The sequence below is a fragment of the Eubalaena glacialis genome, chromosome 1 (genome assembly GCF_028564815.1).
Source record: "Eubalaena glacialis isolate mEubGla1 chromosome 1, mEubGla1.1.hap2.+ XY, whole genome shotgun sequence".
Lineage (NCBI taxonomy): Eukaryota > Metazoa > Chordata > Mammalia > Artiodactyla > Balaenidae > Eubalaena > Eubalaena glacialis.
In genome coordinates, this window is record NC_083716.1 from 60,232,579 (window position 1) to 60,354,474 (window position 121,896).

At 43.6% G+C, this 121,896-nt stretch overlaps 4 protein-coding genes and 1 long non-coding RNA gene across 9 annotated transcripts in view; 2 read left to right on the forward strand and 3 right to left on the reverse strand.

The window, feature by feature from the left end:
* LOC133084122 (uncharacterized) overlaps window positions 1–4,240 on the reverse strand; it is a 4,309-nt gene extending 69 nt beyond the window's left edge. The window contains exons 1-3 of one of the 2 annotated variants that reach the window (XR_009699389.1): window positions 4,184–4,240; window positions 1,777–1,870; window positions 566–601 (exon numbers count right to left, since the gene is read on the reverse strand). This is a non-coding gene — a long non-coding RNA (uncharacterized LOC133084122). Of the gene's footprint in view, window positions 1–565; window positions 602–1,776; window positions 1,871–4,183 lie in introns of those variants that run through there. The other variant, XR_009699388.1, reaches the window with a different exon arrangement.
* COMTD1 (catechol-O-methyltransferase domain containing 1) lies at window positions 3,644–5,772 on the forward strand. 3 transcript variants are annotated; one of them, XM_061180183.1, is made up of 7 exons: window positions 3,644–3,863; window positions 4,022–4,149; window positions 4,397–4,505; window positions 4,595–4,713; window positions 4,822–4,876; window positions 5,133–5,266; window positions 5,520–5,772. In XM_061180183.1, exons 1-7 carry the CDS (start codon window positions 3,770–3,772, stop codon window positions 5,670–5,672), a joined length of 792 nt encoding a protein of 263 aa, XP_061036166.1. In that variant the 5' UTR covers window positions 3,644–3,769; the 3' UTR covers window positions 5,673–5,772. The 3 variants fall into 3 exon arrangements, with proteins under 3 accessions (XP_061036166.1, XP_061036175.1, XP_061036184.1); XM_061180192.1 differs by having other exon boundaries at window positions 4,400–4,505; XM_061180201.1 differs by having other exon boundaries at window positions 4,822–4,937; window positions 5,520–5,634.
* Window positions 5,773–8,175: 2,403 nt separating this feature from the next.
* On the reverse strand, window positions 8,176–23,111 carry VDAC2 (voltage dependent anion channel 2). The gene is given in 11 exon segments (XM_061197148.1): window positions 8,176–8,523; window positions 8,525–8,586; window positions 11,949–12,006; window positions 14,507–14,657; window positions 15,979–16,206; window positions 17,171–17,223; window positions 17,320–17,472; window positions 20,604–20,653; window positions 21,532–21,603; window positions 22,691–22,745; window positions 23,029–23,111. Coding segments are annotated over 10 exon segments (1,005 nt in total). The 5' UTR covers window positions 22,722–22,745; window positions 23,029–23,111; the 3' UTR covers window positions 8,176–8,376.
* Window positions 23,112–51,090: 27,979 nt separating this feature from the next.
* Window positions 51,091–89,290, reverse strand: SAMD8 (sterile alpha motif domain containing 8). Of its 2 annotated transcripts, XM_061197162.1 has the most exons (6): window positions 89,082–89,290; window positions 70,605–71,197; window positions 60,151–60,246; window positions 56,388–56,505; window positions 51,748–51,898; window positions 51,091–51,575 (listed from the first exon to the last, which is right to left on the reverse strand). In XM_061197162.1, the coding sequence occupies exons 1-6, from the start codon at window positions 89,253–89,255 to the stop codon at window positions 51,271–51,273; spliced, it is 1,437 nt and encodes a 478-aa protein (XP_061053145.1). In that variant the 5' UTR covers window positions 89,256–89,290; the 3' UTR covers window positions 51,091–51,270. The 2 variants fall into 2 exon arrangements, with proteins under 2 accessions (XP_061053145.1, XP_061053153.1); XM_061197170.1 differs by lacking the exon at window positions 51,091–51,575 and having other exon boundaries at window positions 51,734–51,898.
* A 4,203-nt stretch (window positions 89,291–93,493) lies between these two features.
* Window positions 93,494–103,574, forward strand: DUSP13B (dual specificity phosphatase 13B). The gene is made up of 6 exons (XM_061197182.1): window positions 93,494–93,580; window positions 95,887–96,090; window positions 97,087–97,181; window positions 100,884–101,057; window positions 102,470–102,690; window positions 103,372–103,574. The coding sequence occupies exons 1-6, from the start codon at window positions 93,494–93,496 to the stop codon at window positions 103,572–103,574; spliced, it is 984 nt and encodes a 327-aa protein (XP_061053165.1).
* The last annotated feature ends 18,322 nt before the right edge of the window (window positions 103,575–121,896 follow it).

Genomic DNA, 121,896 nt, shown 5'->3' on the forward strand with positions numbered 1-121,896 from the left:
CAGAAAAGGAAGGCAGGGTGATCTGAAGCACCAGAAGTATTCAAGGTGCCTTCCGCCTGGTGAGACCCTGAGCAGAGGATCAGCCAGGCCTGGCCCGACTCCTGACCTACAGAACCACAAGATAAAAAATGGCATTGTTTTAAGCCACTCAGCATGTGGTGGTTCATTACACAGCACAGAACACTAAGACAGAAGGATCATCCCCATTTTTCTAGCTGAGAAACTCTGAGCTCACACAGCCACAAAGTGAGTGGTGGACCAATGTTTGAACCCAAGTCCCTCAGACTCTGGAGCCCATGCTGTCACTTCCCATTCGGCCTGTCCAGATGAGGAAACTGAGGCATGAGAGGCCAGGGCACTGCCAGCGCCAGCTCCACAGCATCTCAGCACAGAGGAGGTGGGAGCAGGCCGTGGCCCCCGTCGTCCCCCGCTCATCTGAGGGGCCCCAGAAGCTCCTGATTCATGGTCTGTCTGCATCAGCCCACGTGGCCCACCACGGCCCCCGGAGCCCCTAGAGTCACAGCATTGCCCCCCGAAGTCTTAGGTGAAAAGCTCGGCAGAACTCACCCAGATGTGGTCAGACTCCAGGCTGCAAGTTTGTCTGTGGAGAGAGGAGGCCTAAGGAAGGCAAGCCCTGGGGACTTCCCTGGCGGTCCTGTGGTCAGGACTCTGCACTTCCACTGCAGGGGGCACAGGTTCCATCCCTGGTCGGGGAACTAAGATCCCACAAGCCATGTGGTGCAGCCAAAAAAAGGCAAGCCCTGGACAGAGGCTCACAGGCACCTCTGGGAGAACCACAGCTGCCGGGGAAGAGCCCACAAGTGCAGGAAGGGGACTGAAGGGCCCAAAGGTAGGAGGAGGATTCCTGGCGCAGGGCCTGGGGACTGGGGGTGATCAGCCAGCCAGTGAGGCCTCTCTGGCCCCGACAGACTCCACTCCTATGTCCTAACTTCTCTGACCTATGCTCCAAATCAGAAGAAACAGTTGTCCTATGGGCCAGGTCAGGCACAAAGATCAAAGATGTATTCAGTTTGGCTGACATGGAGCGTAAAAAAAAAAAAAAAAAAGTCTAACCCAAATGTTTTAAATTGTGAGATTTCACATTAAAAGCCAGATTTCCAACCTCTTTTGAAAAATCAGAAGCTCCAGCCACAATATGCTCTTCTTCCCACATAGCCACATGAGCGGGAGCTGAGGGGCCACCACACCTGATGGGGCATCAGTCTGGAGCACCACAGTCCCCACTGCTCCCTACCGCCCTCCCCTCACCTGCCTGCCTGACCCCTGAAGATATCTGAATTCCAATCCTTTAGGCCCAACTTGACTCCATGACCTTACTCTTCTGCCCCTACCCCGCCCAGTCCTAGGGGTTCCTGGGGGAAGGCGCCCAGCCTGTGTGATGTTAGCAGGGCTGGGAGAAGTAGGGGTTGGGGGCATTAGGTTAGTAACTCAGGGGCCTCTACCAGATCCATTTTTGTGAACAGCTGTTTCCAGTGACCCAGTCTGACTAAGAATTTGGCAGGGGTTAAACCCCCTGACTTCCTGGTGTCGACCCAACAGCATGTATGGGCACCCATCCTCTCTGTCCTCATGACCAGCAGGTGCCGTGGTGCCTAATGGGGCAGCTGCACTTGGCCAAAAGGGCAACTGAGAGAGGCAGAAATGATCCTCCCCCACCCCTGGGGACAGCTGCCCACATCCACGTGGCCCTCTGGGGAGGCCCAGCTTCCACCGCCACCACTGGGGCCACCTCCAAGGAAAAGAACCCAAACCTACTTTGTCTTCAGCCCCCTGGTCTTCTAGGAAAAGGCCCTGTAACAGATTCGGAGGCAACACTTTGCTCCCTTCATTGTGAACTGAGACACCGGCGCTGTAATGGAAGAGACAAGAAATGAGTAGCGAACGGGGGAGGGAGGTGGAAAAATTAAATTTTGCGTGATCAGCAAGGTTTCAAACAATCGCTCGCCAACTGAAGTGGGTGCCACATCTATAAGTCATTCTGTTTTATAGACCATTAGGATCTCCAGAGAGAACCTGCATGGAGACCACTGCTTTTTGTTGAAATTAAAATGTCAGAGAAAAAGAAATAGAACAAAACAGGGAATCTGCAATTAATTACCAGGCCATAAAAATTCAATAATCAGGAGGCAGAGCAGCCGCAGGCCCAGAGGTATCAGAGCCAGCGTAACAAGAATGGAATACATTAATCTTTTCAAATTAGTTTTTTAATCTGAGGGGGATATATGGTGACATGCCTCCCCTCCCCGCCCGCCTCCCACCTCCACAGGCTCCGGCCTGAAGCCAGGCAGGGGGAGGGAGGTTCTGGTGTGAGCTGGGGGCCTGCCCAAACCCAGACCCCCAGACAGGAAAGAGAGAGCCGGTTTGCAGCCCTGGCTGAGCCCAGCGCCCCGGTGCCGCCTGGCCTGGTGGAAGGGTCTCAGCAGAGGAACCATGAAAGCACTTCTGGTTTCCTCCGGGTCAAAAGAGCTCATTGTGTGTCCACGCTCCTGCGTGACCTCCCGCGGGCCCAGAGCTCCCACAGCTCTGGTCAGTCCCGTGCTCTGAGCTCCGGGCTTCTTTAGTTCGCCCCGTGTCTTCAGCCTCAGCCAAGGCGCTCCCTCTACCAACCTCCCCCAACAAGCCTATCCCTGAGCCTTGCTGGGGCTGAGCCTCGCCTAGAAAGCCCCCCGGTGGGGCTCCAGTCTGCCCAGTGTGGTTGCTGAAGGCTGGTGTCAGGGGACAGCCGCAGAGCAACGGCCGATGGAATCTGACTCCTTTTAAATGGAACAGCTATAGCCCAATAAGTCCCAGGCCCTGTGTGAATCTTTCACCTGGATTTTCTCATTTCATCTCCCGAGAGGTCAGGACTATTAAGAAACCCATTTTACAGAAGAGGAAATTGTGAAGCCGGGACACACAAGTTCCCTGTGTCCTGTGGTCTCTGAGCCCAGCTTCACTAACACAAGCCAGGACAGCTTCTTTCGCCTCGCCCCATTCGGCACACAGTCGGTGTTTCCATCACTGTTCACTGGATAGCGTCCCTGCGGAACAGCCCTGCAAGGGGACTTCACCTGCCCTCTGATCTTTCCTCCCCAAGATATCTTCAACTTATGATAACAGCGGCTGCCATTTCTTGAGCAGCTACTGTGTGTCAGGCTATGGGATCTGGTGCCATTAATAGTAAGACAGTGGTCCCAGTTTTACACAAAGGAAACTGAGGCTCAGAGACTGATGGGCCCAAGATCTCACACCCAAGTCTACCTCGCACCCAAGAGCATGATTCTAACTAAGGGTGTTGTCTCAGCACCCCATCAACCAGACCTGACCCAGGGCTCCCAAACCCCAACTCCCCCCAAACATACATTCCTTCAACTTGACATCCTTGGTGACCTCCCCCAAGAGGCCCCCCCTGATCCTCTCGGTCCCTCCCAAGGTTCCTTTAATTTCTATCATTTGTACCTGTTAGTATCCTGTTATACCGACGTTCTACTCGCCCACCCACATATGCCCCTGGGGGTTCTCAGTAAAAATGGTAGCGATGAGGAAGCAGCATAGCCGCCGGCACAGTTCCGAAAGCGGCCACTAGATGACGACTGACCCACGCGGGCGGGGCTTGCAGTAAGGCCATGAGGCCGCCAGATGGTGGTCGAGGCCGCGGTTCCGAGGGCACTGCCCGGGCAAGTTGGAGCCGCGAGGGCCCGCGGGTCCCAGGGCGGTCCCAGTAGCCCTAGCGCAAGTGACCTGGACGCCGCTGCCTCCTGCCCACACCATGACCCAGCCCGTGCCCCGGCTCTCTGTGCCCGCCGCGCTGGCCCTGGGCTCGGTCGCGCTGGGCGCTGCCTTCGCCAGCGGCCTCTTCCTGGGTGAGTAGGGCCGGGCCTTCGGCACCCTCGGCAGAGGCCCCGCGGGCGGGCGGACGCAGGAGCAGAGCCCGTGAACCCGCGAGGCTGGCTGCGGCTGAGGCTCACCCCTGGCGCCCTGGAGCCCCAGGCCCTGACCCAGCACCACCCCTCCCCGGCAGGGAGACGGTTCCCTCCATGGCGATCCCGGCGAGAGAAGCGCCTGCTGCCCCCTGAGGACAGCCCCCTGTGGCAGTATCTCCTGAGCCGCTCCATGCGGGAGCACCCGGCGCTGCGGAGCCTGCGGCTGGTCAGCAGGGCCGGAAGCGGGAACGGGCGCCCACCTCGGGCCGGGAGGGACCCACGTGGCTGTGTGACCTTGGGCTGGTCGGCGGCCCCGTCTGGGCTTCCTGGCCGCGCAGGCCGGCCAGGGTTGGGCGTTCCATGAGGGTCCGCCCCTGGGCCACGCCCACAGCCACGCCTCTGGGGGCTCTAAACCTGGGGCTCAGCTGGGTGACTGGCAGGGCTGCACAGTGCGACCCTCTCCTCCCCCCAAGCAGCTGACCCTGGAGCAGCCGCAGGGGGATTCCATGATGACCTGTGAGCAGGCCCAGCTCTTGGCCAACCTGGCTCGCCTCATCAAGGCTAAGAAGGCGCTGGACCTGGGTAGGGCGCGCGGCTGGGGTCACTGGGGGCCGGAGTCACCGGGCCGTCGCCCTACTCTGGCCTGAGCCTGTCCGTGTCCACGTCCCCAGGCACTTTCACAGGCTACTCAGCCCTAGCGTTGGCCCTGGCGCTGCCCCCGGCCGGGCGCGTGGTGACCTGCGAGGTGGACGCAGGGCCCCCGGAGCTGGGACGTCCCCTGTGGAGGCAGGTGAGTGTCCCACACACCTGAGGCCCTCGTCGGGCCCCTGGAGCCCGGCCACTCCCAGCTCCGGGAGAAGGGACATGCTGACTCTGACCCCGCTCCTTTCGCACGCAGGCCGAGGAGGAGCACAAGATCGAACTTCGGTTGAAACCCGCCCTGGAGACCCTGGGTGAGCAACGGAGCGGAAAGGGCCTTGGCGCCATTTCCCAAATGGGACCACCCGGCGCGAGGTAGTGACCCGGTCCGCCGGGCGGGCTTGGGCAATGACAGCCCCCCCCACCAGCCGGTACGCGGCCACATGCAGAGTGGCAGGCAGGGGCCCTCGAGTACCTGAATGGTCACAGCGCCTGGGCCGGCCTGGGCGGGGGCTTCCGGCCGCTGGGGCCTGCGGACTCAGCTGCATCTGCCCCTCCCTCCCCCGCAAGACGAGCTCCTGGCCGCGGGCGAGGCCGGCACCTTCGACGTGGCCGTGGTGGATGCGGACAAGGAGACCTGCACCGCCTACTACGAGCGGTGCCTGGAGCTGCTGCGACCCGGAGGCGTCCTCGCTGTGCTCAGTGTAAGGGACAGCCCCGGGGGAGAAGAAAGACCCTCTTGAGCTGGGTCCGTCTTTTCCTTGGGCTCCTCCTCGCCCCACTGCCCCAGAGCCCCGCCTAGTACAATCACGTAAGCTCCTCCCCCCAGGTATTCGAACTGAGTCCCCAGGTTTTCCACTTTCCCCTGCTCAGGTCCTGGGTCTCCAGCTCTCACCCCGCCTCCTGCTCAGGCACCTCCCCCAGGCCCCGCCCCCACGATGCCCCGCCCCTCCGCAGGTCCTGTGGCGTGGAGAGGTGTTGCAGCCTAAACCGCAGGACAAGGCGGCCCAGTGTGTGCGAAACCTGAATGAGCGCATTCTGCGGGACGCCAGGGTCCACATCAGCCTCCTGCCCCTGGGCGACGGCCTCACCTTAGCCTTCAAGATCTAGGGCTGGCCCCTAGCGAGTGGCCTCAAGGGAGGGGCCCTGGGACCCCCAGCCATCGACACCGAGTTTTAAATCTGACAATAAAGTGAGGCCTGGGACACGACCCTCTTCTGAGCCTCCATATGTACTGAAGTGGGGTAGGGAGGGAAGGCCCCACACTGGCTACATCTTCAACAAAAGGGAACCTTGAGGCCACAGATGTTCATCCCCTCCCTGGCACACTCCTGAGGACCCTCTGGCACCAGGGCTGTGGCCTGACCACAGGAGCTTCCAGCTGACTGGAAGCAGGATATCAAAAGTTTTAATTGACCTGCCCACATGCAGTTGGTCAGAAACCCCAGCTCCTTGTGGAGATTTGCCTCCACAGGATCTGAGGGCTGGAAGCCTGGTAGAGCCCCTGTGGTCTCCCTCCGACACCTCTTCCTAAGAGGGGCAAATGAATGAAGTTCCTGTTCAGTGCAGCTGGAACTAGTGGAGACCAATCTGCGATCTGATGGCAGGAAAAGGGCCTTGCTCCGTGTAAGTGTTGTAGGTTATGCCAATTCTGCTGGCCGTTTGCCCATGTTGTCACAGAACTGTCAGCTTGGCCTCACCTCTGCAGTGGAGGCCCTGGTCAACATCACCTGAGACCAGGCCACTTGACTTAGACCTGAGGACCTCAAGGTTGACTGGAGTATATATCCTGTCCTCCCCCTGAAGTCCTTGAAGAACATGAGAGACTGAGTGGGATCATTGGCCAGAGGTGTGAAGCAGACAGGCCAATAGGTAGGAGGCAATTTTTAACAAGTTCCCCAGAGGAAGATGAAGAGAAAGTTAAGCTTTCCAACACAAACATCTATGAGCCTATGAGCCAAAGTGGAGAGGGAGCCAGGTGCTTCACTCTTCTGGTTTAAACCTCCACAATCCATAGGAAGATCTTACCTCCATACCACAAATGAAGATCAGGCTCAGATATGAAGCGTCCTTTCCACCAACACTGCCTCAGGCCTCAGGCAGAAATGGCATCAGCCTAGAATTAGGTTTTGCCACCATCTGTTAGGCCTGGGTGGTGGAACTGAACCTGGAGGCTGCTGATTAATTAATTTCTAACATATCAGGGCCACAGGAGCCCCATGAGCCCACAGCTGGCAACTTTCATAACCCTACAGCATTTGGGATATATACTTGCATTTCAGACAACCCTCAGGAACCTGGCTGTAAACTATCCTCCTCTCTCCCACTTATAAAAGTATATAAGAAGCACATGGGTGAATAGGTCCATTTTACTCTTAAGTATCCTGAAAACACAAGAGACGCTTTCATACCTAGCTTGCAGACACCCTTTCCTGTTTTTCTTCTTACCTAGCAATAGGTCCTGCCTGATTCAAACAAACTGGTTCAAATTCCAACTTACTGCCATTAAGTTATGTGTCTTATTCAATGGGCCATTCCAGCCAGTCCCTTAGGACAAACAGTGAGATCACAAGGGGCCTTTGTGCCCCCCATTCCACCTGTATGGAAAGCTTGTTTGGGTTGCTGATCTCTCATCAGATTCTTCTTGACCTGGAAATTTTCAGCATGTATCACTTTTTTGGGTAATGAGTAAGTACTACATTTTCTTATCTGTTCTCTGTGACTTCAAACTATACCACAGATCTAGTATTATGAATTTTTTCAACAAAACACTTCTCTAACCTTTGATGGTATCTTTCTAACTCTTCTCCCATCAAGATTCCTCTTTCCTACTTTTCCAACCAGAATCATCTATTAATTTCTATCATTCAGCTCAAGTCCAGATTAAGGCCAATGGCCACATAGCCTGAAGGCACTCTGGTCACAAACTTAGGCCCAAGCTTTTCAGTGCCTACCTGAAAAGAAACGAGTAACGACCTCTCACTGGGGCCCATACACTTCCATTTTACAGACCCTCTGGGTACTGACACTGTCTGTCTACGCCTTACTCCCTTTCCCTACACCTCGTCCCATCCCACCTAACTAGGGCCTGGATCATTTCCAAAGCAATAACCCAAAGGGGTGTGGTGGGTGTATACAACCTTCAGCACCATCCCTTCATTTCTCTTTTTTCATCACTTGCTAACTCTTCCTGAGGTTCACGATGATCCAATGTAATTTTTCAAATTTACAAACTGAAGATATAAAGGCATATATCTTCTTACTTTATTGTAGTCTAAAAATCTCATGGAGTTACTCTCGGGTCAGAGGACTTTGTGGCACAGATTTATAAAAAGAGCAAAATACACGCTCACTGGAAAAATAAAGTACTAGCTAGATACAAGGAAGATTTGACCCTAGCTGCCAAGTTTTTAACTCTGCAAATACTTAGAGTCATTAATTATGTATACTTGTTTTATTCATAATTTGTAATGTTTTGGGATACCAAAAGTAATTCTAATGATGTTTGAAATTAACAAAAAATTTTAACCTCATCTTAAAACATCCACTGATCCATCTCATTCAATGGCAATATTCAATGTTAAAAGAAACATAAAAACAAACATGCACACAATTGCACAGTTTTCATAAAGGTCTATTTCATTATTGGTGGGTAGCGCATTTAACAGTTAAATACATTTAAATAATGTATAGGTGACTGCACGACTGCAGCACTGGTAACTAGATAGATAACCAATTCAACTAGAAACCAGCTAACAAGTAACTGCCTAAATATTTAAAATACAGCTCTTGTTTAGATCATCCTTTGTTTTGATCACCTTCTTGGGCGGGGGGGGGGGGGGGGGGGGCGGGGGGGAGCCTGCTGGTCACACTGGAAATATATTAAGGCCAAATCTTCTGATATCCATTCCCAGAGGTTTCTTTCAGCTGGATTAAGCCTCCAGCTCCAGGGCAAGCCCAAGTTTGTGGCCTCCAGCATTAATGCTCTTCCCATCTACCAGAGCAGACAGTGTAAGCTTCACACCTGTAAACAAAAGCAGACAACCATCACGTGCCTGAAACACCTCATGGGAGTCTGCAGTCACGCCACAACCTGTCACTTTTCCTCAGCTTGTCAGATGACCTACTACTGCCAGCCACCAGAGGGCGCTTGGGAGTATCTGAGACACCAGACAATTCATTTGCACATCCACAGTAAGGAAGGCATCAAGTCCCCGCGCATAAGAACGTTCATAATAAAGCTCAAACAGCTCTGGAAAATACAATCATGTTCAATACACTACCCAGACTAAAAGACAACCATAATTGGATCCTGGAAAGGAAAAGCTACAATTAAGAGACATTTTTGGGACAAGTGCAGAAATCCAAATATATACTGTATATTAGGCATTATTTCAAACTGTTAATTTCCTTAGCTGTGAAAACAGTATTATAGTTATGATGTCTTTAAAATGATGCAGTTTAAAATGTCTTACTCTCATGATATGTATGCTAGGGCTGATGTGTCTATGTGTTTGGAAAACATATATTTAAATAATTCATAAGGATATGTGGGGAAAAAAGAAAAGAAGGATTATGTATACAGACATGGAGAGATAAAACAAACAAGATAAATGTTAGTGATTGGTCAATGTGGGGAAGGTATGAGTGTTCGTGGTACCATTCTTTTCTTTAGGTTTCAAAACAGTCAAAAAGTCTGGGGAAAAAGTTCCAAGTGCTTTAGAACCTTGCTCTTCAGCTGGTGGTTCAAGAACCAGCAACACTGGCATCACCTAAGAGCTTGTTAGAAAGTCAGAACCCCTCGCCCCAGACCTGTGTATTTTAATAAGATTCCCAAGGTGATTCATGCACACACTGCTATTTGAGAAGTACTGCTCTAGAAAACACAGCAAGGCTCAAAATACTATGTAAAGTAAATGAAACTATAGAGACCCAACAACCAAAGCAATGAGTGAACTATGATTGGAGAAATAAAAATTACTACAAGACATTTCAGATACAAGTGAGGAAAGTAAATAGAGAATGGATATTAAATAATAATATGGAATCACTGTTAACTTTCTCAGGTGTGATAACAGTATCGTGGTTATGCAGGAGAATGTTCTTATTCTGAGGAGATGCATGCTGAAGCATTTAGGGAAATGTCATGATAGCTGCAACTTCCAAACAGCCCAGCATAAAAAAAAAAAAAAAAAAAAGGAAAGGAATAAAAAACTGTGGCAAAAGGTAAACATGTGTTCATTGTACTCTCTGTCAATTCTTCTGTATGCTTGAAAGGTTTGCAAAAGAAGAAGCTGAATCTTGAGAAAGAAAAACGGAGTTGGAGAAATCAGGCTCCCCGACTTCAAACTATACCACAAAGCTACAGTAATCAAGACAGTATGGTACTGGCACAAAAACAGAAATATAAATCAACGGTACAGGATAGAATGCCCAGAGATAAACCCACGCACATATGGGCACCTAATTTACGACAAAGGAGGCAAGAACATACAGTGGAGAAAAGGCAGCCTCTTCAATAAGTGGTGCTGGGAAAACTAGACAGCTACATGTAAAAGAATGAAATTAGAACACTACCTAACACCATACACAAAAATAAACTCCAAATGGATTAAAGACTTGAATGTAAGACCAGATACTATAAAACTTTTAGAGGAAAAACACTCTTTGACGTAAACCACAGGAAGATCTTTTTTGACCCACCTCCTAGAGCAACAGAAATAAAAAGAAAAATAAACAAATGGGACTTAATTAAACTTAAAAGCTTTTGCACAGCAAAGGAAACCATAAACAAGACAAAAAGACAACCCTCAGAATGGGAGAAAATATCTGCAAATGAAACAACAAAGGATTAACCTCCAAAATATACAAACAGCTCATGGAGCTTAATATCAAAAAAACAAACAATCCAGTTAAAAAATGAGAAGACCTAAATAGACATTTCACCAAGGAAGACATACAGATGGCCAAGAGGCACATGAAAAGATGCTCAACATCACCAATTATTAGAGAAATGCAAATCAAAACTACAATGAGGTATATCACCTCACGCCAGTCAGAATGGCCATTATCAAAAAAGCTAGAAACAATCAATGCTGGAAAGGGTGTGGTGAAAAGGGAACCCTCCTACACTGTTGGTGGCAATGTAAATTGATACAACCACTATGGAGAACAGTATGGAGGTTCCTTAAAAAACTAAAAATAGAACTACCATATGACCCAGCAATCCCATTACTGGGCATATACCCTGAGAAAACCAGACACATGCAACCCAATGTTCATTGCAGCACCATTTACAATAGCCAGGACATGGAACCAACCTAGATGTCCATCGACAGATGAATGGATGAAGAAGATGTGGCACATATATACAATGGAACATTACTCAGTCATAAAAAGAAACGAAACTGAGTTATTTGTAGTGAGGTGGATGGACCTAGAGTCTGTCATACAGAGTGAAGTAAGTCAGAAAGAGAAAAACAAATACCATATGCTAATGCATATATATGGAATCTTAAAAAAAAAAAAAAATGGTACTGATAAACCTGGTTGCAGGGCAGGAATAAAGAGGTAGACATAGAGAATGGACTTGATGACATGGGGTGGGAGGGCGAAGCTGGGGCGAAGTGAGAGTAGCTTCGACATATATACACTACCAAATGTAAAATAGTCGGCTGGTGCGAAGCAGCAGCATAGCAAAGGAGATCGGCTCGGTGCTTTGTGACCACCTAGAGGGGTGGGATAGGGAGGGTGGGAGGGAGGCTCAAGAGGGAGGGGATATGGGGATATATGTATGCATATGGCTGATTCGCTTTGTTGTGCAACAGAAACTAACACAGTATTATGAAGAAATTATACTCCAATAAAGATCTATTTTAAAAAAAAAAATTTAACAGTCTGTTTTCCAAAGTGGCTGTAATATTTTATGTGCAAGCCAGCACTGTATGAGAGCTCTAACTTCTCCCTATCTTCATCTACACTTGTTATTTTCTAATGTTATATCCATTCTAGTGGGTAGAAGTGGTATTTCATTGTGGTTTTAATTTACATTTACTTAATGACTAATGACACTGAGCACCTTTTCCTGTGCTAATTAGCTATTTGTATGTCTTCATATAAATGTCTTTGCAAGTCTTTTGCCATTTTTTGATTGGGTTGTTTGTCATATTTATTATTGAGTTGTAAGAGTTCTTTATGTGTTATGGGTACAAGTCCTTTGTATGATTTGCAAACATTTTTCTCAGTCTATGGTATGTCTTTTCTTTCTCTTAATACTGCCTTTTGAAGCATAAACTCAAAAGTTTCCATTAAAAAAAAAAAAAAAAAAAGAAGCTGAGAAATGAAACTAATTTTGAAACCACTATCAGAACAATCCTTAATACTTACCAGGCCTCAGAGTCTGAGTGTAGCCCACTCCAATTAAACTAGAGTTGTTGACTTTTGCCTAAGATAAAATGCAAAAACAAATGTAAGACAAATTTTTGAATGGAGAGACAAAGCCCCTGGGTGTTTCCCTATCATACAATTATGACACGTTCACTTTTCCACATGAGTTAATAAAATTTAATATTGTATTAAGCTAAGCAAAAACTAGGTGCCACTTAATCCTCATCCACTAAATTCAAATTGTCAGCAGGACACAAAACTCTTGCAATCTTTTGGGATGTGTCCACAGACCCCAAATTGTCCATATAGCACAAAAGCCTAAGCACTCTCATAAAAACTGTCCTTGTTGAGTCTAATCTAGCACATAAAACCATACCAGAATGTGGGTAATGGAAGTTCACCAGGCTCACTAACTACATGACACTAACACACACACCACCTTCAAAGTATGGCATGTGTACAGTTTAAATTTGTGACTACGACACACACTACTTTCAGGGGTATTCCTAAAGAATCTAAACCATGCATGTTCTAAATCTCCAAATGACAAGCACTTCCTCTGAAGAAACAGACTGACTACAACTCCTTTAACTCACTTTCTCACACCTCTCATTAATGCCCTTGAGTCTTGGCTGTATATAACTAGACTGTGCTTAAGAAGACATTCCAAAGGGGCATCATTTACCAATCCAGACCCCTTCCCTCCTTGTACAATTCTACTATTTTAGGATTTTAGTCACAGACTTTAAAGGGCTGGAAGGAATCCTGGAGAGCAAGACATGGTCAGGAGAAGCTTCTAGCTCCATTCTCTCCCACCACTGACATCACTTAAACCATACCAGAGGCCTATGGCTGTAAATGGGGGCATCTCACCCTGCTCTCCATGGCCTAGGTTGCCTAGTCAGGCAAGTTTGCTCTTCAGCATTTTGAGTGCTATGGTAATAAAAAGGTAACAAACAGCCTCTGGGATCAAAACAGACTTGGAAATGATTTGATGTCTACACTCTTTTGTAATGTATATCGAAACAGCCCAATTGAGAGAGAAATGATCCAACTATACAGGCAAAAGTCACATAAACAACACCTGTATTCACTTGGCACTACAGCCAAGTCTTCATGAGCCACCAATGACCATGCGAGTTATTTGTCTAAGGAAGAAATGCCCCACTAGTAACCATCTTGTGCCAAACAAATTAAGAGCCCCAAACAATAAAATAGCTCCTACTATTTTAGGAGTCAACCATGAAACTAACGGAGCATTACGCAATGCTTTTATGCTTGATTAGGGTAACAGCAGCACTACTTAGGTGGACCATGCTAAATATTCAATAGTTTTCCAAACTAATCCCCAGAAGTCACTCACTGGCACACAGGTCCCAAGCTGCCTTCCCATTTCAGACTGTGAGAGAGCTGCATCTTCTGCTGGCATTAAACCTGTGATGGTGCCACAGACATACATTTGAAGAGAATAGCAATGTAGCTACCACAGCATAGTGTGCTGTGTGAATCCTAAGGATTTTACTGCTACAGTGTAGTTAGAAATAGAGAAGGGAAAAATAAATGAATCACTGCCTTGCCAACAGGAAAAGCATTCCTGGTGCTTCTCATTCTCTCTGATAACAACTCTGCTAAGCTAAAACAAGAATGGGGCTAAAACTTAACTGCCTAAATTATCAAAACATATCGTCCTCAGGAATGAAGATGACTTTACGTAACAGAAATAACTCTCACGGAAGGTTTAACTCTCTTCCATTCTAGTACATACAGTGCTTGACCTGTAAGCAACTAACATGCAAGAAGAGCTGCTGATCTGCCTGAAACTGGAGCTAGCGCTCTATATCCTCAGACACTGTACTCCCTCCTACCACAATCCACTATGACTGAAGAAAAATAGCAGAAAGAGTATAAGGACAGGACTAGGGTGGCCATGCAACACAACCAACCCACGATAGAGGGGAGGGAGTTCCTGGGATGCAGGACTTCCAGTGCTCAAGTTGGGATAGTCCCGGGCAAAGCAGGATGAGCTACCTAGTCACCCTAGACAGAAGGGAAATCAAAAGACATGCAAGTCCAGTCCTGGCCCTACCTCTCTTTCCTTCCTTCCCTAGCTGTGGTCTAAGTCCTTCCTCTCTCCAAACTTTGGTTTCTTCACTTGCAAAACAGCATGTGTACCACTGGCTGCTCAGATCAAATCTGAAGATATTTTGTAAACCATTAAAGACAAACACAAAGTAACAGAGTAGTATTACCTTCCAACCAGGATGAGAACTGCCCAGGGCCCAAAACACTAGCTTCCCTGGGCTTGGACAGGCTTGGCCCTCATAGTTATTATCTACACTACTTCAGCAGCTTTTGAAGTTAATTTAAACAAACTCCTGTGGCCTGGATAGCAAACATCTCTGTCTCAACAAAAAAAACAGCATTCCGAGTTCTAGTCCCAATCTGTGTGTAAACTGGGAATTGTGTGAACCACAGTTCAAATTTTCAACACAATCCAATATACCCAAAGATTAAGTCCCACAACCAAAATCCCATTCTAAGCCCACAGCAGTACTCACAGAAATGGAAGCAGTGGGATCCAACTGATATTTAGCTGCAATGCCAAAGCGAGTACAGTTGGTTCCTGATGTCCAAGCAAGGTTTACTGAAGTGTCAAGATCTTCACATACTTTCTGATAAATTGATCCTCCAAATTCTGTCCCATCATTGCTATAAGATATTTTAAATTAGTCAACCTAGACTAGACAATGTAATAAAGTCTAAGGCACAAGGCTGATATTGTAGCATTACATTTAAATAAAAGCCATTGCTTACATGGGTCTCTAGTGTTCCACTGAAAACTTTAGTTTTAAAAGGTCTTTTCGGGGCTTCCCTGGTGGCGCAGTGGTTAAGAATCCGCCTGCCAATGCAGGGGACACGGGTTCGAGCCTTGGTCCAGGAAGATCCCACATGCCGCGGAGCAACTAAGCCCGTATGCCACAACAACTGAGCCTGCACTCTAGAGCCCGCGCGCCTAGAGCCCGTGCTCCACAACAAGAGAAGCCACCGCGATGAGAAGCCCGCGCACTGAAACGAAGAGCAGCCCCCGCTCACCGCAACTAGAGAAAGCCCGCGCGCAGCAGCGAAGACCCAACACAGCCAAAAATAAATAAATAAAATAAATAAATTTTTTAAAAAATGTCATCAATGGTCTTCTCCCAACTTATGTCCAAAAACACGGATTGGTCAAATCAATCATGGTATATCTATCCAGCAGAATTATCATGCAGCCACTAACAATCACTAAGAATACATAGTGCTATAGGAAAATGATCAAAATGTATTAAGGTGGGCGAGAAGGTTATAAAACAGACTTTTTGGTATGTATTTTATAGACACACATATAAAAAGATGAAACACCAAAGCATTAACAATTAACAAAAATTATACATCTAGATGGTGGGATTATGAAAAATTTTTGTTTTCTTCTTTGTACTTCTGTTATATACCAATGCATCATTTTTATAAGGGAAAAAATTCTTTTTAAGTCCTTTCTACATATACATTTAATTTGGGTTAGGTAAAAACTCTATACATTTTAGGTAATCCTATCAAATGAGCACCTCACACATCACAGACAATTAAGTCAAATGAATGCACATAGAGTTTGGCAATGTCTTAGCCTTTTTTTTTTGGCCGCACCATGCAGCTTGTGGGATCTCAGTTCCCTGACCGGGGACTGAAACCGGGCCACGGCAGTGAAAGCTCCAAATCCTAACCACTAGACCACCAAGGAACTCCCGTCTTAGCCTCTTCTAAAAATCCAAAGCACATCAAGCCTCATGTGAAATGAACATTTACTCTCTCAGCACCAAAACTCAGACTAATGGTTTTTACTGTACACTTCTGAAGGGCATTCTAGAAATGCCCAAGGATGATCTTATGTTAAGAGAACTCCTTTAGGTTGTACTTAGATTCACAGGAGATGACAGGAGACATCAATACCACTTTGAGGTCCTACATCATAATATCCCACAAAAGAAATACTCACACATTAGTGTGTAGCTGGAAGTCCCCAGTCCTGTAGCCCACTGCAAAGTTATTCCTTGTCAGCTTTGATTTGGCACTGTCAAAGGTCATCTGGTACCCAGCAAGCCAGCCCTCATAACCAAAGACTGCTGAACCGTGGATTGCAGGTCCAGCAAAATCAAAGTCAACATCACAACCAAGGTTTATACATTCCCTCTTGTAAGAAGACTTGATTTTACCACTTTTCTTTCTGGAAAAAGAACAAACTGTCTTAAAACGGATGTCAGTGGGAAAGATTTACAGAATAACTTCTGCACAGAGGGCACAAAACAGATTTAAATGAACCTCACTGTAACTGGGGAGTACAGGCACACTTCGCTGTTTTACTGCAGTTCACTTTACTGTGTTTCCTTCCCCCCCCCCCACCTGTTTGTAGCAGGGTTTGTAGCAATTGAGGGTTTGCAGCAATCCTGCATCAAGCACATCTGTTTGGGTGTTTTTTCCAACAGCATTTGTTCACTTTGTGTTGCTGTGTCACATTTTGGTAATTCTCACAATATTTCAAACATTATTATTAGTATCATATTTGTTACAGTGATCTGTGGTCACTGATCTTCTGATGTTACTACTACGACTTGGTGAAGGCTCAGATGATGGTTGGCATTTTTTACAAATAAAGTATTTTTTAATTAAGGTATGTACATTTTTTTTTCCCCCAACATAATGCTACTGCACACTTAACAGACAACAGGATAGTGTAAACATAACTTTTATATGCACTGGGAAACCAAAAAATCCGTATGACTCGCTTTTTTACAATATTCACTTTATTGCAGTGGTTTGGAACCAAACCTGCAATATCTCCAAGGTATGCCTGTATAAGAGGTAGCAAGATATCATAAGAGGTAAAAAAAAATATGGCTCAATGAACTGAAAGACAGGCATATGGGGCAACTGGACCACCACCACCACAGGAAGACTGCTTTGCAGAACTGGTTATCAGTCACAAAAGCCTACAAAACACACGTTAGATACCCAAGTTAGTGTCACAATAAGAGGCAAATATTTGAAGGCAAGCCAACAACCATACTGCTCATGCTCCAAAGGCAGAAACAGAAATTCACCACCACAAGGCAGCTGAATGTGCACCTTTCTTAAATATACCAAAGAAGAATGCTTTTAAATTTAAAGCAGATAAAAATGTCCATGCTTACCCCGTGTTTGGTGAAAAGGTGGTATCAAATGTCAGTTTCAAACCTTGACAAATCTATTTCGAGAGAAAAAGAATCTGTTTTCAGCTTTACTTCTTTTTTGAAATACAAAAATAAAATAATTAATACTAAAGCACATTTTCAAATGTTACCTGGTCTTCAATAGCGATTTCTGTTCCCAGAGTATTATCAGTGTTCCACTTTTCTGTGAAAGTCAGACCATACTCACACCATTTATATTTGGTCTCCAAGGTCCCGGTAACTTTACCAGTGTCTGTATTAGATGAACCAGATGTTGAGAATTCCTAACAAGACAAGACAAACTTCAGGAACTTTCTCGTAAGCCTAGAAGAATCCACTTCCTAATTTATACACACACACACAAAAACCCACTGAAACACAATAATTTCACTAATTCTCTTTTTTCTAGCTTCCCAAATACTCCTACCCTCTGTTACTGAGTATATACAAGAGTGACAAATTAGCCTGTAAGTTACTGACTACATCTTACTACTGCTGACATTTCCAACCAATGGATCAAAAGTTACTTGTTTCTCATTCTCAAGTGAACAACAAACTATACAACTTTTAAGGAAACTTCTGCTAAGGTGATTTTATTTGGGATTCAAAAAAAATCAGTGGGGGAGGTAGGTGGGGGTGGATGGATGTTTTAGTACTGCTTCCAATCTGCCTGATATTGAATGAAACACTAAATAGGTCAGTATGGCTAATCACAGACCCCCTTCATTAAAATCTGAGTTTATACACAATTTACTATGAAATGGTTCCTGAAAATCCTTAAAAGGAAAGCATCCCACTGTAAGAATCTATGCCACAAACAAAAGATTTTTTTTTTTCAATTCTTTGGTAACCTCAATATTGTTTCTGACATAAAGAGTCTTCATCAGGTTTAATGCCTTTCCAGCCATCTTTCGCATTCTCATTAAAAAAAAACGGGGAGGGAAATTATAGGAGATTTACTCTGTAACTGGTTTATATCATACATAATATAAACTATACTCTGTAAAACTGATGATATTAGTAGAAAAAATAACCTATGCAGTGATCAATTTGAAGTACACTATATAATCTTATGTTTGTAGCAAATATAAATAACTTGCCAATCCCTAATTGCACACCAACTGAAAAGGAGGGCATAATATGGAGAGGGCTTAACTGAAATTCAAAATCTGCTACAGATAATCCAGAAATCTAACCTTTCAGAGCTTAGAATACAGGCAAGAAAATGAAATCTTCCAAGATAAAATGTTAAAAATGCCCTTTGAGGGTTCTGATCTGACTGCTAATGATGGTTATACTCTTAAGGCCATTGGAAAGCCAAATTTAAAGATGGCTAATCTGAACTAATAAAGAAAAGCCTTCGACCTGAAATTGTGATACCTGCAGAATGAGGAAATATCAAAAACTCTATCAACAGGAGAAAAGACCAATCATCCTTCACTTAGAAAACAGAGCATTTGTGTAACTATTGCTCTGCCGTGAAACAGACTCAATTCTTTAGGTCTTATATACAATCTCCTGAAATTAGATGCTTTCAGTAACAGAAATTTCAAGTCAAAGCTTGGCACTCAATGCCCATACTAAAAAGCACCAGATTGTGTTAGGGAAGAACACTGGATATGAAATTAGGAGTCCTGACATCCAGTTCTGGCTGGCATTTACTAAATGAGTAACACTGAGGAAGACACTTTTCTGGGTCTCAGTTACCTCAACTGTAATAACAAAACCTACCTCTGGAGGATTAAATTGGACTGAGACTTTGAAAGCTTTGCACACTTTCACATGCTCTACACAACAGGAATGCATTATTAAAACAATATAATATATATGGAGCCATGTTCTAACAGATACTTGAAATGCAAATGTGTATGAGTAGCTATTTTTAGTCCTGAGTGACAATGATTAATGATTCTTGAGGCCCCACCCACTGCCACCCATCAGCCCACAGACTGAGCCAGCTTATATACATGCTGAGTACATGCCAAGGAGTCCTCAAGACACAAAACCAAGAAGATCACACTGTGATCTGGGACCAGAATTGGGTCAGATGATACCACTGGTAGAGCTTATACCCTCCCTTTCACTCCTAACCAAGACATTTAGGCTTCTACCTTCTGCAGTGGTCCAGACATCTTTGCAATTCAGGTGAGAAATGGGACTATTTGGGGCCAGGTACATATTACAAGATCAGTACCATGTTTTTGAATTACATACATTAAATGTAAATTAAAACATACTATATCTAATCAAGCTCTTACATCTCTTTCATGTTCTTAAGCTTAATTTCATAAAATTCCTATCCACAATAAGCCTTTCCTTTCCAACAAAGATTTTGATTTATCAAACAATCTAGTACTAGATATACTGCTCTGACTGTTCCCCACTTTAAAGTTTATTTTGGCTCTCCAGCCAGCAAGCAAGCTTTTTAAACACAAGAATTGAGTCTTCTACTTTTTTTAGAAGGCCTTTTGTGTTTCAGCAAATACACAGCAAGTGGTTTATAAGGGGCAATAGGTTAAGAGAGGGAACACAAAACAAACACTAAGTCACTGCTCTGTAACCTGTTACCTTAAGCAAGTAAGTCACTCAACCACACTAAATACTCAGGCTTCCTTTCAGACCAAAGAAACCAAAAACCAGATGTGACCAATATAAAACCCCAGAAATCCAAGTCTAGGCATTGAGAAACTACAAAATGATTAATTTAAATAAATACCAGTTATATGCACTAAGGGAGTTAACAACTATAGGAAGAATTTATCAAAATAACCAATAATATTCAATATGCACACACTATACCCATCCCCAAAACAATCCCAAAACAAAAAATTTTAGAAGAAAAAAATTACACAAAATTAAATTTTACTTTACTCTCTTTGAGGGAGTTTGTTAGGCAGGGTCAAGACATCCAAATATCAAAATAGTAACCTCTTTAAAAATACTCAAATTTAGGACTCTCTAAATTCACAAAATACAAGTGGAAATCCTCCCCAAGGCGGGCTGCTAGAATATGACCATTACATAAATGATTAGTACACTCAAATTAAGAGTTACTGAATATTTTTATGCCCAGAACTCTTAATGTTTTTCACAGGCATTAAAACAAGGGGTTACAAAAAAGTATAACAGGTTCCCTGCCTTTAAGCTTGCAACCTTACTGAGTAAACAGAATCCCACATGACCAGTGTCTTTCCTGAGTTCCTTGTGCATACAAAGTAATATGGCAAAAGACCACATGAAAATCAGAAATCATATCCAAAGCCAAAATAAATCAAGATAAAATTCCCTTAAAACGAAATTATCTTTTGCCCCTTCTTTAAGATAAAATGGGTAGACATCTTTCAGTTATGACTACTTTATGGGTTGAAAAATTGTATAAAGGCTCGTCAGAACTTATCAAATACCTAACACTCACCACGCCACTGCATGACTTTGTTTTCACATCCAGTTTCACCAACCCAAAACCTTCAAGTAGAGAGCAAAAAAGAACAAAATGATCTTTTTGTATAAAAGATGCATACCAATAGCTGACTCTGCATTTAAAAAAACAAAAACCAGAAAGATTTCACATATTCAGAGGGGGATAAAAATGTGTGTTGATATACAATATTTAAATGAAAACAATTTAAATTATTCTATGTAAACTAATACGTAAAGGACAGAACACCTCTATAAAGCTTTGCCTAGTATGTTGGTGTGTATTTGGCACCCACCCTCAAAGATAGCTTTCAAATCATCTTATCTAAGCATTTATTAAAAAATGCTTTTCAAACCTAAACATCAGATCAGAAAATCAATTCAACTTAAATATCAGAACAGTCAATAGTTTATTATAATACAGGCATTTAGAACATTTATCCCAAAGGCATACCTCGCTTTGGAATTAATAATCTGAACAACTGGGGAAATAATCTAAAGGATAGGGAGCGTGGGGTGTGGAACAAAATCTTTAAGAAAACCCATATTTATTTGCAAAAACTCATAACCCTTTATGAGTCACCACCATAAAAGCAAAAAACAGTAAAACATCGTAATTCTAGTCAACCAAGGCCTAAACTATATCCGAACGAAATGAAAGCACAATTGTTTTTTTTCTTAAAGGTAAATTCCCTGAACTAAAGTATGAAAAAATGGAGGAAATTGGGATGGAGGAAGGAAATGTGGGATGGAGGGGAATGTGGATTGTTACAGTACTCTTTTAACAGAAATATTATCTTAAACGTAGCTAATAGAAGAATTACTAGTGCAGCAAGGTATTTACAATCTGAAGAAATTACTAATTCACTAAGCAATCCAAACACACATTTTCGCTTCAGATCTAAAATTTTTAAAACAGTTCTTACCAAATCCTTTGTTGAATATATCTCTGGCAGCTTTGCCAAGGTCAGCATATGATGGAGGAATACACATTGCTGCTGGGAAGAAACATTCCAGTGTTAATGTCCCTGTTCTCCCACAGTCTGTCCAAGAACTAGCTTATGACCCACTGCTACCTTTAAATCCAAGCAGTCCAACTTGGTTTTGATACCACTAGAAGCTACAATAACACTGTACTCTAGTACGATCCACGAAGGAGGTATCGGCACCAAAGGTTTATTTCTAAAATAGATAATCACAGTTAAGTGTTTATACAAACTTGGGAAATTCCCTCCAAAATATAAAAAGGTTTTCTATTCCTAAATTTACACAGTGCCTGTAGCCTCACTTCCTAGGATGGGACTAGTACAAAGAATCAAACACATATACACGTATATATCTGTACATACAGATATACCTACCAAAATTCACTGGAATGTGCTGATTTAACCAAATGAGATAAAACTAAAAACTAAGACAAGTCCCTCTCCCCCCTATTCATCCTTTAGTATCCTCACGGAGATCAAAACCAATATTCTGAAGTAGAAAGAGAAAGATAATTCTTATTTCTGAAACTTAAATATTGGAACTTAAAAAAAAAAATACAGCCATTTATGTTTCACTCAAGCGCCTACATCAACTAAATATCAAATGCACTTTAAACATATTAATATGACACTCAAGTCCTCGGCCCACGCTGTGAGGCATAAGGGCAAGCAATCTGAGGTCTTTACATCAGCTCATTCATTCTACATAGCACGTCCACGCCCTTAGGAGCACATGTAATGAATGACCTTGCGCCCTCACACGGGGGGTTACTACTTCCTCTAAAAAAGTGACCGATCCAATCCTGCAAAAGCTGAACCCGATAATTAATAACTTTCTCCTTCTGAATTCGTCAAAGCTGAACGTGAATGCGGCCACAGACCAGCTCCCCAGGCCTAGTCAGTCCCCCTATCCGAAATCCAACCACCCAGCCCCTCCGCCGCAAAGCCAGGGAAGTCAGACGGTGGAGTGGCTACCGAAAGGGGCGAACTTCCAAGCTCTTGGAGAGAGAGGGGGAAAGAAGCTGCAATTTTCTGGTCGGGAAGCTTCGGCTACCCAGACACCGCCGCCCCATCCCGCAGAGATCTCCGCTCTACTTACGCCGTGGGCAGGTCTGTCCGTAGGTCGCCATGGCGAGGCCGCGGGGAGAGGTGATCTGAGGGAGGAACAAGAAGTGCGGTCAGTGGGGCTCAGAGGCGAATCAAGGGATCAGAAGGGGGTCTCAGACAGAGGGGACAGGTGCCGCGGGGCAGCGCGGCCATCTTAGGGAGTCGGGGCCGACCCCGAGTCCGGCTCAGGCGTCCTGCTTGGCCGCCGGAGCCTAGGCCCCAAGGTCCGAGTGAGGCGGGCGCGGCTGTACCTGATGGTCTCCTGGGGGGAGAGGCAGGCACCGCTGCCGCTCCACTAGCAGCTGAGGCCGCTCGGCTAGCTCTGCTTACCGCTGCAGCTGCCGCGGCTGGAGGGCGAAGTGAAGGAGACACCGTTCCGCCCGCCGCAACCCTGTCCTCCCCCCGCCAGGACCCTGCCGCTGCCCCTGGGGCTGCCCACCGCGCCTGTCCCCGCAGCGCCGCCCGCTGCTCACTCCAACCTGCTCCGAAACGGCCACGTGTTCCGAGAGCACCGCTGCCCACGGGGTGAGCTGCCTCGATCCCTCGGCAGGGGCAGGAAAAGCAGAAGCTGCCGGACCTCAAGTCAGGCAGCTACGAGGGCAGCCCCTGAGGCGAGGGGGCGGGGACCGGCGGAGGCAGCGTGGAGGGGAACGCGCGGGCGAGGGATGTGGCGGAGGCCCCGCGCGCGCTCGTCACGGACGGGGCGGGGCTTCAGGCGCGTGCCTGCGCGGGGCTCGGCGCGACTGGGCGTGGCCGCGTACCCCGGGTCACGTACTTCTCTCCAACTCCCTTTGGAGAGTTTCGCACACCCTGTGGTTCGCACACCCTGCAGAGCCAGTCCCCAGTCTAGGAGGGAGTCAGTTGAGCGTTATCCCTTCTACACTGAGCAAGGGCAGCGTGCGCTTCTGAAAGACTGTCTCTCTTCGCCCAGGGAGAAACGAGTGGGGCACAGAGACGCACCGCCCGCCCCTTGAGTACTCCCTTACTTCGTCCGCCTCCCACCACCGTGTAATCGCCATGCAGGGCGGAACTCGACCTGAGAGTCTCTCTTGGGTTGCCGCTCCCTGAACAGACGAGCACGTCTCGGGGTGCCCCGCCTTGCCCCGCACGCCCCCCTTTTCCGGCTCACGCCCTAGGGTTCCTTTTCTGCCGCCTCCGTCTCGCTTAGAGGTGGGACTGCTTTACACACTCTGGGAACTGGAGCTGTCTTAGTGAGTCAAGCCTGCTAGAAAATTTAGGAATCATGCCGACCAAGCATTAGAATGCTGCACTCAAGTTCCCTGGGTATGCAGGAAGAGTGAGGGAGCCAAGGGAATAAGAAAAAGTGAGGCGTCTACTGAGATGGAAATAGAGTCCATTTAGGCTCCGGAATCGATCGCCAATTATCAGCAATTTATCCCCTCTGTACCCCAGTTTCTTTATTTATAAGTTTAAATGAGATGAAGTGGTCTATAATAACCATTTGGCCGTAGACTATGAGCAAAGCCTTTTGACCCCTGACTCTGGCTCTGAAAGCCACCTCTGCTCAAATGCTGACAAGGTTCCATCTCCTCCTAAACCAGGAAAAAAGGATAGCTAGACAGGCTTCCACAATGCAAAGCCGGATTAAAGCTGCAGCCTGGTGGATTTCCCTCCCATGAGCAAACCCAGCCAGCAATCTTGCCTAGTCATGGTTGGGATTAGTCATTGCAAAGGGTTAGAGGAAGGGAAGAGCCTTTGCTCTTAAAAGTTCAAGCACCAGAAGCACTGATAAATTCCTTCATTCAAGCTCAGACAGATTGGTCTGAAATCAGTCTGGTTCCGCAGGGAACTGGTCTGCTCTGGCCATGTTTGATGCTACTGTGAGACTAATGGCAGAGAATGCCATCCCATCACAACTGCAGCATAATATACCACCTCCCAGAAAAACCTAGACTCTGCTCAGCCACCTTCATTACCTGCAGTAGGGCTTATCACCCTGTGAACTATCTAGCATTTTTAACCCCCAGAGAATTTCACTGTGCCACAGAACACAGATCTGAGCCTTCACCCTCTACAACTCCAAGGAATGTACACAATATCTAATAACCAGCAGCAGAATCATGGCAATTTATTTCAAAGTTGGATTCAGTAAATGTATCTGAGTGCTTACATCCAAAGCTCTTTAGACCAAAGCATCATTAGTAGCAGCCACCGCTTATAAAGCAACTACCTTGTGTCACTCACAAGGGAAGAAAAGTCCATTCAGACACAGCTCCTGCTCTCAAGGCACTTACAGTCAAGCATGTGGAGAGGTGTCAAGAATTGGGAAGAGTCCAAGATTTTCCCTATGTGCAAGCTAGCAAGTTAGCCTGCCATAGTTTCATAGGTTCATAGATGCTGGCAGAAGACATGAAACTTGAAGTTCAGACAAAGGACTTTATTATGTATGGCTCAGCAGGCAGCATAAGCTTCATGTTCACATCAGTTCCCCTTGCCCTCTGTGTTCCACAGGGGTGATGCAGAGCACCCTAGGTAGAAACTGCACACCATGCATTTGTGTCACAGCTGAGGAATCCTAAACTTAGAAAACCTCCTGCTTTATCAGGAGCTGCTGACCTGCCCAGTCTTTGCCCCAGAGACATACATTATTATACTTCTCTGGAAATAAAATCTGCCCTCTGCCCTCTTCCTCCTGTCCCAGAGGGAGTTACTACCCCTGTCTCCCAAGGCTGTTTGCTATGCAAACATTCTTAAGAAGATAGTTTGAGATAAAAGCTGTCACAAGACATGTAGAAATACCATGGAGAATTGCCCTACAAAGTAGGATGGAGAATTCAGGAGTTGCAAGGACGATGCTAAACATAAGCACAGAGAACTGTGGGCACAGTTAGACTGAGGAGATGCTTGCACTAAAGTTTGAAAGTAGGACTTATCAAAATTGGAAAGCCAACAGGTCAAGGATGGAAAAGCAAAATTCTAGAAAGAGGCATATGCAAAGCCATACAGGGGCTTGAAGTGGCAAGAATCATTTGGAAACCACAAGTAATTAAGTAAAGCTGGAAAAACCTGTAGAAAAATTTGCAAGATGAGTCTAAAGATATTGGCTGGAGTCGAAGGACTAAGGTCCTGAAAGCAGCAAGTAAGGAGGAGTCTAGGGTGGCTGGGAGCAACATTTTTGACTTGAGCAGCTGGGAGGACAACGGTCTCACTCATTGTTGGAAGGGCTATGGGAAGAGGGATAGGTGTGAAGATAAAGAGGATGATTCAATTTCAAATAAGTATGAGGAGCCAGGGACCACCAACTCTAAATAGAGTTGTCCTATAAGCGGTTGTCCTATAAGCAGAAGCCTAGGAGACAGGTCTGGAGAGGAGACATTGACATGAAAATTTTAGTTTTAATTATGACTAACCATGGGTATGATTAAAGTCCATAAGCAATGTGATAGGAATAAAGATAGAAGTCTTAGGAGAAGTGGTTGTTTCAGGGACAAGTAGCAGAGGAGCTAATGAAGAAAACTGACAAAGACTGGCTAGGAGGCTAAAAGAAAACTCAAGTGGAAGTACTTTCCTGGAAGCCAATGTGGGAAAGCAGTGGGTAGAAGAGGGAGTGCTGAACAGTGTCACATCCTGCAGAGTGGTCAAGTGAGGTCAAGACCGAATAAGTATAATATTAGTTGCTATTACTGTGTCACCAATCACCCCAAAACTTAATAGCTTAAAACAACAAGCATTTTATTATCTGCAACTTCCCGTGGGTCAAAAATTAAGCTTAGCTGGGTAGTTCTCGCTCAGGGCCTCCCATGAGATTGTAGTCAATATATTAGTTGGGCTACAGTCATCTGAAGGGTTGACTGTGCTAAAGGATCTGCTTCCAAGGTGGCTCCCTCACGTGGCTCTCAGCAAGAGGCCTCCATTCCTCACCATGTGGCTTTTTCCATAGGGCAGCTGCTTGAGCGTCCTCATGACATGGCCCCTGGCTTCTCCCACAGCAGGTGATCTGAGACAGAGATGGAAGCCACAATGTCTTATATGATCCAGCCTCAGAAATCACACTGTCATTCCTGCCTTATTCTATTTGTTAGAAGAGAGTTACTAAGACCAGTCCACCCTCAAGGGAAGAAAAATTAGGCTCCTCCTTTTGAAAGGAGTATCAAAGAATTTGCGGATATATTTTAAACTACCATAGTCAACACTCTGCTCACATTATTTACATTTCTTCTACACGGAAAATACACTAACTCCCTCCTAAAGCCTCCCCCAAACCTTCACATTTATAGCATCAGCAAGAGGCTTGTCAGGTGTAGTTCCTTTAAGTACGGCAGCTCCAGTATGGTTCCTCTTAATCTGAAGATCTATGAACTAAAGAGAATCTGCCTACCCCTACACATACACATATCCAACACACACGGAGAAAGTTAGGCACAAGATAACTGCTGAAGACACCCCTGGTCAAAAAGGGGAAACAGGACGTACATGGAGTCCACAGCAGTTCTGAAATCCAGCCAGGTCGGTTTTCAAGATTCCTTTATTAGGACTCAGTCCTAATCCTGACTGTGCCAGATGAGGTCACATGGGAAGAGCCAGCCCTAGATACACACTCCTTCTCTTCCTGCCCCAGGCTCCGCCCCACAGTGTGAAGGGTACACCGTAGCCTGCACATGCAAGCTCCATCCTCCCTCACCTAGCTCACTCCTTGACCACCCCATGGGCTTAGCGGTGTGTCACTGGCAGTTCAATCCATGCTCCAGAGAAAGGACTCTGAGGACAAAGTCCATGCAGGCCCCAGAAGCAGGCTCAGGACTCTTTCAACAGGGAAAACTGAGATCTTCTGTATCCACAGTTTGGTCCAGATATGGAGAGGGTGAGCATGGGCTTTGGTGGGCATGTTCCCTTGGCCCTGCAGACTCCTAACCCTAGAGGAATAGGCACCATCTGAGAAGGGTTAGACTGGGGACCTCTAAAGTATGAGACTTGGGGTGGGGGCTCCTCTTGCCCGGGTCTTCGGGGCTTGGCACTGGGAATCTTTATGCAATTGGAACAAACATTTATTGAGGTGAGACAAGAGAAAGAGAGAACCCTAAGCTGTCGTTACAGTTAGAATGTGGGATGTTGGGGTGTAAGGTTTAGCAGTGGAGCATTCTGGGTGGGGAGTAGCCATGGAAGGGTGGAAGTGAAGTTCACTGGAGTTGAAGGTGGTCCAGGACAAGAGGTGAGGCTTGGTTGTTGGAGCTATCTGCCCCCCACACATCCAATACACAGTGGTGGAATAGGCACAGTTTGCTGGATACTGTAGTTACCAGAATGTTGCTAGCATAAGAGATAGGAAGACTGAGTCAGGTGCCAAAGTCCTCAGGGAACACAGGAAGCTGGCCATAAAGGATGACTTCAGTAGAGGATGGTAGAATTGAACTGAAGGCATGAACCTCAAAGGAGGTGATTTTATAGCAGGGTGGAGGAATTAAGAAAGTGGCCACCCTTCCTGTCCCCAGGTCCAGCCCTAGAATGTGGGAGGGTGTGGGAAAATGAGCAGTCTTCCCTGGGATCCAATATATCAATGGAAAAAGGTAGTTTTTTGCCAAGGTGAGCAGAGTGAAAGAGCACTAAGTGGTGAAACTAAGGACTTAGGGTAGTTTGTTTACAATGGAACAAGGTTCTAGAGGGCTCCATGGGATAGGGTGGCAGGAAGAGCAGCAGTGGGAGGACAAACCAGGAAGACGGAAGCACAGACAGGATTGAGATGAGAACTAAGGAGAGCACAGATAAATAGAGGGACTTAAAATATTTGGGGGAGTTAAGACCCACAGTTGGGGGTGAGGGCCATTTTAGGATTAACTGGGCTCAAAACTCAAGCCAGTACCTGTGAAAAAATCCCTGAAATTGCACATAAAGGACAGTGTGCCTGGTTTTGTGCATACAACATTGGGCTGTCATTCTTAGGCACACTGAAGCATGAAAACCACTGATCTAGACTGTCTATCAAGTCCCAGCAGTCCCTAGGGGAAAAGAGGAGCATTCTAAAGCTCTCCAGACACATGCAGTGTGGACTCCGTTTCTGATTTAGTATTTAATGTAAGATGTGACTATTAAAGCAGATACTGGAGTTACAGCTTAACAGTCAGGACACAAATTAAGTGCAAGTTTCATGCAGTTCCTCTCAATTGATATACCAGTGTAATGGTTCTGGGTTTGTATAGAGACTGATATGTAATAAGAGGACTTTGCTATTTATCATCCAGTCCAACCTGTGGTCTTGATCAGAGTTCTAATTAAAACACTGATGAAACATTGTTTAGTTCCTTGAAAAAGTTCACACCTTCCTATATGGGAAAGCCTAGCCCAAAGTGACAGGAAAAATGCAGAGAGTCTCCTGCTCAAGAAACTTCAGTGGCTCCCATTTATCTGTAGGATAAGCTCCGTGATATAAGGAAGATGGACCATTATCCTACTCTGCCTTCCATCACAGTCATGTTTCCCTCCTACCACCTGTACTAATTCAGGTCATACATTCCCAAATCACAGTGTTTTTAGTATCATGGCCTTTGCTGTTCATCCCACCTGGAATGCTTCCCTGTCCCCACCATTTTTGAGTTAAACCCTCTGAATCCTTTTAAAGCCCAACTCAAATGTACTCCCACCACAGTTTTTTCTGACCTACCAGTTACACGTCATTTTACTCCCTCTGAAATTCTATGGTATGTTTTACCTTATGGCATAAGGTATTAACATATATTTCCAATATTTTACTATGAAAATGTTCAAATATGCAGGGAAGTTGGAAGAACTGTATAGTGAACCCCCATATATCCATTACCTAGAGTCTACATTTACCATTTTGCTATATTTGCTTTATCCCATATCTTTCCATTTCAAAGTCAATTGCAGATATCAGTATACTTCACTCCTAAATACTTCAGCATACATATAATTAACTAGAATTCAATATTTATGGTTTTTTTAATTAAAATTTACCTACATATCATGTTTTTAAAAAACACTCTGCCTTCTGCCTTCCCTATCAAACTCTTTAATGGTGAGAACCATTTCTTACTTAACTTTATCCCACCCATCTCCCCACCCACCCATCCAGTAACTAATAATGATGACACTAGTAAGGATAAACACAATCAAAATAATCACAGCTAACATATATCAAGCACTTTCTTTGTGCCGGTACTGTTCTCAACACTTCATATGCTTTATTTAATTCTTATAACAACCCTATGAACACAGGTACTATAAGGATGCCTGTTATACCTGTTATAGATTAGAAACACAGAGGTTAGGTAACTAGCCCAGGATGCATAGATAGCTTTAAGTGGTGGAGACAAAATTTAAGCCCAGCTGTGAGTCAGGGCACATGCTCTTAACCATTCACATTGCCTCCGCATCATCAAAGCCTTACCCCATGCAGGTAACTAACCATATTTATGGAATGTTCAAAGAGTCCACTGCTTTGGACCAGCCTTGTCATGGCCCATTAACAGAGACAGTTGCCTTGAAAAATTTTCCCTGGTAGGTCTGTGATGAGGGCATGAGCCTCCACAATGAAGGTAAATGGGGGAGAGGGAAGCTAGCTTGTCCATAGACTTGTCACTGGGTCACCAATGAGAATGTCTCATGACTCACATCCCACGGCTTCCTGTATCTACTGTGTGGCTGCCCTGTGTCTCTAGGGCTGGTGCAGGAGGCAGTGGAAGGAGTGTGAGGGAGAGTTCTGAGGCCTGGGAAAGTCACAAGGGCAGCTTGACTGGCAGCTGCCTAGACACTCAGTACAGAGGGAAATTGATGAGGAAGCCAGCAGGACAATGGGCCATTATTTCTGGCTGTAGGAGGTTGGTCAGTTTGATACTGGGTGACCCACCCCTCCCAACAATTTGAGTTCTCCTAGTCCTTTGATTGGAGGTAAAGCAATTGGATTTCAAATGATTCACATGCTATTTCTGGAGACTGGGGGCAATCCCAGGACTGGTTATGGCTGTAAGTAATCAGGGATTAACTTTAAGGGTCACCCTCTCGCTCCAATCACCACTACACACCACTGCCAGATAATACAACTCTGATTGTATGAATCCCCTCTTCAGAACCCCTCTATAAAGCAACCCAGGTTAAATACAGGTTAAAACCCTTCACCATATGGCTGATACCTAACTTTCTAAGCAAGCACAGAGTTTTGCTGAACAATAATCACACAGGGCATTAATAGAATTTACATACATAGAAAGAGCTCTGTAATCAGATAGGTGTGAGAACTGTTATATTAAACCAAGGTTAACCCATTTCTTTAAGTGGAACTTCACAGAGCCTTGAATTATTGTGCATGATGAGTCTCTGAAAGGAGAATGCAACAAATTCCCAGTTTTTTCAACAAGGATCTTGAGAGCCTAGGGTTCCATAGAAAGTGTGCTGTCTCAAATGTCATTCTCAACATAGCTACCCCTGAAATTTAAGCAGTTTTTCTAAGGCTATCATGGCAGCCATGAAAAGGCACTGTTCACATCTGCTGCTGTGAGGAGCATGGCAGATTCACTGCTCTGGCTGCTGCCCCTCTGGATCCAGTGAAGCCACACAAGCTGCTGCTGATGACCAAGCATGATGGGGGTATTCATGAAGGTCCATCCCTGCAAAACATAGGGCTCGTCTAACAGGATGCCCCTTTGACCTGGCTGAAACTTTCTTAGAGCTACACTGCCATTTGAAACTCTTCTACCCAATCTTCTTCCTGTATCCAAATCTGAAGCTGCTACTGCTTTTTCTTCTTTATCTGTCTCTGGCATATCCCTCAGTAAATCTCTTGCACATTTAATTCCATCTTGGCATCTGCTGCTGACAGGATGTAAACTAGCATACCTATCTCAAATGTGTTTCTAAAGCCCTTCCAGATTCAGTTCCTCCTTGGAACCTCACATCACTTTTATGGAATCTGTTTCTATGGTCTGCACTGAGAGGCCTCCTGATACAGTAGGGAAGCTCATGGACTCTGGAAGACAGTATACCAGGTTCGAATCCCAACTCTGTCACTTGCTAGCAGTACAACCTTTAGGAATTGCCTCAGCAAGCTGTAAAATGGGGGATTACACCACTATTTTGCAAGGCTTACAAGGATTAAATGAAAGATTACACTTAAAGCACTGCGCACATAGCAGGTACTCAACAGACAGAATGATACTTATGGTTTACAGTCATTTGCGTTTTTTTCTACTTTCCTTATCAGATTTATAAAGTCTTGAGGATAGACAGTGTAATCTTCATCTTTAACTCCCCTTAAGGGCCTTATTCATTGTGGACCAACAAATATCTGTTAAATTGAGTGGAAAAAAATGGTTCCTTGCAGAAGGAAAGGGGAATCTCAGAGAAAAGGGGCAGAAGAGCCAATGAGGAGAGTCAACCAATGGTACAGGAAATGTAAATATTCAAAATACATGTATAAAATAGGAAACGTTTATATAATATATATAAAATATATTTATTATATATAATATTGAAATATATAAAAGAACCATGATTTCAGAAATAACTGCCAAGAAAAGGGCCAGGAATTCCAAAGGTGTGCTCCTAGGCCCCTTTGCAGAGGTTGGCACTCTAAGTCTTATAAACACAACCAGGAAGAGCTATTTTAGCAGTAAAAGCCTCATACCCAAGCTTAGTGTAACTAGGAAAAAATGGAAGAAAAATGAAGGAAGGAAATTGCAAAGATTGATAATAAACAATGGGTCAATGTAGGGACACAATTAGAACATACAGAGCCAGGGCTTTCCTGCCTAGTTCAGAGTATAGCCTTCTCATTCAGTACATGGTGTCAGGCCATGTTTTTTTTGGGTTTTTTTTCTGTTTTTTGTTTGTTTTCATCTTTATTGGAGTATAATTGCTTTACAATGTTGTGTTAGTTTCCACTGTACAACAAAATGAATCAGCTATATGTATACATATATCCCCATATCCCCTCCCTCTTGAGCCTCTCTCCCACCCTCCCTATTCCATCCCTCTAGGTCATCACAAAGCATCAAGCTGATCTCCCTGTGCTAAATAACAAGATTTATTTGTTTGTTTTGTTTGGCCACACTGCGTGGCATGTAGGACCTTAGTCCCCCAACCAGGGATCGAACCTGTGCCCCCTGCTGTGGAAGCTCGGAGTCTTAACCACTGGACCACCAGGGAATTCCCCAGGCCATGTTGGTTTTAGGGTTTTCCCATGGACTCTGACTTGGTGGGGGAAACCACAGCACATCAGGGGTGGCCTCCAAAGTAACCTGCCATTGGTCTGTGCAGGAGGAAGCTACTAGAATCCCTAGATCATCTGCCTGTATGCCCAGCTGTGGCTCTGGATCTGGGGAGGCTCAGGAAAGGGTGTAACCTGTCCCACGAGCCCAATGTTGCTCTCTGATGGGAGGGGAAGCCTTCACACTCACCTCAGCTCTTCCCAAAACCTCATTAGTCCCTTGAAACGCCAGCTCTAGGATATTTGAGCCAAGAGTAGAAAAGTTGTAGGTAGAAGAAACGCCTAAGGCCCTGCTGGGGGTACAGCCCAGCACTAGTGATCTCTTTGTTCCCCCAGTAGGCAAGTGTGTTCGTGCGTAGCAAGGTTTCTTCCCTTGTCTTCTAACAGGATGACCCTCCATGACGAGTCTGTGTTTTTCTTCATTTAAGGTCCTGATGCCCCATCAAAGTTCTATGGGTATGATATGTATATAGAAGTGGGCATTTTGGGGGTTGGAGGTAGGAAGTCACTGGAAGGGGTGCCTTTTAAGAGTCAGGGCTGCTGCTACAGCTCCCATTTAGTAGAAAGCTACCAAGCTCATGAGGTTCAAATTTAGAAGCCAAAGTGTACCAGGGACAACTCCTTCACTGCCCTCAAAACAGCATCCATTTTCTCTGAGCTTCCAGCAATTTTATGAGACAAGCTACAAGGACACACCATTCGAATGAATCACTCGGCTCTCTGCAGTGCCAAGGACTTCATGTATAGTTAATTCAGATTAACTAGGTCCAGCTGACAAGAGTTGGTTTGAATCATAAAGCATATTAAAAGAAATTCAGTTTTATACCTTCAGGAATCTAGTGCAACTATGCTAATAAATTGCTTCTCAGTATAGGTCTTAAGGGAAATCTGTTTTAATGAACAGATGAGAATATTTTCTAATTCAGTCCATCAATTGTGTATACGGAAAGGATTACTTGTCAGGTGTTTAAGGCTACTTGAAATGCTTGCTCTTGTTTACATGGCAGGATTTCAGTTGAACAAACCCTGTGTTTATAAATGGTAGAAAATAAACTATCCAACTTGTTATTCCTTCAAAATTAGTGAAGTCCCAATTAACAGAGCAATGAAATCAAGTTACTGTATTCAGGGACTTCCCTGGTGGCACAGTGGTTAAGAATCCACCTGCCAACGCAGGGGACACGGTTTCGAGCCCTGGTCCGGGAAGATCCCACATGCCGTGGAGCAACTAAGCCCGTGTGCCACAACTACTGAAGCCCACGTGCCACAACTACTGAAGCCCGCGCGCCTAGAGCCCGTGCTCCACAACAAGAGAAGCCACCGCAATGAGAAGCCCGCGCACCGCAGCGAAGAGTAGCCCCCGCTCACCGCAACTAGAGAAAGCCCGCGCAGCAACGAAGACCCAACGCAGCCATAAATAATTAATTAATTAATTAATTAATTAACAAAAATAAAAGTTACTGTATTCATCACTCAGAAGGAACCACTCAGCTTTTGCATGGGCTATTCTTCCAGCTGGGGCAGGTAGCGGGGGGGAATCCCTATTCTTTCAGATTCTGTAACACATTTCTTCTTCTCTACTTTTCTTCTACAAACATTTATTAAGCAACTAGTCTGTGTGAGACACTGTGCCGGAGGCTAATAAAAAATCAACAATCTCAGGCTTCCCTGGTGGCACAGTGGTTAAGAATCCGTCTGCCAATGCAGGGGACACTGGTTCAATCCCTGGTCCAGGAAGATCTCGGAGCAGCTAAGTCCGTGCACCACAACTACTGAGCCTGCGCTCTAGAGCCCGTCCTCCGCAACAAGAGAAGCCACCGCAATGAGAAGCCGGCGCACCGCAACGAGGAGTAGCCCCCACTCGCCACAACTAGAGAAAGCCCGCATGTAGCAACGAAGACCCAACGCAGCCAAAAATAAATTAATTAATAAATTAATAAAAAAACCAATCTCACAGTCTAGAAAGGGAGACAAACATGAACAAGTATTGTAAAGTGCTGTCTGTGCAAGAATTGCTATATGAACAGAGGACAGTGGGGTTATGAAGGGATCAGATCACCCTGAGAGCATCAGGAAGGCCTCAGAGTTCAACGGATCCTTAAAAGTGGAGGATGTGTTTGTGTGGCAGACAAGGAGGGGGAGGGCAGCACATAAGGAAAGAATGCTCAGGCACGATGCAGCATGGCATGTTCAGCAAACTGCAAATAACATGACAAGAATGGGAATTACAACAGATGGGATATTAGGGGAGGAGGTAGCAGGAAGAGGGGTTTTCTAGCAAGGCCAGGCTGGAGAGGTCAGCTGAGGCCAGATCACAAGCTACCAGACAGTGCCTGCTCAGGTTCTACCTCCTTCAGGAAATTACAAATGTGAAATGATAGACATATAGAGTCCAGATCAAGGGAAGCATGGGCTGGCCGTCCTCAGTATTAGGCCCATATCACAACTGGAATACCATATTTAGGACGATGATGGTGACAAACTAGAGGGCATCAATGAAGTGGAAGGGTAAATCTGGACCCTACTGCTTCACCTTGGCCACGGGCAGAAATCCTTCTCTAGTTGCGGCGAGCAGGGGCTACTCTTCGTTGCGGTGCGTGGGCTTTTCATTGTCGTGGCTTCTCTCGTTGCAGAGCACGGGCTCTAGGCATGTGAGCTTTAGTAGCTGTGGCACGGGGGCTCAGTAGTTGTGGCTCATGGGCTCTAGAGCGCAGGCTCAGTAGTTGTGGCGCATGGGCTTAGTTGCTCCACAGCATGTGGGATCTTCCTGGCAGGGCTTGAACCCGTGGCCCCTGCATTGGCAGGTGGATTCTTAACCACTGCACCACCAGGGAAGTCCCTAAATTTGTGATTTCTTAATTGAAAAAATTTGAAAGCATATTTGTTGGTCCTTTTAATTCCAGGCAAAGCCAAGCGACAATGCACCAGTGACTCACCAGTGAGACTGCATTTAAAATACAACTGCCTCAGAGCCAAGACCAGCCTTGTGAAAACACACTTCAGGACAGCATGGAACTGGGTATTGACCAAGAAGTCTGGAAAAACACACTCTGCACTCTTAAAGACGTAGAGCCAGGTCTTTCAAGACATAGAAGACCAATGTGAAGGGGCTTTAGAGATAAAATGTTAGGTATGTGGGTTATCTATTGCCGCAGAACAAACCAAACCATACCAAAACTTAGTGGCTTAAAACAGTTTATGTCTATGACCCTGTGCATTGACTGGACAGTTCTCCTGGTCTCCCTCGGGCTTACTCATGCAGCTGCATCAGCTGGTGGGTGAGCTGGGGACTGGGCTCAGCTGGGATAGCTTGGTCAGCTGAGCCTCTCTCTCCTTACAAGATCTTTCATCCCAGTCTCCTTCATGGCACAGCAGCTTCAGCCAGCATCCCAAGAGGGTGAAAGTGGTAGCCTCCTCAGTCACATAACAGCAATTCCACCACATTTTATTAATTAAAGCAAGCCACAAAGACAGCACCTACAAGGGCTGGGGAAATAGACTTTGTGTCTTGATGGATGGAACAGTGAAGTCACAGTGCAAAAGAGTATGGAGTCTACCGCAGAGGACTTGGTGCCAGGGCAAAAACACCTGTATGATGTGGGGTGAGTGCAAAAGGGCTGAAACCAAAGCAAGCCTTCCCCAGGCTCCTGACCATGCAGAGACAGAACACTGGAAAAACTGAGTGGCAGAGTGGCCAAACTTTTGCAGGTTCAACCAAAGCCTTCAGAGAGTGCAATTTAGAGTACAATCTAGCGAAAAGCCTTGACAGAGGCCAGCAAGAGAGCAGGGCTTACTGCTCACCCACACACCCTAACTCTCCAACAGAACTCACTTTTAGGGCGGTTTGGCTCAGGAATGGTAATTTGCCAAGTAATAGTACAACCTTTTACTCCAATAATACCTTTTTTTTTTTTTTTAATATCTGGGACTTCTTAACTCACTGCCTTCTTTCCAGTGCCTTGTGAAGTGAGAGCAGGGACTCTTGTTCCTCTTTTAGAGATAAGGAAACTAAGGCCTGGAGGGACTACCCTCCAGTCCTCCAGAAGTTTGGCACAAGAGCCAGGACTCTCACAACTCCCTGTCAGGTCTCTGTCCCATGCCAGGGCATTAGCCTTGTCCCTGCCACCTACTGAGACCTCCCTCTTCAACTCCCTTCTACAGAGGTGGTTCAGTCACTCCCTGGGGGTGTGATAGCATCAGCACCTAAGGCTCTGTGTAAATAAAGGGGGTCCTCCATGCTATTCTGTGGGCAGAAGAACTGTCAGGCAAGAGCAGCTTTTCAGGGTTTTGGGAAGGTGACGTTCAAAACAGCCCTCCTCAACCTGCAGACTAAGCATAACTAAGGTAAGAGTCAAAGGTGGGTATCATTTTTCAGTTTCAAAGTATTTTTACAATATGAACTCACTGGATCCTTATAATCATGATGATGATGATGACGATGATGACATCTTACACTTAGGATGTTCCAGGTACCATTTTACATCCTTTGCATGTATTAACTCATAAATCCTCATAATAACCCTATGAGGGTAAGTACTATCACCAACTCAAAACTGAGAGACACTAAAAATAGAACTACCATACGACCCAGCAATCCCACTACTGGGCATATACCCTGAGAAAACCACAATTCAAAAAGAGTCATGTACCACAATGTTCATTGCAGCTCTATTTACAATAGCCAGGACATGGAAGCAACCTAAGTGTCCATCGACAGATGAATGGATAAAGATGTGGCACATATATACAATGGAATATTACTCAGCCATAAAAAGAAATGAAATTGAGTTATTTGTAGTGAAGCAGATGGACCTAGAGTCTGTCATACAGAGTGAAGTAAGTCAGAAAGAGAAAAAGAGAAAAACAAATACCATATGCTATATTCCATATATATGGAATCTAAAAAAAAAAAAATATATGGTTCTGAAGAACCTAGGGGCAGGACAGGAATAAAGATGCAGATGTAGAGAATGGACTTGAGGACACGGGGAGGGGGAAAGGTAAGCTGGGACGAAGTGAGAGAGTGGCATGGACATATATACACTACCAAATGTAAAATAGCTAGTGGGAAGCAGCCACATAGCACAGGAAGATCAGCTTGGTGCTTTGTGACCACCTAGAGGGGTGGGATAGGGAGGGTGGGAGGGAGATGCAAGATGGAGGAGATATGGGGATATATGTATATGTATAGCTGATTCACTTTGTTATAAAGCAGAAACTAACACACCGTTGTAAAGCAATTAGACTCCAATAAAGATGTTTAAGAAAAAAAAAAACACTGAGAGACAAAGAGGCTTAGTAACTTCCCAAGGTTAACATGACTAGTAAGTAGAGGAGCCAAGATTTGACTCCAGGTGCTTGGCTTCAGAGCCCATGTCCTTAAACCACTATACTATTCTACCTTCCAAATACTGAATATTATCATCCCATTACATCAAATGAGGAAACTGAGTCAGAGTGGTTTGATGACTTCCCTAAACTCACCCACAGTCCCACTACATCAAAACTAGGAGACAAAACCAAGGTCGTTCCCCTATAAGCCAAGACCTATTACAGTGTGACAGCTGAGGTTATCAGCCATTTCTATTTTAAATAATTTTCCTAACAGGAAGAATTATAAAGGGTGAGAGGTGGAGCCCAGAGTGGAAGGCCAAAGGCAGTACCAATTTTGAATCTATTCCAAAACATGCTACCCTACAGCTAGGGAAATGAAAATGTAATGCATTTTATACATGATGATATTTTCCTTGAGAAGACAATGTCCACCTTTAAGAATAGAAGCAGAGGAAGGATGAAGCTGTGAAAATGGGAACTCTCAGTAAACTGACCCCAGAAGCTAGTCCCCAGGAAAAGCGGTTTGGCAAAGGGAGGGCCCAGGGAGGTTATGCTCCTAGTGCCAATGTATGAAGGCACCAGGCAGTGTGCAGGGAGAAAGGACACAAACACATTACTTTGCCCCCAGATGCCATTCATCCCCACTCAACTACTGCCTAGGAAAAGGCAAACTTCCTCTTCCCTGCTGCCTAGATTAGAAGCCCAATCTGCTGCTTTCCCTTTGGAGCCCTCCATGAGAATGCAGCTACCAATTCCCAGGACCTATCAAATGGGCTACCTTCACCTCTGCCAAGCCCTGGTCCGCCCCAAGGTTTAACCTGAGTCCCCTGGGATGCTGCAACTCAGGAACTCCTGGCTTAGAGTGGCAGGGCTGTGCTAAAGGCTAGACTCTCTAGCTCTGGCCAATGAGAACAAACTATTTCATCAAGGCTAGGTCTCTCTTATTTCAAAGCCAATGCCCTTATCATCATTTCAGATGTTTTCCCCCTAAGTGTCCTCAGTGGTCACTTAGGATTCAGAATACTGTCAATTGCTTTGTGAACTGGTACGTTATCTGCTCCTGAATATCATGACAGCATGGGGTCAGCAGATCTATTTCTGGCCACGAGAGAAACAAGAGTTCAAGATAGAAAGGGGGAAGGATAAAACTGTCCCTGTTCACAGACGACGAGATTGCCTATGCCTATGCAAAAAATCCTAACGAATCCACAAAAGAACTTCTAGAACCAATACATGAGTTTGGCAAGGTCACAAAAGATCAATATCCCCAAATCAAATGTATTTATATACACTAGTAACATACAATTGGAAAGCAAAATTAAAAGAAGAAATGGGGGAATAAAAAAGCTAAGCATGATGCTTACAAGCTTCAGTGAACTTTCACATCCACTTAAGAGGAGGAAAGGAGGGAGCTTTGTGAACACCTGCATTCTCACTACACCCGATTGTGAAATGCCCTTAGGGAAGGGTGCCCAGCCTTGTAGAAAGGGTCTTCAGGTGATTCTGATTGCCTCCAGATACAGAACCAATTTGGAAGAATTTGCATTGCCTGGAAACCTGTTAGAAATGAAAATTCCTCCCATCAATGGAATCAGACTCAGGAGGTAGGATCTAATGAATTTTAACAAGCCAGGTGATTCTGATACCCACACTATACTTGGTTCGAAACAGCAACTTCCGTAGTTCATTCTGTGCCTAAGTGACAAAGGCACACAGGCTGCTGGAAGTTTGTAGCACCCTCTGCTGGTGTCCATCTGCAAAGGCCGACCTCTAATCTAAAAACAAGACACTCATAACTCTACTTTGACAGCCTGTGAATTTTTTATTCAAGTGAAGAAAAGAAAACTCCAGTTTCCTATTACATCCACTGCTGCTTCAATCCACTGTAGCTCATGGTGCATTCTCCTATGGCTCTGCTGCAGCTTTCATTTCCTTGTGCAACCTTCATTCTTCTGGGCTCCTAATAAAGGACCCAAATGAGCTTGTTGAAACTGTCTCCAAGGCCAGGCAAGTCGCCCCACACAGAAAGAGGTGGGTGAATGAGGCCTTCTCTGCCTTAGCCCAAGGGCAGTGTCACTTTGGCTACAATGGCGATGTGGTACGTGAGTCACTCCCCTACACAAAACCAAAATTTCTCAATGGCTTCCTATAACACTAGAAGCAAAATCTAGTCTTTACCAGGACCTTTGAAGCCTGCAGGATTAGAGCCCTGGCTACTTCTCTAAATTCATTTCCAATCACCCTTTCCCTTCTCACTCTTAAGCCAAATTGGCCTCATAATTGTTTGGAGAACATGCCAAGCCTGCTCCAGAGGCCCGCGCAGTTGCTATTCCTTCCACCCCTAGATATCCACATGGGTCCTTCCTCATTTCATTCAGGCCTCTGCACAAAAGTCACCTCTGCAGGCCTTTTAGCGCTGTCAGGCAGCAAATGCTCCTGTCTCTTTCATCCTGTTTTCTAGTGTGTGGGGGTGTGTGTGTGTGTTACAAAGACAGCACTTTTGCTACCTAAAGAGTCAATTCCCACCAGCCAAAGATCACCAGGAACACACATTAGTCAAAGTTAGTTTTTAAAATTAAACTCCCTGTAGCAAGAGAGACTGAACACCATGGAGAAGAGTGGGGAATCTCAGAGGGTTTTAGGAGGGACTTGTACACGATTTGGGCTGTGTTAGGTGATGTTACAGAGTGTTCAAGAAAACAAGTGGGGTGCTATTCTAGATTGAGTGTTTTCAGAAAGCTGGGGCCATTCAGTATCTTAGTTACTAGTATTTTTTTTTCTGGCTGCGCCACACAGTGTACAGAATCTTAGTTCTCCCCACCAGGGATTGAACCCATGCCCCCTACAGTGGGAGTGCGGACTCTTAACCAATGGACCACCAGGGAAGTCCCTCTTAGCTACCAGTATTAATCGGGGGGGTGTATTGTTATTTTTGTGTTGCATGGTGTTCATTCAGGCTTAATTATGACTGAAGATGGCCTTTCACGATCATGCAGAGTCCTCATCTGCTGTTAATATTCGGTAACATTATGTTCAGTAGGGGAACACCACTGTAACTACGCTAGTTGACAGCTATCAGGGATGCTTTTTTTTCTCATATATTTGTTTATTGTCTAGAAAGTAAGCTTCCTGAGGGCAGGAACTTTGTCACCAGTGCTTAAATAGTGCTTGGCATATAGTAGGTGTTCAATAAATGTTTGATAATTATTTTTTCAAAACATCTTCCATACCTCAGGCCCTACACATCTACAATACAGCCCTATATCTGGGACAGGTAAATTCGAGTCCTTAGAATGTCTCATAAGTGATATCAGAGCCAATAGTAGCTGCTGGTAGGCAGACAGGTATTAACAGTTACATTTTATAGAACTTTAAAACAAGGAGAGCAACTAGGTCCTCTGGACTCTCCCTTAGACTAGATGGCACTTAGCTTTCATCAGTGTTCAGGGAAGATAATTATCATGAAAAAACACTACTCTCCAATGACAAAAGATGGCCAAGTTTAAAGACTATGCTACAAATAAAATGGGGGAAACACTCCTCAATCTAATAATCATCTTCCTTTTCCCATTCAACATCTTAAAGCCATATGGGTTTTTAACAAAATATACGACATAGTCCGTGATTCAGTTAGTCTTCCAGAAAGATTCGCATGCTAATAAAGCTGTCACCATTCCACCATTCCCTTATTGCAATTTAAAAATAATTCTGCAGCTTACTTATGCAGAAAGGGAATTAAGATACCATTTTTAAACCTATCAAGTTGGCAAAAATACAAAAGTTAAGTAATACCTTATTTTGGCAATGATGTGGATCAACAGGCAAACTCATACATTGCTAGTGGAAAAATAAATTGGTACAACTTCTACTGAAGTCAATCTGACAATATCTAACGAAATTTAAAATGCACAAAGCCTCTGACCCAACAACTTTCCTTTTAGCAATTTATTCTACAGATAAACTTGCACACAGGCAAAGTAACATATGTTATTTATTGCAGTACTGTTTGAATAGTAAACAATCTAAATGTCCATCTCTCTGGGAACGCGTAATAAATTAGGACATCTGTGCAGTGGAGACAACACTAAGAGAAAAGCTCCCCTTGACACTGGGGAGATGGCCTGGTACCATCATCTAGAACTCGATGTTGCTAGAAGCTGGCCTGGCACTCACAGCTAGGCCTTATTGTTTTCCTGTTGAACATAAAAAATTTCCCAAAACACCCCAACATCAGACAAGGAGATCTGTGACCATGACAGATCAGGACAAAACAAGACTATTTAGTAATGACGTCTGAACACAGATAAAAACATGAACATTACTGTAACTACAAACATGACCAAACATCCCTCTATCCTGGCTGATATGAGTGACTGCTGTAACAGCAGCACTTATGAATTGTAACATTAGCCTCAATTCATTCCTCCTGCCTTATTAAGATTAAAATATGCAACCACAGAATTGCTCCAGCAACCTGAAAGCATCCAATCCACAGCAAATATGAGCTTCCTTAAAACTTTCCCCCAAAACCAACTAATCCAAACCCCAATCCAATAAGTCCTTTCCAACACACTGCAACTGAGATGCCCTATAATTCCCCATGGTGTGTGTTCTCCCTCACTGCAATGAGCAATAAACTCAACTCATTCAACTAAGGTGTGTCCCTAGAGGGGAAGGGATTGGCACATGTTAAGCAAAATAATCAAGGTGCAAAACCATGTTTATATGTGCACATATGTGTATATGCTACAATTTGTGTAAAATAACGTAAAAATAAACTTTAAAAAAATATATTTGTATATGCATAGAATAGCTCTGGAAAAACACACTCGTTAAAAATGGTTGTCTCTTGGAAGGAGAGCTAAAGGCTGGGGCACAGGGGTGGGAGAAGACTCTTCAGTATGTACAGTTTGTTACCATGTTCATGATTCATTTACTTGAAATTAGTAACTTTTAAAAAAGAGAGTAAGAATCACAGGCACCACTGTGGAATCAATAGTGAAGAAAATTCAGAATCTTGCCTGGACAGTTAGGCTTATCACATTTCTACATGTCTGCATGTGAGATTTCAACCATGTTGAAGTCCTCAAATTGCATCCTTACTGCCAAAATGCTCTCCAGCTAAGCCTCCAAAATCAGTCTTTGTGGAAAAACAGGATCAAATTTCATGTACTTTGACGTCTTATTAAAGGCAGCTGATTAGTCTGTATCAAAAAACCATTAGGTAGGCTCCCTGGCTTCAGACTATACTACAAAGCTACAGTAATCAAACAGTATGGTACTGGTGCAAAAACAGAAACATGGATCAATGGAACAGGACAGAAAGCCCAGAAATAAACTCATGCACTTATGGTCAATTAATCTATGACAAAGGAGGCAAGACTATACAATGGAGAAAAGACAGTCTCTTCAATAAGTGGTGCTGGGAAAACTGGACAGCTACACATAAAAGAATGAAATTAGAACATTCTCTAACAACATACACAAAAATAAACTCAAAATGGATCAAAGACCTAAATGCAAGGTCAGACACCATAAAACTCTCTTAGATGAAAACATAGGCAGAACACTCTTTGACATAAATGATAGCAATCTTTTTGGATCCACCTCCTAGAGTAATGAAAATAAAAACAAAAATAAACAAATGGGACCTAATAAAACTTAAAAGCTTTTGCACAGCAAAGGAAACCATAAACAGAACGAAAAGACAACCCACAGAATGGGAGAAAATATTTGCAAATGACGTGACCAACAAGGGTTTAATCTCCAAAATATATATACAAACAGCTCAAGCAGCTCTATGTCACAATAACAAACAACCCAATCAAAAAATGGGCAGAAGATCTAAATAGACATTTCTCCAAAGAAAACATACAGGTGGCCAAAAAACACATGAAAAGATGCTCAACGTCACTGATTATCAGAGAAATGCAAATCAAAACTACAATGAGGTACCACCTCACACCGGTCAGAATGGCCATCATCAAAAAATCTACAAACAATAAATGCTGGAGAGGGTGTGGAGAAAAGGGAACCCTCTTGCACTGTTGGTGGGAATGTAAATTGATACAGCCACTATGGAGAACAGTATAGAGGTTCCTTAAAAAACTAAAAATAGAACTACCATATGACCCAGCAATCCCACTCTTGGGAATATACCCAGAGAAAACCATACTTAGAAAAGATACATGCACCCCAATGTTCACTGCAGCACTATTTACAGCAGCCAAGACATCGACACAACCTAAATGTCCATTGACGGAGGAATGGATAAAGAAGATGTGGTACATATATACAATGGAATATTAGCCATAATAAAGAATGAAATAATGCCATTTGCAGCAACATGGATGGACCTACAGATTGTCATACTAAGTAAGTCAGACAGAGAAAGATAAATACCATATGATATCACTCATATGTGGAATCCAATTTAAAAAATGATACAAATTAACTTATTTAGAAAAGAGAAACAGACTCACAGATTTCGGAAACAAACTTATGGTTACCAAAGGGGAAACATCAGGGGGAGGGATGAACTGGGAGCTTGGGATTAACATACACACACTACTATATGTGGAATAGATAACCAACCAATATTCTGTAATAACCTATATGGGTAAAGAATCTGAAAAAGAATGAATATATGTATACGTATAACTGACTCACTTTGCTGTACACCTGAAACTAACACAATAGTATAAATCAACTATACTCCAATTAAAAATAAAACACATTACGTACAGGTATTCTCTTCAGAGTGTGATCCAGGGCTCTTAAGGCTGGAATATGAACAGGAAGGTCATGGTGGTTTTGTATTTCTGGCTCTCATGGGGAGCTCTGTGAGGTGAGAACATACAGCATTTAAATATCATGCTACTCCAGCAGAGGCCTTATAGCTGTCATCTGCCCTTTTTCTAAGTTACAGCTGAGGGTGATCACTGAGCTCCTCTGAGACATTCTCTTAGCACAGCATCTCCTCACGTCTTCACCAGAGTCAGCTTCCACTCCACTTAATGCCTGGCAGATCAGCATTTCAACAGGTTAGGTGCATGAGCACAACAGAGACAATTTTGGATACAAGGTATATCATATCCTAGATTCATATGGCACCAGCCAGCAGCAGTTGGCAGCTCATTTGTTTGGTGTCTTGATCTTCCTCGGCTGGGGACAAAGGCCTCCTACAAACTGTGTCCAGTCCTGGTGCCCTGACCTACTATCTTGGGGTCGCTAGCCTTCCTTTCATCTCCAGTGATCTTTTGTGTACTTTCCATCATCTTTCCTCTCTCTTTTAGACTTAAACTTCTGCCCTTTACCAGTTCCTGTTTTACAGAATTACTTATACCTGTCCCCACAATTTAGACCCTGGCAACAGGCATTCCCAATGCTTCCATTTAAAATAAAATCAAACACATACCCTGTCAACAGTTCCCTAGTACATACACAAATATAAATCCAATTTTTTCACATCACAGTTCGAGCCCTCTAAGCCTTTCATCACAGCCTAGTGAATTTATCCGTCAGGGAGGGCTAGGTTCAAGTTTCACATGTTTCGTGAATTCTTCTTGGATCCTCAGTCCCCAGTGAGCCCTTCCTCTCCCAAGCTACTATTAAATGAAGAGAGTGAATTTGTCTATTGCCTCAGTGGTTTCCAAACATTTACTTCCCCTAACCTCAACCCTGTTTTCAAAGGGAAAGCCTACTAGGAAAGCCAAATATGTAAAACACCAACTCTGGATGAAAATGGTACAAGCTCCAACTCTCTTCCCCAACCCCACAAGATGTTCACCCAGGCAGCTTTAAAACTACTGCTCTATTCTGCCAATGAATGTTGTCAGTTCCATTTTTACATCATCTTCCCTGCTAGATTATTAACTCCCTGGGAGTACAGGCCCTGTGTTACTGACCTAAATTCAACTAATATTTCAGCATCATATACCAGGTACTGAGCCATTAAGGCCACAGTACTTTCATAATCTGGCCCTTAACACAGCTTATGAGGTAGGCATTTCCCCCTACATTTTACACATAAGGTTAAGTGGAGCTGGAAGAAACGACCCAATTTAATCAGTAGCAGAGCTGCAACCCATACCTAGGTCCTCAGAGTCTAAAATCCACCACATTTTCTATTCCACCAAGCAGCCGCTCAGTCTGTTTTGGACTATTCTTTTCCGGAGTTCCCGAGACAGACCAGCTGGTGCCAGCACCAGAGAGGCTACAATTAGTAGTGATCATGAAGACAAATTCAGTTATGAATTAATAAACTCATAGGGCCCTGTGACAATACTTAGTGTTCTCACTATTCCATGGCTCTGGGCTGCTGGGCTACCCCTAACAACTGTTTTCTTTTCCTGTTCATCATTATCTCCAAAGCTAACCTGACAGGATGATGGCATCTTTCTACAAAATCTACAATTAAAATAAACCCAAAGCCAATAAACAAAAACTTTAACGTGCCCAGGAATAAGTAGCTATTTGCTTTGCTTCCCTTTCCTCCTTCTCGACTTCATCTATAATTATTCTTATACCATCATGAAGATTACTTTTCTCTCCTAGTTTACAGAAAAGAAAGGAGAAAAGGCAAATGGCTTATCAATAGACAACCAAGAATTAGTAAATGCCAGGGACCAGGTATACATTAGGATTTAAAGTTGCAGGGCCCAATCATTTGCAAATGATAAAAATTCACTGCATAAAAAATAAACCAGCTGTATTAATAATGGAAAGGCATTTAAATAAGAGACTGCAATCCAACTTTCAAATGTTTTATTTTTAGTGTTTTTAAACATTTTAATACAACAAAGATATAAAATAATATATATTAGTTAAATCTGGATTTAATTTAGAATCAAGATATTTACTTATATACAACACTGTGCTTCAAGGTATGGCTACCACAGGAACTTTCACATCTTCAAGTAATACTAGTATCTCTGCAGATTGGGTGACATTTAGGTAGCATTCTTAAAACAAAACATGCCCACTTTAGCCCTAGCTAATTTTGCTTCCCCCATTAAGTACCAGTTTCCACTCCCTTTCTTTCATATCAGAAATACTTCAACTGTCTTAACAATTCATAGATTCTTTGAATAAAAAATTATTAAAATTAAGCATTTTAAAGATGATATTACTAACTGGTAACATTGTTTGGCTAGTTCAGACAACCCAGTAGTTCAGATTGAAACAGACCTGAAATAACAACAAAATTAAGATAGTATTCCTTCTCCTTCCATACTAGGTACAAAGCTTCCTTATGCTTAAACATGGAGTACACTGAATAAAAGTCCTTTGGTCAATTTAGGGTAGAACATATTCTAAAAAACCAACTTTTTGGGGAGCTGGATTATAGATTTCACAGATGTTTTCATTGAACTTGATGCAAAATAACTGGCCATATTTTAGTTACTTGAAATTGGTGGCGTTTGCTGGGGGTGAGGGATAGGTGAGAGGGGAAACAAAACCTACTTCCACAGTAATTTCAGTCATTCAAAGCTACTCAAAGACAGAGAAAGAAAAAACCTCAACCTCTTTCCTTTCTCACTGCTCACCTGTAGCAGTCTGACTTTTGGTGTTATTAACAATTTTCCTCTACAGCAGTGTGGGGTAATTCAGATCAAAACATTTTACAAATGCAAACTGTCTTAACTGCCAAAGTAAAGATGGCATTAAAGCTGACATGCTTTGTTGGCTCTGAAACTATCTGAATGAAACCAATACTGTTTAAGAAAGCCATGGGACTATTGTAAAAAAAGTTTTCCTGTCTCAAATGCCTGAATACCGTAAAGAACTGACAAATGACTATTACCATAATTACTTTTAATAAGGGGTAACTTAAGTCTACAAGAAGACTATCAAAGAATTAAATTTATTAGATTAGAGAGTTTAAAAAAAGGGTATGGTTAATGTTCTCAAACATTATGGAACAAGAATCCTTAAAAAAAAGTTTACTATGAAACTGATGATGAAATTGCTTTTTACTAATACCATCAAAGCAGGTTAGTGTTATGATTATGACTTTGAATATATAAATAACACTTTCCAAACAGGATTCCTTAAAACACATGGTTTCATATCAGCTATAAAAGGATGTGATGCCTCTGTCCTTATGATTTACAAAATTATAAGATTTTTAGAATTCTAAGTAACAACACTCAGGCAGGTACAGGGTAGGGAAGAATGCCACGTGCAGTGTCAGAGTTACGCTATCAGCAGGTCTCTAGCATGGGGTTCTTCCTGTGAACAGTCCACACTTATTTAACTGACTGGTTCCATGGTTAAGCTCATTGCTTTCTGATTTAAAGGGATACTAATAAATAGATCTAGCATATGGAAGTTGTATTTTTACTCTAGCAATTCTGGCCACAGAGAACTATGGAGAAAATAGGCATGTTGAGAATTCTGCAGCCAAAAAAGGATTCTCCCAAATTATCTGGTGATAATAGCAAACTTGCCTTCTTCTAAACCTGATTAGAAACTTCAATTACCCTTCAGTAACGCTGCTCTTCATGGGATTAAAAAAAAAAAAAAGAAAGGAAAAAAAAAAAAATAGGTAACGCTGCCCCTAGGAAGACAGAAATTGCATGGAGGACTTTCAATATAACCTCCAGTTTGCAGCCCCAAACAAAAAACCTTGGTTCCTTCTATACTGAAATCTACAGTTTCCAACTGTAGACAAGGTAAAAAATATGTAGATCTAAGGCATGTAGCTTCTCTACCTAGCCACATTCACACCCAAAATGTATATCCTACCTTCACTATGGTTTTAACAAGAAAAAAAATACAAAGACAAAATCTGGCAATTTCTGGACAAAACAAAAAGCAACAAAACTATAGGTTTTGTATTAAAAAAAAGAAATGGAAAAGAATTTTGTCTCAAAGTTTTCCGAGGAAGAGACCTGGAGATGATTAATATATGTAAACACTGCCCTGTAATAGTTATAACAATAAATTATAAATCTAGCTTACCTTTTCCTCAAAACAGATATGATAAATGTAAGTGTGGGAAGTTATTTTACAATCCTCATTGCAGCCTGCTATTAGGCACTCTCAGTATCAATAGGTCTGCAAAGTTAGTTGCAATTTTTTTTTCTATTTTGTTCTAGAATAAAATCCATACGAAGGAAAGAAGATTGATGTTAGGAAATTTACCATTAAGTAGCTATTCAACATTCTTGACTTAATGTTGCCACGGATTTTTTTTCAAACATTTTCCCAAAAGCCAACGCCCGTCCCTCCCTAGCTAAATTCAGTCCTCTTCTGTCATCTGGAAAAAAATGGGAGTTACATATCTTTTGACCTCAAGGGTCAAAGTACTCTAACTGCATAGGAAACATCCTTCACCCTTCATGATTATGCAATTTCCTTAGATGAAATGTTGGCATTTTCATACCCAGCATGTAACAGAATCAACAATTTAAGATGCTATCAGATTCTGAAGTATGAGATTTAAAAGCATATTAAAACTTAAATTGCCTCGTGCCATTTTCTCAAGTGAAAAATAAAAAATAATGTTCAGAGTACACCCAAATTGGGATCACTCAGCACTAGCTGCAACTTGTTTGCATTATATTTGTTTCCTGCCCAATCCATTCAGGCTCCTCTGTAGCTTATATGGGGTAGGAATATGACTCAAAGTGCAAAAATAAAATATTTTACCATTTAAGGAGCAGGTTTCTGCTAAGTGGCCTAATTTTAGACCTCAATATGCCAGCACCTTTTTAACTCCTTGTTTTAAAACGGAATGTAAAAGCTACACAGTTAATATTCCAAGTGGCTAAGCTCATCAGCTGGGGTTCAAAGTCTAATTCTAGAACCAACCAACTCTCAAAACTACTGTACAAAATCATTAAACGTAAAGTGACAAATGTAATCACAGAGGTCAAATTACTTAAGGTACTAAATTTCTAGTGTTGTAAACAGCAACTATGTTATATCACTCCTGACTGCCAAATTAAAACTAAATAGAAAGAATGTATGTACACAATTGTTTTAAAAATAAAAAACAACAAAACCTTTTCATATCCACATATGTCTGAGATGGCTTAGTTCTGATGGCCAAGAATGAGAAATTTCAAAAACCAAAAAGTCACATAATGCCTGCAACCTGTTATAAATTTCAGAAAGAGAAAAATTTGCATGCATACCTCCCTACTTAAGGACACAGAACTTTAACATCTGATAAAACACTCCATTATTTGCTCATTAAATAACACCTTTAAAAAGTATAAAATTGGGCTGTCATCTGTCTAGCTAATAGTCACAGCACAAAGTTATTCCAGGTACTTTCATCACTAAAATTAAGCCAATTTTATTTTTATGGATGCAGCCATTTTCCCCTCATGCATACTTACTGAAGATCATACTGAACCCTCAGAGCAAAATAGGAACTGCACCTTTTGTTGATTTTGGTGAAAAATACCAGCACTATATTTGTACTCTGCCACCTTATGTATGGCTCCTTTCATTCTCTTCTTGTTTCAGGGATCCTGGTATATTCAGTATACTTTTCTTAAGGATGGTTCAGAAGGCAAAAATTAATTTGTTAGTAAAAAGGATCACTTTCCAGAGTTGCGTTTTTTAGAAAGACACAGAGATTAGTTCAAAGAACAAGTACTGCTCACTTGGTAGGGGTTTTTCCTTTGAAGAAAATAACGAGCTTAAAAAATTATTATTATTATTATTATTTCTTGACTAGAGTTCTACTGGAAATTAAAAAATCTTTCAACCAGCAAATTGCTTAAGTTGATTTGCTTAAGCTCAATAGGCAAATACTCAATAGGTAAAGGTAAGAGACTGACTTCAATCATAACATTAAGTCTGCCTAAAGAGAAGGGGCAGAAAACATCTACTTAGGCTTTCTGTTCAAACAGATACCTAAGGACTCTTAATTATTCTTTCTTGCTTGCTATAATCACAGCCTTGCTCAGGACAGGGAACTTTACTTTGTCAACATACAGGCCAAAAAGCAAGACATCCAGGAACAACCTAGGGGGAGAAAGCAAAGTTACTCACTTTCAACAACGACTGTATATTTAATCATGAACACATTACAAAGACAGTCTTCATCCAATTAGTCTTTTCATTATTGCTGGTTTTGAAAATGGCCAACAATATTCATTTGGGACTGTACCATTAACATTGCATTCAAAAAAAGAAAACATGGGAAACCAAATTCTTGCTCTCCTACTCTGCTGATATGCTCTGGTATTGGCTAGAGTATGGTAGTACAAAAAAAGTCTTGTTGTGATATAAAAGGCAATAAACACATCAATGGAATAATGTTCATGGGCAGCCAAAATGAAGAAGATTCCAAAGAGGTTGAGAACCCAGGATAAAGTGTGCAAGAAATTCCAGCTTCTTGGTGTATCTGGGAAAAGGACAGAAAGATCATTTTAAAACCACACTTCTTCCAGTGTTTCTCAGTCATATGTTTCTTACATCAGTCTGTTTCTCCCATTCTTCACAGAATTTGATGCCCTTCCCACAGCCTCCTCTGCAGCTAGTCAGTTGATATGCATAGAAGCACTAAAGATACTTACATTCAGTGACAAAGAAATTCAGCATAGTTAGGACGACTGTGTGGCCACTGAACATGTAATCTCCACAAGTGTGAACGCCAGTTAGGGTCATACCAAAGCCACTCCAAATGGCAAAGGCCCGGTGTAATTTCTCCCATACACTGCCATATACCTATAAAGAAAGCTAAGAATTAGTGCTTCAAATGCTTAGGGCAGTAGAGGCTCCTACCACTCCCATTGAAATTCAAAGGCTGAATGACTTAGAAATAAGATCTAAGCAAAAGCAACCAGACTCCCAGTCTAATTAATTGCAGACACCAAGAATGGGTGGTCAAAGCTTGGCTGTACTCAGAACTATTTTGGTAATTTAATGAAATCAATGCAATTCAAACTTCTCTACTTGGAGTTCCTTTATAATGAAAAGGTTACTACAACACAAAACTATTTCCAAGTTTTATACCCTATAATACAGTAGTATTTGCTTGGCTGTTCTTGTCAATAAGAAACAGGCTATGACAGCGACAATGGCTACCATTCAACATCCACTCTCCCTTCTTCACTGGTAATAGAATCTAAAATTTATTTGAAGAGGCAATGAACTCAACTAAAACATTGCATTTCCCACCCTCCCTTGCAGCTAGGTGTCGCTACGTGACTAAGTTCTGTACAATAAGATGTAAGTGGAAGTGTAAAAGATTTCTGGGAAGGCTACTTATAAACGAAAGAGACAACAGCTTGGAGGAAGTCTTTTCGACCTTTCCTTCTTCTAGCCTACAACTCAGACATGATAGCTAAAGCTCTAGCAGTCATCTTGGACCACAAAGTGGCTTTGAGGATGCAAGCCAAGTGTTAGGACAGGAGAGCAGAAAGACAGAAGAATCATGGATTTTTGATGACTCCATAAATTTATCACACTTGACCTGGATGGAGTACCTACTTTCAGACTTATGAGAGAGAATAAATCATTGCTTGTTTATTAAACTATAGCCACCGCAAAGTTCCTGTTATTAGTAGCCAAATCTAATCCCAACTCCCACGCATAAACTTAAAAAAGCAATCCATTTTGAGGAAGAGTTTGAGCAATGGTCACTTTTTTTAAAAAGGCATTTAACACATAATAATATAAAAAACTGCTGCAATTTTATGTGCATTTACTATGTGCAGCATGCTGCTATATGCTTTTATGTCATTGCATTTAATTTCCACAAAAATCCTATGAACTGATTCAACTGTGCAGATGAGGAAACTGGCTTTAGAGAGGTCACACAGCTAGTAAGTAACGTAATAATAAGAGGTCACACAGCTAGTAAGTAACGTAATAAGGATGTGAACACAGGGCGTCCAATTCCAAAGCCCTCTGTCTCAAAGAACAAAAGAAACAATCTTATTAGAATCACCATTTCATTAGAAATCTCACCTGATTATACACTACCCAGGCTTTCCCTTTGTGCCTCAGTTGATGGTAGGGAGAGAAATTCATTATTAGAGGAAAGGAAAGGGAAGGTACTAAAATATACATGGTTTGGTTCTTTCCATGACCTCTAATGAGAATAGGGTTAGAGATGTTACGCTCGTCAAAGTAAAAAATCAGGCAGTGAAGAACAAAGATAGCTAGGAAAATGTCTCAGCCAAGGACAGGAAACAAGTGATGCCAGGCAAAAGAAAGCAATAATTACACAACACTGTAAATCAACTATACTCCAGTAAAAATTTTTTTAAAAATACTGTATCACAAAAAAAAGGAAAGCAATTATTGCCCACTTACTCAAGTTTCCCCATCCTTTCCAATCTTAAAATGTCCCAAATATCCTTCCAGAAAAATAAAAATAAAAATTGAAACACAGCACAACAGAATGAATTTAGACACTTTGATGAGAAATTTGCTTTAAGTGTTTCTTTTCTTAAGGTGGTTCCATTGCCTAATTTCAAAAACAGGCATGTTCTTGGTTCTGCCTCCAAACCTACTACTTCTGGGAGTGAGATTTCAAGCAATTACTTTATTACAATGAAAATGCCCTACGGAGTTCACTGTAAGGGATTTGATTGCTGGTTAACATCACCTTAACTATCTAATTTTAATGACTGCTGCAAATACAGGTCAGTAAGTAGGTTATATTATAATTCAAAGCAATTAACAGTATTTAGGGCAGATTTGAATAAATATGTCCACATAAAACTAACTGATAATAAAAAACAGTCATTAGAGACAGAAAAAGGGCTGTCCATACTGTAGCGGGATGGTATCTAATTTATTTTTGTAGCTCATGTTGCAGCCCTATGCACATATATTTTTCTCTTTAGTGCTGATCCACAATCAAATCCCTCAGGTATAGGAAATTCTCTTTTCATTATAATAAGCTTACGTACTTCTTCTTTTAAATCTCTTCTAATCAATTAGCATACTACAATAATTGGGGGTAACTGCTCTATCCCTCCTTCACACCATGCACAGAAATTCAATAGATTTGCTAACTAAAGAATGTCACTTGCCACCTGGTTCTACAAGAATTAAGTCATTAGCCACTGCAGTCACTGACCTTCAACATACCCTGAAAAGACTTCAGGACACAGTCAGGAATGAGGCACTCTATGCTCTGGGAAAACTGACAGAAAAGGCCTTCAGGATAGTTAGATTTTTTTCAGGAGAAAATTTTATGAACCCAATTTCTTGCATCTTCCCATACTTAGAAAAACACTAAAATCATTAACTAAGACATTTGTTCCTCACGACTAGCAGCAACCTTCTACCAAGATGTGTGGCTTGATTGCACGTACACCTTCCCCAAGATCACATATATGCTAACCTTCCCCCTTACGTCTTCAGCATAGTTCCTCAGAGCTATCTGAGAAGCTGTCTCCTGGGCTATAGTCCTCAGTAAGTCTCGAAATAAACTCACAGCTCTCACGTTGTGCATTTTTATTTCAGTCGACAGATTAAAGAATTAAATTTAAAATATAAGACCATAAAAGTCTCAGATATCATCTTTCATTAATCAGAATGGCAGTGACTCCAAAAATTGTGCTGGCACGGTGATGGGAAAACTGACATGCACAGAGTGGTGACAGTAGTAAAAAACTAGTCTTTCCTAGTGAAAATGTGAGCAATATGTATCACAATTTTCAGTGTGTATGTTCTTTAATTTCCTAACTCCACTTCCAGGAATTTATCTTAAGACAATTAAATAAGTGAAAAACCATAAATGTACAAGGATGTTTATGACAGCATTGTTTATAAATAGTAAGATCTGAAAATAACTTAAATGTACATCATTTGGAGACTGGTAAATTGTACAATGGAATACTCTGCAGCTATTAAAAAGGATGAGGTATAGCTATATGTATCTCTTCAGAAGAAAGTAAACAACATACTATTAAATAAAATATAAGCTAAAGTACAATGTCTGCAATATAATCCTATCTTCTGTTTAAAAAGTATCTATCTATATGAACTTGTATGAATATGTAAGCATTGTTAAAAATAGTCCATGTGATATATAGACAACTATTAACAGTATTATTTATGGGGTGGGGTGAAAGAAGTGGGAATTTTGTGAGATTTTACTTTTTAATTTATATATTTCTATAAAATTTGAATTTTTACAATATGTTTATATAACTTTGTAACTAGAAAGAAGTACTTTCCCTTTTTGGAAAAAAAAAAAGAAGAAACAAAAACAGCTTTTATCTTAAAAATAAAACATTTCCTTTACACGAAATCCTAAATGTCATTAACGCTTCCTCCTTTCTTACTGGTCAGTCTCCTTATACCTGGAGAAAGTTTGGTCACTCTGCAGCTCAGGGCTATATTTTTAGTTCCTGATCTCCTTTGGCTGCTTAATCTTCCCTTGCAGGTATTTCAGCTATTTATATTGCAGTAGAAGAACAGACACTTAATTTTGTTTTACACTTTACAAACAACATTAAAATAACAAAGGTGTTAATACATCATTTGAATATTTGGGAACACATAACTAAAGCATGGAGGCTTAGAAAAGTAGGCTAATAAATTCTCTTGTCCAAATTTAATGAGTCACAACAGCCAATTTTATATATAAAGCACAGGTGATCTTCAGGGTTTTTAAACATTTTCTTATTTTTTACAGTAATTCATTACCCTGTTTTTTTGTTCCCATCTGCATAATCTATCCTCTCTCAATTTAACCAGAACAGAAGGTATGTCTACAGTATACCAAAACAAGCAACAAAGTATAAAACGAAAACAAAAAAATTAGCCATTATTTAAATATATCTCAGAAAGAGTAAAGTTTAGAGTAGTGGGTACTACATTTTAAATGGAATATGGTCCAACTGCAACACTTTTTAAAAAGGAGTGATGAGGACAGTGAAGGGGCCAGAGTGACGTCATATGAGGAACTAAAGATGTTGAGGATGGTGAGAAAGGGAAAATGATAATCGAAAGTTACTTTTTTTCTGTAGCTCTACAGCATTGAACTAGTTAGTATCAATGGATAGAAGTAACAGGAAGGTAGATTCTGGCTTAAGATTTTTACCAAATTATTTCTAGGGGTTTATTACAGATATTGAAAATGCTGAAAAGCACATTTTAATGTTAAAAGCAAAGTCTTAGCCTTAGTTCATATATGGTGCCATCAACACACCAAGAAAAAGAGGAAAGAATGATAAAGAAGGCAGTATGCTACCTTTCCAGTACACTGTAGGTGCTGTCCTGGCACGGAGAGGGAGGTCACAAACATGGTAAAGCAGCGAAGCAAGAATACAGTGCCCATCAGACTACAAAGCCTTCGCAGAAGTATTGACCTGTGAACAGTGACCAAAAAGGGAGAAAGATCAGAAGAAAACAAACCAAAATACCTCAGGCATCTAGTGTTTACTTAGAGGGAGAACAAGCAGGAAAACCATTAGATTCTTTGAAGAGGACAGAAATCTTAGAGACCATCTAAAGCACTGTCCAATAGGATGATGGAAATAGACTATAATAACTGCACTGTCCAATAGGCTATATACATGTGGCTCTTGAGCATTTGAAATGTACAAGTGAGGAACTGAATTTTAATTTTATTTCATTTTCACTAAATTAAATTTAAATAGCCACATGTGGCTAGCACCTGCCATGCTGGACAGTGCAGACCTAAGAGCATCATTTCACTGTTAAGAAAATATGGCTAAGAGAAAGTAAGAGTTATGCAAGAGAGAAGTAAGATAGTACCTAGACTGACTCTTAGCTTAGTGTTAGTTTTATTACTCATATATTGTCATAACTTATTTAATGAGAAGTAAAGTTAAATACGTGATTCTAGGGAATTTTTTTGCTCATTAATGACATTGTAAATTGGTTGACAGTAATTATATAATAAACATTCTTTAATTTCTCTTAAATTTAAGCTATAAAATACCAAGGGGTTTTTTTAATACTAAGTTTTACATTAAGTATATCTCTGACAATTTTTTTTAATGTCTTAAACCAAAACAGACTATATGATTCTTAAGTACAGAGACTTTACTTAAACATTTTTGAAATGCTCCTCCCACCCTCAAAAAAAAGTACTCAACACAAGGTTAGGTAAGTTTCAAACTTCAGTGTGTACACCTGGGATGGAGCTCAGGAATCTGCATTTTATTTTTTTATTTTAATTTTTATTTTTTTCACTTCAAATACACTTCTGTTTTATTTTCTTTCTCCTCTCCTCAAGGAACTCTAATTATCTATACGGTAAACCTTCTTCAGGCTATCCCCTCAGTGTCCCCAAATATTTCATCTATTTCCTATCTTTAAAAAATTTTTTTCTTCAAATTATCTTCTGATTCATTAATTCTCTCTTCTGCTGGATTCAACCTGATGTCATACTCATTACTGAATTCTCAATTTCAGGGATTTTAAAAAATGTGTTTACTTCTAGAGTTTCCATTTCATTCTCTGTTAAAATTATCTTGAACACAGTTAGCAGAGTTACTTTAAAATCTGTATCTGGTACCTCCATTTTCTGGATCCACAGTGGGTCTATTCCATTATTTATTGTTTCTCTTAAATTTTGATCATATTCTCTTACATACTTATGTACCCCTTTATTAGTTATTTACTTGAGTGCCAGATATTATATATAAAAAATTTTAGAATTAAATTTAGGCCTATATTATCTTCCCAAAGAGAGATTTGATATCTCTTTTGGCAAGTGGTTATGGGCTTTAACAATCTGGGGTCACCTTAATGCAATTTTAGAAACTGAAATTATTTCAAGCTAGGTTTCAGTCCCTGCAGGGTTTGCTTCATTTCTGGTTCACTACTACTTCTAGAGTGTAGCAGTGGTAATGTAAAAAAAGAAGAAAAGAAGGTAAGAAAGAGAAAAAGTAACACTGAATGGAGAGGGTCCCAACTCAAAGCAGGAGGATTCTACCACTTCTCACCTTTCTTAATAGCCCTGCTCTCCAATATTTTGGGAAAACACAGGAGGCTAAATTGAATATACTGTCATCCAGAGAAGAATTAAATTCGTTTCTTCTGAGACCCAGTTAGCACTACTGACTTGAGAACACTCTAGCCCATTCCAAAATCCACAGCTTAATCTGGGAGTCTTGGTATCAGCCACTCAACTTTGTTACATACCTAAGGCTTAGTCTCCTTATCTTAGCTCTGGCATTATAACCAGTGGAATGCTTTTTCAGAGATGCTTACTCATTCCTCTGATTGTACACCACAGATTATTTTTTCTGTGTTTTCTTTTTCATGTGTTTATGTGTTTGGGGCTCTTGGAGATTTTCCTTTCTTCCTGCAAGTTCAGTGATGCAATCCTTTCTTAACACAGGATTTATGGTGAATCTTCTTACCATATGGTGGAAAGTCCAGAGCAAAAGTCTCTGCCTTCTTTTTTCCACGCTATCATTTTGTGAGGTTTTTGAGGAAGACAACATGGAATCTGAATTTTAACAAGAGCCCAGGTGATTCTAGAAAGTGCTACAAAGACCACACTTTGAGAAACACTTTCTTTGACTAATTAAACATCAAAACTTGCATTTAGCTGGTCACTGCTACGCTTTGCTAAACCTACCAAGGTTTCCTATATAAGGTAAACTCTTTCTTGTTTTGAAGAGTGGATAAATTCAAATCTACAGGGTCTTGTGAGGCAAAGTTAAACCAGAAAGCAGCAGTGATACATGTGTTTTTAAACCACCTCTGGTTTTAAGCAATCCAGTTATAAATATTGTTGCAAAGTGAGAGAGAATGAAGTGCAATATGGCCTAAAAGTGTGACAAGAATAGCAATCATCAACCCTTCTTTTCACCTTCAAAGCACTGAAATAACTGCTGCTTAGGACCTAAAGCCCATCACTGTGGTTTACCTCAAGCATTCCCTGGTGAGGAGAAAGAATAAAAAATTCACGAAAGTGTCCCTATTCCTCTTCAGTGTCCAAAGACAATGGATAGCAGACCCACAACTTTATCAGATCTTTTTTTTCTTCACTATGCCTTTTTTTTTTTTTTAGTTGAAGAATGGTTGATTTACAATATTGTGTTAGTTTCAGGTGTACAGCAAAGTGATACAGTTATATACATATTTATATATATACACACATATATATTTTAGATTCTTTTCCAATATAGGTTATTATAAGATATTGAATATAGTTCCCTGTGCTATACAGTAAATCCTTGTTGTTTGTCTATTTTATATACAGTAGTATGTCTCTGTTAATCCCATACTCCTAATTTATCCCTCCCCCCTCCACTTCCCCTTTGGTAACCATAAGTTTGTTTTCTATGTCTGTGAGTCTGCTTTTCTTTTGTAAATAAATTCATTTGTATTACTCTTTAGATTCCACACTATGCCTTATTTTTTTACTTAAATAATTTCCCCTCATTGAAGTAGGAAAGTAGCCTCCTCTTATGCGTCTCTCCTTTTTTTTAATGCAAAAAACTTCTTCCCTTTATATCTCTTGTGAAAGTGCAAAAGAAGCACCTTCCCTATTCAGCAATTTTCTATACCATCTGAAGTAAACTACACTTGCTAGATGTGCACGGTGTGCAAAATGACCTCTTTTTTAATGCGCCTCCTCCAAGCAGAGAATAATTTCTTCCACCCAAACATCTGACCAAAGACTGTCCCTTGGAGGAGTTCCTAGCCTTCTATAGAAAGTGACATTTCCGATTTGTTTCCAAAGAAAGGCAACGCTAGACTTAGATTGTCGTGGTTGGCCCATGGCTGAATATTGCCATCTCTAATCCTTCCCTGCAAAATACCTTCAGAATATTACTAAATATGTAGGTACTACCTCAGGCTGACTCTTTTGTTGATCAAACCCAAACAGTTTCCTATGTCAGTAATTATAATGTCACAATGACTAGAGAAGGAAAGTAACAAGGAAACAGCAAAGGAAGAAACAAGGTTTGATGACCTTTGCATAAGACAGTCAAAACACTTTCAGTCTTTTAATGGAATAAGAGAGGTACCTGTGCTTGTGAAGAAGAAGAACCAGGAGCCAAATATAGCACAGAATCATGCCACATACTTCTGTCATGGCGAAGGCCCATGGAATTCTAGGAACGCTGGAACAGAAAAAAATTTAAATTTTGGACTGACAAGAAGTATATGTATGTAAATGGCGCCACCCTGTCAGTAAGATACTCTGCTAATAATGACCTTAAAATTGTTTTCTTTAACTTTTTTTTTTAGTTAATTAATTTATTTATTTTTGGCTATGTTGGGTCTTCGTTGCTGCATGCAGGCTTTCTCTAGTTGCGGCGAGCGGGGGCTACTCTTTGTTACGGTGCGCGGGCTTCTCATTGCGGTGGCTTCTCTTGTTGCGGAGCACCGGCTCTAGGCACGCAGGCTTCAGTCGTTGTGGCATGCGGGCTCAGTAGTTGTGGCTCGCGGGCTCTAGAGCGCAGGCTCAGTAGTTGTGGCGCACGGGCTTAGTTGCTCCACGGCATGTGTGATCTTCCTGGAACAGGGATCGAACCCATGTCCCCTGCACTGGCAGGCAGATTCTTAACCACTGCGCCACCAGGGAAGTCCCTGTTTTCTTTAACTTCTACCTCTTTTAGAAGATGATATCTGGAGAACCTGGGGAAAAAACTGTTTCATAAAGTACCTCATTTACCGGGACCTCTTTGTTGTTTGTGATTCCCAGTCATGGTTCCCTGTAAAGAAATAACAACTTTTTTCTCCTTTCCCATAGCATGGCAGACCTATATACAGGACTGCCCCCAAAAGACAGGGGGGAAAAGGCTCGCTTCTTAAATGGTGTGCTCATTTCAGAGTCCAGACAGTCAGGGCTTGAACTCAACTACTCTTTTTTTTAGTATATTTTGTTTTCAAGCAAGTAAACAGAGTTTTTGTTTTGTTTTACTCCTTTCTTTCTCTCTCTGCCTTCCTTTGTTTTATATTTGTTTTCTTCTATCTTTTCCATTGTTGTCTTTCCTCACCAAATCCACAGCTCCTGTGATTACCCACTAGTAAAAGACATGCCACATTCTCAATTAAAAAGAAAGAAAGAAGGGGGCAGGGAGAAGAAGAAGATGAAGAAAAAGAAGAAGAAGGAAGAAGAAGGAAGGAAAAGGAGAAAATGAGGAGGAGGAAGAAAAGAAGGAGGAGAGTGGTGGAAGGGAGGAGATGGAAATGAATTAGTCCAAATAGGTCATCTCTGGGTGGTAAGATTATTGACAGTTTTATTTTTATTCTTTGTAAATTTATACTAAAAATTTTTATACAATGGCATGTTAATTTTATAACTAAGGAAATAAAGGTATTTTTAAAAAGAAGACATGAAGTCTGAAAGATATTAACAGTCTACTCCAAACCTTATTCAGAGTAACTGAAGAGAGTCAATTGTCTTCATTCAGGGACTCATCTTTTACCTATTACCTCAGAAAATAAAGACTCCTCTTGTGAATTTTTAATCTATTGCTGCCTTATTTATCTGGCATTATGGGGGAAAGGGTTATTTCACATAATAGAAATTTTCAGATAAAAGATCACTTTAAATGACTTCTAAAAATTTAAACTTTTTAAATGAACATTAAAAAAACCTATATATGTATGTATGTATACGTGTGCATATGTATACATGTGTATATACATATGTATATATTTTAAATAGTTTTACAGTGTATATTGTAAAAGTAAGTTTTCTGCCCCACCCCCAGCCTAAACCTAATTGTTGCTCTCCAGAGGCAGTCACTTTCATTCTTCTGTTTTTTTGACATTATATCTTCTAGTCACACACACAAAAACACATACACACACATACACACACTCTCTCTTTCTCTCCCATGCTCTCAATATTATTTCATAATTTTGTTTAAAATAATTTTTGGCTTTTACTTGATGAAATGTTTTAGTTCATAGCTAAGACAATGGAACGCAAAGATTAAATCCCTTTCTCGTACAACTTCTTACAATTCTCCAGAGCTAATAAAAAAAAAAGTTTGTTCTGTTTCTTGTGTGCCTATCACCAATCCATCTTCAGACTATTCTATCAATTTCAAAGTTTCCTTTGGAGAAATCTCTCCTAGAGCTCCTTCTTTAGAAAGGCTGCATTTTCCAGTCCCTCCTGCATGGCTATTTCTTGGAATAAAACTTAACCCTCATCTTGGGAATTTCTCTTTTCTATATTGGAACCTCTGTTTCCTGAATCCCACGTCCTCCTCTTTCTCAGTTTACTCCTTAGTTTTGATGTAGTGTATCCTTGAATTATTTTCTCAGAGGAGGGATGGAGGATAAACTTGTTTTTTTATGTCAGATTTACTGAGGTTTAATTTACAAACAGAAAAATTCACCATTTTTAGCTATACAGTTCAAAGAGTTTTGACAAACACATTCAGTCATGTAATCACCACCGCAATAAAGACAACATTTTCATCACTCCAAAAAGTTCCCTTGTGTCCCTTTGTAGTCAATTCCCTTCCTCACTTCCAGCTGGGGGGCTACCACTGATCTGATCTCTGATTCCTATAGGTTTGCCTTTTCTAGAATGGCATATAAATGCAATCACACAGTATTTGTCCAAATACCTTTTGTATCTGGCTATTTTCACTCAGCATAATATGTTTCAGATTCATCCATGTTATTGCATGTACAATTAATTCTTTATCTATTCTTTGTCTACAATTTCCTTATCCATTCACAGGTTGATGGGTATTCTGGGCTATTTCCAGGTTTGGGTGATTATGAATAAAGACCACATACAGGTCTTTGCATGGACGTATGTTTTCATTTTTCTTGGGTAAATACCTAGGAATGAAACTGTTGAGTCCTATGTTAAGTTTATGTTTAACTTCTTAAGAAACTATCAAACTGTTTTCAAAGCAGTTGTACCATTTTGCATTTCTACCAGCAAAGTATGAGAGCATCAGTTGCTCTGAATCCTTGTCAGGCCTTGTCATTAGCAATTTTTTTCATTTTAGCAATTCTAGTAGCTGTGGGGTTGGAGAGTAAATTTTTTTGAGACTTGCAAATTTTAAAATACCCTTGGGTCTAGCCTTATGTCTATTTGGTAGTTTGCCTAGGCAGAACATTTTAGGTTAGACATTATTTTGTCTCAGAATGTTAGAGGCATTTGTTCCATTGTCATCTCACTTCCACGATTGCTAAGAAGTTTGATGCTATTTGGATTTCCAATCTTTGTGTGTTACTTGTTTTGTCTCTTAAGAAGCTTTTAGGATCTTCTGTCTATACCTAGTGTTCTGAAATTTTTCATTTCTTGTACTGGGTGCTCAGTGGGCCCTTTCAATCTAGGAAGTCACATTCTTTGATTCTGAGAAATTTCCTTTTATTATAGCTTAGATAATATCTTCCTCTTCATTTTCTCTATGTTCTTCCTAAAACCCCTATTTTTTCCACTGTTGGGCCAATTGGATTGATCTTACTTTTTCTCCTCTACTTCTTATCTCTGCTCTACATGCTGGGCAATTTCATCAAATCCATGTTCCAATTATCCTGCCCGATTTTAAATTTCTACTTTCATTTTTTATTTTTCAAAAGCTTTTTTTCTCTGAACTTTCCTTTTTCATAGTCTACTGTTACTGTCTCATAGAATGCAATATCTCTTATCTGTGAGTATATGAATGGTTATTTTTTTTGAAGTGTTCTTCTGTTCCCTATTTTGTGTTTCCCAGTTAGCTTTTTTTCTATTTGCATTGATCTGTTTTCCTCAAATGTCTGGTGATTCTTGACTGACCGTTCATATTTGACAGGGAAGTACTAAAAAAAAAAATAATGTGATGCTCTGTGTGCATGGACTGAGGTTGTGAAGTATGGGTTTCACTGTGATAGAACAGAGGTCTAGTTGATGAGATAGGGATATCTCTCCTACCACAGTATCTGTAGTCCTTTTCTCTTGTGCAGGTTTTCCAAGGAGAGGAATCTGTTCTCCTGCTTGGAAGACTGGGGCTGGGTATGACTGGGGCTGGGTATGACTGGGGCTGGGAACTTAGTCTCGTTACTTAAGGAAGGGAGCTGGAAGTCTCTGTGATCTAGATCTACAGTTAATCACTTTGAAAATACAATGAAAACAGGTACCTTTGTTCTCATCTGGGCATGGTGTCCCCGAGTCCAGAGTCCCTCACATTCAACTACTCTGGTGAACAAACCACCTGTCTTCTGTTGCAGTAGAACAGGTCTTAAATTGATTTTCAACCAGTTCTCCCATATTTAGCTCCTATCTATACCCAGTCTTGAGAGATGTTTGATGCCTCCTGTTTTGAGAGTTTTTCTGGAGCACTGCAGTACAAATAGACTCACCTCTTGGGCACCGCTAGTCCCCACTCCCAACCTCACAACAGACACTTAGCTTTCTACTTTCCAAATTTTCATTATTATCACTGCTTCTGCCTTCATGGGATTATTGGGGGCCCCCACCCCCACTTTTTCTTGTTTCTTTTTTAGTGAAGTGTAAGGAAATTGTCAAATGTGTTTTCAATATCTCATATTTATTCTGATGCAATGCTTTCTAAAATGCATTATACATGTTATGCCTTTTTTTTCTGGATAGAATTTAATTTTCTTTCATAATTCATAGTCATCACTGTGAACACTGATTATTACACTGGACATGGTAATGACCTCAGAGACTACTGAGAAATGAAAGGCAGTGAAGCCCCAGATTAATGTGGTTTTTCCATTACTTATGTGTGCTTTTTATAGTGCTTCTGTTTTCTCTATTATGGTTATTAGCTATCCCTCCTCACATATAAGTGGGCCTGCCTCTAGAAGCATCTCTATCTCCTAATTTTTTGTTTATGATGTGCTGAAGCTCTTGGAATTGTGTCAAGTAAGCTTTAGAAGCAGACTCTGAAACAAAGATCACTGTGAAAGTTATTAGGAATGTTCCCAAGGGAAAATATAGGGTAGTGGGGAAATGAGATCAGGAAGGCAAGGAAGCAAGGCAAGAGTGAGACATCAAGCAAAGACCTGTGGTAAACTCAGGCAAGAGTAACTTTGGCTCAATCCTGCGAGGAATCTGGGAGACAGTGTAGGTCCAACCTAAAAGTTGTCCTAATTAGGGCAAAGAGAAATGAAATATTTATACACCACCTCATCAGTCACTGGTTAAGGGCTGCTGCTGAAGGGGTGTAAATTTCCAAGTGTTTGGCTCTCTTTTTAAGCAGGCAAAGTGTATTCCAGCCCAAGAGCAGTTCTCCAACAAAGACATACAATTGCTGGATGTTGGGAGTATAAGTGTGCAAGAAAATGAAAAAGAGATCTGAGGGGATATAGGAGGAATGCTGACAGCACCTGCTACCATTCTCCTGTGAATAAAGTTTAGACACTTAAGAGCATGGGGCTTTGTAGCTGGTGGCACTGTAGACTGTTAGGCAAAATTTGGTTTCAAACCCCCATTGCAAATTGAAAACATATGTCTATACAAAACTTTGTATATGAATGTTCATAGCAGCATTATTAATAGTAGCCAAAAAGTGGACACAACTCTAACCTTCATCAACTAATGAATGGATAAGCTAAATGTAGTATATCCAAACAATGAAATACTATTCTGTAATAAAAAGGAATGAAGTACTGACACATACTACTTATATGGATGAATCTTAAAAACATTATGCTAAATGAAAGAAGCCAGACACAAAATAAGGCCTCGTATTGTAATGGCCATTATATGAAATGTCCAGAATAGACAAATCCATAGAAATAGAAACAGAAAGCAGACTGTGGTTGCCAGGGTCTGGAGGGAGGAGGGAAATGGGGTGTGACTGATAATGGATATGAGTCTATTTGGGGTGTTGAAAACGTTCTGGAATTAGTGGTGATGGTTGCACAACTTTGTAAATATACTAAAACCCACTGAATTGTACACTTTAAAATCCTCAAGATCAATCATTTCCCTCTTTCTTCCCATTATGCCTTTCATAGTCATCTATAGAACCTCAGCATCCTCTGATTCTCTGATTTCTTGAGATTTTAGTTTTTGGTTCACTGTCACTCTCCAAAACTTCTCCTGTTGTGGTATATATCCTTCTCACTCCTCTTTTTATTGCTCTTCCTATGACCTTGTCTTTTACTCTACTTCAGCGACCCACCCTCCACGGTTATAAACTGGATCTTGTCATTATCAAGATTATTCTTCAAAATCTCAACGTCAAGAATTCTATACTAACCAACACCTCTTGTCTTTCCATCTTATTCCTTCTAGTACTCCAACTTCAATAATTCTGAGACCCCAAATCCATAGATCTTATAACACTTTCACTGTCCTTCACCTACCTCATATCCTCCTGTCCCTCCTTATCTACCTATGTCCATGGTTAGTCATTATAATCACTCCCTTTCCTCTTTTTCCTTCATTGCATTGCCTAGCAAAACTTCAAGTCCACTTAAATCCAATTATCTACCTATTCTATACCTGTATCTGTGCAGTTGAGTGAGGCTGGTAAAAACACACAATATCAACATGACTATTAACCTCAAGGAGGTCTTTAGTGCTGCTACTACATCACACAAGTCTATTCACTCTCACAGATGACTATTTTACACTTCATCCTTTCTCCTCAAACCTCCGACCTTCTGTCTCTTCTAAATCTCTGTTCTCAGAGGAAATAAAAACAATCAGCAGAGGACTTCCTCATGCTTTACCATCACATCTAGCAACCTTATATCTCTGTTTCCATATTTTCTGTCTTCCCCTCTGTTATGAATTAATAGACCCTGTGCCTAAGACCAGCCTCTCCCACCCACTAGATCCTACCCCTTTTCATCTACTCAAGGATATTATTCCATCAATTATACCCTCTCTTTCCTCTAACGGTATCTCCTTCCCTCTAAATTGGGTCATTCCTATCATCAGTACAACAATCATGCTATATAATATAGCCCATCCAAAACAAAACCCTGGTGACTCCATATCCTTTCCTCCTTTCTCCAATACAACTCCATTTCTCTGTTGCCCTTATAGAAAAACTTTTAAGGGCTTGTAAGACTTGATTGTTTCCAATTTCTCTCTTCCCATTCTCTTCCTCTCTCTCATTTCTTTAGCCAATTTTTTTACTTTGAAAAATTCTGATCATAACAAAAGAAAAGCTGAAAGATAAACACTTTATATTCTTCACTTAAATCTATCAATTGTTTACAATAATTAACATTTTCCCATATTTGCTTTACTTCCCTCTTTCTATACAAACCTAAATACACATACACACTCTTGGAGGAGACTAAACCCTTCCCAAAATAAGTTGCAGACATTATGACACTTCTCCCCTAAATACTTCAACATGTATCTCCTAAGAACAAGGATACCCTCTTCATAACCCAATACACTATTACACCCAGGAAACTGTAACACCAATTTAGTGTTAAACTGTATCATTTAATATGCCATCCATATTCAAATTTTCCTAACTGTCCCTAAAATGGCCTTTATAGCAGTATTTTTTTTTTCTTGATCGAGGATTCAATTAAAGTTCACGTACTGCGCTTGGTTATGGCTCTTCAACTTCCCTTATAATTCCCTTGAAGAACTTCCCCTCTCAGTCCACCATTTTTTGTTTGTTTTGTTTATCACTATGGGTTCATAGTTTCTTTTTCTTACTCAGTATATTATAATCCATTACCATCATTATGCTTTTTGATGTTCCAATTGTCCTAATTTGATCAGTGGGAGTCCCTTAAAACCAGCTCATATGTTCTTTTGATAGGTTTCCACTTCCTTGCTTTATGGCACAAAATCTATTTCAGGCTAATTTTATGCTTACCATGCCCCAGACTTAAAATTAGCCATTTCTCTAAGGAGCCCTGGTCTGTCCCTTTAGTACAGATTGGTATTTAGAAACCATGATCTGGATGCTCATGGTGCTTCACAGCTACTGAGTTTTTCCTACAAACCATTTCACATCAGTTCATAGAAATCTTCCTCATTCTTTTCCATGATTAAATAGTACTCTATTGTGTAGATGTACCACAGTATATTCAACCAGTTTTCCATGGATAAGCATTTATATTATTTCCAATATTTATAATTATTACAATTAATGTCACAATGAATAACTCTGTCCATATGCTGTTTCATATTTGTGGAGACATACCTTTAGGTAAATTCCAGTCTCACATTCTCTCTTGAACCCATTATAATCAGGCTTTTGCCCTTATTAACTCTTGTCAAAGTCAACGGTCAATTATCCTCATCTTACTTGACCCCTTAGCAGCATTTGACACAGCTAATTATAATTTATTCCTGTCTTCTTAAAATACTTTTTTTTTTTTAACTTGGCTTCCATAATACTCTCTCACTCTCTCTGCCCTGACCTCCTCAGTCTTCTTCTTTACTAGTTTTGCCTTACTTTTCTGACCTCTAAACATTATACCTGTTCTTGGGCTCAATCTTCAATCTTCTTTTCCCTTCTAAACTCACTTCCTAGTAGACATTATCTAATATCATGGCTTTACCTACACTTGTAACTCCCAAATTTCAGCCTAGATCTCTCTGAACACTAACTCATCTTTCCATCTCTTACTTGACTTCTGATTTGGTGTAAAAGATACTTCAAACTTGACATGTCTAAAACCAAACCCTTACTTTTCTCTTCAAGTCAGGTCTTTCCACAGTCTTCCCACCTCTATAAAGGGCAATTCCATCCTTCCAGATGATCAAGTCAAAAATCTTGGAATAATCCTTGAATTCTCTCTTTCTCTTACACCTTACATGCAAATCCATAAGCAAATCTTGTTGCCTGTATGTACATACATACACACACACACATATATATACGTACATATATGTATATCTACACACACACACACACATATATATATGTATGTACCACTACTCTTCTCATCCAATCCACCCCATCTTTGTCTAGATGAATTCAATAATTTAACTAACCTCTGCTTTCCCATCCCCACCCCCGGGCTATTCTATTAACAATTAGAGTGACCTTTTAAAATGGAAGTTAGATGCTCTACTCTTCTCCTAAATGCTTTCCAATGGCTTCCCTTTTCACTTAGAATGAAAGCTAAAGTCCTTACAATTGTCTACAAGTACCTACAAAGTCTGGACTCCTGTCTCCTCTCAGATCTCATCTCCAACTGTTCTCTCCATCTCGCACTTGCTGTTCCTTAAACATGCTAAGCCTACTACCAATTCAGGATTCCTGCACCTTGCTGTTTCCTCTGCCTAGAGTACTCTTTCATCAGATATCCACATGCTGTCTTCCTTACTTCCTTAGGGTCTTCTGTTGGAAAAATTGTGTACGATAGAACAGGGAAGGAGATATAGGGATCTAACAGCTTCTTAAACAGCTTTCTTATTTTAGCACCACCCTTTCACCCACAGTATCCAGAGCTTTGAGAAATCTGCAAGAGAGTTTGGGTTGGTTCTCAGTTTTCCCGACTGCTGCTTTAGAATTAGGTTACTTTAGCTCTGCTAGTTGCCACTCACCCATCTGCTTTTCTTTTTTTTTTCAATAATCATTTATTTATTTGGCTGTGCCGGGTCTTAGTTGCAGCATGCAGGATCTTTTATTTGTGGCATATGGGATCTAGTTCCCTGACCAGGGATCGAACCCGGGCCCCCCGCAATGGAGTGGGGAGTCTTAACCACTGGACCACCAGGGAAGTCCCTCACCCATATGCTTTCAAACTCCCAAAAATGTATGGCTGTTTTCTCCTCTCTTATCTACCCTTTCCTTGTAAGTTTACAACTTAAGACCAACAAACAAACACAACTTCTTTACTATACTTTTAGTCAGGGCTTAAGAGAGAATAAAATGTTATATATATGTCATTCTGCCATCTTAACATGGACATTTTAATTCATTTCATTTAAAAAAACCCATATACTATATAAGGCACTTTCAGAAGGGCACAACGTTTTATAAAAACAAATAAGACAGCACTACAAACTTTAAAAAGATTTTTTAAAACCACAAATATAAAAACTAATAGTTTTGAGTTTTGTTCTATTCTTATTTTTCATATAATATACTGTATTCTTTTTTATGCATTCAGTATTTATAAAAACAGAATACTATCCACAAATCAGTTTGTATTTGTGATAGTTCTAATTTATTTGATGATACATGAGACCTCCCCATATTTTTAAAAGAAGCAAAACCCTGTTCATCTTTTTTTTTTTAAAAAGTAAACAAATTCCATTTATTACATATAACATTCCAGGAAACCCTTTTAAAATCTGAAGTGCCCAAGGAGCTATATAACATAGCTGTAGAAAAATAAATTAAGCGGTGGTTCTTCCTACTCATCTAGGCTTAAGGTCTAGTTTACTCTAAGGGAAAAAGGCAATTCTAAAGCATATCTTTATATACTACCAGATAAAGCAAATGGGAAGTATATATCAACCAAAACAACAATAATAAACAACATAATTATCATGAATATATCATTATCACTGCTAGTACAGCTATCTTCTACAAACTTGGCAACTAGAAACAAAACTTACCTGTCTAAGAATATATCCGGGAGTGGTGGATAGGTCTGCATGTCAGGCACTCGCTCGTGCACTATAACCATTATGAAAGATGTAAATCCGAACACTATAAAAACATATATACAACTCAATATGGTCTTCCAATACTCTGGGTCCAATCTTCGAATAGAATGTTTGTTTTTACCATTCACATACTGGTATTGATCAGAATTCAAATCAGTGATGGGTCCGTCACAGTCGTGTGAAGGTTCCCCATTACAGAGCCACTCTGCACTCTGAATAGCACTGATGAAAGGGCTCATGGAACTCATGGGACTGTCACTGTTGTATCCCATCTCTTCTAAAACATCAATATGTATTTTCTGCAATTTTCGGACTGACAGCATTAACCTTTTAATGTCCCCTAAGACTTTGATTTCCAGAGGAGGAGACCGGAGATCATATTCAGTCAACGTTAGCAATGTGATTCCATCAAGTCGGTGCTTATTGCATAAAATGTCCACATACTCAAAAAAGCCTTCATCCTTCAGCCAAACAGCTACATGCTTGGTAGTCCAGCGGCGAATGCAGAGCTGATTAGGAAAAGCCATTTCCTCTTCCACTGCCTGTCAAGGGAAAACAGGAAAATAAAACAAAAATTTCAGGGTGTCCTAACAACTCCTTTGAAGACAAAATAAACGTAAACACATCAGAAACAGTAATTCATCTACACTGCCCTATTGGCTTCCGGACGAGAGTAAAAGAAACAAAAATTATTCATTAATGAGTAGTTTTCAACAGATTAACATTCTAATAATTATATGCATATAACCCCAATAGCAGAAGGAAAGCTAATGACCGAACATTTTTACAAAATGTTTTTTTGGTAATATTTTACAAATGGCTTTTCCACACCACCGCAAGCCATAACTTAATTAGAAAAAGCCTACTGGTGAGAACAATTGAGAAAAATAACTCAACATTTTTCATAAAATGAGATATATAGAAAGATTTGTTATATGTAAAAATAAATCAAATTTCAGAAATCTTCATGTTCATGGAATAAGTATCCCCCCCACCCCACCTCCAAAAAAAACACAACCCCACAAAGGCAGATAGATAACTAATTGCAGGAAACCCCTTAGATTAAGCATATTTCTATTTACTATACAAATAATTTCTATAACAGATATAAAGCCTTTACTAGATATAAATATCTATAAATATCTTAACAGCTCATTTCTTTCTATACCTTGAATATTCCATTACAGAATTGAAAAAGGAATTTTCTTCTTAAACTATCATTGAGATTTAGTGATAAAACATTTCAATGTACCATAAATTTGAGGGGCCATATTTTACACTGCAATTATAGTATTTCCTTTTTTTTTTTTAATTTTAATTTTTGGCCTCACCACGTGGTTTGCGGGATCTTAGTTCCCTGACCAGGGGTTGAACCCGGGACCTCAGCAGTGAAAGCACGGAGTCCTAACCACTGGACCCCTGGGGAATTCCCTCTACTGCAATTATAAAAGGCCAATAATGTGCTGTTTCAAAAAGTACTAATAATTTTTACTACTTTGCTCCCACACAGTTCTGTTTATGTTCTTTTTCCATTTTAAAATGTTCAGTAACTTGGGCCTATATCAGGTTTATAAACTTTATCAGATATACGGGAGACAAAGGCCTACATGGAGAAAAAACCTAGTTCCCTAAAGTACTTTCTCAGCTACTAAAGCCTGTGGGCTTTCTGACATTTTCCAGATCTCTAAAGACCATATTTCCTTCTGAGATGATTTTTAAAAAACACAGCAAGGGCACTTCCCTGGTAGCGCAGTGGATAGGACTCCGCGCTCCCAATGCAGGGGGTCCGAATTTGATCCCTGGTCAGAGAACTAGATCCCACATACATGCCACAACTAAGGAGCCCACGTGCCGCAACTAAGACCTGGTGCAACCAAAATAAATAAATAAATATTACATATAAAAAAAAAACCCACAGTAGGTACACTTTAAAGCATTAAAAAAGATGAAGGAGAAAGAATGATACAACAAACACCCATGTGCCCACTACCCAGTTTGAAAGGAAAAAAAAAAAAACCCAAACAGTTCCAATACACATGTTCTGTTTCTTAATCTGGGTATTAGTTATACAGGTGAAAATTCATCAATCTGTATACGTATGATCTACACTTTACATATGTTGAACTTCATTTTAAAAGTTTGCTTTAAAAGCAAAACAAAACATCAATACAAGTGAATGTCCTTCCCTGATAGCAACCCCTTCCTCTCCTTTCAGATGTAGTAATTCCTGATTTTAGTGCTTATCATTCCCTTACAACATGCATTTTTGGCTATGAAAAACTTTCTATGCTTCCTTATGCTAAGGAAAGTAAAAAGCTGCTACTTCTGCATTCTTCTATCCACACAAACTCTTGCCATGAATACTTAAAATCACCTGAAAAAGGCAGATACTCAACTACCTAAGTACCTCTTACACCATCAAAAGTATTCAGCCAACAAGAAACATGCCCATTAAATATTTGTTTCTTAATTACTAAAAAGCAATCCTAGTTTTTGGAAACCTTAAATCACAGTGTTTCAAAACAGAGTTTTTAATAGTATTAATCCACAATAGCTTTTCAGTCTTAAAAAATTAACAGTACATGCATCTGTAAGGACATATTTTAAAAGGCTAATTCTTATATATTGCAGAGCTACAAAAAATCGTACTCAACTTTTTTTTTTTACCTACAGTATATCAGTGCCATCCCAAAGGCCAAGGAATTATGATTTATTCACTTTCAACTCATGGAATTTATACACATTGATATATATAATTTTATATCATGTATTACATATATATAGTTCCATTTTAAATGATTTTGCTATGTTTTAGTCCATATAGATAGCCAGATGGCTTCATCCTACACACTACATACATATCTTTTCCCCAAGGTATTCTCTGAATAAATTATTTCAGAGAATATCCCTGAATATCCAACAAGCACATGCTACAAACTCTGCAACAATTACGATGTAATAAGTATGAGAAGCTCTTCTCATACAAAATAAGGCCAGATTCCTTCTGTCATTTTACTTCTATTCTGCTACCTTTCTTCTTTTTCTAACAGCTTACCACCAACAGGCTCCAAGTCACCCCCATTCTTTTAGCCTTATTCTTCAGTAGTTTCATCTCACACAATGCTCAAAATGATCTCTTTCATGGTTATTTTTTTTTTCTGTCTTATAGCACCTTCAATCTGGCTAACAATCTGTTCTTTATACCCTCAATCTGGCTAACAAACAGGCTTTGATGCTGGTGTTTTAGCTGCTAGAAAATATGAGTTATCCTACAAGAAAGCCTCCTGGAAGTCTTTGAGCCTGCTGTGGCAATGCCGTAAAAGCATGACACATTGCACTGTTGTGCTTCATCAGGTCAGGGCACACCCATTAATTGTATGCTACTACATACAGTTAGAGGCCCATATTTAGATAACACTATGAAAACCTGCATTAAAGAGGTATATTAACAGATGATAAAAGGCTTCAAGGCAATTTAATATTTACATTGTACCATAGGAACTACAGGGAACAGGAGACTTTTAACGAAGAATATGACAGCTATAAGTTTCATACAAATATATATAATGAAGAAATTAGGTTAAGTAAATGTTTCAGAATACTTTCAGCTTTAACCAATAATTAATATGAATCAACTATCAGTTAAAGAGACTTCTGCTTCTGACCAAGATGCAATAAGAGAAACCAGATTTACTTTTCCACCTGAAACAGCCAAAAAATAGATAAAATATATGGGGAGAAAACCAGTTTCAAGACAGTGGGCACCAGACAACAAAGGAGATCCTTGAGAGTAGGAAACAAGGTGAGCCCTACTGCCCCAGCCATGAGTGGTACAGGATATAAACTGGGTGAGGCCTAGCAGACTTGGTGAGTTGCAAAGGAACTGAGAGTCTAGGGAAATCAAGGTGGCTAGTGTACCTGGGATAGAATACTAGAGAGGAGAAAGATACACAGACAGAGAACTTGTTATGGACTGAATGTTTATATTCCCCCCAAATTCATATGTTGAAATTCTAACCCCCAATAGGATAGTATTAGGAGGTGATTATGTCACGAAGGCAGAACCCTCGTGAACGGAATTAATGCCTTTATAAGAGACACCCCAGAGAGTTCTCTCTTCCCTTCTGTCATGTAAAGACACAACTAGAAGATGACCATCTATGAACTAGGAAGCAGGTCCTCACAGACACCAAATCTGCTGGCACTTTGATCTTGGACTCCTCAGCCTCCAGAACTGTGAGAAATAGATTTGTTGTTTAAGCTGCCCAGCCTATGGTATTTTTTTTTTTTAAACTTTGTATTATAGAAACCACATGAAAATAATACAGAGAAGGGTTAAAACATCCATCATCCAATCAGTGTGGCGAAACAGGTGTTTTTTCCCGAATCCTTTCTGTCCCTTTCTTACATTCATACATAGTTAACACTGTTCATTGCTTCTAATTATCTACTCTGTGTTAGGCACAGTGCTTGGTCTTGAAGATTGAGAAAAAAAGAAAAGAAAAAGAAAAAAGCCACAGTCCTTGCTCTCAAGTATCAATAGCTCACTTCCCAGAAGGAAGATAATAACTCTGTAAGCAGGTGATTGCACTATTGTGCTGAGTGCAGTGTGAGATTCAAGGTGAAGTCTGGAAGGAAGAAAAGTTAAACTGCCTAAATGAGTCACCCAGGGCTTCATGAGAAATAGACCCAGAAGCCAAGTCCTGATGGTTGAGCAGGAGTTTGCCTGGTAAGTGGGACTAGAGAACTGCTGAAGGGTTGTAAACTGCAATCTTGAACAAAGTAACGCAGAGCACAGTTCTAAGTACTTCCCATATAGCACTTCCTTTAGACCTCACAGCAGCCTTATGAGGTACTACTAGTGTCATCCCTGTTTCACAGATGAGGGATCTAAGATGGAGACGTAAAGTAACTTCCAAATCGCACAGCTAGTGAGTAATGGAATGATTGGAACCCAGGGCAGTCTGGCTTCAGATTCTATGCTGTTAACCACTGTACTCAGAAAAGCCTATGGTATTTTTGTTATAACAGCCCAAGCAGACTAAGATGGAACTCCAGGGATTTGCAAAGGATCTCCCTTGAATAGGCAGCTGAATGCTGATCAGCACATATACGTGAGGAAACCAAACAAGACCGAAAAAAGAACCACCCAGAAAGATTAGAGGCAATAACGCCCAGTATTCACACAAGACCACTAAAAGTGCCTACTATAAACAACCAGACTGGAAAAAAATGAAAAATCTCATGATTCATGCGGCACTGGGTAGAGTACACAGTAAGATCTTTCCATAGTAGTAAGGCAAAATTAACCCTAAAACAGTAGTTCTCAACTGAGGGCAATTTGCCCCCCCAAAATATCTGGCAATTTCTGCAGACATTTTTGGTTGTCACAACTAGGGGATCATCTAAAGACTAGAGGCTGGGTATGCTGTTAAACACTCTACAATGCACAGGACAGCCCCTCACAACAAAGAATTATCTGACCCGAAGTGTTATAGTGCTGATATTGAGAAATCCTGCCCTAAACCTAAACATGTCTCTGGTCCAGCCAAACAAATCTTAAAAGCAGAACCAAAAGGATCAAACTGTTTTCAAGTAATTTAACTACATCCCACAACAAAGCGGAAGAATATTAATAGGAATAAGAAAGTATTCAGCACCCAACAGGTAAAATCACAATGTCTGGCAACCAACCAAAGATTACCAGGCATGCAAAGAAGTAGAAAAATTCATCTATAATGAGCAGAAAATCAATTGAAATTGACCCAGAACTGACACAGATAATAAAATTATCAGACAAGGAAATTAACATAGTTATGATAACTGTATTACATATGTTCAAAAAGTTAAATAGAGATATAGACACATAAAAAAGATCCAACTCAAACTTCTAGAGATGAAATTACAAGATATGTAATAAAAAACACACTGGATGGGATTAACAGCTGATCAGATATTGCAGAAGTATAGTAAACTTGAAGACATAACAATAGGAATTATTCAAAATGAAACACAGGAAAAACAGAATTTTTTAAAATGAAGAGAATATTATTCAGCCTTTAAAAGGAATCTTGAAGACATTGTGCTAAGTGAAATAAGCCAGACACAAAAGGACAAATATTGTATGATTCACTTGGATGAGGTAGTCAAATTCATAGAGACAGAAAGTAGATGTTGGTTTCCAGGGACTGAGCAGTAGGAGACAAATACCCATCACTGTTTAATGGGTACAAAGTTTCCACTTGGGATAATGAAACAGTTCTGGAAATGGATGGTGGTGATGGTTGCACAACAATGTAAATGTACTTAATGCCACTAAACTGTGCACTTAAAAATGGTTAAAATATAAGTTTGTTATGTATATTTTACCATGATTAAAAAAAAAAAAAAGAAAATGAAAAGAATATCAGTGAGAGATGGGACAACTTCAAACAACTTAATAGATGCATAATTGTAGTCCCCAAACAACGAGAGAGAGAGGAGAGGACAGAAAAAAATATCTGAAGTAACAATGGCTAACATTTTTCAAAATTTGGTGAAAACTATAAACACAAATCAAAAAGCTCAATAAACTCCAAACATTAGAACCACACAAAAAACTATACCACACCAGGGCTTCCCTGGCGGCGCAGTGGTTAAGAATCCGCCTGCCAATGCAGGGGACACGGGTTCGAGCCCTGGTCCGGGAAGATCCCACATGCCGCGGAGCAACTGGGCCCGTGCACCACAACTACTGAGCCTGTGCTCTAGAGCCCACGAGCCACAACTACTGAGTCCGCGAGCCGCAACTGCTGAAGCCCACGTGCCTAGAGCCCGTGCTCCACAACAAGAGAAGCCACCGCAGTGAAAAGCATGTGGACCACAACAAAGAGTGGCCCCCGCTCCCACAGCTAGAGAGGGCCCGCACACAGCAACAAAGACCCAACGCAGCCAAAAATAAATAAATAAAAAACAAACAAACAAATACAACTATACCACACCATATCATAATCAAATTACTCAAAATCAATGACAATGAGAAAATCTTAAAAGTAAAAAGAGAGGATACACACATTATACACATAGGAACAAAGATAAGAATGATAGCAGATTCCTCACTGGAAACATTGCAAGCTAGAAGACAGTGAAACAATGTCTTTAAAACACTGAAAGAAAAAAAATGATCAACCTATAATTCTATGACCAGTAAAATGTTGATCAAAAACAAAGGTAAAACAAATACTTTTTCAGACACACAAAAACTGAATAATTTCATCTCGAGCAGACCTGAGCTACCAGAAATGTGAAAAGGAAGTCCTTCAGGCAGAACAAAAATGTCATCATTTGAAAATATGAATACCAGAAATGGTAGATATATGGGTAAATATGTTAGTAAAATATGTCAACAATAGCACAAAAGTTGGGAGAAATGGACTACTAAAATAAAACTCTTCCAGAAGAGGAGGGAATACTTCTGAATTCATTCCATGAGGCCAGTAGTACCCTGATACCAAAACCAGACAAAGACGTTACAAGAAAATAAAACTACGGCCTGATAGCCCTTACGAACATGAAAGCAAAAAATTTAAACATATCTTAGCAAATCAAATCCAACGATATTTTAAAAGGATAATACAACATAACCAAGTGATGTTTATCTCAGGAGTGCAAAGTTAGTTTAACACTTGAAAATAAAAATAATTCACCATAGGCTCAAACAGGGAAACCACACAATAACTCAAAAGACACAAAAAAGCATTTGGCAAAATCCAATATTCATTCCCGATGAAAAACTCTCAGCAAACTAGAAATAAAGAGAAACTTCATCAAGTTGATAAAGGACATCTTTGAAAAAAACCTATGGTTAACATCATACTTAATGATGAAAAGCTAAAGGCTTTCCCCTTAATATCAGGAACAAGGCAAGACTGTCTACTCTCACCATTTCGGTAAAACACTGAGCAATCTAGCCAGTAGAATAAGGCAAGAAGAAGAAATAAAGGGCATACGATTGGAAAGGAAGGAACAAAACTGTATTTGCAGACAATATGATAATCTATGTAGGAAATTCAGTGGAATCTACACATACACACAAACACAAGTTACTAGAACTAATAAATTAGTTTAGCAAGATTGCTTAATATCAACATACAAAAATCAATTGTATTTCTATAGACTAGAAATAAACAATCAAAAAATTGAAATTTATAAAATAATACCGTTTACAATAGCACCAAAAAATATAAAATGCCCAAGGATAAATCTGACCAAACATGGGAAAGATCTGTACACTAAAAACTATAAAACATTGCTAAGAGAAATTAAAGATCTAAATAAATAGTGACATGGGTGGGTCAAAAGACTCAAATTTTTAAGAAAATAAAAATGCTGTGAAATAAAATTCATATTTTATGTCCAGACAAGAAGAATTCAAACATAAAAATTTTTTCTCTGCCCTTTGGCCTCCTCTCTCCCCACTACTGAGAACTGTGTATCTGTATTACGCATCAACCAAACCTCCCCCGTTGGCATAAATACCTGCTCAGCCATAAAGAGCAACATTCTCCTAGCACCAGCAAGACAACTCCTTAAAAGATAACATTCCTTCTTGGGACTTCCCTGGTGGCACAGTGGTTAAGAATCCACCTTTGGGCTTCCCTGGTGGCGCAGTGGTTAAGAATCCACCTTTGGGCTTCCCTGGTGGCGCACTGGTTAAGAACCCTCCTGCCAATGCAGGGGACACGGGTTCAAGCCCTGGTCCGGGAAGATCCCACATGCCGCGGAGCAACTAAGCCCGTGCGCCACAACTACTGAGCCTGCATGTCACAACTACTGAAGCCCGCGTGCCTAGAGCCTGTGCTCCGCAACAATAGAAGCCACCGTAATGAGAAGCCCGCGCACCGCAACGAAGAGTAGCCCCCGCTCACCACAACTAGAGAAAAGCCCGCGCACAGCAACAAAGACCCAACGCAGCCAAAAATAAATAAATAAACATTAAAAAAAAAAGGAACGAGTTACAAGAAAATATTTTTTTTAAAAAAGAATCCACCTTTGAACTTGGTAAACTGAATCATCCTTGTCACCTCTCTTTCTCTTATCCAACAATCAGCCTATCAAAAATATATCCAGGACTTCCCTGGTGGTGCAGTGGTTAAGAATCTGCCTGCTAATGCAGGGGACACGGGTTCGAGCCCTGGTCCGGGAAGATCTCACATGCCGCAGAGCAACTAAGCCCATGCGCCACAACTACTGAGCCTGCGCTCTAGAGCCCGTGAGCCACAACTACTGAAGCCCATGCGCCTAGAGCCCGTGCTCCGCAACAAGAGAAGCCACTGCAATGAGAAACCCACGCACTGCAACGAAGACTAGCTCCGCTCGCCACAACTAAAGAAAGCCCGTATGCAGTAATGAAAACCCAACGCAGCCATAAATAAATAAATAAATAAATGTATATTAAAAAAAAAAGATAACATTCCTTCTTGATCTTGTAAGGGGCCACACGACTTTTAGATCTGGAGTGTGTAACTGTCAATAAAACGTCATTTAAAGTACAGCCCTCTGTCTCAAAAAAACTTATATAACTATGCCTACACTCCTTATTGGTGGGACAGCTCTGAGAGCTTTCTGATGTGCTGTTCTTGGGTTACAGTGCTCAATTTGGCTCAGATAAAATTTTCCGTTTCTTTCTTAGATCGACTGGTTAATTTTTCATTGATATCCGTCAATTCTTCCAAAATCTGATCTATATATTTCATGGAATCCCAATCAAAATCCCAACAGACTTTTTTATAGATACTGATAAACTTATTTCAGTAGTTGATATGGAAATGCAAAGGACACAGAATAACCAAAACAACCTTGAAAAAGAATAAGATTAGATAGCTAATTACAAGACTTACTATATACAGTGTTTGTTTTCTACTGCTGTGTAACAAATTACTGTAAACTTAGTGGCCACTGGCATTCAGGGCCTCCTCCTATTCTGAAAACCAGCAGCTTTTTCTTTGTTGAATCCCCCTTGTACTTAGAATCTCTTTCTCCAGGAGAAGCCCAGTCCTTTGCTGGCTGATGAGGTCAGGTCCACTAAGATAATTTCCCTTTCTTAGTCAACTGTGCCATATAATATAACATAATCACAGAGTGATAATCAGACTCACAGGTCCTTCCCACTATACAAAGGTCACTGGAGGTCATTTTAGAATTCTATCATACTACCCTAATCAAGACAAAGTAGTACTGGCATAAAGATAAACAAATCAATGGAACAGAATAGAGAATCCAGAAAATAGACCTACAAACATATGGATATCTGATTTTCTACAGATGTGCAAAGGCAATTCAGTGGAGAAAGGATAGTCTTTCCATCAAATCGTATTAGAACAAATGAATATCCATATGCAAAAAACATTAATCCATACCTCTCACCACATATAAAAAATTAACTTGAAATGCATCACAGACCTAATATAAAATCTAAAACTAGAAAACTTCTAAAAGAAAACACAGGAGAAAATCTTTCTGACCTTAGGTTAGGTAAAGATTTCTTAGATATGACAACAAAAGAAAAATCCATAAAAGAACAAGTTGATAAACTGGACTTCATTTGTCTAGGTAGGTGACTGAAGGACTTTTATAGTTTGTAGTCTACAAATTTCTGCATTGTTTGGATCTTTTAGAGTAATGCACTTCTACAATAAAAAGACAGAAAAATATATAGAAGCAATACATATTTGTTGAAGAACATTTAAAATATAATTTCAAAAGTACCCCCGAGAGAACTAATGCTTGCAATTTTTTATTTATCTTTCATCCACAGAATTTTCTATAGAGAAAATTTCTATAGAGAAATCATACCATTGGTAATTCTGTATCATTTTTACTGAACATTATTGCATGAGTCCTGTCTAATGTTATCAAACTATCCTTTGAAAAGGACATTCCATTGTATGGCTATACAATAATTTGTCCATTTCCCCACTGTCGGCAACTGTTCACAATTTTATTACTATTACAAATAGTACTGCAGTGCCTTGGGTTAGATTTATAGAAGTAGAATAATAGAATCGAAAAATCTGACATATTATTTAGACACTAACTCCTAGCTACGTCATTAAAGTTTGATCCACATCAAAAAGCACTGCATGCAAAGCATGGTACTTGTCCAAAATGTTAACTGGTACGTAAAGGAAACATTTCAATTTGAGATAAAATTTAAAAGAAGTTTATTCTGAAATCATGAGCAATTAAGAAATTAGTTATCAAAGGTCAATATGTTATGATCAAGGCACTGAGAGAATAGTCCACTCATGCAGAATCTTACCATCAAGAGGCATTACTCAAACTTAGTTCCAACTCATAGATAACAGATAAACTAAAGTAGCTGACTGTTCTGTACAGAGTGGAACAAAACATATCTTTTGGATGGACTCCGGTGAGAAATTTTTGAAAACTATTTTTTTTAATATTTATTTTTATTTATTTATTTATTTGGTTGCACCAGGCCTTAGTTGCAGCAGGCGGGCTCCTTAGTTATAGCATGCATGTGGGATCTAGCTCCCTGACCAGGGATCGAACCCAGGCCTCTCGCATTGGGAGCACGGAGTCCTAACCACTATGCCACCAGGGAAGTCCCTTGAAAACTATTAAAAAATGCAATTTTCAGCACATCAACTTGTTCATTTACTAGAAAATTTATTTCTTTTCTCTCCAAATTTAATTCATACTAATTAAAGATGTCAGCAGCTTGACAGCAAAAGAGCTCAGCATATTTCCCCTGATCTTATCTCCATACTTAATACAATGAAAACAGCTTATCTGGTATTTCTTAACAGTAGCATGGCTGTTCTTTAATCAATGAGCCTTTAATGCATACCAATGGAGTGACATGCACTAAATTATCTTCACGATAATGTAAATAACTCATTTACTTATTAAAACTCAGTTACCATATTAAAACTGCAAATACTGTATATTAGGTTTAACAAACTAAGCACAATCAGCCCAGAACTGCAAAAGGAGACAATAACTATCAACAAACTTTTCCCCTATTCTGCCTCACTGAAGCTATTTGTTTTGTCCTATCCTATCTTTGTGACTGACCAGCTGCAGGACAATCTGGCCAACTACTGGAAATGATGACTTGACTACAAGGAGTATTACCATCTATGAATCACCATTGACTCAGTGCCTGTGACAAATATGATGAATTGGCACTCAGGATCCTTTCACAAATATGATGAATTGGCACTCAGGATCCTTTCCAATCTCCCTCTAGTTGTCTTTTGTACTACAGAGGTTAAAAAGGTAAAAATTATTCCCCAGGATCCCTTGCAACTAGGGTTCTAAACATGAATTAGGTTCAGCCAACTAGATGCTCTGACATGAGAGGAAAGCAGAAAGTGAAGTAGGGGCCATTTTCCTGAAGTTTTGGGTATCCACAAGAAAGACTATTGAAATGTTGGTTGTATGTGAGTGTACAAGTAATTCTCCAGTTTCTAGTCACTGACTTTGTGTCAGGAAGCAGCTGCAGTTGTAGAGTAGCAGTACTGGCTTTCTAATGCCTGCATCACAGATATGATGATATGTTCTTTGTGTGTGTGTGTGTGTGTGTTAAACTATACATAACTGAATATTTACTATTTTAACCATTTTTAAGTGTACAGTTCAGTGGAATTAAGTACATTTACATTGTGCAATCATCACCACCATCCATTTTTAGAACTTTTTCATCATTCTAAATGGAAACTCCATATTCATTAAACAATAACTCCCCATTGTCTCCTCCCCTGTGCTCCTGTCAACCACCATTCTACCTTCTGTCTCTATGAATTTGACTATTCTAGATACAATAGTGGAATCCTACAATATTTGTCCTTTTGTGTCTGCCTTATTTTCCTTTGCATAATATCTTCAAGCTTCATCCATGTTGTAGCATATATCAGAACCTCCCTCCTTTTTAAGGGTAAATAATATTCCATTCTATGTATATATCACATTTTGTTTATTCATTCATCCATCAGTAGGCACTTGGGTTGCTTTTAACTCTTAGTTATTGTGAATAATGCTGCTATAAACATAGGTGTATACAAATATCTTTTCAAGTCCTGCTTTCATTTTTTAAAATTTATTTATTTATTTATTTATCTGGCTGCGCCTGGTCTTAGTTGTGGCATTCGGGCTCTTAGTTGCAGCATGTGGGATCTAGTTCCCTGTCCAGGGATTGAACCCGGGCCCCCTGCATTGGGAGTGCAGAGTCTTAACCGCTGGACCACCAGGGAAATCCCTGCTTTCACTTCTTTTGCGTATATATCCAGAGGTGGAATTGCTGGGTCATTTGGTAATTCTGTTTAATTTTCTCAGGAATCACCATACCATTTTCAAAGCAGCCGCATCATTTTACATTCCCATGAGCAACACACAAGTGTTCTAATTTTCCACATCCTTACCAACACTTGTTATTTATTATTTTTAACTAATTAATTATTTCTTTTTGGCTGCGATGCGTCTTGGCCGCTGTGCTCAACGGGCTTTCTCCAGTTGTGGCAAGCGGGGGCTACTCTTCGTTGTGGAGCATGGGCTTCTCATTGTGGTGGCTTCTCTTGTTGCAGAGCATGGGCTCTAGGTGCGCGGGATTCAGTAGTTGTGGCACTCGGGCTCAGTAGTTGTGGCTCATGGGCTCTAGAGCGCAGGCTCAGTAGTCGTGGCACACGGGCTTAGTTGCTCCATGGCATGTGGGATCTTCCCAGACCAGGGCTCGAACCCGTGTCCCCTGCACTGGCAGGTAGATTCTTAACCACTGCACCACCAGGGAAGTCCCTATGCAGCTTTTTAAAAATCCCATTAAAATTTTTTAATCCTAAATTAAAATCTTTTCATTGAGCAAACAAAAAACTATTATTTTCCCTTTATAGTTATCAAAAGGTAGTTTACTTTTTCTTAGTAAGCACTGTTTCCAAGTATCTGTGAATCTGTTATAATTACAAAACAGTTTCAAAGACCCAGAATCACTTCCTACCAGTTTTGAAACTCTAGCAGTGATCTTCTACCGTTTTCCTATGTCCCAATGAGCAGCAGAATTTGGGGTAGCACATTTGAAATAAATTAAATTGTTTCTTCAGTTACATTATCATTCTATTGGCTTCACTTTAGCCTTGGGACATTTTTTTTGCTGCACAGACCATGTACTCTTATATACCGTTATTAAAAAAAGTTGTCATGTATACCAAAGAACACAAACCTTTTCTGACTCCAACTTGCCTTTAAACTAAGACTTCCACTATTTGGTTGTACCTAATTCTCTACCACATTCAGAACTGTCTCATTCAATGAATAAGAATCTAACAGACAACACTGTGCAGGTTATATCCTCAGTTGTAGTAAAAGTTTTTACACAATGGTCAAAATTTAGTGGTAAGTTTGATGAAAAATCCTTAACCTGGCAAAATGCCAGAGCACACCAGTAAAGAAGCCAAGTATATAAAATTCAAATTTTTCTTCTAATCATTAAAATAATATTTGGGCAGGCTAGTAGTGGTCTGACAGATTGACTGGTAAAAATCTTCATTTTTAAATATGCTACACCCCCAAATCAAATCAACATAATAGAAAATGAGAAACTTGCTCAAGACTTCAAACTCCATTACGATATTGTACAAATATACTGGATTTGGCCCCAAAATTTAATGTATGGTCTGGTAATCTCTGACTTTCATACCAATGTTGTATTGATGAAACTGACATAGATTTAACTTAGTCTCAAAGTTCCACACTAAAGCCAATTTGCAGGCATTTCCAATAACTCAGTGACACAGTTTAACTTACAGGAAGACCCTAAATTAGCAGAATTCATGGTTCTCACCTCCTACTAGAATTTCTTACCTGTCAAGAACTTTAAGAGAACAGAAAAAAGGGTCAAGATAATAGATATAGGGCTTCCCTGGTGGTGCAGTGGTTAAGAATCTGCCTGCCAATGCAGGGGACACGGGTTAGAGCCCTGGTCCGGGAAGATCCCATATGCCGCGGAGCAACTAAGCCCGTGTGCCACAACTACTGAGCCTGCGCTCTAGAGCCCATGAGCCACAACTACTGAAGCCCGTGCACCTAGAGCCCGTGCTCCACAACAAGTGCAGCCACTGCGATAAGAAGCCCTCACACTGCAACGAAGAGTAGCCCCGGCTCACCACAACTAGAGAAAGCCTGCGCACAGCAACGAAGACCCAATGCAGCCAAAAATAAAATAAATAAATAAAAATTCCTCGCCCCCAGTGCCAAATCTCAGAGCATAAAATAAATAAATAAATAAATAAATCTCTTTTCCTCAGCCACAATTCAAAAGCTACACTAAGCCCACAATAAATATTCAAGACAAATACAAACAGGTCTCTGCCTCCACAACATTCTTCTAAGGTATATATCATAAAACACTGTTTAACGGTGAAACACCGTGCTGAAACTATTATGACCAAGTTTTCCTAGTTTCTACCATCCTAAACAAAAGCCAAGATAGACTCATATTATGTTACATTCTGCAGTGAGGTGATTTTATTACTGGTCGGGCCCAGCATTTAGTGAAGTAACAAAACATTTCAAATATGGAAGCCTGAAGTCTAGACTCAGCTAGGTTAAGATCCACTGATGATGGTGCTATGTGTATGGGAGGAGGGGGTACAGGTCTGTCACAAATCCATACCCACATATTCAAATGGCAAATTACCAGTGACAAAGGCAGCATGTAAACACTGAATTGTTCTCAAAGGGTGCCTGGCCCGTGCTCCTCTAATTTTTAGTTAACCTCCTGATTTCTCAAAGCCAAGAGAATCGTTAAGACCTAAAGTAAGAACCACTGTTATGATTAATGGCTGTGCTAGGTACATCCTACTACTAACACCATAATATTACATCAGGCCTGGAGGTAAGAATTTTGAAAGAATAACTAGTTAATATGGTCATTCTTATAAGACAAAATAATAATGATGATATTCATTAGAAAATCTGTGATTCAACATCTTCCCAAAAACAATGTTCAAATTTCATTTCTCAGAAAAGTCATGAAAATGCCTCTAAGTCAGCTATGGCAAAGTTTTGAAAACGCATTGAAGATCTTAGTGATTAACAAAATAAAAATGTTTACAAGCAGTTGTGCAAAGTGAAGAGTCTTTGCAGAATGGCGATGATGCTACTGAAATCAAAAGTGATTATCTAAATATATCTGCATGTTCTGCCACAGCAGTCATAATGGCTTCTTCTGGAGTAATACAGATTTTCTTGCCTTAGAGAAACTGCTCTACCATAAAACTGATTTTATTTACAACTAAGTGGCTGTGAAAACTGTCAAGGCAAAACAAAGACAAACTAACTATTAGGGACGCCAATATATTAACTGTACAAATTCATGTAACAGTTTCTTTAATTTTGCAGTAACATTAAGATGTAACCTTAATAGAGAGTTCTTATATTTCGGTTCAGTTCAGCAAATTTTTACATGCCAAGACTTTTATTTAGAGCTAAGTATGAAGACAAGGTCTCTAGAGAATCTCAGTCTAGTGAGGGTAAACCAACATAAATAAACAATAGTAATACTATATATACTTCTTCAACTAAAGACTGTTTATATTAATTTAAAGAAAAAGGAGTTAATCTTTTAACAACAGCTAAAAGCAAAGTTAAGAATTCATCTCTCCCTTGAAGAAATAATTATTAGTCTACTGAGCATTTGAAGATATGACATATAGTCAATACACATAAACTAATTTAACAGCTTGCTGCAATCAGTAAATTATCATCTCATGAAGATTAAACCGTTGGATACCCATTTAGACTAGAAATACTTGATTAAAAGTTTGTTTTGAAATGCCAACAACTTTGCAAACCTATAACAGGATAAAAGGTTGTAAAAGTAAAACAACATGTGAGACGTGGCTAAAGTCAACACTTCACAAAGACATGTTATAATTTAACAATTACAAAAGAAAATTAACCTATTTCAACTAAAGAGAGTATAAATAGTGCAATCATTATTTTTCTGGCATAATTATGGTTTTGGTACGATGTCTTCTATAAAAGGCATCTGTGTACCCACCTATCCCAGTTCTGTTAACTGACAACTACAAGCATCCTCTATTCTTATTCTTCTAGATAACTCTACTAAAAGTATTATTCATACAATATCTGCAAAGCATTGGTCCTGCAAATCTGTCAAGGTACCCTCCTTCCAATTTCCAAGACACAACTCCAGTTCTGGAGTTACAGGTGAGAGGAACATCTGGTAGCCTCCTGGACTGTGGTGATTTCACATACAGTTTTATGTACCTTTTTAACCCAGACACTTGTATTGACCACATCTTTACCCTGTGGCCAATATGTGTCAACTCAAGCTACCAAAGTGAAATCAGCCGATACTGAGTATCTGTAAAATCTAAGTGTCCAAATTCTTGTTTCCAGTTTAGTTTTTTTAATTTAAAGGTAATGTATTAAATCTTTTTTAAAAAAAAAAGATTGTCTAAACTTGTCTGGTACTTAAGATAAACTTAAATTTAAGAAAAATACAAAGAAAAAAAAAAGAAACACACTATTACTGTTAGAAGAAAGCCAAATGATTATCTTTATTTACAGAATCACTCCTTTCACTATCTTTTCCAAACATCACTTCCTTTTCACTACTTCCCCTAGTCCTTTGGGCAAATCAGTGTTTAACATCAACCCTCCCACCCCAGATTCTTAAAAGTATTCACTGTCCACAAATGAGAAAGCCCCATAACCCGAGTATATTACCCTAGTGATCTTCCATGCTTTGAAAGACACCTGTGAAAATGCCAAAGCCCTAAATTAGAGCCTCCAAGGGCTCCTTTTCTTTCTTGACCCCATTTCTCTTTTTCTGGACTTTAAAGCCAGACGACTTGCCACCCGATAGCCCTTTCTTCTTCAAGCCTAAATCCTTCCCCTAATTACCACCACCCACTCTTGTCAGCGATCTCGTCAGTCCCACCCCGGTTCCCTCTCTCTGGCCAGGTGGTAACATCGACCCTGGTCCGGCTCCTCTGATTCCGCGCCCCCAGTGCCAAATCTCAGAGCATCTCTTCCCCCGGTCCCATATTCCCGCGGTACCCCTTCGGTCTTTTTGCCTCACTACCCGGCTTTCCAAAACCTTCAAGCCCCTGCCTCTTCAAGGCCACATCTCCCTCAGCCTCCCACTCCCTCTCGCTCTCCCCTCGACCTCTACTTACCCCTCTGTCTCGGGCCATCGTCACGCCCCTCAGGCCCTCGGCTCAACAACCTCCATTTCCCTCAGATTCCATGCTAAAGGGGACTCTCCACGCTCCCTCAACGGTCTCCCGGGGCCCCTCCGGATCCCTGTCCGTGGCAGCCCCCGGCTCCATCCCCGACTCTCCACTCACCCTTGGCTGCAGGCGCCTCCCAAACCCCCTCTTCCCCGCCTCAGCTCCTGCTCACCTGCGCGGTCCGAGTCGGGCTCCCCAGACCCGCCTCCGAGTCGGCGTCTGAGCAGCTGTCGGAACCCGGCGCCCTCCGAGCCTCGCCGGAGTGAGACGCCTCAAGCGGCGGGGGCGGAACCCCGGTAGGAGAGCCGAAGTGGACCCTGGGGCGGTGGCGGCTGCGTGCAGGCATTGCCCCGGCCGGCCTCGATCTCACCTGCGCCGGCAGCCGCTCGAATCCGAACCGGAACTGCTTCGGGAGGCGGGGCCCTATCGGCGGGAGGCGGAGCCCTAGGGCGGGGGCGGGGCCAAAACCGGAAGGGACGCGGGGCCCAAGATGGGCGCGAGGGGAGAACGAAGACTAGAAACCGCAGCAAGGAAACCCGAGAGCGCATGCGTCAGGCCCAAAGCCGAAGTGTGAGAAGTTGAGGGGCTAGTAGAGATGGGGCGGGGCCTATGGGAGTAACAAATAGTGTTTGGGGGCCAGAGGAGGTTATCCTAATTCCTTTGGAGGGAGGCAGCTCCTCTCCAATAGCCAACCTCCAATCATTGTTACCATTTATTGCCCCTTTATTCTCTGAGACTCCCTATGCCAAATGCCATATAAATATCTCACTTAATCCTTGTGCCACCTCTACAGAGTATTACAACACAGAAGGGGCAAGAAACTTGCCTGAGGCTGGGCAGTTAATATGTGCCAAAGCCAGTATTCCTACTCAAATCTGCCTGACTTCAGAACCTATGCTCTTCTCACTTTACTATACTACCCCACCCTGAGGGAAGCCCCCAGCCCAGGCCTAGCATTGGCGTAAACCAAGTCCAAAACCACCTGCGACCCGGGCTCCAGCCCCTTCTTGGCCTTGGTTTCCCAGGCGGTGCAAGGCAGACTTCAGTGGCTCTCATGGGGGTGGGGATAGGTTCTGGGGTGGACATGAGTGCAAACTGCTACCATTGAATGCCCTGGTGTGGCCTTTACCCTCAAGCCAGACTCAAAGCCAGGGGCAGCTGGGAGCCTCCCCACTGCAGCTCATGCCCCGGATCAAGCCTTCATGAAGTCATCTGAGAGCCGGCAAGACATCTCACTTCTTCATCCCATAACTAGCTCTGGCAGAAGGACAGATACAGACCTTTCTCTGTTTCTGTTGTGGAGACAAAAGCCCTTATAGGCAGAGGACTCTCCCTACCCCCCCCCCAAAAAATATTTCTGATGACAGCCCTTTGGTTCTTCAGAAAGCCTAGGGGAACTTTCATCTCCCTTCTCCCCCCTTTGACATATGCGGCCCATTTTAGCCTTCTCTTTTGAGAAATCAGCCATTTTCATAACAGAACCACTGTTCAAACCTTCCCCCATAAACCCTGTGGGCACCCTTTAGATGAGGTCCTCCATGCCTCCTCGCCACTTTTCTCCGACTCTATAACTCAGGAAATCTCCCCTGAGCCCCATAATCCAGAAGCTCATCCAATAGCCATACAGTTCCCACTTAGTTTGTGACCCAGACCCGAAGAACTTTTCCTATCACGAATCCTTGGAGGCAACCACCTCCTCTGCACCTGGATCTCTACTTTAACTCAGTCCTCAGAACCAAATAGCCTTATACAGGAGTCTAAATCTATTAAACATCTATTATGTGTTAGACGCAGAATATCCTTTGTTTCATTTAATCCTCACAATTCTCCTTACTTTAGAGGTGAAGAAACTGAGGCTGAGAGGTGACTTGCAGAGGTATGTCTGATTCCATGTTGTCATGGAATTTGGGGTTAGGGGGTGGCTTGGAGAGGAAAATGTCCTGTTCTCTCTAGAGGCCCCTGTGACTTGCTGAGTCACTTGCTGCTGTCTCACCTGTCCCTGCCAATCTCTAGGAAAAGAATGACACTGGAGAGGCAGAGAGGAGTGACCGCAGAGACAGAGGGGCAGGTGGGCTGGCCCATGGCGGAGGCCTCGCTCCCACAGCTGAGGGGAGATGCTGAAGCCACGCCTTGCCCCAGTGTCCTGGAACTGGAGGAGCTCCTGAGGGCAGGGAAGTTTTCTTCCAGCCGCGTGGACGAAGTTTGGCCCAACCTTTACATAGGAGATGCGTGAGTGGTAGCTGACTGAAGGGATAAGGGGGGTGGAGACAAGGAGAGACAGTTCTTGGGATCTTTACCAGAGATGGGGGTGGGGTGGGTACAAGGGCAATAGTTCTTCTCTGAGCTTCCCAGGCCAGGGACTTTCTCCAGGACCCCTCTGTACTGGGGACAGTGCAGTGAGCAGGTGCAGCCACCAGGGGGAGCAGAGACTTTGCCTGCCTGAAAGAAGGGAGCTCCCAGAGGTTCCCGGAGTCTTCTGGCACATCCAGAACAACTGGAGGGTCTGGGGGGCAAAGGACTGGGGAATGGTGATTTGGGGTATGAGATGAGGGGGACAGAGAGCTCGCCTTTCCGGTTCCAGCCTCCCTCCTCTGGACACAGAGTGGGTGAGGAAGGCTGACTGAAGGTGAATCAGGGGAGGTGTCACCTTTAAATATTTGCAGATTAGAAGCAGGTATGAGGTAGTGGCCAGGAGAGGCCAGATGTGCATGGGGCAAGAAGGGAGGTGCAGCTGGGTCCCAGGGCTGAAGCAATCCTTTTCCTTCCTGTCCTGGCCAAGGCAGGGGTGGATTGCCTCAGGAAGCAAAGAGAGGCTAAAGCTAAATCCCTTTACCACCAGCTCCCCTACCAGAAAGCTCCTATGGTGGGGCTGTGAGCCGCAGACCCCATGGGTTCCTTCTGGCTCCTTTTGGACCCTAATGGATTCATCGCTCTGAAGCGGGGGTCCAGACAAAGCCTTCCTGGACCTCATTGCTCCCCTTCCTCCCCTCCCCAGGGCCACAGCAAATAACCGCTTTGAGCTATGGAAGCTGGGTATCACCCACGTGCTGAATGCTGCCCATGGGGGCCTCTACTGTCAGGGCAGCCCTGACTTCTACGGCAGCACTGTGAGCTACCTGGGGGTGCCAGCCCACGACCTCCCTGAGTTCGACATCAGTGCCTACTTCTCCTCTGCAGCTGACTTCATCCACCGTGCCCTCAGCACACCTGGGGGTAAGACTTGGGGTCTGAACCCATATCCCGTCCTGCTCGGTCATGGGGGGATGTCCAGTTTCCCCTTAAACATTAGTGTCCTCACACCCCTAGTTTTTAAAGGGCCATCAGGTTTTTAAAACTCTCTGTTCAGTGTTCCAGCACTTTATCCAACAGCATTGCTTCACAGATAGGGAAACTGAGGCCTAGAATACAAGGTCATGCCATGAGTTAGGAGCAGCCCTGGGGCTAGAAGCCAGGTCTCCCAAACAACAAAACAGTTCTTTCTGCATCACTCAGCCTTGGGACATTGCCATCTGGTACCTAGATGTCTGGCTTCTGCCCCAAAGTACTTTCGAATGGAAAAAATCTTCTAATACCAGGGGTACAACAGAGGAGCCTGGGCAAGCTGCTTCGTGTTCATCCTGGGGGAGAGCCATGCCCCTTGCCACCTGACCCCGGGTGAGCCAGTGTCTTCTCTGGACTTCAGTTTCTCCTCTGTGTCGTGGCAAAGACAAGACTATGGCTCATAGCACTGTTCAATCCAAAGCACTCTGACATTCATTTTCCTTCACCATTCATTCACTGACTATTATCTTCTCTGTGCCAGCCACGGAGCTAGATACTGGGAATCCACACTTAGGCAAGGCAGAGCCCCTGGTGGAAAGACAGTCAAATTGCAAAGTATTACGAGCGCTACTCAGATGCGTGGGCAAATGTGAAGAGCAAAGGGAGGTGGGGGGCGCTTCCCTCTACAACAGTATTCACCGGGCCACATGCAAAAAGGATGGGCTGCTCTGTGATTCACGTGATACCGTGAGTGGCAGGAAGCCACGTCTCAGCCAAAACCCGACAAATGAGTAGCAGATGTTAGTCAGACCAAGAGAGGGGGAAAACTTTTACAGGTAGTTGAAGTAGCACGTGGTAAGGCTGGAGGCCAGGGACCAGGACAGCTTCAAGGAACTGAAAGTTACCCAGCGTTCCTAGAGCTGAGGGTCGGGGGGGGACAGCCTGAGGTGAGGCTGCAGGGTCAACAGGGGCCAGCTCACAGAGGGTCCTGTGAGCCACGTTGGGGAGTGTGGACCCCATCCCAAGGGTAGGCATAATAGGCGTTGGGATGCCCATTTGACAGAGCAGGAAATGGAGGCCCATACACGCTGAATGATTTACTCAGGGTCACAGAATATACCCAGGGGAATGTGGGTCCCCACCTCAGCCCCTGGGTGGGCCGGTGGGTGGGAAAGGGTCTTTCAGCAGGATGTCTTCCTCAGCCAAGGTCCTGGTGCACTGCGTGGTAGGGGTGAGCCGCTCTGCCACGCTGGTCCTGGCCTACCTCATGCTGCGCCAGCAGCTGTCCCTGCGCCAGGCAGTGATCACCGTGAGGCAGCACCGATGGGTCTTCCCCAACCGAGGCTTCCTCCACCAGCTCTGCCGGCTGGACCAGCAGCTGCGGGGTGCAGGCCGGCGCTGAGGGGCCAGGTGAGGGTCGGGCAGGGCGTGAGGGGCCGAGGCTGGGTGCAGTTAGCAGTGAGAGGTCAGGTGAAGGCTGGGCAGAGGGCAAGGGTACGATTGGAAGTAAGGGGTTGGGTGAGGGCTGGCAGGGGACATGGATGGGACCAGTTCAGAGGTTGGATAACAAGGCTGTGTGTGGCTGGAAGAGAGGGTTGAAGGGGGCCTGGCCCGTTCCCCAAGCTGCTGGGCTCCCCTCACCAATCCAAGGTCTCACCTGGGCCTGGCTGAGGCACCCCTCTCATAGGACCCTCTCCTCCAGCCCACCCAGATTCTTCAGACCCAGAGAAGATGGAAAGGCTAGGAAGGAAAGGGGTGGAAAGCGTAAAATGGAAGAGGTGAGGCCTTCCAACCTGGTCCTAATGCTGATCTGTCCTGCCTCCTTGGCTGAAAGCCTGTGGGGCTCACCTGAACCCCACCGAGGCAGCAGCACAGCCAGTCCTGCACCTGAGGGCTGTCTGGCCCTTCCCACGCCTCTGCAGACCCTCCCCTCAGGCCTGGAACCCAGCTCTAGGGGAAGAGTGTCCTGCAGCTATTGCTCCAAGCTTAGTGAATACTGTCAGCCCTGCACATCCATTCCCACCATGGGGAAGGAGAACAGGTGCTCCTGCCACCAGCCATGACCTCCTCGCACAAGCCCTGCTTGACATAAAGTTCTCCTGTCGCCGTGCCGTTCAGTTCTCTGCCTTGGACCCAGCACCCCACTCTCTCCCTTCACCCCACCCAATGTGATCTCAGAGATCTACAGAAGGACTCTCCCTAACCTCCCTCCCTCTCTGGTCCTGGGGACCCCTTTAGGACATAAAGGTTTTTCTGAAGTCTGTCCATTTACCTTCTGCCTTCCTCTTGTTCCATCTTCAGTGCGTTTGGAACAATAGCGCCCGGTCTTTAAGCTGCCTAAGGGGAACAGATCCCCAATACCTCCTCTTCCCAAGCCACCTCCCTTCCGCCGGAGGCCCCAGCGTCCCCAGCTGCCCAGTAGAAGGAGTTGGGCTCCCCTAGCAGCAACAATGCTTCTCAGGCTCCCAGCCCACAAATGGTTGCCAAGGTGCTGCAGCAATTTCTTTGGCGTCAGCTCTGTGTTTTCCTCCAGATCAACGGAGAGGCAGGGGTGCCTCTTTCTGGGGTCAGTGGCTGTGAGGGTACCAGATTGTGAAGGAGCTGCAGAATTCCCACTGCCCTTCCTCTCCCATCATGGCCAGGCTGGGACTGTCCCCAACAGCCCATCTTCCTCACACTCACATCCCCACCGAGGGCCATCTGATGGAAGGTTAAGCCTCCAGAGCTGCTCTCCACCTCCCCATCCAGCCTCCAGCTCCTGCTACCCATACTACTCCTTCCTTCATCTCTCCTCAACCCTGACTTTGGCTGTGCCCCACCGCCCACTGGCTCAGAAGGGCTGCCAGGTGGGAGTGGGGCATTAGCCTGGGCTCTCCTGGGAGTTAGAAGAGCAGCAGCTTCTCCTCCTGCCAAGAGCTTCCCTGGGGCATGGACTGAATCTCCCCCTGCCGCCACCCATGAGAGGTGTTTTTGCCTCCGAATGCACAGCCAGCCCAACCAAGGAGAGCCCTTCCCACATGCTGTCAGGAGGATGAGCATCTTGGGGTTGGGGATTAGGGCAGGACGGAGGGCGAGGTTTAGAGTTTGGGGGTGAGTGTAAAGGAAGAAAATGAGGGTTGTAGCTGGCGTTGGGATTAGGCCTGGGGTGAAGCTGGGCGGGAAACTGTCATGGGGAGTTCTGCAGGTGTGGGAGCCAAGAGGCGGACAGGAATGGCATGTTCCCATCCTGCTCTCTTTCCTCTAAACAAGGTTTGGGAACCTGGGAGAAGAGCAAATCTCTGATCATGCCCAATCATCCCACTTCCTCGGCCTGGGGCCCTTAAATACTCTGACCTCAGACCTCAGCATCTCTCCCTTCAGGCAGCTAGCTTTGGGAGAGTCATTTGGACTACAGCTTTGCACAATTACTGGGAGTGCATCCAACAGCTGGAGCCCCAGGAGTTGTGCAGTGAGCAACCTGTGTGTGTACACAGCAGCCCTGGGGCTGGGGACTCTTGAGAGATGAGGGGGCTTTGGGGAGGTCATCTCTCTCCATGAGCCCTGGGCCCCAAAACTTGCCTCCTCATCTCTCCCGGCACCCGTACCCACTTGACCTTACACAGAGGCTCAAGGCAGAAGTAGGGTTAGCTGGCAGCTCTTGTCCCTGCCCTGGTAAGTCCCGGCCAGTCTGAACCTTGGTTTACCTGCCTGTAACATGGAGCTCATCTCTCCCCCAGAACTGGTCCTTACTCCCTGCCACAGGGCTCTGCCACTTTGCCACCCTGGCACTGGCCCTGCTGGTGCTGTTGGAGGCTCTGGCCCAGGTGGGTACCCAGAACATGGTAAGAGACCAGTGTGGGGTCCGCCCTAGAGCCTGCAACTCCATGTGCTTCCTCCTGCTGCCTGCACCCCCTCTCAGCCACTGTCTCCAGTTCTCACAGGTGGGAAGGGGCTGCCCTCTCAGTCAGGAACCCCAAGTTCCCTCAGGAGTGGGGGGACACGGGAGGGGGGGATTCTAAGCGTTTATGATAGCCCCTGGCCACAGCCGCCTCCACCAGCTCTCCCCAGGGCTCAGGGAGCCCCAGGAGGGGCTGAGCCCTAGCTCCCTGGAGCTCGGGCTTCAGAGACCCAGTGGAGGCGTGGCTACGGGTATGCATATGTCTGTGTGTGTGTCAGTCATCTGGGAGTATGAGTGGGGAAGGGTATTAAAGTATGGGTATATGAAGAGGGTCTCTGGAGAGCAGGGAGTGTTCTTAATAGGCCCAAATCCAAGGTGCCTCACTGAGCCGTTAGCCTTGCAAGGGACTTTAAAGACCATCTCATTGGCCTCAAGGAGCAGTGAGGCCTGTGCAGGAATGTCTTCTGGGGGAGGGAGGAGCTTGGCAGAGGGCAGAGTGGTTTGCGGACACACAGCTTCTGACTGCAGGCCGGGCCTGCTCCAAAGACCTGCTCTGAACTCCACTTATATCGCTGTCTGCCCACACTTCCCTCAGCCTGAGTCTTCTGGATCTTTCTATCCTGGGCCAGTCCTGTAATCCTCGGCTCCCAACTAAGGGCCCCTGGACCTGGGTTCTGATGTTGGCAATGCTGCCAGTGTGCGTGTGATCTGGCTGTTCTCTTCCCTGTTCTCCTCCATGGAAGATCCTTCTAGCTTTAACTTTCTGCCCACGCTCCACATCACCCTTGAAGGCCAACCGACCTTTCAAAACGGCTTATTCAGTCTTCCTTCTTCCTGCCTCACAATCAACATCCACATTCACACATACCACAGGCAGACCCCTGCCAGACTGCCTCTACTCCCAGCAGGGCCAGGTGCCTGGCTGGGCTTGGCATTGACCATGCCAGGGGACCAGTGGGTGAGTTGGGAGTGGCAGGGGGAGGCCAGAGGAGAGGAGCAGCACATCATGCTTTATAATTAAACTCCAATCAAAAAATAGAAACAGCATCAAGCGTGCAGAGACAGGCGGCTGGAAGCCGGGAGCAAAAAGTGCCCGTCAGAGAAGACCTCAGCCTGGGCCAGATACCCCCACAGGTGGGTGAGTGCCCCTATTTCAGGGGGGCTGCAGAGCATGCTGGGTAATGAGGGCCAGGACACCTGTGCCTGTGTGTGTGTGTGTGTGTGGTGGTGGGGGTGGGTTAGATTTGGGGAGGGACTGGGTCAGAGATAGAGGCACAGACAAAGCAGAGTAGTCAGAATGACCTGGGCTTGAATCCTGGCTCCCACGCTTATTGGCTGTGTGACCTACGGCATATTGTTTAATCTTTCTGAGCCTCGGTTTCCTCATCTGTAAAATGGGGATGATAATATTATCTGCCTCATAAGGGTACTGTGCGGATTCAGTGAAAAAAAAATGTAAGCATTTAGCTCTGATACATAGTACGTTCTTAGTTAGTGGTGAATATAATAATTATTGCCGGACAGAGAAAGAAAAATCAAGAAATACAAAGAGATAGAGACCAAGCCTCATTGGCCCATGGGATATGGCTGAGGCTTGAAAGGGAAAGAGTAATAATGGTGATGATAATAATAGTAAGATGCACCATTTATGGGGCATCTACCAGGAGGAAGACCCCGTGGGAGGTGCCTTGAACATTTCTTATCTCATGGAATTCTCACAGCAGCTCCACTGAGAAAACTAGCTCAGAGAAGACTACACAGAAACAAGCTCCAGACTTGAGAACTCGGCTCAGGTCTGCCCTCCTTCAAGGCCTGCACACAGAGCGCAGAGCCCCAGGCAGCTCACCACAGGCCACCCGCCGGCCACCCTCCCCGAGGCTTCCTTCACCAGACTCCTCACTTGTCCTGCCCTGAGATGTCCAGCCCCAGCTGTCCTGTGGCCACAGTCCCTGTGGTCTACCTTGGGGGGAGGAGGAGGAGGAAGCAGGAAGAGTGAACAGGCGGGAAGACCAGGGGGAGCACGTCTGGAGCTTCAGGGAGGAGGTGGATGGCAGACAGAGGCCCCCTGCCCTGCGGAGGCCTGGGCCTTGGCCTGAGGCTACCAGCGTGCTGGGTGGTGTGTTGGGAGGCTGTGGAGGAGCACAAGCTCCTGTGAGAGGCGGGGAGACAGAGGCAACCGGGGAGAGCAACATAGAGGGGAGGAGAGGCACCGACAAAGGCAGAACACAGGCGTCTGAACTTGTAAACAGCAGCGACTCAGGAAAACCGTTGCCCAGAGAGGCAGCTGCTCAGCTTAGGGAGGAGACACAGGAAGGTGGCAGGAGGAGTACCAGAGGGAGGGGGGAGAAGAGCCAGGCCGGCCCACTCCCTGCTGGATGTTGGGCCCAGGCTTCACCCTGCGGTGGCTGAGAAGATGCGGGAGGAGGTGTCAGGCGGGGCCCTCGGCATCTAGGTCTGGGGATGGCAGAAACCAGGGGGCTGCGGCAGCCACCAACTCCCCTTCTTTGGGTGTGCCCGGAGCTTGAAGGATGAGTCGCTGGGTGGGGGCTAGGCCTGACCTTGGCTGAAAAGGTGGGCTGGACCCTTGTGGGATAGAGCAGACAGGTAGGGGGTACATCCATGAACATCAGGTGTGAGGTCCAACGTGAGGCCTAGCAAGGGGTACCCCTAAGTCCGAGGAAAAAGCTCCCTTCTCCAGACCTGGGCCTAGGCCCCGAAGAGGCTGAGGTGTGAGCCAGTAGAAGAGGCTGAGCCAGTAGAGGGGTCAGCCCTCATCCCTGACCCCTCTACTGGCTCCTTCTCCTCCCAGGAGCCTCCAGGAGGAGCAGGGACAAGTTGTCTCAGCTGGAGCCTGGCGATCCGTGCCCAGGCACCGCTGGGCTGCAAGGCACCTATTGGCCACTGGGTGGCAGCCTTACCCCACACCAAGCTCAGAGGCCTGCAGCGGCGCCTGCCAGGCTTCCCAAAGCCCCATCCCACCCGACCTGGGGCTCCTGCAGGCCCAGCTGGTAGCTCCAGACCAGTGTGGCTGTTGGACTCTCCCCACCCCAACACGAAACACTGCGCTGTACCCTGTAGTTTTTGCAAACCCAGCCACTCCTCTCTCATTCTCAGGTCAGACCCTCCAGAGATTCCTTCAAGTCGGGCAAGGCCAGCATCTTTAAGTTGAGAAAGAGAAACCGCGGCCCAGACAGGAGCAAAGACTTGCTCTTGACCTCGGAATTAGCTGTGGCCAGGCTCTCCACCCTCCCTCTAAAGTTTTCTTCCCACCAGTTCACGTAGCCTCCCATCTCCATGGGGAGTCCCAGGGCCAAGAGCCTTTAATCGCAAAGAGACACCAAGCAGAGAGGGGTCCGGGCGTTTGGAAGGTCTGCACTTCAGTCAGCAGTGGCCTAGGTCTGCTCTCAGGCCCCACCCCCACGGGCTCTAAGGGGAGCACCTGGAATTCTAGCTGCTTCATAGCGTTTGTGTTCCGGGCGGAACCTGCCCCAGCCCTGTTCCGCTCACGTGCTGAGTCCTGTCCCTGCACCCACACCCCGACTCCCAGCCCCAGACCATGCCCTAGGTAGGTGGCAGGCGGCTCAGCCTGCCCTGAGAGGTCACAGTGGGGGATGAAAGGGAAAGCCGGGTGTTCGCTTCCGCCCTGCCCTCACACTGCTCGCTGGGTGAGCTTGGCCAAACCGGTGGCCTTCGGGGTTCCCATTTCTCTTCCTGGTCCTGGCACCACCTACCAAAGAGCAAAGAAGTTCTTGCCAGTTTGTACCTTCCCTAGTTACTGGTTGAGGGGACCAGGGACAGTTAGCCAAGAGAGGCACTCCTTCCAAGCCCAGCACCAGACCCAGGTTCTGGTGCCACTGACATCCCAGCTCTGCAGGGTCTCGGACCCCCTCAGCCAGCTGACTCCTGACACAAGCCACCCCACCTGGGTGAGGCCTGACCTGCAGCGCTGGCCTGAGTCATGGGGGTAAGGAGGGAAATCCCAGGGCCTATAGGCAGATATGGAACAGCTACACTAGGCTCCCCTGTAGAGACACATGAGTTAGCGACCACTCTCTGGAGTCCCTGAAGGTGGTAACTCGAAGGCTTGGGGATGGAATTGAAGGAGCACAGAACTGGAGTGAAACCCAGGCCTTGCTCCTTAACAGCCATAAGACTTTGAGCATTACTTAAAAATGATTCTCTGTGACCTTCATGTTCCTGCTTCAGCTTCCGCCTATGTATGATAGGGACCTACCATGCATGAGGCACCAGGCCCCTAAGAGGCATTAGCTCATTCAGTACGGAAGTGCTGACAAATGTCAGTTCATAGCCCAGGCCCCTCACTCCAGAGATGGGCTCTGACCTTCAAGCACCTGAAGATGGGAAGGGATGGGAGTCTGAGGACCAGCCCTGGAAGTAGCGGAGAAGGGGGCTTGAGATGAGCTGCCCAGTTGGTGGGGATCTTCCTAGGTGCCCTCTGAGGGCCACAGCCATCCCACCCCTACGAAGTCCCAAGTAACGAGAGACTTAAGGGGTGGGGTCTGCACTGACTAGTTGTTACAAACAGGGAACTCCAAGAGCCCCTTGAAAAAAGCTTCCAACATCAGGGGCCTCTGGAGAGGGCAGGAGAGAGGGCTTCCCAGCTCCACAGCGGTGACGAGGGGTTGATTCCCTTGTTCCCTGGGGAAAGGCCTCAGCCCCAGCTGAGCTGGTTAATAACCTCATGTGAAATAACTGAGGCCCTTCTGAAGCATCCCAGTGGCACCTGGGCACTGCACCATGCCTGGGCCTCCCTGTCAGCTGGACCCACCTGCGGGGAGCCTGCCTCTCGCCACCACAGTTTCCACTCTGTTCCAGGATGGACTCACTGCAGAAACAAGACCTCCGGAGGCCCAAGATCCACGGGGCAGTCCAGGTGCCCCCCTACCAGCCACCCACGCTGGCCTCGCTGCAGCGCTTGCTGTGGGTCCGTCGGGCTGCCGTGCTGAGCCACATCAACGAAGTCTGGCCCAACCTCTTCCTGGGAGATGCGTAAGTACGATCCACAGTGGGTGTTGTGGGGAACAGAAGGGGAGCCTCTTCCAGAGCCAAGGGGCAGAGTTGGCACCCTCTTTGCCTCCAACCATCTTCTCTTTCCACATGCTTATTTCCTTTTACATTATTATTACTTTGTGGAAATAGAACACACCTAAGAAAAGTGCACAGAGCATAAACGAACAGTTTCACCCCCTAGGTCAAGAAATAGGACATTAGTTGTGCCCCAGAAGCCCCCGCAGAACCCTTCTCATCATAACCCTTTTCCCTGTAGATAATCACTGAGTACTGAAACAATAATTTCCTTGCTTTTCTTTTTAGTTTCGCCATTTGTGTTAGTTTTGCCTATGTTTTAAAGTGATAGGAATAGAATCATATTGTGTATTTTGTGCCTGGCGTCATTTGCTCAAAACTGGGAGATTCGCCGACATTACGTGTAGCTATAGTTCATTCATTTTTGGTTGCTATATATTATTCATTTGTATGAATACACCATAGTTTATTTATTCTATTTGAGTTGTTTCCACTTTGGGGTTATTATAAACAGTGATTCTAGAAGCTAGTACATGTGCCCTGGGAACACACACACGTTTCTCCAGGATGTATATATAGAGTGGAACGTGAGTCATTTTCCCCAAAAGTTTTCTTAAAATTTAGAACACGTGGATGAATATGTGTGGATTTTATGTTTTCCTTAATATTTAGAAAATATAGATCAATATCCTATTAACAATATGGCAAATATGTATCCCCCCTACACACACAGATAACCAGTAATAAAATCCTTGTTGACTTTTTAAAAATGCATACAAAAATGGTATCGCTTTATAATCCCATCTTGTAATTTGCTTTATATAGAAAACTTTTTAAATGGAATTGCACGACACACTTTTAAAACACTTTTAAACAATGTTCTGTTTTGTCATCCTCCATTTTTCTCAGTATAGCACCAACACCTTTCTTGGTTCACCAGCATCTATCTACCACATTTTAGTGGTTGTGTAGTATTTCATTTAGCTATACCATAGTCAATCTTCTCTTATAGGCTATTTAGTGATTTTTTCCCCACTTTTTCTCTATCTTAAACACTAGATCCAGTTTACATTTGTCTGTGAGCACATTTGGGATTCTTTAAGTTCCTAGGAGACCTGCTGGGGCAAAGTAAGTGTACATTTTTGAGGCTTCTGATGCCATGTGGCCGACCTGCCTTCCAGAAAAGTTGGGCTGAGTGAAAGGGAGTCTTGAACTCCTACTAGAGGAGCCCCTTCACCCGAGCCAGTTCACTGGTTCCAGTCTACCCTTGGAGGAGGATGGCAGAGGAGGCAAGGGAGCAAGTTCCAGGCCAGCCAGAGCTGACCCAGTGAGCTCTACCCCACCTCCCAACCACCCCCCCATGCCCCCCCCTCCAGGTACGCAGCCCGGGACAAGAACAAGCTGACCCAGCTGGGCATCACCCACATCGTGAATGTCGCTGCAGGCAAGTTTCAGGTGGACACAGGTGCCAAGTTCTACCATGGCATGCCCTTGGAGTACTATGGCATCGAGGCTGATGACAACCCCTTCTTCGACCTCAGTGTCTACTTTCTGCCCGTTGCTCGATACATCCGAAGTGCCCTCAGCATTCCCCAAGGTCAGCTGCCGGGGAAGGCACTGGGGTGGAGGTGGGGTGCAGGCAGGATCTAGGGCTATCTACTTTTCCAGTAGCATGGATGGTGGGGTCCTTCAGCAACCCTCCCACCTCATGGGGTTCACTACTACCATTTAGTGAGCATCCCCTTCAGGGACACCCTGGAAACCAACAATCATAGATATAACTAAGGTCCAGTGTGGTCATCAGGGTAACCATATTGCTCGGTAAGAGGCCAGGTGTTGGACAGAAGGTACAGGACCTAGCAAAGGCTCTTGAGCAGTTTTCTCTAAGATGAGGCCTCAGTGTAGAGCTGCAGGGGCTGGGGAGAGGGCAGAACTGAGGGGAAAGGGAGGGAGGTGGACACCCCCTGTAATCTGATGCAAACCCAGGGGACTCCAGGAGTACTGACCCCCCACCGTGCTAGAGTGGCAAGGGATGCCAGAGGAAGCACCTTGCACCAGAAGAAGCGAGTCCCAGCTGCTAACCTTAGCCCTGCCGCTAACTTGCTTTGTGACCTTGAGCGAGTCCCTTTCCTCTCTGGGCCTCAGTTGCCCCATATGACAGTGAGGACAGTGTCAGTATTCCAGCATGCTGTGATCGGTGGGCAGAAGCATCCCTGATTCCCTAAGGGGCAGGCGGTGTGAGAACAGGTGGCTGATGCTAGGTTGGGTCTCCCCGCAGGCCGCGTGCTAGTACACTGTGCCATGGGGGTGAGCCGCTCTGCCACGGTTGTCCTGGCCTTCCTCATGATCTGCGAGAACATGACGCTGGTGGAGGCCATCCAGACGGTGCAGGCGCACCGGGATATCTGCCCCAACTCAGGCTTCCTCCGGCAGCTCCAGGTTCTGGACAACCGACTGGGGCGGGAGACGGGGCGGCTGTGACCTGGTGGGCAACCAGGAACCCTGACCCTCCAGCCAGCATGGCCCACCCAACCAGCCTGGCCCTGGGGACTTTGCTTCCAGTGACCTTGAGATGTAAACAGCAAGTGGGGGCTTAGCTGAGGCAGAGGCAGGGAGAGCTGGGTGGTGACCTTTAGCAGGTGGATCTCCCTGACCCAATCCAAAGATTCTTTATGCAGAGAAGAGTTCAGTCTGTCTCTATAATAAAAGGTTCATCATAATAAAGACAGGAGACCTTCTGGTGGTTTGTGGGGCAGTGGTCACGAGGTTCCAGAAGGCTTGCCAGCCCATGATGGCAGCCTAGAGGTGGAGTCTGAGTCAGTTGTCTGAGTAAAGACCAAAGTTCAATGCATCCCCATCCTTTCCGTGCCCACCCTGCATCAAACACCGACTATCAAAACTCGCTGTGCACAAACAGCATCTCCTGAATCCGGTCAGTCTTTTCATTTTCGTTCTTCTTTCAAAAAGGACTGACTAAAATCACAGAAACCTAATAGAAGCATTAAACAAGAGCACAGGGGTTGGGGAGGAGACATGCCAGAATTCCTGGTGAAGGACGGTTATATGATGGGGCAACATTTGGCTCTGAGTTTCTTACTGTTTGTACCCTAATAAAATAAAGCAATGTAAAAAGCCCATAGGTTCCTCACCTGTACGTGAGGTATTTATGAGGATTAGATGGGCTGGCGTTCCTTCTCCCTCTCCGGCTGTTTCCATGTAGCCCTGGCCTCCTCCGGCTGACCCTTAAACATCAAGGTGTCCGAGGACGCTGGCCTCTGCCTCTTCTCTCCTTCAGTGTTCTCGCTCTCCTGGGGGTCCTCTTGTTCCCACAGCCTCAGTTCACATCTCTAGGCTGATGACTCTCAGACCCCTACGGCAGCCCAATTCTCTCTTCTGAGTTCAGAACCTCTGTATCCTACTGGTCACCTTCATTTGAATATTGCACCTGAGCTTCAAACTGAACTTTTCATCACCTCCCACCCAGACCCACTCCTCTTCCTAGTTCCCATTTTAGTGAAGGGTTCTGATAGGCCTTGTCATCCAAGTCAGTGGTGGACTTCTGCCACTCTTCCAATTGGCCTACCAACTCTACCTCCTAAACAGGGCTCAGACCTGCTCACTTAGCTTCATCTTTGCTGACTACCCAAGTTCAAGCCACCTTACCTCTCACCTGGATTCTTGCTCAGGCCCCTGATGGTCTCTCTGCTTCTAGCCTTGCCCCTCCAATCTCCACGCGGGCCCCAGACAGCTTACTAAAATGAAAATCTCATCACATCACCCCAACACTTACAACCCCTGAAGGACAAACACCTTGACAAAGCATAAAGATTCTTCATTTTCTGAGACCGTCTCATGTCTCCAGACAGCTCTCTTCTAATTCTGTTCCCATACATGCCATGTAATTAAGAAATGCTAAATACACTTGCAGTTTCCAGAATGTACCACTCTCTTACCTCTTGGTGCTTTGCACATGCTTCAGGTTGCAGCACCTGAATGCACATCCTCACTCATTTTTGTTGGGGTCTCTTTGAGGTCTCAGTTTAGATGTCACTTCTGGGGACGCCCCTGGACCCAGCAAACCTGAGTGAAGTGTTTTTCCTCATGCTACCAAAATGTCCATCCACCCCTTGTGGTGTCACCTGTCACTCTGAACTATAATTGCTTGGTGCCTTGTCATTCTCTTCCAGCTGGCTGTCTCTCACCAGGCTTTCCCTGGGCTCAAGGTCCCCATGACTCCCACACTCTCTGGCTATGACCCTGCCATCAGGTAGAGTTCCGTGTTACTGGGCCCTCTCTACAGGGGCCACCAGGGGGAGTGGACTTGCCCCTGGGACTGGGCCTGCCTCCAGAGGGCACCTCCTCTCCTCCCAGCTCCACCTGCACACAGCATCTCACCATTTGGTCACCCTGACACCCTCTTCCCAGCTCATCTTGTCCCCTTGGGCCACCTTTGACTTCCCTCTTTGCTCCCCTGCCAAGGCTCTCTGGGAACAGCCCTGCCTTCTCCTGGGAACTTAAGGGCCCTTTGCCCTTCTCCACCATCTGCTCTATTTCCAGAGGGCAAGTGCTTTTCCTTTGTGCAAATCCAAAAAGGGGCAAACCAGCCTCTGACCAAACCAGCCTTTTAGGCAGGAGCACTCCTGGGCAAACAGTTTGGTCAAGAAAAAGGTGTCCCTTCCTCCCAAGCAGACGTAGTTCCAAGTTATGGTGCCCAACTCAGTGACCTGAGCACAGGCTGGGTTTTAGGCCCCATTCACTCCTTCTGCAATTTATAAACTGCACAAATGTAGATGGCCCTCTCTGGGCCATAGGGATTAATATCCCCATTTTACAGATGAACAAACTGATGCTCAGAGAAGCTAAAATGAGGCTGGATGTTGCCTCCTGGATCCAGGATCTCCAGGCTCTGGCCTCAAAGGGCAGGTACTGCCCAGCAGCTCCCCTGCCCTGCTGCCTGCAGTGCTTGGTCCTAATCCCAGCTGGCTGTTGGCTGCCTAAGGTGCTCTCTGGGCCTTTTCCAAAGGGTAAACACATGTCCTAGCTGGAGTTTGGCAGGAGGGCTGGTGCTGCTGTGCCCAACCAGGCAGGATGGAAAACTTCTCAGCTCATCCTCAGGTTGGTGGGGCCTATAATTCTCCAAAGCAGACAGAGCTAGTCCTGTCAGTAGTCTGCCCACCCCCAATTCCCTTGGATCCCCCCATTCAGCCTGACAACTCAGCCCTTGTTGCTATCTCTTGCTTATGCATGGTCAGCAGGATCCAAAATAGTGGCTCCAGAAGCCAGTCTCTAAATCAACATCCGGGTCTATGACTGCCCTTGCTGGCTGGGGTAGAGTGCCCTGAATCTGGGACAGAGCCACACCCTGGGCCTGGGGCTTGAGTTTCAGCAGGTTACCTTCTTGGGACTCCGAGGGCTGGGGTCAGATTCTGGGGCTATGGGGAGAAGAAGGCAGGGAAAGCCAAACATTCCCCAGAGCACACAAGGAAACAGAGGTTGAGCTCCAGACTGACACCTCCACCGGGAACCCTTCCTGCCTGCCACACTTGGCCCAGGAAGTCTGCAATGGTGCATCTACTCTTCCTATTCTATAGAGCAGCCTCGTGAAAGGAGTGAGGTATTGTTAAGACTGTGAATTTGGAGCCAGTTGCCTAGGTTCAAATTCTACCTCTGCCCCTTACCAGGTGTGTAAACTCAGTTAACCTCTCCATACCTCAGTTTCCCCCATCTGTAACATGGGAGTAATAATAGCCAACATATAGGACTGTTGTAAGGATAAAGTGGGGCATCTAGAAAGTGCGTTGTACAACATGTGGCAAACTCTCAAAAATGAGAGCTGTGACTACTGTCATAGTACGTAGTACAGGGGCCCCTGGCATCACCTGCTGCACAGGAAGTCCCAGTCTTGGACTAAAGGCTGGCAGCACTCTCAGTGAATTGAATGAATGAATGATTAAAAATTAGCTGACCTAAATGCAACATGGTACCCCGGATTGGATTTGGGCACAGCAAAAGACTTACGCAAAAAAACTGGTGAAATCTGAAAAAATTCTGTGGTTTAGTTAATAGTGTTACACCAATTTTAATGTCTTTGATAAATGGACCATGGTTATATAAGAAGTTAACATTAAAGGAAGCTGGGTGAAGAGTATCTAAGAAATGCCTCTGCTATCTTTATAACTCTTCTGTAAACCTAAAATTCTTTCAAAATAAAAAGTTTTAAAAATTTGTTGACAATTACTGACTGCTTTGCATATGCCAGGTACTATGCTAAATGCTTTAGATACGTCATACATCTTTTTTTTTTTTCAGTTTCATTCGTGATGTTTTATTTCTTTAGAAAAAACACAAATCAAATACGGCAAAATGTTAAGATTTGACCATATTGAGCTGTGGGAATATAGGTGTCTGTTATTTTTTTTTTGTATTCTTAAAATATTTCCTAATTTAAAAAATCAAAATAAATTGACTGACTTTTAAAATTAGAAACATTCTATTCTCTATATTTAGGTTTTGAAAGCCATCAGCAAATGGGTTTTAGGAACTATTCTGAATTAAAATGGTGCCATTATTATTGGTTTTAGGCCTAAAATACTGCAAATTCATGTTATCCTTTTAAAACTTTCAAGAGGCTTGATTATGGATAATCTTGCTTCAAGAAAAAGGTAATGATGACCAGTTTATAGAGTTTAGATGAAATAACTGTGATCAAAGGGAAGCTAAGCCAGTAAGTCAAACTATACAGTTGACCCTTGAACAACGAAGGTTCAAGGTTCAGTTAAACCTGTGCGGGTCTGTTTATACACAGATTGTTTTCAATAGTAAATATTGTAGTACTACACGATATATAGTTGGTTGAATCCACCAATGTGAATCACTGATACAATCCTGAGGCACCGCGGATATGGAGGAACCATGTGTAAGGAGAGCCAACTATAAGCTATATACATGAATTTTCAACTCTCTGTAGAAGGGTCTGTGCCCCTAACCCCCTCGTTGTTCAAAGGTCAACTGTACATTTCATTTAATCCTCACAACTCTATGGGATAGGTCCCATTATCACCCCATTTTACAGACAAGAACACACGTGGAGAGAGGTTAAGCCAGATAGCAGCTAACTTTGAGAGCTTATGTACCTGAGGGTTAGTCAGGCTTGTGGCTCTGACAAAGATTTATTTCTCTCTCACAACACAAGTTGATGGGTGCAAGGGGGAGCAAGCATGGAGGATGTAGAGATCAGATATATTACTTCCCCTCTAGTTTCCAGGGCCAGAACTCAGTCACATGGTCACACCTAACTGCAGAGGCAGCTGGGAAATGTGGTCTAGCAGGGCGCCCAGGAAGAAGAGGAAACTGCAGATATTGGTGATCTTGAGCAGGTGTTTCCAGAGCAGGCATTGATAAGATATATATATAATCATTTAATTCTCCTAAGCCATAGCAGTAGATACTATTATTAATATTCCCATCTTATAGATGTGAAAACTGAGGTTCAAGGAGAGCTTAAGTAAACTTTCTCAAGGTCACTTAGCTAGCACTTGTAGAACCATATTACAAACTCAGTCAGCAAGCCTATTTTCTTAAACACTTCCTGAGCCTTCATTCTGGGTTGGCCTTTAGTGACTTGCTTGCCAATAGAATTTGGGGAAGGAGTAACATTCTGGGACTTCTGAGGCTGGGTCATAAAATGCCTTGCAAACTTCTGCCTGGGGCAGAACACGCTCTCTGGGAGCCCTGAGCCACCATGCAAGAAGTCTGACTTCCCGAAGGCCACCGGGTTGGAGAAGCCATGTGTAGGTGAACTGGTGTAGGCCCTGCTGAGTCCAGCCTTCTAGCCTCCCTGCCAAGACCCTAGACATTACAGTGACCTCAGCACACCTGCCAGCTGAATACCACTTGGAATAGGTGTCAATGCCATGTGGAATAGAAGAACAGTCCACTTGAACCTGCCTGAATTAAGGGCCCACAAAATCACGAGCTAAAACAAAATGCTCTCGTTTTAAGTCACTACCATTTGGGGTAGTTTGTTATGTATCAGTAGATAACGGTGGAGCCAGGTCTGAACTAAAGTCCCAGTTTTTAATCACTGAATCAGCCTCTGGAGGAACATGTGAATGAGAAATGGACAGAGCAGCCACATCAATCCACCCCCATGCCAAGTGCATGAAGACGATGTCACAGCTACAGAGGGGTACAGATGACAATAGAGTCCTGGCTTTTATCTGCCCAGAGCCCCATTGGAGACCAGAAGATGGTTAGGGGCCCACGGGGAATGGTGGTGGCACAGGCTTTGGGGTGGGCAAGGTGGGGAGGCTGCCAGGAATGGAACATCGCCCTGCTCTCCCAAGCTCTGGCATAAGCTCCGGCCGCCCTACCTTCCAGGCCAACAGACTCCTGCTGAGTGGTCCAAGACTCCTGGTTCCCAGGAGGCCCCTGTGGGTCTGCTGGCCTCTAGCTCACAGCCTGGCCTTGACACCTGCCTCCTCCATTTCCTCCCCCACTGGGGTTGGGGAAGGCAGCTGCAGTATGAACTCTGCAGCCACTGGGGCCTTGGGGAAACCTGGCTGGAGGAAAACTCAGATATCCCACCCCCGCCCCCCTACCCACCCAGGTCCCACCTTCCTTAGTAAGCAGGAGGAACAGGCTACCGTTGTTCTCCCTTTCCCCGGATCACTCAGCTCTCCTTAGGTTATGCTCCCAGGTTTCTGCACTAATCTCTTCATCTGTGCTTCCTGAGCCATTTGATGTTTGGTCAGCCTGGCCTTCTCTCCTTGGGACCTGCTAGAATTTCCCCTCCTCTGAGATTTCCTGCACCCCAGCTCCTACTTCAGAGCCTTCCATCAGCCCATCCCTCGAAACACTTTCCCTTTCACAGTCCTGCACAGGTATTCAGACTTTGTCTCCTGTACCCTCCGGGCCCACAATGGGACTCCTGGGACCCCATCAGACTAGTTTTCAAGCCTCTCAGGGCTTAGTGCTGTTGACTGCTCAGGCCCTCCTGGTCCTGGTAGCAACTGGGGCGGAGGTGGGCTCATTAAGCAGACACGAGAAAATATACATGCAAGTATAAAGAATTGAGGACAGGTTAATTTCCCCAGGATCACATGCACACTTTAAAAGGGGTGCCGGAAAGAAGACATACAGATGGCCAGTAGGCACATGAAAAGATGCACAACATCACTAATTATTAGAGAAACGCAAATCAAAACTACAGTGAGGTACCACCTCATACCGGTCAGAACGGCCGTCATTAAAAAGCCTACAAATAGCAGATGCTGGAGAGGATGTGGAGAAAAGGGAACCCTCTTACACTGTTGATGGGAATGTAAGTTGGGACAGCCACTATGGAAAACAGTATGGAGGTTCCTCAGAAAACTAAAAATAGAATTACCATATGATCCAGCAATTCCACTCCTGGGCATATACCCAGACAAAACTATAATTCAAAAGGATACATGCACCCCCTATGTTCATAGCAGCACTGTTCACAATAGCCAAAACATGGAAACAATCTAAATGTCCATCAACAGATGAATGGATAAAGAAGATGTGGTACATATACACAATGGAATACTACTCAGCCATAAAAAAGAACAAAATAATGCCATTTGCAGCAACATGGATGCAACTAGAGATTATCATACTAAGTGAAGTAAGTCAGAAAGAGAAAGATAAATATCATATGATATCACTTACATGTGGAATCTAAAATATGGCACAAATGAACCTATCTACAAAACAGAAACAGACTCATAGACATAGAGAACAGACTTATGGTTTCCAAGGGTGGGGGAGGGGGAGGGATGGACCGGAAATTTGGGGTTGGTAGATGCAAACTATTACGTTTAGAATGGATAAACAACAAGCTCCTAATATATAGCACAGGGAACTATATTCAATATCCTGTGACAAACCATAATGGAAAAGAATACAAAAAAAGAACATCTCTATGTGTATAACTGAGTCACCTTGCTGTACAGCAGAGATGGGCACAACACTGTAAATCCACTGTACTTCAGTAAAAAACAAATAAAAAATAAAAGGGGTGCAGGGAAGGCACTGCTTCACTTGAATGTTGAACTTGCAGGCAGGACTACAACGGGGAAACTTGCGAGTGGGTGAAGGGGCTCTCATGGTCCCTTAGAGACCATACCACACAGATAGCACTCTGTACAGCCCATGCAAGGCCCGCATCATGCCAGCACCCCTTTCTGAGGGATTCCTGGTGTCACACACTCTCTACCACATGACTCTGCTTCTCTACTGTGCTAGCCATAGATGGTTGCATCAGGATGGGGCCCGGGGCATGGACTTCTATTTGCTCCCCATATCCATCTTCCCCTTTTACTTTGGTGAAGAACCTCAATTGTTAGCTGGGTGGCAATGCAACCAGCCAAAGTAGAACCTCTCTCAACCTCCCTTGTAGGTGAGTTTGACCAAGTGACTATGTTCCGGCCAATTGGATGTAGTGGAATTATTGTGTGGAACTTCTGATAAGTCTCCTTACAGGGCAAAGTGTGTGTCCTTTGACCCCCCCCCCACCCCCCTCCATGGTGCCACTTAGAGTGTGAATGGCACTGGCTGGGCTCCCTGCTAGCCCTGGACTGCTCTGCCTCCACACTTCTTTTACATGAGAGAGAAAGAAATGTCTGTCTTGTTTAAACCATTGTCTTCCAAGTCTCTGTTACTTGCAGCCGAACTGGTCTGATGTAAGAGGCTGTCACTGATGGGTGTTCTGTCCTGGGCAAGGCTACCGACCCAATGAGGTCCTCTCTCCTGGGGAGTCTAAGTGGGAGGCCATTAGAGATAGCAGGATGGGTGGTGGGTACCTGAAATCAGGAAGCAGGAGCCATGGGCAGCAGAAATCACAAAGTGGAGAAGCAGAGGAGTCAGCTGGTGGTGACAGCAATATTAGAAGCCAAACAGAGAGGGGCCAGGTCCCCGTAAAGCCAGAGCCCTGGAGTGGGGAGCAGTCCACACCTGATGAGACCCCACGTGAACCTGGTCACTGGAGTCGTGCTGTATGCTGGGAGATATTCCCATTCTCCAGGAGATGCATTGCTTTCCAGTGTGTTCTTACAATGAATCCCTGAGGTCACTGGAGAGTGAGTTTATCTTTGGGCACCCTATTGGGCATCTCACCTATTCACTTCCTGAACTTCTGTCAGACCACAGGCATCCCCTGACGAGAATGAGTCCCTTGGGCAGGACAATGGGTCAGTGCAGGCAGTCCTGTCTCAGAAACGGTCACCACACAGAAGGGGCTGGCCTGAGACCCCTCTCACTCTCAGTCTGGCTTTGTGACTCATGAGAAGCAGCACTTCATCTCTAGGCAAGGAGATCACAACAGACACCGCCACCGCTGAGCTGAGTGGCCTGGGGTGGGAAATGGGTGGCAGGAAGAACAGGAGCCTTGGACACACATGGACTCCGGTTTTCTTTCAGACTCCATCCTTTAACCAGCTATGTGAGCCTGGGCAGCTTAGCTCCTCCGAACCTCACATCCCTCAAGTGTAAAAATGAGATGGATCCCAGCATTGCACAGGGCTGTTGTAAGCATGGAAACAAGAGAAGCAGCCCAGTGCCTGGCTCATAGTAGGTCCTCAAAAAAAGCTTTCGCTTCTTTCCTTCCTGCTGAGAAAGCCAGGGACTTGGGAAGGAAGGTCTGGATCTCCATCCTTCCTGGGTGAGGGAGGGGAGGGCTGGTCACACAGACCCCAAGAAAGATGCAATTTTTTCCTGCAGCTTCTCAGAACAGCAATGGGGCACAGTGGGGTGACCACGATCAGCCTGTTTCTCAAAGGCCATCATCTGGATTTACTTTCACATTCTTTTAAATAGATGTATATGATTTATAAACTTTTGCCAAGCAGTTTTACACATATAAGAGGCTCTGCATTCTATCACAGGTTTCTTAGATATGGTTGTAAACTTACATTAGGATATTAGACTGTAATGACAAATGCAGCCCTCTTACATAAAGCCGTGGTTCTCCAAACACTAGAATATTTGCTTAATGAAAAGAGTTTTACAGGCTCTCCAGACTGCCAGTTCATCTTTATTCTGGTCCTTAACTTAGGGAAGAAGAGAGAAAAGTTAAATGTCACACACATACACACACACACACACACACACACACACACGCCTGAAGCAGGCTTATGAGAAAAATCTGGAATGTCTTGGAGTTTTTGTTTTTTTTTTTCTTTTCAATTACAGCTCAATAAAAATGCCCTCATAAAAGTTCTAGGTAAGCAATAGCTTTGCCAGCAGGATGGGTCTACCCACATCCCAGGGAGGCCTGCCTGATGTGATGGGTGGGGCATGGGGGGGAGGGCAGGAAGCCAAAGCTGGTTCCTTTACCATCTCCCCCACCCTCTCCATACAACACACACACAGTGGACTCCTCTGAGGAACTGGGAACAGCCCATGCTAGGGAGGAGGTGGTGGGGGGCAGCCTCCTTCTTTCGGAAGGCCCTCTAAATCTGTCCAGCCAGAGGCCAGCAGGAGCGAAGCCTTATATTAGGCATAATATTTTGAAAATACTAAATGGCTGTGTTTTTCATCCCTCTCCCGCATAATCAAGTTCCCTAGAAGCAGGATCGCCAGATAAAATACAGGATACCAGTTAAATTTGAATTTCAGATAAGCAACAAATAATTTTTTAGTATAAATATGTCCCAAATATCACAGAGGACATACTTATACTAAAAATGTATTTGTAAATCAGTCAACCCTACCTGGAAGTCACTTCACGATTATAGCCCCTGACAAATGGGAAAAAGAGGCCAAATCCAGAGGATGTTCAGGTAAGAAAGTAAAAGAAAGTGAATGACTGAAGAGAACAAGGCATATAGGAGGGGGCAGGTGGCAGTGAGGCCTAGAGGTGGTGACCTCTGTTCTCTAAGACAACGTCCCAGGGACAGAGTGAAACGTGCAGGGAGCGCCTTGCTCTTTACCTATTTAGGCTTCTGGAAGGAGACCATTTTGCCCAATGTGAGCAGCAGCCAGGCTCAAGGGCTCCCCCAGCATCAAGGCTCCCTCCCCACCTTGGTTCTTGCAATAAACCCTGATGTACATCCACAACCCTTCTTGTGCAACAGAAGAGGATTCTGAGGGTTTGAGCTTTTAACTGGGAAGAGGCTGGGACATTATTGCTTAGCAAATTTAAGTGTCTACCATTCCCAGAAGATAGGGAGGGGCTTGTGGGGAAGATTAGAAGAGCTAAAGAAAAATAAAGACACCTCACTTTCTTTGTACATCCCAGTGAAAAGAATAACAGCAACATGAGGGCAGCGACAGAGTATACCTTGTTGTTGTCTTTCCCTCCGTTTCTACAATGCTGCCCAGCACATGACAGGTGCTCTACTGGGATGGGCAGAGTGAGTGAATTTTCCACCCATTCCAAGCCAGACTGACTGCAGCAGTGAGGGTCTCTCCGGGTCCTGGGCACACCTGACCTCCCTCCCTGAGAAGTGGCCTCAGGGACAGTCTGAGACCATGTGCACAGACACCAAAGTGGTGAGTCGCTTAATAAAACATGAGTTTCTTTCCTAAGATCCATCAGCATCTTGTGCAGGAAAAAGTTACCTCATCAGAGTCATAGAACCTTTATTAACACAACAATAATACTGTGTGCTAAGGTCTGTGTTAAGCACTTTATTTCATTTATACCTGAACATACAACAAATACCTCAAAGTCAAAGTCACCAGCTAATTCTTTATAATCTGCCATCAAAACATATCTGGAACGTGACTCCCTTCTCACAAATTCTGTCGCTGCCATCCTTGACCAAGGCACCAGCATCTCTTCCCTGGACAACCAGAGCAGTCCCCTCCTTAGTTCACTTTTTGTTCACCACATTCCATTCCCCACATACCAGTCAAGATGTTCTTCTTAAAATGCAAATCAAATCATGTAAGCATCCTCCCTAGAAGAAAATCCAAACTCCTTACCATGACCACAGGGCCCCACGAGTACAGGCCCTCACCTGCCAACATTTTCTCCCTCCTTCACCCTGTTGCAACCACACTAGCCTTTGACTGAATTAGGGTCCAGGCTAGGTTACTGTAACTGAGACTCCAAAATACAGTGGCTTAAACAGACAGCTGCTTATTTCTCTCTCATGTCACTGTACAGAGGTAGGAGGGCAGTCCAGACGGGCGAGGGGACTCAGCTCCAGGAGGTCATGCAGGGACCCAGGTGCCTTCCACCTCACTGCTCTACCATCCCCCAGAGTGTTGTCCTCGTCTGCCTGGTCGAAGCTGGGTCACAGCCACATCTGTAGCCCCTGGCCCTCCACTGTTGCTACTTCCTGGGTGCTTCGGTATCCCTGGCTTGTTCCCTTAACCCTGCTCACACTCTGTATGTAGGCCATCAATATCTTTTCATTTAAACCATCCCTGGTGAATTCTGTCCCTTTTTGGCCCCTGACTGATAAGGGTTCACTGCACACAATGTGTCAAAGTCAACCCCTTCCTAAAATTGAGCTCAGTCCAGCCCATATATATATGTGTGTGTATATATATTTCTCTATATATGGGTGTATGTATACATATGGGTATGTGTATATATATTTGTATATATGTGGGTATGTGTATATACATGGGTGTGTGGGGTGTATATATTGGTGTGTGTACATATGCGTGTGAGTGTGTATGTGTATGTGTGTGTGTTTTTCCCCATCCCAGACGATGCCCCCAGATCTAACTGGAATTGGCTCAAGGTACCTGTCATGACTAAACTATCATGGGTTGGCTAATGCCAATGATTGAACTAAAAATGTCCATGACAGTTTGTTGAGTACCTACTGGGTTCATGGATGACCAGTACATTACCACGGGATACTCCCATCAAGCCTTCTTCCCCCATTGCCAAAGTTGGCCTTCTCGGACATTTTTGAGTTTCCGGGCTTTTCTGGGCAACCCTGGCCCCTTATGCACCCCAACACAGCCCTTGCTCGCCGAGCTGCCGGTGGGTGCTTAGAGGTCTGTTTCCCCACTGCATGGTGAGTTCACCCAAGGCAGGCCCTGATTTCCTGCCTCCGGTCCCACCACCTGCTTCTACAACAGGGCCTGGACACAGAGTAGGGCATCACTTCAATAAACATGTGCTGAAACCACAGGGGGATTTCAGCTCCTAACCTAATGGTTTATTAATTTAATCCTCTTTAGGGATTTCTTAATCCGTCCAATGGGAGATAAAACAATTAACCAGAGTTGAGGGAGAATGAGAAGAACATCAATGCTTCTTCCAAGCCAAGAGCTTCACGGGCATTATATTATTTAATCTGCATGGTAACCCCATAGGTAGATCCTGTTATTAGTCCCAACGTACAGGCTCAGGAAAGTTAAGGGACTTGTACCAGCCCAGAGCTAAGTGGCAGGGGCAGGATTTGAACCCAAGTCTTGATGTTTTGAAAGCACATGCCCGTCCCTCCCCTGCTCTCCTGCCTCCCACACGCGAATAATCACACTGTCAAGCCTCATCAATGTCACTCTGATGCACTAACAGGCCGTGAAGAGGAAACAGCCATCTATCTGTAAAATAAATAAGTCCTGGCGTGCAGAGAGAGGTGCTAATAGAGATGCAATTTACCCATTTGCTGAGATCACTGACAGACTTGAGCAGGGCTCAAACGGCAATCTCCTGGGAAAGGGGGGAGTTTGGGAGGACCACGACCCACAGCCCATGCCCTGGGTCCTAAGGGCTCCAGAGCCCTCCAGCAGGAGGTTGGCAGCAGGCACTCCAGTGTTTTGACAGCCAGGGAGATAAACAGAGGTATTGATTTCAGAGAAACATCCTCGGCCCTAGGCTTTCTTTCCAAACATGAAGTTCTGACATCGCTAGGCCATCAAAGTCAAGACTGACAGCTCCACAACAGACGTGGCCCTGCCGGCTGCCAGCAAACTCCCTGGAGAGCCACAGAAACCTCCAAGGCACCCACACAATGGGCTTCAGGAACGGGGGACAACCCAGGCTGGAAGGAGGTAGGTCAGGTCTGGGCAAGAGGACAAACAGAAATCCCCATCCTGATCCCCATAAGCACAATGACTTGTCTCACTCTCAGTGATCTAGACCTCGGCTGTCCAGTATGGGAGCCCCCATCCCCGTGGGGCTATTGAGCACTTCAGATGTGGCTGGTCCAAGTTGAGATGTGCTGTAAGTGTAAGATACTCAGATTTCACATGGAAAAAAGAACATCAAATATCTCAATAATTTTCATATTGAGTACTGAGTACATGTTGACATGATAATATTTGGGGCATAGTTAAATAAAATATATTATTAAAATTAATTTCACCTGGGGGACTTCCCTGGTGGTCCAGTGGTTATGCGCTTCCACTGCAGGGAAAGGGGTTCAATACCTGGTTGGGGAACTAAGATCCCACATGCAGTGAGGCACGGCCAAAAATAAATAAATAAATAGACAGATAAATAAATAATAAAATCCTGCCTGGAAAATTAATTTCACCTGTTTTTCACTATGTGGCTACTAGAAAATTTTAAATGGCATACATGGCTTGCATTATCTATTGGACAGTGCTGATCTGAAGGATCAAAAATTAAATGTAATTGAGGTCTTTCCTGGTGGCACAGTGGTTAAGAATCCGGCTGCCAATGCAGGAGACACGGATTCGATCCCTGGTCCAGGAAGATCCCACATGCCGTGAAGCAACTAAGCCCGCGCGCCACAACTACTGAGCCTGCGTGCCTAGAGCCCGTGCTCCGCAACAAGAGAAGCCACCGCAAGGAGAAGCCCATGCACCGCAACAAAGAGTAGCCCCCGCTCGCCGCAACTAAAGAAAGCCTGCGCGCAACAACGAAGACCCAATGCAGCCAAAAATAAAATAAAATTTTAAAATGTAATTGAATTCAAAGTGAACAAAGGTAAATTTTTTATCAAAATGCAAGTTAAATGAAAACAATAAAACATGAAAAACATTTCCATGTACATTTTCAAGAGTTTTTTCTAAAATATTCAAAGTTTCTATTAAAAGTAAAAAGGAATATGTAATTATTAAATATCAAAGTTTTAAATCAAAATGATCTTAAGTAAACCTCAAAATCTTAACTCACGTCTTTGAAACCTTTGTTAAATCTTATAAACGACTGTTACAAAAATAAAATGATTGACAATTCTAGTAGTCAATGTAAAGAAGTGGCATTTTGCTTCACATTTATTACATCTAGACCTACATATATATGCTTTAGAGAAGCCTATGAATTGTTTAATGCACCAAAATATCCCTCAGCTGTTGTGTGACTGTTGTGAATACCACAATAATGCCAGGTCACCTCCAGAGCCCTGGAGCAGAACAGACGCACAATGGATGCCCGGCGCTACCAGGTTCAGCAGGATAAGCTGTCTGTTCTCTCGGCCACGGGCTTCCACAGCTCCAATCCTCCCTGGACCCGCAGATTAGCAGCAACACAACCCACCGACCTTCACCTTCAAGGAATTCAGACCGGTCACCTTTTGTTTTGAGGACACAGAGTAAGGGAAGGGGAAACACACTCTCTGCCGCCTAAGTGGTGTTAGTCACAAAAGTGGATAGAGTTACACGTCACTCTTTGCCTGTGCCGAAAGCCAAATCCCAGGTGAATGAGGCACCCATATCCTTTTTATTTTTAAATTTAACACAGCAAAGTTCACTCTTCTTAGTTTTACAAATGTGTGTAGTTGTGTGACCACCGCTATGACCAAGATACAGAACGTTTCTCCACCCCCCAAAAATCTTAATCTTGCTGGGTTCTTGTTTGGTTTAGCTATTCTAATGAGTGCTTACCAGCATCTCAATATGTGTGTGTGTGTGTGTGTGAGAGAGAGAGAGACAGACAGACAGATGCATGGACCTCTAAAAAAACAAGCTCAAGGCAGGGGCTCCTGCTTCCAGGGTCTGTGGATGATATTGTCTAAGGGAGTCAAAAGATTCTCCTCTTGAATTGGTGACGGTAACTTATCTAGGAAAATGCCATGGTGGGCTTTATGATGAGAAAGGGAGGCCCCTAGCTCAGCCTGCTTGGGAGGTTGAGACTAAGAGGGAGCTGACCTGTTCGGCATAGTAATCAGAGAGGAGGAATCTGGAGCCTTTTGAAGGAGGTCTAGAGAAGAGGGGAAGAGGCCCTGAACGGAGGAAAAGGAAAGCTGCGACGATTGTATACACAGAGAGGAGCCTCGTGAACGTGGCAGGTACAGGGACGGTCGTCTCTAGAGGGAGAAATTCCCTGGGGATGGGGCCCAGACAACAATTTTCTAAGAACAAGGAGCTCAGACATTGAATCTGGAGTTGTCTCCTGTTCTGTGCTGTGGGCCCCTCTGCCGCATACAATGGCGCTGGGTGGGTGGTGCTTTGGAGGAAGAACAGAAGAGGGTGGTGTCGCACTTGGGGTGAGGTTGAAGGAGGGCGAGGCTGGCGGGCGCCAGTGAGGTGGAGAGGCAAGAAGGCTACAGGGAAACTGACTCAGGAGAAATGAGAGCCCTCCTACCTGTACTTCTCCCAGAGGAAAGCAGTCCTTCAAGAGGCTGCGGAGGGTTCTGGATGGCCTGCGGAACATGGGCCTCAGTCTGTTTGCTTTTCTTCTTAATATGAAAGAAGAAAGACACTTCTTGGAGGGCAGAGGACTTATGGCCATCAGACTACACACATCTGCAGCCGAGGTGGGAGAGCCCCCTCTCCCCTGGGCTCTAGCTATATTCAGCATCCACATAAAGTCAGGTGTCCACAGAGCACTAGAAGCCTCTGGAATTTTTCAACCCAGGAAAGTCATGTATTATTAAATCTCACGTATTAGTTTCCTGCTGCTGCTGTAACAAACCACCTCAAACTTTGTGGCTTAAAGCAGCACTTATCTTCTTACAGTTATGTAGGTCAGAAGCCTGATGTGGGTCTCACTGGGCTAAATCAAGGCATTGGCAGGACTGTAGTCCTTCTGCAGGTTCTGGGGGAGAATCCGTTTCCTTGCCTTTTCCAGCTTCTAGAGGCTGTTCTTTGGCTTAGGGCCCCTTCCTCCATCTTCAAGCCAGCAACAGGGAACCCAGTCCTTCTCACGTGGCATCACTCCACCCTCTTCTTCAGCCTCTCTCTTTCACTTTTAAGAGCCTTTCTAATTACATTGGGCCCACCTGGGTGATCCAGGCTACTCTCCCTATTTTAAGGTCAGATGATTAGCAATCTTAATTCCACCTGCAACCTTCACTCCCCTTTGCCTTGTAACATAACCTATTCACAGGTCCCAGGCATTAGGATGTGGACATCTTTGGGGGTGGGGTGGGGGTGGGTGTATTCTGCCTATCACACCTTGCCACTGGGCCTAAGTGGGACTCTGATCCAGAGAAGTTGGGACAAAGAGCAATGTCTACCTACACGTGAAAATGGAGAAAGTAGAGGGAGATTCTGGGGGAAGGGCGTTTGCTAATGAAAATCACATGGGTCAGAGAAGGCGGTGGTGTCGGGGAGAAACCTATGTCAAATGTTGCCGTATGTAAGTTCCTAAGAAGCTACAATGAAAATAACAGCTGTTTCTACAGATCACAGTTTATCTGCACTAGGGCAGCTTGCTGTTGCACAGCATCCCGGTGGACTATGCCTGGAGTCTTGAACAGCTGGAGACATCTCTGAGTCCAGCTGATGGTTACCTGGCTTGCTCCCATCCTTGCATAATGGTGTGTTTGCCGCGTCCACACAAGGCAGCTCTTGGGGCATCTACCCACGGCCTGAGCTTGGCCTGAGAGTTGCGCAGAGAAGGCTGTGGTTTCTCGCAGGTCAGCCCTTCAGCTGCTAGAAGACGGACCAAGGTGTCTGTTGCTGCTAGCACCACTCTTTTCTAATAACCTCTTCCCAGGGCTTCCTATAGTTCCTCATAATTAATGATGTGGTTTCCACCCTTCCCCACCCTGGTCACTCTCTTTTGGGCATCCTTTAACGTGTGAAGGATTGGGGGCATGCGGGGTATGGGGAGAGGGTCACCAGTCTTCTGGTCACAGCATTTAAGGGCTACTCTAACGGAGGTGATAATCCAGCACCCCACCTCATTCTTTTCGTGGCTTTATTTTCTTGGCCACCCTTCTAGACACTGTGAAATATTATCCCCCTCTCTTATCGGTTATCTATCAACCTATCTACCTATCTATCTCAGATGTCTTTAGATATTTGATTTTTTGCCCCCTCTCAACTTATATCTTCAGCAGCTCCTCTTGCCTCCTTAGCCCTTACCTGGGGCTGGGGTTGGGGCTAGGGCTGGGACCAGCCCCCCAGGTTCCCAGCTAGATGGAAATCTTTCTTCAGTCTTTGTCAGATCCAGCATCTCTGGCTCCTCTAGTTCTCGGGGTAATTGCAGAAGGGCCTTTGACCCTGCTGCTCTCACTCCAGCACTTGACAGCAAGGACATTTGGACCCTGACATTTTGACCTCCTTGTACACTTAGATCCTGAGCACTCTGCCTTGTGAATATTCTCTGCACCAAGAAATCAATAGAAGCAGAGTCTTTTCAGAAGTTTCGCAATGAAAAATACCAGAAGAAATAATCACCCTAAATAAAACTGGCAGTAGCTAAACATGCAACTTGTGAGGAAGATCTTTGGTTTGCTGAATACAAAGTTGCAGAGGTCAATATAATGACCCCAACATAAAAAGACCCTATTAAGTGAAGGATGTGGAGAGGCTGGGGACCCCCTTCCCACTCCCCCTAATCCTTCACACATTGAAGGATGCCCAAAGAGGGTGAAAGGATGGGGAAGGATGGAAAACCACGTCATTCATTAAGAGGAACTATAGGAAGCGCTGGAAAGATTTTACTAGAAAAATA

What these genes read in the sequence shown, in the direction of transcription:
- DUSP13B (XM_061197182.1), top strand. Translation starts at nt 93,494, where the DNA reads ATGGGTCTTCCCCAACCGAGGCTTCCTCCACCAGCTCTGCCGGCTGGA. An exon ending in GGCCGGCGCTGAGGGGCCAG is followed by an intron (nt 93,581 to 95,886) that starts GTGAGGGTCGGG and finishes TCTCTCCCCCAG; the next exon opens with AACTGGTCCTTACTCCCTGC. An exon ending in TGCCCTCAGCATTCCCCAAG is followed by an intron (nt 102,691 to 103,371) that starts GTCAGCTGCCGG and finishes GTCTCCCCGCAG; the next exon opens with GCCGCGTGCTAGTACACTGT.
- COMTD1 (XM_061180183.1), top strand. Translation starts at nt 3,770, where the DNA reads ATGACCCAGCCCGTGCCCCGGCTCTCTGTGCCCGCCGCGCTGGCCCTG. An exon ending in ACCCGCCCTGGAGACCCTGG is followed by an intron (nt 4,877 to 5,132) that starts GTGAGCAACGGA and finishes CTCCCCCGCAAG; the next exon opens with ACGAGCTCCTGGCCGCGGGC. An exon ending in GCGTCCTCGCTGTGCTCAGT is followed by an intron (nt 5,267 to 5,519) that starts GTAAGGGACAGC and finishes GCCCCTCCGCAG; the next exon opens with GTCCTGTGGCGTGGAGAGGT.
- SAMD8 (XM_061197162.1), bottom strand. Translation starts at nt 89,255, where the DNA reads ATGCCTGCACGCAGCCGCCACCGCCCCAGGGTCCACTTCGGCTCTCCT. An exon ending in CTTCTTCTTCACAAGCACAG is followed by an intron (nt 56,506 to 60,150) that starts GTACCTCTCTTA and finishes CACTGTTCACAG; the next exon opens with GTCAATACTTCTGCGAAGGC. An exon ending in ACCTACAGTGTACTGGAAAG is followed by an intron (nt 51,899 to 56,387) that starts GTAGCATACTGC and finishes CTTTCTTTATAG; the next exon opens with GTATATGGCAGTGTATGGGA.